The sequence below is a fragment of the Cnephaeus nilssonii genome (assembly GCF_951640355.1).
Source record: "Cnephaeus nilssonii genome assembly, chromosome: 4".
NCBI lineage: Eukaryota > Metazoa > Chordata > Mammalia > Chiroptera > Vespertilionidae > Cnephaeus > Cnephaeus nilssonii.
The window spans coordinates 72,806,171-72,925,238 of NC_137075.1; the positions used below are offsets into that span (position 1 = coordinate 72,806,171).

At 41.2% G+C, this 119,068-nt stretch overlaps 2 protein-coding genes across 4 annotated transcripts; one reads left to right on the forward strand and one right to left on the reverse strand.

Annotated features, from left to right (window-relative positions):
• Positions 1–506: 506 nt before the first annotated feature.
• FBXO34 (F-box protein 34) lies at positions 507–69,250 on the forward strand. 2 transcript variants are annotated; one of them, XM_079768204.1, is made up of 2 exons: positions 507–646; positions 65,832–69,248. In XM_079768204.1, exon 2 carries the CDS (start codon positions 65,842–65,844, stop codon positions 67,951–67,953), a length of 2,112 nt encoding a protein of 703 aa, XP_079624330.1. In that variant the 5' UTR covers positions 507–646; positions 65,832–65,841; the 3' UTR covers positions 67,954–69,248. The 2 variants fall into 2 exon arrangements, with proteins under 2 accessions (XP_079624330.1, XP_079624329.1); XM_079768203.1 differs by lacking the exon at positions 507–646 and adding an exon at positions 698–1,003 and having other exon boundaries at positions 65,832–69,250.
• Positions 69,251–77,711: 8,461 nt separating this feature from the next.
• ATG14 (autophagy related 14) lies at positions 77,712–115,836 on the reverse strand. 2 transcript variants are annotated; one of them, XM_079768076.1, is made up of 10 exons: positions 115,584–115,836; positions 102,788–102,850; positions 100,893–100,935; positions 99,418–99,499; positions 97,211–97,448; positions 94,462–94,691; positions 91,897–92,014; positions 90,104–90,194; positions 89,938–90,023; positions 77,712–82,891 (listed from the first exon to the last, which is right to left on the reverse strand). In XM_079768076.1, exons 1-10 carry the CDS (start codon positions 115,802–115,804, stop codon positions 82,585–82,587), a joined length of 1,479 nt encoding a protein of 492 aa, XP_079624202.1. In that variant the 5' UTR covers positions 115,805–115,836; the 3' UTR covers positions 77,712–82,584. The 2 variants fall into 2 exon arrangements, with proteins under 2 accessions (XP_079624202.1, XP_079624203.1); XM_079768077.1 differs by having other exon boundaries at positions 82,748–82,960.
• Between the last annotated feature and the right edge of the window lie 3,232 nt (positions 115,837–119,068).

The following is a 119,068-nucleotide window of genomic DNA, read 5'->3' on the forward strand; positions in this document are numbered from 1 at the left end:
CAAAGTTTACGTATGTACTGGTAGGTATTTCTGCTATGGTTTGCATAGAAAAGAATGACAGTCAGAGGGACTCTCCCAACTCCTTCATTTTACAAATGAGAAGTCAGAAGCCCAGTCATCCAGGCTAGTAGCAGAACCAAAATTGGAACCCAAGTCAATAGGATTTATAATACGTGGTAATCTAATACCATTTATAGCTCCAGGTGCACCCATGAGTATTAATAAACTTGTCACGTTTGTTGACTAAACACTGGCATTACTGCCATTCCGGTTCGCCCCAAGGTCTGATTGCTTTCCCTGCAGGTCGTGCTGGAGCTTTCACGCTTCGCCACCACTTGGGGGCCCGCAGATGCTTCGCCCCACTCCTCACGCCCCACCGGCCGAAGTACCACACAATGCCCGGCAGGGGGCGCTGCGATCACCTGGCCCCGCAGCCCCTCCCTCGGCCAACCGTCGATTGGGCCGGCGCGTGACGTCACGCCGTTTTAGCCAAACAAATAGGATTCGGGGAGAGCGTTGGGCTTCGCCGCGCCGCGCTGGGCGCTCGGTCCGCCTCAGCGGTGGGGAGCGAGCCAGGCCTCCTGCCGCCGCCGCCGCATCGGGGTGTGCAGCCCCGGGCCAGGCCCGGGCCGGGGCAGGAGCGCAGGTGGGTCGGGGCCGGGTGGCGTGCCGCTGGGGCAGCGCGGTCGGGGTTCCGCGACGGCCACCGTGGCCGTTCCCCGCCCCCTCCCGCCGCTCGCCTGCGCTCCCAGGACGCGGGGCGGGTGGGGGCGGGGGCGCGCCCGCGGGTCCGGGGCGCGCGGCGCTGCAGGCGCGTCTGGGGCCGGAGTCGGCGGCCCGCACCTCTTCCCGGGCCGGCCTCCGCCCGCACGCGGGCCCGGCGCTGAGCGCCCCCGCGGGCCACGGAGGGCGGGCGGACCGGCGGGCGGGAGCGGGGTCCAGGTCCGGGCTGGAGCCTCGGAGACTACGGATAGGCCGTGAGGAGGCAGCGGACCGGCGGCCGGTGAGGAAGTCGGGCCCTGGGTGGGGGTCGCCTCGCGCGGTCGCGCCCGCTGGGGCTCGGCCGCCCTGCCCTTCCTGCTCCAGCGCAGGTGAGCCGGCGCCTGGCCGGCACCTTTGCAGCTCTTTCGCCTCCGGGCTGGCGGAAGTCGGCTGCGGGCCGGCCCCGGTCGGCGATGAAGTCACCGTGCTGCGGGTCCGCGTGCCTCTGACGTGCGGGAGGTGGACTGTGATGTCACCGCAGGCCCTGGCCGGGACCTGGACGCTGGAGGGGGCCGGGTGGCTCCGGAGGGGGGAGAAAGGAAGCTCAGTCTCCTGTGGCCGGGAATCGCCGTGGGTTTGAATAGAAAGTTGTTCGATACCAGCATTTTCCAATTTTAATGTGATAGTTGTCAAGTTCTTGAACTTCGGTAGAAGACACATTTGATTTAGAAACAGCTTCATCAGAAGGTGTTTTGGGGGTGTGGGGAGGGGGTGTTGAATGTAAACGGCTTTCAGGAATCTAAACTCATAGTGTGGTGGTTTGTTGATAGGAATTGGGGGGGTTGGGGGTGGGGAGATAGATCTCATTTGAGTGCTGGTGATTCAGTTGCCTTACTCTTTTGCTAGACAGTTTGGAGATCATCTATCTGCTAGTTGTAGTTTTTGTTAGAGAAGGGCCTGGAAGAGGGAGAGCAGATCTTTTTATTACTGTTTTTTTTATTTTTGACATTTATCTTTATTGTTGAAAGTAATACAGATGTACCATTCCCGGCTCCCCCCCATTGACCCCTTCCAGCCCGCCCCTGACCCCTCGCCCCAGGCTTTCACAACACTATTGTCTGTGTCCATGGGTTATGCATATATGCATCTAAGTTCTTTGGTTAATCTCTTCCCACCCACCCACCCCCGCCTTCCCTCTGAAATTCGTCAGTCTGTTACATGTTTCTGTGTCTCTGGATCTATTTTGCTCATCAGTTTATTTTGTTCTTTAGAGTCCGCATAGGAGTGAGATCATGTGATACTGGTCTTTCTCTGACTGGTTTATTTTGCTTGAGGAGTAGATCTTAAATGAACGTTTCCTATTGTGAGGAGGAGGGTGTTGGAATTAATCCAGTATTCTTAAATAATAATTACCTGAAGATTTAATTCATCCAGCTTGTCCCTGCCCCATGCTACCATGGATAATGGAGGGTTTCCTTTGGTTAGAGCTCAGCAACAAGCCTTTTCCTTGCTTTCTTACTAAGGCTGGGCCATCACAATATACATAATACTATCCCAGGACTGCTTGTCTGGACATGTAACTTTTTGTCAGTGGTGCTTTCAAATATGAAACTATAGAATTTTTAAAAAGTTTCTTGGTTTTCTTCCAGAGCTTTCAAGAGAGATCAGAGTGGAAGAGAGGCTAGTCATTTGCCATTACTGACTCACTCCAGGTTCAGCTTTATCAATACTTTCATCCTGTCTTCCTCTCCGTAGAATCATTTACTAGAATCTAGTTTGAAAGGTAGATGGCTTAAAATTAAAGCGTAATTACAATTTTGTGTTTTCAATAGGAAGCTTGGATAGGAATCCTCAATCCTTTTTCACTGACCTTGACTTGTAAGGTAGGTTTTTTGTTGTGGTTAATACTCCTTCCAGGCTCTTTATAAATTATTGATAATGTATTGTCCCTCTGGATTTTGCATCAACATGTAGAGGAAAGTTATGCTATACCTATTAACTCAGGAAATGAGAACAAAATTTTACCCTCATTAATTACTCTTAGATTTGACTGGAAGTTCACAAAACAAAGCTTTCTTGTAAATCTCATTTTGATCCTCACCGTACCTTGGAAATTCAGCAGCTTGTGTGTACTCCTGAGAGTTATTATTATTATTATTATTATTTTAAAGAAATTGGGAATTGTATGGTGACAATGCTGAGCGAAGGTTCTGAAGACAATATTTGTTTGGATCCTCGGGACTGATAGGTACTGCTGATATTGAGGCTGTTAATCTATTCTTTATGATGAAAGGATCATGGCAAGATATTCTATAATGAAGTTGAAAGAGGTACAAAAAGAACCCTTGCGTGTGTCTTTTCTGGGTGGCCTTTCTGTGCCAGGCTACGTGGCTCTGTATATTAAGTGTACTGGTGTAAATGGGAAGGGACGAAGTCAGACTAAATGCGAGTTGAAAGGTAAATAAATGATGATAATAAAATAGCTCCTCCCTGGCAGTACATTTCAAATAGAGGGGGAAATGCACTGCCAAGGAGGAGAAACTTTTATTTTTCCTCATGGAAAACGAGTTAATAAGGTAGAGAATGAATGTCTGTGTATTCTATGTGACTGAGGAACAATGACAGTTAAAAAAAAAGCCAGATTATGCATATAGTTGCATAACCTTTTAACAAGTCATAATTCTTCTGAAACATTTTTCTGAAGGATGTTTTTCACCCAGGCCTTGCTGTTTTAGGTCTATGAAGCAGCTTTTACTTATAAATGGAAACTTATTTAGGATCGGGCTTATTATTTTAAAATATTTTGTCATTATCCAGTTTACAGCACTTGAAGGGACTAAATCAAATAGTCATTAGTGATATAGCATTTTTTCTGACAGATAAAAACTAACATCATGCAGAATGAAGCGCTAAATTTTAGAAATTCTTTAGGATATGTTTATTGGATCAACTCTTCTATTAACATGTAGAATTTTATTTTCTAAGCTTAAAGTTTATGCTAAGCCAGTTTAATATGGTTCTGATTTTCTAGTAAACATATTAACAACAACAATTAACTTGTTTTAATATTTTGGGGGAGAGAATGTACTAATCGTTAGAGACATCATTTGGTGTTATCTTCCAAAATTTGCAGCTGTTCAGAAACAGATACTTGAGGGAAGCTACTAGGGTATAATGAATGCCTTCCTTGTTAGGTCATGTGTGACAAAGGCAAAATTCAACAAGTGCATAATCTGCAGTCCTTTGGAAACAACAACAAAAAGAACAGATTAGCTCCAAATGCATTTAGGTCATTTGGAAATTGAATTCCTGTCAATCCTTATCTTTGCATAATTTATCTTCTCCTTTAGTTCATACTTATGGCATTTTGAAGCTGATGAATTTACTGTGTTATCTGGGAGAGTATTAATGATTAAAATGTAGGTGTTTCTTAGTGATAGTTGAGTTTATCAAACTTTCAATTCCAGCTCCATCTTCTATTTAGCTCCACTGAAGAGGCTCCAGATCTTTTCTTTGAAAATCTTTACCTTCAGAATCCTATCACATACATTTACTATCCTCAATACAATGTGGGTATAAATGTGAAACTAAGCTACATACGTGTTTTATGTTATCAGGCATGGGGTTCATTCATCTAACAAACATTTTTTGAGTACCTCTATGCCAGGTACAGTTCACTCATGAATTGTCCTTACTGCAAGGACATTTTGTTTTAACATTTCTTTGCTATGGAGGACCATGATTCTAAGGGGCCAGAATTGGACCAAGAGGATAAACCATTTATGTTATACTAATGGCCAGAGGTCTTGCCTAAAGACTGATTTAAGGATGTATTAAAAGCTCAGGTAAAAATAATAGCTAACAGATTATCAAAGGGTCTAGAATCCATGAATTTGAATTATCCTAGAATAAATGGAGTTTAAGTGAGTGAGCTCTTTCTTTGAGGCAAGAATAAGCACTTAAGGCCAGAACTAGTCTATATATACAGTCTAAAATTGGAGGTAGAGAGAAGAGGAACAATCTAGACATCCCAATCTCAGAGGCATATATATATCTTCTTTGTCAATCCCCTTCTTTAATTGACAAACTTCTGAAATATGTGAGTCTCTCACAGCCTTCATTTCCACTATTTGCTTAACATTTTATAATGAAAATTTCATAGGAAAGTTGCAAGAATTGTTTGTAAGAATTGTTTGTATATTGAATACCTAAATACCCACAACCCAGATTCTGCAATTCATATTTTATAGATTTGCTTTTCTGTATCCATCTATCTTCCCTCTATTCTTCTATTCACTCATTAATGCATCTCATTTTTGTTATATTTCAAAGTAAGTATACTTTATGCCTAAATGCTTCAGAATGCCTATCATAAACTGTTTGTTTACTAGTTTTTTTTAGGTAAAATTTATATACTGCAGTAAAAGTACAGGTCTTATGGAAAGCATTCCCTTAGTTGGGATAGGTTCATACATCTGTGTAACCCATAAACTTGTCATGCTATAGGGCCATTACCATTACTATAGAAAGTTCCTTCATGCACGTCCAAGTCAGTTTAACTTTTTAATCTCCTGCAATCTCACTTCCACCAGTATCTTCTGAAACTACCTGCTCAAAGGGCCTGCTTTGTTAGCACATTTGGGTGACATTTTGTTAGGTAATCAGAATATAAAGAAATCAAGAATACAGGCCCTGTTCGTTCTCGTTCGTGTTCTCTCTCTCTCTCTCTCTCTCTCTCTCTCTCTCTCTCTCATTCTCTCTCACCCAAGGATATTTTTCCCATTGATTTATAGAGAGAGTGGAAGGGAGGGAGGGAGGGGGGAGAGAGAGAGAGAGAGAGAGAGAGAGAGGGAGAGGAGAGGAGAGCCGTAGCTGGTTTGGCTCAGTGGATAGAGTGTTGGCCTGTGGACCAAAGGGTCCCAGGTTTAATTCCCATCAAGGGCACGAAACTTGGTTGCAGGCTCATCCCTGGCCCAGGCCCTGGTTGGGGCATGTGCAGGAGGCAACATCGATGTTTCTCTCTGTCTTTCCCTCTCTCTTCTAATCTTCCTAATCAATGGAAAAATATCCTCCAGTGAGGATTAACAAACAAAAAAAAAGAGAGAAACATCAATGTGAGAGAGAGACATCGATTGGTTGCCTCCTGCACGCACCCCATCCAGGGCTGGGGATCGAACCTGCAACCCAGGTATGTGTCCTTGACTAGGAATCGAACTTGGGACCGTTCAGTGCAAGAGCCGGTGCTCTAACCACTGAGAAACATAGGCCAGGGTGGCCTGCTCTCTTTAAGCTTATGATTTAGTTTGGGTTTTAGTTTAGGTATTGCCAGAGAAAGCTTCCTAGGTGTGGGTCTTGAATTGGGCCTTTATTTTAGGGTCCAGATTTTTTTTTTTTAATGGACTGTGATTAGAAGTTATGATGTAAAGGAAGAGTTGTAGACAAGGGTAGTTGGACCCAGTTTTGGGAGGAGTTTGAGCATTATGCTGTACCCATGATAATTTACATTTTTTTTTATTGATTTTAGAAAGAGAGAGAAGGGAGGGAGGGAAAAGAAGAAAGATCTTACGCATTCATTGGTTGATTGACTTGTATGTACTCTGACTAGGGATCAAACCTGAAACCTTGATGTACAGGAAAAATGCTCTAACTAACTGAGCTGTTTTTTGAGGAGGGGAGTAATGTGAAAAACTGATCTTTCAGTTAAATTCTTACCCTTTTTGTCATCTTTGGGATTTATTTGTATAGAAGACCTCTTCATCTTTTAAATTCTCTTCTCTCAGTTCTATGCCTCTGATTTCTCAGCTTTGCTGATAATTCTCTTCCAGATCCAAACTATCTAAAGCTTTGTTTTTGACTCTGTGGTATTTCTTGTAATCTTGCCTTACCTCTTAGGGCTTCTCCATTATAATTCTTTCAAGTTACGCCTACATCTGTATCCATAAGCTGTTAACTCTTGTTAGGTTCCTAACTTAATAAAATGCTTCTTTTTGTATATCCCTGTTTACTTTAGCAAGAGCATTTGCTCTAAGTAGTTGTAGCAAATGGGATTTATTGGGAAAGGAAGATATGTAAACTTTGAGTGGACTGAATGGACAGTTTAGACTACGTTTCTTAGAACAAGAAAGATACTGCAGAACTTGCCTATTGCCACCATGGACCATGTTGTTGAATCAGAATGCTGCTGCCACCATACTTTGGCAGAAGTTTAACTTCCTTAGGCAGAACCATCATTATATATTTCTTTCTGTCCTCCATTGGCCACATTTATGTCATATGTAAAACCTCAGCTTCAAGGGCATCTGGAAATTGTAGTTTTTAGTTGTCCATCCTCTATGATAGGAAGTCCATATGAGAACAGATTGGAATAAGTACTGAGTGAATATTCAGTACACTCTGTTTGTGAAAACTAAACTAATTTTCCTCAGATCCCCTCAGTGTGACAGAGTAACATCTTTTATAATTTTGCTGTTTCAAAGCATAGACTTAGGTCTGTTATTCTAGTTTTTTTTTTAACACATTGCAGATAGATCACGAGAATTTGCCAGCTTTGTTTAGTTCGACTTCATATTACACAGTGTTTTACAAAGTATCATACTTTAAAAAGATATTAGCTTGTTAGAACATGTAATAAATAACTTCAATATGCAATGGGTATTTAATTTTAAAGCGTGCCTTTAACATTTATGTAAAATGTTTTTTGTGCTCGTTCAATAGAAACTTAACTGGCCACTGGGTAAAGCTAGCAATAAAACTACTGGTCCGCAGTGTGTTAAGATAGAAACAACTGAAATTAATTGTACCATTTAGATTTTTTATATTGTGATAACAAAAAACCCAACTCAATTTACTGGCTGCAAAGTCCAAAGGTGAAGCTTGATCTACTTGTACTTATGTGATCAAACCTCATCTTCCTCTTCTTTCCTTTTTCGAAACGAAGTCTGCTTCTATGGGGTGTTGGTCCCTTTGTGGTTACAGCATGTTTGTCTGCAGCTCAAGCCCCCACATCCTCCTGCCATGAATTTCAGAGGAGGGGAAGAAGAGTGCTTCTACAGAAGATGTAGGGCACGTCTCTTGATTATTTTGCTCCAGAGACCCCTTTGGGTTATAGGACCCCCTTTCTGAGTTATATATATTTTTAAAATGAAATACACAGGACTACAAAGAAAACAGTTATATTAAAAATATATTTGGCTTCCCATCAAGATGGCGGTGTAGGTAAATGTGGTACTTGCGTCCTCCCACAACTGCATTAAAATTACAACTAATCTACAGAACAGTCATCATTCAAAACTGTCTGAAATCTAGCTGAACGGAAGACCTACCACTAAGGATGTAAAGAAGAAGCCACATTGGACATTCCTCATAGAAATACTTCTTTAAAATATATATCTCCTCAACAAGGGAAACAAAAGGAAATAAAATGGGAATGCATCAAACTAAAAAGTTTTTGCACAGCAAAGAAAACCATCAACAGAATGAAAAGATAACGCACTGAATGGGTGAACAAGTATTGGCAAGGATGTGGAGAAAAGGGAACTCTCATGCATTGTTGATGGAAATGCAGATTGGTTCAGTCATGGTGGAAAGCAGTATGGAGTTACCGCAAAAAATTAAAAATGGAACTGTCTTATGACCCAGCAATTCTGTTTCTGGGAAATTTCCTCAAGAAACTGAAACACTAATTTGAAAGAATATATGCACCCCTATGTTCATTGTAGCATTATTTACAATAGCTGAGATTTGGAAGCAGCCCAAGTGCCCATCAATAGATGAGTGGATGAAACAGCTATGGTACATATACACAGTGGAATACTACTCGGCCATAAAAAACGCAGAATATTTTACCCTTTATGACAGCATGGATGGACCTGCAGAACATTATGCCAAGTGAAATAAGCCAGTCAGAGAAAGGCAAGTACCATATGATTTCACTCATGTGGAATTTAATGAATAAACTGAACTAACAAGCAAAATAGAGACAGACTCATAGATAGCAGTCTGACAGCTCTGGTGGAGGGGGGCCCTGGGGAAGGTGGGTGGAGGGATAGCAAAAAAACAAAAAAAACTCATGGACATGGAATACGGTGTGGTGATTGTGGTGGGTGGAGGTGGAAGGGTATGGGGGGGATAAATGGTGATAAGAAAAAAAATAAAGGGTGTTTAGAAAGGAATAAAAATTAAAGAAGAAGCCACATTGAAACTGGTACATGGAGCAGAGGGGGGCGGGGGCATGGAACAGGCTGGTCCAACACCCATATGTGGCAGATAAAAACCAGGAGGAATATCTTGGCTGCGGGGGTCCCTTGTAAGGAGCAAAGGGTCCTAGCCCCACACCAGGTCCTCCAGCCCAGAGTTCCAATGCCAGGAAAAGAAGTCCCCATAACTTCTGGCTATAATATCCAGTAGTGATTGTAGCTGAGTGAGATGGCAAGCTGCTGGAGTCCCAGGCAGTTTTAAAGGGTCTGAGCACAAACTTACTTGGGCTCACTCCCTCTGAGTTCCAGCACTGTGACAACATGTCAGAAGGCATTGGGGACATATGGAGAAGAACTGTCTTGAATCAGAGCGAGAGCTGGGGGCAGCTTTCTCCTAGGCAGAAGTTCTGGCAGAGGCCATTGTTCCTTTTGAGCCCTTCCCCCACAGAGCCAGCAGGCAGGTACCATATCTGAGTCTCAGTCAACCTATCACTGTTTGCCCCACACTGGTGATTCCTTGAGACCCTCAGCCCCACCCAGTTTGTGGGTCCATTCATGCCATTTCCAGCGGCTTTTCCCTATAATGGCCTGTCTTGGCTCATGCTTCAGATTTTCCTAAATTCTCTCAAACAAGCAGCACCTGGCCTCAGTGTGCCCTGTACCTCTCACTAAGTGGTCCCAGGCCCAGTATTAGTGGCAGCCCCCGTTGGTTGGAAGCTTTGCTTCACCTGGGCACCTCAAAGCCCAGCACAAGTGGCAGGCATCTGCAGCTTGCTTTCTAACTCATGCTAGGTGGCCCCAGGCAAAACAGGGTTGTGGCTGACCTTAAAAAAGGACATGGAAACCATAAAAAAGAGCCAGTCAGAAATGAAGGCTACACTAACTGAAATTAGTATTTTATAGGGAATCAACAGTAGAATAGCTGAGGCAAAGAATTAAATCTGATTTGGAATATAGGAAACAACACACAATGAGAAGAGCAAAAAGGAAAAAGAAAATCCAAAAGAATGAGGATAGTGTAAGGAGCTTCTGAAACAACTTCAAGTGTACCAACATTCATATCATGGGAGTACCAGAAGGAGAAGAGAGCAAAGAAATTGAAAATCTATTTGAAAAAATAATGACAGAAAACTTCCCTAACAAGTCCAGGAAGTGCAGAGAGTTCCAAACAACATGAACCCCACAGGCCCACACCAAGACAATCATTTAGAATTGAAGGACAGATAAAGAGCTTCCCAGAGAAGAAAAAGTTGAAGGAGTTTATCACTATCAAACCAGTATTACATTAAATGTAGGGTCTTTTTTAAGAAGAATAAAGAAGATAAAAAATATGAACAATAAAATGGCAATAAATACATACCTATAAACAATTGAATCTAAAAAAAATAAATGACCAAGCAGAACAGAAACAGACTCATAGATACAGAGAACATTTTGATGGTTGCCATATGGGAGGGGGGTTGGGATGGGTGGAAAATTGAAGGGATTAAGAAGTACAAATGGGTGGTTACAGAATAGTCATGGGAATATAAAGTACAGCATAGGGAATATAGTCAATATTCTAATAACTATGTATGGTGTTAGATGGTACACGATTTGTTGGGATGATCACTTAGTAAATTATATAATTACTGGAGTATATACCTGAAACTAATATAATATTGTATGTCAACTATAATTGAAAAATAAAAAATGATTTAAAAAAATCCCAATCCACACTCCAATATAACACAAAGGATCAGATTGTCTGATCAATCATGAATTAGAACTCTTGCACAGTGTCAGGCTTTACTAATTTCTAGGATAGGCAATCAAGAAGCAGATCTAGGACATGGGCTGCTGTGTGACGTGATTTCCCATGATCTTATCATGGTTGATCTCTTCTGAGCCAGTGAGTTGCATGTCTATTACAGGAAGAAAGTACCTGAGAGCCATCCTTAACTATATGGTTTTTCTTCTTTGACTTATTAGTATACAAAACATTTGAGAAAATTCCTAATGATTGAACTATCTTTGATTTGTCATGGTATTTACCATTTTTAGGTGTTCTGAAATTTTTAATAAAATCCTGGATTTATAGTAAAAAAAAAAAGGGAAAAATAATATATAGGTAACCAAATTATTTTTTAAATTATAAGATTAATATGTGCTTCTTTATTAAATAATATTTTAGTCCAAATAATATTAAATAATATTATTTATTAAATAATTAGTCCAAATAAGTCTAATAAATTCCAAGTAATGATGAACATTGTTTGGAGGTGTAACTGAAGATCATGTGATAGGAAAATATCTGATTTCTACTGGTGACAGTGACAGATATTGCTAATATTGTGGTCTGGTGACTGAATTCACAATGGAAGGAAATGCTGAATTTCAGTTGGAGGTTAGTAAAGATATTTTTCCCCTTCATCTGAGTTTATAGATACCCAGAATTCTATACCCAATCCCCTTGTGTGGAGTCTGTGAGCCACAGCTTAAGAAACACTGCTGGAAGATAGTTTATTTCTCCAGAAGCCCCAGCAAATGTCTTGTATCTCATTGACTTTGGATTACATTTCTGACATTTTTGAACCAGTCACTGAGAATATGGATATCTGTTTGGTTTAGCCAGCATGGGCCTACCCCTGGAGCTGGGGATGGGGTCATTGTTACCTAAGCAGCATGTTGGGAGAGAAGTGAATTCACATCCAGGGGTTTCTGGATGCTGAGTAGCAAATAGTAGCTATCCATTATGTCATATTTAGTCCCCTCTCCCTTGCACTCATAGTTAACCAATTATTAAAGTTTTAGTGAGTCTTTTACTTGGATTTGTCTTTTCTGATCAGTCACTCTTGGCATTCTAGGCCTCCAATATGGAGTATGTGTGATAGTCCATTGGGTTGCAAAAAGAAAAATATTAGAACTATTTACTTTTCTCGTCCTTTTAGTATTTATTTTTGCTTTTGTTTATTCTCTATGTAAAATATAGTACTAGAGGCCCAGTGCATGAAATTCGTGCACTGGGTTGGGGAGGGGGGTTCCCTTAGCCCAGCATGTGCCCTCTCGCAGTCCAGGAGCCCTCGGGGATTATCTGACTGCCTCGGAGGTGGGAGAGGCTCTCGCCACCGCCACTGTGCTCGCTGTAAGCCCGGCTTCTGGCTGTGCGGCGCTCCCCCTGTGGGAGTGCACTGACCACCAGGGGGCAGCTCCTGCATTGAGCGTCTGCCCCCTGGTGGTCAGTGTGCATCATAGTGATGGGTTGTTCTGCCATTTGGTCGATTTGCATATTAGCCTTTTATTATATAGGATAGGATAAAAATTAGTAGTACAGTGGTGTATACACACACTCATACACATACATACATACACATATTTATGGGCACATGTTAAAATTGTTTTAAATCATGGGAATGGGAAGTCAAGAAAGTTGAGATGACCAGAGAACAGTGCTGTTCAGTAGAAATATAATGTGAGCTACATGTAATTAAAAATTTTGTTAGCGTCTTAGCTGGTTTGGCTCAGTGGATAGAGCGTCAGCCTGGGGACTGAAGGGTCCTGGGTTCGATTCCGGTCAAAGGCACATGCCCGTGTTGTGGGCTCTATTCCCAGTAGGGGGCATGCAGGAGGCAGCCAATCAGTGATTCTCTCTTATCATTGATGTTTCTATGTCTCTTCCTTTCTGAAATCAACAAAAATATATTTTAAAAAAATTTCTGTTAGCTACATTTTAAAAGTAAAAGGAAACATCTAAAAATAATTTTAATACTATATTATTTAACACAGTATATCCCAAACATCATGATTTCAACATGTAATCAATATAAAAATGATTGAGATAGTTTGCATTCTTTTTTCATATAAAGTCTTTGAAATTCATTGTGCATTTTACACTTAAAGTTCATCTCAGCTTAGACTGGTATGATATTTCAGGTGCTCAAAAGCTACATGTGTCTAGTGGCTTCTGTATTGGATAGCACACATCTAGACCAGTGATCATTCTGAATTTAGATTTCTATAGTTGTCTCTGTTAATAGTTTTCATAAATCCATTACTTGCCCTCTTTAGTCTTTTTCTACAGTTGCCAGGTAAATTGAATAAAAATTCTACTGGGATGTTACTCCCCTGCACTAGGTTTCTGTGGCATTATGTATATGTGTGTATATATAGTATATATATATGTATATATATGTATATGTGTGTATATACTAGTATATATGTATTTGTATATACTAGTGTATATATATGTATATTTGTGTATGTACTAATACACACACACACACACACACACACACACACACACATATATATATAATATTTATTTCAGAGAGGTAGAGTGAGGGGGAGAGAGATAGAAACAATAATGAGAGAGAATCATTGATTGCCTGTCTTCTGCACACCCCTTACTTGAGATTGAGCCTGCAACCCGGACATCTGCCGGACCAGGAATCAAACTGTGACCTCCTGGTTCACCTGGTTCATAGGTAGACGCTCAACCATTGAGCCACACCAATCGGGCCGTGGCATCACATTTAAAAGTAGCTCTTAAGACTTTTTGTAAGATGGTGCATCCTATACTCCATCACATGTCTGTGGGATTGCCTATGACAAATCTGGTGCTCAATTAGGCAGTTTCCTGAGCCTTGCTTTCCCCTTTCCATTTCTCTAAGTGTAATCATCCATTATAAGAAGCCTGTTACAGTAAAACCTCTTTGGACTCTCCAGCCCTTCTGCAGTCTTTCCATTTCCTGAATTCCTGTGGTGTCTATTGAGTACTCGGCCAGTTAGCACTTCATTATACAGTATATTGTTGTTTATTGTTAATTGCTTCATGTGTATTAGTCTTATCTTCCCTACTAAATTTACTAAATTCTAAGCTTCGTATCTTTTGTTCCCAAATTGTAGACACATAAAGGCTTAGCTTTTTTTCCTTATCTTTAGGAGCATACCTGGACTATCCCTGGGTTTAAATTTGTAGCTTTAAGTTGTGTTTTTTTTAAAAATTCTGTTTTGTTTTCTACTCTGCTGGTTAACTTAGATACCTTCTAGCATTCAGTTGTAGGAGTTTGTGTATTAAAATGTTCATTTGCTTCTTGAAAATTAAAAATATTAATATTGTTTATGAAGTGTTATTTGTAGTGGTAAAATAACTCTTGGAACAAAAGTATTGATTATCTGGAGTTTCTGAAGGTGAAATTTGAGTTTAACAAGGAAGTCTCAAAGGACACATTTGCTCTATTGTCTAGGAACCAGGAGAGGTAAACTTGTTACCCAAGTAGGGCAAGAGATTTTATTTCAAGTTCATTCATCAGACTTATTCTCTGTACTTTCTACCCACCAGTCACTTTAGTCTGTAGTTCAGGCAGTCTTCGCTTTGATGAAGATTTCTACCTCCATGACAGTGCTTTAGCTTATTTGGGATACTGCAAATAGGAGTATGAAAATGGATCCTGAAAATGAGTCCAGAGAAGGTCATAGGCTTTATGCTTTAGGGATCCTATCTTTCACTTGACATTTTCTATGCCTGTGTTTTATTTAACATGTTATATGGTTAGCTTAGTAAACTAGTTATACACTAACATTTTTAACTTGTGGAATTTCAAGGCCTGTTTATTATTCATTTACTTTAAAAAGTGCAGTATCTTTCATATGCCAGGCACTATGCTAACCTCTGTCACTTTTTACCTTTGCACTATTTTACAGAACCTTTATATAGTCTTTGGTAAGTAGTAGCTTTTATTTAAGAATTTACTTTTTGTCTTATTTAACACCTTGTGGGGTTTTTCTCCCTTTTTGGAAAATATCATTAATTGATTATTATTAGTCCAAATAAATTAAAACAACTTTACATTCTAGTTTCACTTATTTATAAGACTATAGTATAAAATATTCTTACACTTAAAAATTATAGTATAAGACATTTTAGAAGTACTGAACATGTTACCATTTTATTTCCGAATCTAAAAAATGAATGATTTTATTTTCTTCTTTATTAGACTCTGTATTCCAGATTTTCTCAGTCACTTAAGATATTCTTGAGTTTATTACCAAAAAAATTGTTTGATTCTTATTGTAGTTGTTATCTTGTTTTACTTTATGAATCTACCTTGTCTATCCTGCTTGAATTTTAATTATCTTATTTTAGTAGAGAATTAGGAGTTGTAAAGCTTCTTACAAGAATTGTTTCTTTATGGAAGTCTCATGGATTTCCCCTCCTGTTAAGGGACATAAGAAGGGGAGCATGGCCTGGCTAGTGTGCTCAGTGGTTGAGCGTTTACCTATGAACCAGAGGTCACGGTTCAATTCCAGTCAGGGCATATGCCCAGGTTGTGGGCTCAATGGAGGGGAGTAGGGATGCAGTAGGCAGCCAATCAATGATTTTTTTCTCTCATCGTTGATGTTTCTCTCTCTCTCTCTCTCCCTCTCCCTTATAAAAATACTAGAGGCCTGGAGTACGAAATTCGTGCACAGGTAGGGTCCCTAGGCCTGGCCTGCGATCAGGGCCCATCTTCCCCAGCTGCCAGCAGCTGGCCCCACCCCCTGCTGCCGCTGCCTTGGTCGCCCTTTGTGTGTGGGGCGACGGGCAGGGACGATGTTCTAACCACTTAATACTGGCCATGGCATGTTACTCTTTTTCCCCCCAAGCCCTTGGGATGTTCCAATATGCAGGTAAGGTTGAGAACAGTTGCTTTAGGAAGAGTCACAGATTTTTGGTTTGGGTCTCTGGGTTGATGGATGGTTGTGCTTTTTGGAGAGAAACTTTGGAAAAAGGCTTAATGTGCTTATGTCTGCTTGGGGTTGGCAGTTGGAACTAGGATCTGAAGCCCAGCAGCAAAGTTGGTACTAGAAATGAGATGTGGGGAATTCTTGGCAGATAGATGGTACTTAAAAGTTTTAGATTAGGTGAAATTGTCCTGGTAGAGCTTGTATGATGAAGACTCCGAATCGTAGGGAAACTTGAAATGTTTTGAGTAGGTGGAAGGAGAGAACAGAGATCAGTGTTCAAAACATTATTAGCAGCAGCAAGCCAAGGAAGAAGATAGGTTCCAGGGGACAGATGCGCCTGGCATATGGTAGGTACTCAATAAACACTTGTTGCAAGTAGAATTTTGTGAATTTTTAAGGAGTCATAGTTTCCACTGGAATATCAGTTTAGGAGGTTGCTCGTGACCTTGGTAAAAATAATTTAACTGAAGTAGTATTTCTCCTACTTTAGTCTGGGCTCCTCCTGGTCTCCCTTTTAAGTACCTTATCTTCTGCTTTAACTTAGAGTTCTGTAGGGTTTTGCTACAGGCCTTTGGTTCTCCCAGTGTGGTTCCCCAGACCAGCAATATCAACATTACCTTGGAGCTTGTTAGAAATGAAAATCCTTAGGCCCACTCAGACGTACTGAATCAGAAACTTTGTGGATGGGTTTTAACAAACCCTCCCGGTAATTTTGATACTTGCTGAAATTTGAAACCCAATGCTTTAAGACCTTTCTCTGTCTATGCTTTCTCTTTAGGCATTTAGTCTATTACCATGTTATGCCCAAACTTCCAAATTTACCTTCTGAGGACCAGGTCCACAGATCTAACTGCCTTTTAGTCATCTTGATTTTGATGTCTTATAGTTCTTCTAGCTCAGCTTGTCCAAAACTGAGCTCAGAATTGTTCTCCCAAACATATGTTCAGGCACTATCATCTACGCAGATGTTCACACTAGAAACCTAAGCTTGACCCACATTGTTACCCAAATTACCGGTAAGTTTTAAGCACATTCCACTGTATGGGTTCAGGGGACACACACACACACACAGTTATAATTTTAATAATGTAATGAGTAAATGCTCCCACTCCCCACCTCCCAGTTAAGTGTGAGACAGGAAATATCTTTCAGGAAGTTTCAGTTCTCAGAGCTGCTAAGTGATCAACCTGCCTTGCTGAGTGTGATTCCAGAGATTAAAAGTTAAGTATTATAAAACATGGTCTCTAAACCCAAGTTAAGTACTTTATTTGCTTAACGAAATAAACTTGTGTATAATTGTATGGTGTATCTGGTTACTGTAGAGGATGAATGTACAAAACTTTGTCTGTTGTAATTGGTAGGCAATTTCCAGGAAAAGGTGGGTGATAAAGTGTTAAGGATTATGGGACTTTGGGGTCAGAATGCTTTGGTTTAAGCAATGATAGCACCACTTGCTGTGACCTTGGGCAGGTTACTTTCCTTTACAATGCCTCAGTTTCTTTAAATGGATAATAACCATCTATACTTTAAAGAGTTATTAGGTTTAAATATAATCATATATTTTAGGGTTTGGAGTAAGCAGTGCCTGGCACATAGGTAAAAGTTCAGTAAACATGAGCTATGTTATTACTTCTTCCACCTCATCACTCAACTCTAGCCATTCTTGAATTCTTTTAGCTACTAGTAGTTATTCAGACATGCTGTGCCCTTTTTTGCTTTAAAATGCATATACATTAGGTCTTCACTTAACTCTCCTCCGATTCCCCAGATTCTGTTAGAGTTCCTTTTTTATGTTTTCTTAATACCCTGTACTTCTTAACAGTGCTTTGTAAACATTATTATTATTTTTCAGTAACAAGCTTATTGGAATATAATTTTACATACCACACAGTTAACCTATGTAAAGTGTACTGTTCAGTGATATTCAAAGTTGTACAGCCATCACCAAAATCAATTTTAGAACATTTGATTCAAATCATGAGAGTACCAGAGAGAATTCCTGTGCTTATGAGCAGTCACTTCACATTCCCCCCAACCCTCCCAGCCACTGCAACCACTAAATCTACTTTTCTGTCTCTATAGATTTGCTTATTCTGGACATTTCATATAAGTGGAATCATACATTATGTGTCACTTAGCATAATGTTTTTAAGGTTCATCCATGTTGCAGCATGTATAAATACTTCTATCTTTTTTATGGCTGAATAATCCAATGTATGTATATATCATAATTTGTTTATTCATTCATCAGTTGATGGACATTTAGGTTCCTATTTTTTGGCTTTTATGAATAATGCTGTTATGAACATCTGTTTACAAGTTTTGTGTGGACACATGTGTTCATTCTTATGAGAACATACCTAGGAGTGGAATTGCTGGATTATATATGCTAAGTCTATGTTTAACTCTTGAGGGAATTGCCAAACTGTTTTCCAAAGCTGTGCTGCACATCTTCCAACTCCAGTGTATGAGGGTTCCAGTTATCCATATCTTTGCCAACATTTATTATCTTTTTGATGGTAGTCATCCTAGTGGCTGTGAAGTGGTATTTCATTGTGGTTTTGATTTGCATTTCTTTGATGGCTAATGATGTTGAACAGCTTTTCATGTATAGTATTGCCTTGGTGAAATGTCTATTCAAATCTTTTCCCTATTTTTATTTGGGCTATTTGTTTTCGTATTATCCTACCGAATAATAGACAAATATGCAAATTGACCATACCTCCGACACACCCACCATCCAATCAGAGCGAGCATGCAAATTAACCCAAACCAAGATGGCTACAGCCACAGAGAGCAAGGTTCACAAGTTTCAATTATAACCCCAACAGAAATGGCTGCTGGCCTTGGAGGGAGCCCCAGGCTTGGCTCTGCTCCAGGCTACAAAGTTTCAATTGTAGAAGGAAAATAAATTCCAGATACCAGGGCCTCCACTTGGGTTGCCAGGGGGCGTGGCCGGCCTGCAAACCACCACAGGCCCCTCGCTCAGGCCGCCCCACGCCCCAAGGGAACCTCCACCTGATCCGGGATACCCTTCAGGGCAAACCAGCTGGCCCCCACCCCTGTACCAGGCCTCTATCCTATCTAATAAAGGAGTAATATGCAGATTGATCATCACTGCAACACACAATATAGCTGCCCCCATGTGGTCAAAGATCCTGCCCCCATGTGGACACAAGATGGCTGGCACAAGATGGCCAGCAGGGGAGGGCAGTTGAGAAGGACCAGGCCTGCAAGGGAGGGCAGTTGGAGGTGATCAACCCTGCAGGAGAGGGCAGTTAGGGGTGACCAGGCCGGCAGAGGAGGGAAGTTGGGGGCAAACAGGCTGACAGCAGAGTGGTTAGGGGGTGATCAGGCTGGCAGGCAGAAGCGGTTAGGGGCAATCAGGAAGGCAGGCAGGCAAGCAGTTGGAAGCCAGCGGTCCTGGATTGTGAGAGGGATGTCCTACTGCCCGTTTAGGCCCGATCTCAATGGGATCGGGCCTAAACGGGCAGTCGGACATCCCTTGAGGGGTCCCATATTGGAGAGGGTACAGGCTGGTCTGAGGGACAATCCCCCTCTGTGCACGAATTTCGTGCACCGGGCCTCTAGTTGAGTTATAAGAGTTCATTATATGTTTCAGATACAATCCCTTATGAGATATATTTGAATTGCAGGCATTTTCTCCCATCCTGGGAGGTTGTTTTTCTTTTTCTTTTTCTTTTTTACTTTATTGTTAAAATTAAAACTTTTTAGTTTTAGTGGAGTCCAATTATTGTTTCTTGTTTAAACTTTTGTTGTCATATTTAAGAAACCATTGCCTAATCCAAGATCATGAAGATTTTGCCTACATTTCTTCTAAGAGTTTTATAGTTTTTCTTCTTATTTAACTATTTTTGTCTTCTCTGTTAGAATGTCAGCACCATATCAACCTAGTCAAGGGCATGTACCTGGGTTTCAGGTTCGATTCCCAGCCCCAATTGGGGCACGAGCGGGAGGCAAACAATCTATGTGTGTCTCTCACATTGATGTTTGTCTCTCTGTCTCCCTCTCTTCCCTGCCTCCTCCTTTCCACTCTCTCTCTAAAAAAAAAAAAAATCAATGAAAAAATATCCTCAAGCGAGGATTAACAACAACAATAAAACAATCAGTGGTTGAACATTGACTCATGAACCAGGAGGTGGAGATTCAATTCCTGGTCAGGACACATGCCTGGGTTGCGGGCTCAATCCCCAGTAGGGAGTGTGCAGTAGGCAGCCAGTCAATGATACTTTCTCATTATTGATGTTTCTATCTCTCTCCCTCTCCCTTCCTCTCTCTGAAATCAATTAAAAAAACATATTTAAAAAATATGAGAAATATCATAATCTAGTGTAGTGCTTTAACTAATTGTAAATACATTGCTAGACGTACTTAAATAGCATTTTAAAAAATAATCTGGGTTTAAAACAGCCTCAGTAATGGGTGTTTATTAGAAATGTATATGTAATTAATTGTATGTATTAAACAAATTTAGGATTTTACATCAGAAAATAAATCAAGCCATCTGATACCTTGTAAGGATACACAAGGGAAAGAATAGTATTTGGATTTATTGCTTAGTTACAATGACATATGTTTACTGCTAAAGTGATGAAATTGTTTAATCTGAGTTAATGTATATCTCAATTCTAATGAAATTGGCTCTAGGTCTGTATTTATGCTTGTGATTTTAGCTTTTACTATGGTAACCTCTCATTCTGTCATTAAAAACTTTTTAAAAAATCTGCCAGCATTGAGTGCTGTATTTTTTATTTTAAGAACAGCAGATTATCTCTGACATTTGAAACACCAGCCCCCTGTGTCATTAACACTGTCACTGTCATTTTCATCCATGAAAATATCCTTCAGAATGTATAAATTTGGGTACTCATTTGACATAATATTAAGTCATTTTTTGGGGGATAGAATCTTTGAATGAATTCGTCTCTATTTCTGTATCCCTATACTTACTTACCACTTAATTTTATTATGAACTTGAGTAATTTTATGTTTTTGTATGATTTTTTTTTCTGTGATCATAGCAGTCAGTTAATTGCAAAGCAAAAGCAACAAAACAAAATACCCCAAATTGCTCTTTCCACAAATATCAAAAGACAGAGCTCCTGGACTTCAAAGTAGTGAGGGTGCGGTGTGGGTTTGATTGAAATGAATCATTTATTAGTCTTCTGTGTTCTGTTTAATCAAGCTCTTTTCTTCTTTTGACCTTTAAGTTGGTTCCAAATACATAATACAGATTAGATTTTCTCATATTTTCTTATTTTGTTTTAAAAATAATTGCCTCCCTCAGTATATAATTCAGAAAAGGTTTGCAGCATTCTACATGTTTTTCTTTATTATGTATGACCATATTCTTCCTATCCTCCCTACCATAAAATCACTCCACCCCACCCCCCAAAAAAGAAAAGGGTTACATAGTCCATTTTTTAGAGTGGAAGAGGAAAATAGAAGCCAATATACAAAAATTAGCTTTGGGCAGTTTTTTGGAAATGCCATTTTGACATAAGATAAACTTCTGTTTTGCTTTTTGCAGTGCTTTGAACGAGCGCTAAACTTCTTGCCTCATTGTCACCTAATCTGCCCAATAAGTTTGAAATTATGGCTTCAGTCTTAAATAATGATAAATGATTTTGCCTAAAGTCACTGTAAATAGCAAGTAATTTAGGTGGCCAACCCATTTTTCTAGGGTTGGAGCTCTGTGTAGGACTGGTTGGTTTTTCAAAATATTTTTATAAAGTCATTTTTAATCATTTTTAAAAAATATTTATTGAAAAATAGTTAAAATATTTTTTATGTACTTCATGATTTTTGGTGGAAATTATCATAAATGGTTTCTGTTCTTAGAGCAAACTAGGGCAGTGAATGCTGAACCTATTGAAGAACTTAAAGACTCTTTGGGGTTCTATTAAAAATAGCCAATCTGAGAAGACACTCCCTTTCATTTCTGTTTGAGCAATAGACTTCTCTCACACTCGCAGTGAACTAACCTAAGATATAAGTTCTAACTGCATCTGAAAAAAAATGTTTAAAAAGTGAGTCTGAAAGCAAGTTGTTGAAATTGTTTCATAATTTTTTTTTTACTGAATATCAATTCAATAATGGAATTTCTCCAGGACCTGAACTTTATTTTCCATTTTTCTCCATTTACTACTAAGTGCTATATTTATTTATAAGTTTGCATTGCTGTGATTACAAAGTCATTTTTTATCATTGTTAAAGCTTTTTCATCCCCTCTCTGATTTTTGCCTTTAAGCCAGTCAACAAAGTATTGATTAATGTTAGTAATATAGACTGAATGCATTGGATAAAATATTGACGTGCCACAAGGACAGATAAAATGCCACATTTTAAACCTGTGTGATCTAGCAGTACAGTAGCTGTAGTGTTTTATCAAATAAACTTTATATTTCAGCTGAAAAACCTACTTAAATATGTGGGCATTTGTATAATTTATAGTTCTCTTTCCCCAATCATTTAAAAGACAAAATAGAGTTATAATATGCTTGAGAGTAAGTCATGAAGTTGAATTATGTTATCAACATACTTTGAAAAACAACTGCTTAATGTTTTGGACTTCATTATGATTAGGGACCATGGAGTCAGGAAAGCCATAAAGGAGAATAATTTGTTTCTTCAGGAATAAGAGCAGTAGAATACTCACAACAAACCAAGCACTAGTCTTTACAGTGTTACTTGTTGCCTTTATTCAATTTTCACCTTTATTAAATGTTTGTGAAATACTTGGTTTTTCTCTAGAGTTGCAGCGCCAGTATTTAAAGGTTTTCACATAGTTGTTTCTACACAGCATCCTTTTGAAAATTACATGTTGTCAAATCTAGTATCCAGTGCATATATTTTAAGTTTACAGATTATACCAGGAAATAATAAGCATCTTTGTGCTTTAAAACAGGCCATATTTAGGTTTTAGCAAATGGAACCTTTCTTGTCTAGTGCTTTTCAAATAGTAAAAATTTGTATTGTGTTAAGGAGGAAGAGAATTTAGCATTTACATTAGGATAATTTTTTCCTATATCCTATTAGCTAATTCCAAGATTGTTTAATATGGTATCCACCCATTTCATTTGGCTGCAACCTTTGCTCTCATGAAAGTAAGACTGATTGTTCTGAATTGCTGTGTGTATGTGCTTTGGCACAGTATGAAGGTGCCCTTAATAACATTACCATTGTCTTTAAAATAGCTTGCAGTTATAACTACAAATAAAGGGTGTGACAGGAGGGCATGACAGATAATGGTTCTTTTTTTCCACCGCTAGTGTTTAACAGATCTCTTTGTACTACGAGTCTTTTGTGTTCTCCACAGGACCTACTGTATTTTATGTATGTTGTTCCTAGTCAACTAATACGTTTGCATATTTGTCACTATCACTTTGACATGTCTACAGTTGACCCCTTTGAATTTTTTTCATGGAGGCAAGCAAAACAAAGTATGTGGGGAAAAGTTGAGTGACTTTGCCTCTATTGGCATTTTTCCCCACTTGCATGTTTTAATACTTATGTGCTTAAATTATTTTGTATGACTCTTGTCCTCCAAACATTTGTTTACTTCGGTCTGGTTTAGGTATTTGGGAATGGCCTTTGGTTTTAAATCCCTTCCCTTTTTTAGTGCACAGTAGTAATACTTTCTTTACTGCGTGATTTCTTTTAAACAAGGAGTTTCTATAGAAAAAACTTGCTGGCTATTTAATGGCTCTGTTTTAGATTGCTCAGAGATTCTGTACTGACAATGAAGAAAGAATATTATTTGTGCCATACTTTATTCTATTTTAAATAACTATCAAGTGATGTAAGAAGAGGAAGTAAATACTCATAATGCAGAAATCAGAAAAGCTTCCTTATTGCTTTATGAGATTATCTTTGAGTCATGTATTCCTCATCACCCTCTTTAAGAGAAGGGGACTGACAATGATCTTCATGGCGTTTTACTGATTCAGAAATGGAGGATCAGAGAAAACAAGCATTTTTCCTATAATTGCAAGCACATAGCTTGTAACAGACAGACTAAAGCCAATACTTTTTGTTCTAAATGAATAATTTTCCACTTGAAGTGGCTTATTTCTAGGGTCTTTGTACTTTGGGAAGACCCACTTGATAGTGTAAAATATTTAATCCTATCTAATAAAGAGGCAATATGCTAATTGACCCTCACACCGTCACACAGATGGTGGCACCCACCACTAATAAGGAGGGGATATGCTAATTGCTGCCACGCCCTCAAAGATGGCAGTGCCCAGTCCCCTCAGCCACATCGGAGCGGCAGGCGTGTGGAACAGCTGGGCCCACCCCCAGGCGGGTCTGGCCGCTCCATGCGCCTGCCTTCAGAGTCCCCCAGTCCCCTCAGCCGCCCAGGGCCAGACTGAGGCTCAGGCAAGCCTTGTATGTGGCTGCCCAGCCACCCAGGGCTGCCTGAGGTTCAGGTAACCAGGGTCGGACAAAGCTTGCACTGCCAGCAGTGGCAGCAGCGGAGGTGTGATGGGGTGTCGCCTTCTCCTGATTGCTAGGTCGCCTCCCACCCCTGAGGGCTCCTGGACTGTGAGAGGGAGCAGGCTGGGCTGAGGGGACCCGCCCCCCCTCCAGTGCATGAATTTTCATGCACTGGGCCTCTAGTGTATTAAATAAATCAGAATTTGATGATATTTAAAGTATACTATAGAATAAGAATAACTTGTCTTTAATTTATCAGGGAATTAATTGATAATAGTCTTACCTTTAAAGATACTGCTATAATACCTTAACATGGATTTTTAAAATTTTACTTTCACACATTAAGGTTCTTCCATAATTGGGTTATTATCTTCATTTTACAGATGATGAAATTGAAGTGGAAGCTTGAAGTGTTAAGTATTGTTAGATGTGAGATTCGGGTTTTCAGAAGAAAACAGTGGTTTACTGTAAATTAGTTCAGAAGAACCAAGTGATTTAGAATCAAGATACTTCAGGCAAGCAGCATCACCAATTCCTCCTTAGTTTTCTTATCTTTAAAATGAAGAGGTTGAACCAAGTGATCTCTAAATTCCTCTTTACATGCTCCAAAGTGGTAATTGCTTTAAAAGCTTCAGGAGTCCATGAACTTGAATGAAAAAATATTAGATACTTGTTTTCACTTTGAAATTTATCATTTTCTGCAAATCAGCTGTCCCTGGGACTTTGTCATTATTTGAAATCACAAATATTTTTATATCACATAGCAGTTGTTGCAGATGTTTTGAAAATACCATTTATGTTGGTCACAATTTGCAAATTATGATAGTTAATAGACTTGTTATTAGAACTTACTTTATATATTAAAGAAATAAGTGTATTTAATATTATAACTTTAAAAATATTTGACAATTATATTTTAATGTAATTGGTTTTCTTTGTGCATGGGTATCTGCTTTAAAAATATTCTGAGAAAGAGTCTGTATATAGTCTTCATATACTGCCAAAGGAGTTTATGGTATAAAAAGGTAAAATACTCTTGAGCAGTAACTACAAAATGGCCCAAGTTGATTCTAGTTGATGCGAAAGAACTTTCTGGACACTTGGGGTTGGGGTGGAGCTGTGTGTGGATTGAGGAATTGCCTCTGTATCCCTCTCTCTCTCAGGTTTCCAGTATGATGGACTTTGATTACGTGGCTTTCCACTAATACTGAGCAAGCTCAGTAGAAGCCAAGTAGTGATGATAGAAATAGATTTATGATCACCTCTATTTTGCATATCCTTTTTGAAAGAATTAAGTTTCTAATGTTAACGAAAAAAACCATTGAAACCTGTAAAGAATTTTAGTGAGTTTATTTGAGCCAAACTGTCGACATATGCCGGGAAGCAGAACCTCAACGAATTGAGATTATGCTCCGAAGAATGGTGGGTTACATCTGTATTTAAGCATTGCCATCAAAGGAGGGACATAGGTGGGCTACATGAAATTCATTGGATAAAGTCAAATGGTGGGAAACCCCTGGGATTGGACAAAAAGTAAAATGATGGACACATACTTAGGTGGGTACAGGAACAATTAACAGGATAATGAAGGAATTTGAGGCATCTGTCCTGGCGCCTACCACATTTGGTTGTGCCCCAGGGGCTCCAGCAAAAGAAGGAAGTTACAAGTTACCCAGACATCTCACAGATATGTTATCTTAGAGGCAAAAAGGCAAATGGGCTCAGTAAAGAAGATCCAAGTTGATCTTTGTCAGGGAAGATAGCAGCCTAGGAATGACTGCCCACTATAACCTGCTTGTAGTCAAATATCTAATTTTCAAACCATCCTTTGTGGTTATTCCAGGTCTCTGAGTTTGCAAGACTGCCACGCAGGCCTCCCCTGAGCTTGTCAGGTTAGCATGTGGCTCCCTTCGTCCACACATTCCCCTTTTGGTCATAAATCAATCCAAAGGATGCATTGATGACCAACCTTTTGGTTGGATAATGGAATCCCACGTTGCTAGGAAGGCTCATTCCTAGGATGTCTCAGTGTCACCATGTCTTGCTGAACAGGTGGACCACTGGGGATGGGGCAAGACCATAACCTTAGATGGCATTTAAGGTCGAATTATATATATATTTTAAAAAGGCAGGTAAATGGGAGGCAGTCAGATCCTATATGTCCTTGTTAAAAAGTATTCTGGATCATTTCTAATTTTGAGCCACCATGATCCGAGTCTTTTTGCTGTTTGTCTTACGTTTTGCTTTTCTGCATCTAATATAACATTTACATATCAAGAACAAAAGTAACAATAGTAAACCAATAACACTGATTAGGAACAGAAAATGTCTAATACTAGACAAGGAAAATTCTAAGGGGAACAAGCATCACAGCCAACCAAAAAACCCATTACATGTATTATCATAATCTTCTATTAAGCTAATTATGCTTTCCTCCTTCATCCACTGTCATTTGTACCTTATGATATGTTTGGCCAAATGAATTAAGACTCTACTATTTCATTATCTAGAAGCTCTAATTTTCTTCTGGCCAATTAGTTCCCATAAAAATGGCTTCATGGGGAGGAGTTCAATTTCCCAATACATTGGTTTTTCAGTATCAATATTATCACAGATTTTATGAACATCAGGCAAAGTCATTCTGCCTATAATTTCAGTATTACACTATATTCTAGTATTATTTAATGTAAACTTGGTGATATTACAGTAAAGATTGCTTTTAACCCTTTCCAGCAAAAACGCCCCTTTCCTATATACTATATTGTTATTTGTTGGGGTAGATACAATAAGCCAGGACTGGGTGAATTCAGTATTCCATATGGATTGAGGGCATAACCATTCACTTTTCCAATTTTCAGACAGTGAGATGGGTTCACATTGTTTATTATTTTTAAATATGGCCCATCTACTTCCCATTGGAAGTATTCTAGTATTATTGAGGATGGTCCCTATGCCGGCCAGTTGAACTACTGGGAATTTAAGCCTAGGATTTAACTCGCACCTGGGCTTTTAAAAACACAATATTGTAGATCACATTTCCCATTTAAAATTTTCCAAATGCCTGGGGAACCATATGAGTCCCATAAGTGTCTGGCCTGGGTTTCTGCAGCCATTATAGTTGGCCATTGTTTCATAGCCACTTCAGATTCCTTGCATTAGCATAGACAACACGCCCAGTTGAATTAGGGCACAGGCACGTTCCCATTGTTGGGTTTGGGCATGAGTTTTTAGTCTGTCGAGCCTGTTCTATCCATTAAACTAAGGCTTTATTATCTTTCCATGCTGCTTCCCACTGTTTTTCCTTCTTCCAGAAACAGCATTCCCTCTATGTGACCTATTTGAGATAAAAATCTTTTTCTAATGAATGACATTCTTCATTAGCTACATACAACTTCAGCTTGTCCCGGATACCAAGGCCAGCCCCCGCTCCTCCAAGTATTCCTCTTTTGCTTCTTTTAGGGAGACCAATGTTGTTGGATCCACCAGAAATGTTGTTGCCATTGGGTAGCTATGGCTTGGGAGCAGTTAGGGTATACTGAGTGGAGCCCAAAATGTTGAGTTTCCCATGCCATAGTTAAATGGGAAGGTGACCCCCAAATGAGCTAGAGTTCGAGTATTCCATAGGGCTTCCCACAAGCATCCAGGATGCAAGGATGGAGGGGTAATTATAAACATCTCTACCCACCAAATGATATCAATAATTTCTGAAATGGGATCCATTGATTTCTTTCTTGTTTCACAGACATCCAGCCATAAGAGCATGGCTGGTGAGTCCGAGGACATGGTATGCTATGACAGATAGCACAGGCTGCTGCAAGCCTTTGGCCATCATATCCAGGTGTTTTTCTTAGCTATTCATCACCCATCTCTATAGCCATACAATATTCATCCAAATTACATCCATATACAATTCTACCAGTGGAATTATCAGGGAGATATTCTTGGAGGTATTTGCCTAAGGTGGGTCCTTTATCATAGATAGAGCCAGAAAACAACAACAACAACAACCAAAGCTTATATTGATAGCAGAAGACCAATGTGTGGCTAACAAGGCATTAATTTCACTATCATACCTGATAACCAGAACATCATTGTATAGTAGGTAGGAAAGGTTAGCAGGTATCTAAGTTAAATTTTTCATATCTAATAAAGAAAGAGGTCTGGGGGGTAGACATTGTTTCCACTAGGGAACCATAAGGATAATAATAATATGAAAATCATTTTATGTACATTCAATCAGTATCAATCAGATGATATAAAAACAAGCTATCAGTTTGTGAGTATACAGGCCTTGTTGACGTCATCTTGGGATAGCTGTCTGCCTCCGTGGTCAGCGACTTCTCGTCCTTGAAAAGTCTGTGATCTCCGCTGCAGACGGAGATGGTGTCAGAGATGGGAGTAGATGTCCATTCACAGTCAGATGCCTTTTTTAAATGAGAAATGTGAATCCATGAGCTAACTCCTTTAAGCTTAGCTGCACATGGGTTAGTTAGTAATACCTGGTAAGGTCCCCTCCAATGAGGTTGGAGAGTTTTTTTATTTGGTGTCTTTTCCAAGACAGCAAATCTCCTGGTTGTAAGCCATGATCTTTGAACGCTTCGTCTCCCGGGAGCGCACTGTGAAATGAATCTGTTACCAATTTGTTAGTTCCTATAATGCAGAATGTCTGCTCTTTACTTTTCCCTATATTCAGGAAACAAGAGATTTAAGAGTCAACAATATTTTAAATAGAATCATAAGAATAATTATCTTCAATTCATTTAGTCCCATAGTTGTTTTTGTTTATTTATTCCTTGAAGTTCTATAAATCTTCATCCAGTTCAAAATATGACCTGCTTAGAAGCCTGCAAGTTAGAGTAAATCTGAGTCCTTTTCATGGATTTTTCTAGACATATATACCTACAAATGCATCAGAATAAAGCTGTCCACAAATGACAAAAATTTAAAAGTGGCATGGTTATAGATTTGATAAAAACTCAGCTTTTCTATAAAATATAACATTCCATGACAACAACTTCTTGGTAAGTAATAATCCCTGTAAAATGACATAGAGAATAATATAAAATTTGTATACCTTTAGATTCAATTATAATTTCAACATATAAAGAATAATATGTAAGAGTTTAAAATGAGGCACATGGCTTATTGCAAGCAGTGTATTGAGCATTGAAAATAATACATAAACTCCCAATATGTGAAACGCAAATACCCAGAGTATCACTGGCAGACGCCCCCACAGGGAATCATGACTCTTGGCTTGCCAGTGTCCCTGACTGGACACATGCTACCCTCCTAAAGTTTCCTGTTTGAACTTGGCTCTGAGAATCTCTGCAAGTTTCTTTCTGAAGCAGAGTGCCTTAACAAGGCACGTAACCTGTCCTTGCTCTTGATTGGAGCTCAGGCACACGGTCTTTCCCGATTGGCTAATTCAAAGGGAGGGGTTGGCCCTTGCTCTTTCAGGGGGAGCAGCAAGCCATGCGGCCAACATGGCGGCTGCCAAGTCACAGTCCAAAATGGAGGCTGTCTAAACTATTCTTTGACAGAGAAGATGATTTGTTTATTCTCACAACAAATAAGGAAAGAGCAAACCAAATCCCTAAAAGATAGACTGCCACAATTATATTTCAGACAAACAGACAGAAATCTCACTAGCTGTTTCTGGAGGCTGAACCCTGAGAAGGAGAGCAAGAAGAGCCCCCAAGATTAATAAGAATTCTTGGCAGCTGCTGGGACGTTCTTGCAATCTCTCTCACGCTTTCAACCACACAACACACAACTAGGCTTCCCCAAAGCGGGACTTGCCTCTCCTTTCAACAAATTAAACAACAACAAAGAGACACAAAAACATCAACGCTCTTATACAGGCGCGCAGAAAACACACTAAGAATTTACACCAGAGAATGTCTAGCATTAAAATTACCAAAGCAGTGTCTTTTGTCCCCGGTTCGGGAACTGCCTCTCTCTAGAATTTCAGTACATTCCCAAAGGACTATTCAAAAATGGCTGTAGACATTTGTTAACTTCAAAATAGTTCTGAAACAGTCTCTGAAAATCTTTTTTATTAATTTCCATCTTATTGGAAGAAAATTTTTCTTAGAAGCTTCTAGTTTCCAAATCAAGATACGCTTCCCATATACTCATTCACTTTAATTTCAGAGCCGGCATTTTTTTTTTTTTTTTTTCTGCATGCAAAATATTAACATAGGTACCCCAAACAAACTGCATTTTTTTTCTTTCTTTTTTCTGGCCATTCCTCAGTTAATATTTTCTAGTTAAATTTTCTCATTTCTGTTAAGTACTTGCAAGTAAAGGCTTCTTATCAGGAGTGTTAAATGAGGGCTGGGGTCTTGGGAGCTTCTAGCCTTGGAGGCACAATTTCCCATGTTAAATTTTTTTATTTTTGGATATCTGTAGTCTGAGCAAACTTTAGATATGTTATGTAGTAGGTCAAATGTGGCCTCAGTTTCTCTCCCGGCTGTCTAAAACCACAAAAAAGTTTTGGGGCCCGGGCAGACCAAACCTTATGGTGGCCCCCTAGAAAAGCCATTTAGCAGTTGTGTCGGAACTTCCAGATGGGGCTCCTGCATTTCTGACACTTCCACAAAATTCTTAGTCACCTAAGAACACCTCAGAATCGGACTATTCTTTAAAAATAAAGAAAATGTTGCCCCTTTATCTTCGGAGCTGAATGAGTTCAGCTCATTTATACGGCGAAAGTTACTTTTGCTCAGACTCTCAGCAATTCCAATTGAAAAGCCAAAATCAAAACCAGCCACCCATTTTTTTCTCCAGTCCCGCCTTAGCCTGGGTTCTGCCAACCCTTAACCTGGGGTTCTGTCAACCCTGGTTCCACCTCGAGGATTTTAAAACAGCTCAAATAAAGTCAGACCCTCTACCAAAGCGAGGGAAGGTCCTGGATCCAAGAGACGACTCACCCACGTTCACCCAATGGGCGGAGAACCGGTGGGCTCAAGGGGCCCTTTGCTGGATCCTAGCTCCAAGTCCATGTCCAAGGGATGATCCCGGGTGAGTCTTCTTTGGAATCCTGCCACGACTACGCCAAGTAATGTTAACGAAAAAAACCATTGAAACCTGTAAAGAATTTTAGTGAGTTTATTTGAGCCAAACTGTCGACATATGCCGGGAAGCAGAACCTCAACGAATTGAGATTATGCTCCGAAGAATGGTGGGTTACATCTGTATTTAAGCATTGCCATCAAAGGAGGGACATAGGTGGGCTACATGAAATTCATTGGATAAAGTCAAATGGTGGGAAACCCCTGGGATTGGACAAAAAGTAAAATGATGGACACATACTTAGGTGGGTACAGGAACAATTAACAGGATAATGAAGGAATTTGAGGCATCTGTCCTGGCGCCTACCACATTTGGTTGTGCCCCAGGGGCTCCAGCAAAAGAAGGAAGTTACAAGTTACCCAGACATCTCACAGATATGTTATCTTAGAGGCAAAAAGGCAAATGGGCTCAGTAAAGAAGATCCAAGTTGATCTTTGTCAGGGAAGATAGCAGCCTAGGAATGACTGCCCACTATAACCTGCTTGTAGTCAAATATCTAATTTTCAAACCATCCTTTGTGGTTATTCCAGGTCTCTGAGTTTGCAAGACTGCCACGCAGGCCTCCCCTGAGCTTGTCAGGTTAGCATGTGGCTCCCTTCGTCCACACTAAGTAGTTGTTTTATTTAAGGGATATAGGAAAGACCCTCTTATTTAAGGTTATCTGCTGATGATTTTCTAAGCAGGAGGACTAGCTTGCCAGGAACAAAAATTACACACACACACACACACTGTACAAAATATTTCTGAAACAGAAGATCAGTTGGAAGGCTATATTACCTTAAAAATATTAGGGCATTTGCTGCTGCTGCTGTTGTTAGGGCATTTGCTGCTGTTATTGTTGTTGTGTATGTGTGTGTGTTTGCCTTTATTCCTTTTTGCTTGCTGGGTTCTTGGGTTCTTGATATCTAATGTATGTACTAATTGAGTATGAGGAAAGAAATACTATAGTAACAAATTCTTCATATTAGTGAGAAGTAGGAGTATACACAGAACTCATAGCTTAATTGGAACACAAACACTGCTGGAGTCCTGGTCCAGCCCTGAGTCTGTTATTCCATTTGTAATGCATTTATCTTTGGGTAGGGTGGGATTTGCATTCCCCAAGTTACAATGAGTTTCCAGATCCTTATCAGTTAGTATTAGGAGTGACTGTTTTTAGTAGTGATAATGAGGTAGCTATTCCCAGGAGGAGATTTAGTCACTGGCAGAATTGTCAGAACCCTGAAATAGTTTGGGAAAGCTCAGGATGGAAAAAGCAAGCTGTTTCAAAAACAAAACAAAAAACTCAGGCTGCTTTTTTTGGGGGAGGACGAGATATGAGATGGATGGAGGTGGCAAGAAACCAGAAGAACTTCCGTGAAGTCTGCAAGCTATGTAGAAGCCGGAAGAGATTAGTATTATTTACCTAAAGCACTCTAGTGTGAACATGAAGTTTTGAGTGTGGTAACATTAAATTGGTTAGCAGCCACTAATCTGGAAGTATGTTCTCTGTACACTGGCCAAATTTAATTTAACTTGGAGAGAAAAAAAAAAAATTCTTCTGGTAGCAGCTTGTTTTTGTTACCAGTTTGAGAAAAATTTTAGTATTTTATGCCCAAAGGATATTTCACTGGTATTAGGTGCGTGTATGAGGAGTGTTCATGATCAAACAGGCCAAATTACCATGCTGGAATTCACTAATAATGAAGACAAGATCATCTTTGCCATGACTAGGCAGAGTGAAGATGAGAAATGTAGATCATGCCTTTATGTATGTCTGTCCCATCTCATCTCAATTTTAAGTGCAAAAGGAATCTTTAAGATTAGGGTTTCTTAAGATTAGGGTTTCTTCATGGCTGCCTGCTCGCCTGCCTGCCAATATAGCAAGCTGTAAAACTTTGTTAAAATTCAGAAATGATTCTGTATCAAATTGATATTAGAGAGAGAGGAAGGGAGAAAGAGAGAGAGAGAGAGAGAGAAACATCGATCGGTTGTCTCTTGCACGCACCCTGACTGGGGACTGAACCCGCAACCTGGGCATGTGCCCTGATCAGGAATTGAACCCATGACCTTTTGTGCATGGGACTACACTCCAACTGACTGAGCCATACCGGCCAGGGCTCAAATCACTCGTGAGGGAATAAGTGAAAATATGTGTTAGTAAATGCCGTGGTTGGACTACATCTGTCTGCAGACTGGCTCAGTTCTCTGTGCGCACATTCCTCTTAACCATCCTATGGTGACCATCAGCATCATCCAATCTGGAGGTGAACAAGGATATGACATTTATTTATCTGAACATTTTTGTAAACTTTGACCATAACTACTTTTCTAGCTAGATTAGAGTCAATGTGAGAGCTATATAAAGACAGAATAAAAACAAATTCTACACAATTGTGTTAAAATAATATATTGCACATTGCAGTTTATTTTATATACACTGAGTAGTCAGATTATTATGATCTCTGAACGCATAATAATCTGACCACTCAGTGTATCTGTCTCTCAAATGGGTACCAAAACTATTCTAGACTTTTGCTGGAGATCAACCACCTATTTGCCCTGAGCTTTCTATCAGCCAGTGCAAAGGGGAAAACTGATCAGGTGCATGATTAATAGTATCAAATAAATGAGGTACTCAAGAGAAGTACACTGAGTGGCCAGATTATTATGTGTTCAGAGATCATAATAATCTGGCCACTCAGTGTGTACTGAAGGATTTTAATACAGTGTTGGGAATCATAAAGGTATGAAAGAAATTGAAGTTGTTGCTCCCTTAAAGGAACATTGTAGAGTTTATTGTGTTTATTTATTATATTTTCTTACGGGGTTAAATGGAAAGTCTTGCTGATCTAAGAAAAGTCTAAACCTGTAGAAAATTTTTGTAAGAATTTATTTGAGCCAAACTGACCCTGTGCCTGGAAGCAAGATCTCAACATACTGAGAGTTTGCAGCATCTTTTATGCAACTTTTATCTACCTTCATCTTGAGGGTAGTTACTTTGAAAAAGGCATTTCAGAGGTTTGTTAACCTAGTTGCACAGAGATAATGGACAGGGCTTGCTTAAGGCAAAGATAAACCTTTTATTAAAGAAGGTATATTCCTGCACCCACCATGACCTGCCCAGATAGGAACTGATGATTAGATCGCCCTGTGAGGTTGAACCCGTTTTTCGTCCACAGTCTCTATATACTAATTTGAAAGAATGTAGGCTAGCAGAAGGAAACCCAGTGTGACATTTTGTTCTAAACTACTGAGGGAACTCCTGGAGGGTAAGCCACGGCCTTTTCCTGGGCTGGGTCAGATTTGGTATCATATGACGTAAGAGAATTCCTAAATAATAGTTGGAGTTACAGATAATTTTGAATATCAGATAGTAGTAAGACGATTGATTAGTAGTGATAATGAGGCAGCAATAAATGTGTGCTGAAGAAAAATTGGAAAATACAATAAATGAAAAAATTTATTGAGAATTTTTGTAATCTGAAAAAGGAATCATGAACTAGAACATTCTGAACTTTTTCTGCTAGTTTTTATTTTTTAATGTTTCTTATTTGTTTTTTAGATGGAAGGGAGAGGGATAGAAACATCAGTGATGAGAGGGAATCACTGATTGGCTGCTTCCTGCATGCCCGCCGCCCCCCTCACCCCCCCCCCCCCACCGCCCCCAACAGGGATGGAGCCCACAACCTAGGCATGTGCCCTGACCGGGAATTGAACGAGTGACCTCTTGGTTCATGGGTCGACACTCAACTAACTACTGGGCCACACCGGCTGGGCTTATTCTGTATTTGTTATCAGAGTGTTGAATGTGCATAGTTTAAAGATTCAGTAGCTCTATAAGACTTGTTTTGAAAGGCAATAGTTCTCCCACTTCATCCCCCACTTTCCCTCCCTAGGTGTGAACACTTTAATTTCTTACAGCTGATTCTTTTTTGCATTTATCTCTGTTTTTGTTGGGGAGGAAGATTATTTTTTTCCTACTACCTTTCTGGGTTCTCCAGCTGGTGCCCTATAAATTGGACAGACAAAAGATGGATAAACATACAAATTTAATGAAACTTTTATTTGACATGGGAACCTTTATAAGGGAATGAAGACCTGAAGAAGTGGTAAAAGCTGAGCATTTTTATGCTAGATTCTGTGAAGAGTGAAAGGGCATGTAAAATTGTGATAGGACAAGAGTGTATGAGTGAGGAGTAGTGAATTGGGAAACATAGCAAAACCAGTTCCTTTTAATTTTTCTGTGTCCCTCCATCTTCAGAGATAAGGATGCTCCTTTCCTGTGAGTATAGGTAGGGCACTTCTCACTTGAGGGTCTTAGGACCTGCTTCAGGGGAGAAGGGAGGATCAGAGGCCTTCCTTTCTCAAATTTCTTCAGCTTAAAATATTCAATATGCCAAGGCATCATTCTTTGGGGTAGCAAGCTCTGAACACTGTCATTTTTAACAGCATTTTTGTATTCTGATTTCTTGATTTCTCAGCTTCAGGGCTTATCTTTTGTTTCCCATTATGGCAGGTGAGAATTTAGGCTTTTTCCCACATCCCCAAGTACCCTTTTTGTTCTACTATCCTAGTGTAGGTGTTTATAACTTGGCTTAAATCGGTATTCAGTGTTTACACAGTTAAGACTGAAAGTGCTATTTATAGTTAAGCCATGTAGTAATCTGTGAACACTTCTATACAACTTTTGTATTTTCCTGAATTTTATATATATATATTTTTTTGTTGTTGTTTAACTTCTCACTAATTCAGCAGATCCTTGAATAATGTCATTTCCTTCAACTTCATTTCATTCAACATCATTCTGTTATAATGTTGATGAGGGGGGAAAATCAATTCCCGGCTGGGGCTACTATCCATGTGGAGTTTACATGGTCTCTCCATGTCTGCATAGGTTTTCTCCAGGTCCTCTGGTTTCCTCTCACATCCCGAAGATGTATACACAAGGTGAACTGAAGTGTCTAAATTGTCACAGTATGAGTCCGTGTGGGTGAGTGTGAGTGTGCCCTCTTATGGAAGGGCATTCTGTCCAGGGTAGAGTCCCCACCTTGGGCCTTGAGCTGCCAGATGGGCTCCTGCCACCTGATTATGTGACTTGTTTTTATTAATCTTTCTTAAAATGTATGATAGCTCGCATTTATTGTAATGTTTAGTATTAGAAGTGTTGTGGATTTTTTTTTTTTTTTTTTTTAGTATGTGTTCATTGATGTTTAGAGGAGGGAGAGGGATAGAGAGACAGAAACATCAATGAGAGAGAATATCTACTGGCCGCCTCCTGCAACTTAACTTTTTTTTATATCATTTAGCCCAGGGGTGGGGAAGAAACGGCCTGCGTATAAAGCCCGAGAAATCATTTGGTCTGGCCCTGCTAGGGCATTATGGGTGAGTTAATTAAATGTTTGACCAAATATAGCAGGCTAATTTTTAAGTTGATAATTTTGTATGGTCCGTGAATGATACTATAAATATCCAAATTGCCCTTGGCCTAATAAAGGTTCCCCACTCCTGATTTAGCTTATGGTAAATTGGTTTCCTTGTACATTGTTTAGCAATTTCTAAGAAGCTATTTATGATGTTAAGAGTGGACATTCTATACAGTTCAAATAGTAACTTGTCCAAATTTCCTTTCAGGAAGTTCTGACACTTCAGGCCTTCTATTAGTGCCTTATATTCCTGAAGATGTGCTCCCATCTTGACTGGTTGCCCACTGTTTTTATCCACAGCACTTATCCTGGAACTGCCCTTCACCAGCATCTTGGGGAAATTCTTTGCCTCTTTGTGTTGGATTTCTTGTTTCTAGATCTTATATTTTTCTGTTTCTCAGTTTACCCTTTTATTTTGGCAGAATATATTCTCTAGTTGGTGGCTGAGAAAGTTCATGGGAGTTAAACTTTTAGACCTTGAATGGATGAAAATTCCATATTCTGTGCTTACTGTTGATTGATTGATTGGTTGGGTATAGAAATCTAGCTTGAAATTTTTCCATTGGAATTTTAAAGGCATGACTTCATTGTTTTCTAGTTTCCCTCTGTGCTTACTTCATTGCTCTTGAAGCCCAAAGCCATTAGGTTCCTGATTATTTATGTGATCAATTTTTATCTTTGTTTCTTGGATATTTGAAATTCACAACAATATGCTTTAATGTGAGTTTGGTTCCATTTATTGTACTGAGTACTTGATGAACCCTTTTAATCTAAGAACTGTTTTGTTGATGATTTTCTCTGCTCCTTTTTTCTTTTTTTCCCTTTTTAGTTTTCTCTTGACCTTCCTGGACTGATCTTCCAATGTTATTATGCTATTCTATTGAATGTTTCATTTCTGCTTTACATTTTTAAAAATAGTTTATTGTTTTGTTTTTGTTTTTTAGAGAGGAAGGGAGAAGGAGAGAGAGAAACATCAATGTGAGAGTGCCTCCTGCATGCCCCCTATAGGGGATTGAGCCTGCAACTTGGGCATATGCCTTTGACTTGGTGCATGGGAGGATGCCCAGCCAACTGAGCCACACTGGAGCAATATTGTGTAGATTTTTTTCTGGGTCTTGAACTTTATTCATAAAAAATTATCAAGTACAACTATTAAATCATCTTGCATCACATATTTAACAAATCACCTTACGTTTTTTTAAAAAAAATCAAAATTGGGACTATCTGGATATCTAAATCCTATCACTGTCATGCTTGCCATAATCTCTTCCTCAGAAACTGACCTGCATTTACCTTGGCATTACCCACATTATGCATTTGAAATGGGAACTCTATAAATGAGGGGCCTTGCTGGCATGGTTTGTGGAGAATTATGGTAGTGTTATGGTAGGGTTAAAAAAAAAAGCCCACCCTGGCAGGTGACTGTCAAGGAGATAGTGAATGCCTGCTAGTTTGACCAGCAACCTCAGAGGAACTCCTTTTCTCAGTCCTGGATGGTAAAGCAGTTAGCCCTAAGGTGGTGTGTAGCCCTAAGGAGCTGCTGCCATGCCCCTCACATTTCTAAAATGCCCTAAACTGAATGATAGGGTGAGTTTTTTGCCTAACTTATCAGCAGTTTCTTTTTTCTATCAAGGCAGTTAGGGGACTTTTGTTTAAAAAAAAAAGTTTTAAGGTGAGAAAGTTTAAAATTATATGTACAATCACGGTCTTTATTACAACTTTTGTTAAAACTGGCTTACTGTTGAAACAGCAGATGGCTGTGATAAAATGGGAACATGTGAACTGTGAAAAAGAAACCAATGCAGATGAAATCATAGTTTTAGATATCTCTAATATGATTCACTAAAATGTTTTTCCTTTGGGTTAGCTATTAATACTGTGTCTTTTTATTCAGCTTTGACAAAACCAAAGAATAAAAAAATGGACACAGAGCAAATGACCAAGGTGGTTTTGAAATTTACTCATTCAGCGGTTTTTGAGAAATGGACTTTTCAAAGTCAAAGAATCTTGAAAATAAGACTAACTTGAAAGAGCAAGGCTGATATGGGTTTTTGATGTTTCTATTCACTGAATTGACAAAAATGGATAACAACTCTCGAGAATATCTGGTCCTCTTGTAATAGAAGGATTATCAGAAGGATATTATCCACAGATGCCTTAAAATTGCAAGGGCTTTAACATACATCCCCTCATACCCACTCGCTTAAAGAAAAAAAGAATAGGCATCTTTCCTTATATCCCTTGCACCATTGCCCAAAGTAGGTATACGTGACCTTTTGCCGAGACAACTTGGAGCATGTCTAACAGATCCCAGTGCTTAGCTCAGTGCCAGGCCCCAGTAGGCATTCAGCATTTGTTAAATGGAGAAATGGATCAATACCTGTTTCCAAACTGGTGCCTCTCAAGTCCATTCTCTGTAAAGATGCTCCAGGGATATGTCAAAAACACTGACCCAACCATACTACTTCCCTTTAAAAATCCTTTAATGGTCCTCCGCTACTTAAAGTTCTGCCTCTCAGACATTTTTCTTCTAAAATAGTTTTTTATATTATAAAATTAACATCTACTGTGGTCAGAAACTCAAACAACATTGAAAATAGATGCCAAAAAATATATATGCTCCTAACAGTCCTTCTCAAATATTTAGTTTGCTGGGCATATACTGTATTGACTAGTCTCTCCCATTTACCTTTTAATTTTGATATAAATCACATCCTCCTATATAATAAAAAGCTAATATGCAAATCCACCGAACAGCAAAACGACTGGTCGTTATGATGTGCACTGACCATCAGGGGCAGGCGCTCAATGCAGGAGCTGCCCCCTGGTGGTCAGTTTGCTTCCACAGGGGGAGCGCTGCTCAGCCAGAAGCCGGGCTCACTACTGGCGAGCGCAACAGTGGTGGGGGCAGTAGGACATCCCTCAAGGGTTCCCGGACTGCGAGAGGGCACAGGCTGAGGCCCCCCCCCCACTTGAGTTTCATGCACCGGGCCTCTAGTACCATAATATTCACCTTTTAAAAGTGTACAGTTTACTTGTGTTTAAAGATTGTGCAACCATCACCCATAATTCTCGGACATTTTTATCACCCAAAAAGAAACTCCATACCCATTAGCAGTCATTCCTCTCTCCCCACTCGTCCTGTCCTGATTCCAGTCCCAGTCTACAATCCCATGTCTACCCCTTCCCACCCACATACACATTGGCCCTAGGCAACCACAAATCCACTTTCCTTTCTGTCACTATAGGTTTGCCTGTTCTGAACGTTTTCCTACAGATGTAATCATAACAGTATGTGATCTTTTGTGTCTAGATTTTTTTTCACTTAAGATGATGTTTTCAAGGATCAATCCATATTGTATTGTATATCCATACTTCATTTCTTTTTATAGCTAAATAATAACTCATTGTATGTACATATCACAATCTATCCATTCACCCACTGGTGGATATCTGGTTTGTTTTCACCTTTTGGCTATTTTAAATAGTACTGTTAAAAATTTTTGTGTACAGATATTTGAATAGCTGTTTTTAGTTCTTTTGGGTGTATACATTGGAGAAGAACTGTTGGGTCATGTGTTAATTCTGTTTAATGATTTTTGTTTTATCTTTAATTTTCATCTTTTGTCTGGTAAATTTTTCTATTATATCAAATAATTTTGATTGTTTATCTTGAAAACCCCAGATAACATGTAGTTTGCAAATGATGACAGATTTTTGTTTCTTCCCTTTCAATATGTTAATCTTTTTGTAATATGATCACTGGCATCTTTATTCTTGGCTCTAATTTAGGAATGTCTTCAATAGTTTGCAAGGAATTTTTTTTAAAAGATCAAGAGTACATGCTAAATGTTATTTCTTTTTAAAAATTTGAGATACGCATCTTTTCTTTAAGTTGTTAAGCACTACTGTTTGTCTTGTTTTTTTCCTGGTTACTTCAGTGGATTTTCTTCCCATCTAGACTCTTGGTCACACATACACAAAATCTGAAAACCAATCTAAGAACTGATGTTCTACACCTGTAATGCTGAGTTCAGTGATGGTGTAGAGCTGTACATGTTAGAATATATAGTCCAGCATGTTTATTTACTTTAGTCCTCTCATTCCCTTCTTTTTTCCTGTAAGCTCAACAATTTAAACACTTGCTATTCAGATTCAAGAAACACACTCCTTTAAATGTTTATAAATATACTCCATAATTGGTGCTGCACCTCCCATCTTATTCCTGATAAAAATCAAAGCTTCCGTGAAGTAGCAAATTATCTTTGTTCATAGGGTGCTCATCACCATAATAACAAGGACCCAACTCATAACCTTGAATTGGGACAAAATGCTCGTCCATTGCTTTTCTAAAGGACCTAACACAATCCACATACCCTTTTATGGATTGGACAAGCATGCCTGCAAAAGGTGTGTCTTAACATCCTCAGCATGCACAAGATAAAGCTGAGATGGTTTGTAGAGGAAGTAAAATCCGCTGAGTTGAGGTTTCATCACATTACAGAGACTCTAAAACATATTCAGATGTTTTTTACTTTCTGCCTGAGGATAATCGAGTAGCTTCCTATTAAGGCTCATTTAACAGTACCCTTCCCCCCAAATCCACATTGAAGACAACTGGTCTGGGGAAGTAGAGAATTAAATGAGGCAAAGGTAAAAAGTGATTTTACATTTGGGTCAGATTGCATAGGATCACAGGTAATCTTTGGTTTAAATACATTGTGGTTACATTTTGAAGTGCGTTGTCTTAGATCTTGCTCTGAGAAAAGGTTGTTTGGAAAATCTTAGAGATTTTCCTTAACAGTTGTGGTTAGAGCTAAGAACTGAGGAGATGGTTGGTGGAGAGAGAAATAGACCAGGATTTGAGATTTTTTTGCCTGGAACATCTTCCCTGATTTTTGTAGGATGTCAAAAATAAGACTAAAATTTCAGGTAGCTAATAAAATATAGAGGGCTATCTAATTTTTAGTTTAGTAATAGAATTAAAGAGCTTAGGAAAGTCAAAGTATAATTCATTTTGGACTAGCCAAATAGTTTTCTTTATGGATAATGATGATTTAAAAAGCTAAATTTAATTCTTATCAGGAAAACAAAAGAGTTTGAGATGCAGGATAGAAAAATTCCCAATAATACAAACTCTGGGGGCATTTGAAATCTGAGACCTCCTTAAACAATCAGTATAATTTTTATTCAACAAATATTGTGTCCTAAATATTGTGTTTTGGGCCCGGTAGATACAGCAATGAACAAAACGAAGTCTTGCCCCAACATGGATACATGTCAGGAGGGAGGGAGGCAGTGCTGCAGAGAATGTAAAGAAGGGAATAGGGAATTTGGGGAATGGTCCTTTAAGTGCGCAATCAAGGAGTGCCTCTCTAAAACTATGACATTTGAACAGAAATGTGGAAGAAAGTCAGAGTGACACAGGTAAATATCTGGGGGAAGAAGCAAAGGAAACAGAAGAAAGTGTAAAGGCTCTGAGGTGAGATTGTGCTCTCTATGTTTGAGGAAGGGAAAGAAACCAGTCTCTTTGGAGCAGAGTAACTAGTAAGCAAAGGGAAGAATGACAGAAAATGAGAAATATTGGGGGCTCATCTTAGAAGAAACAAATGAGGGTGTGGCACAGAAAATGATGTGATGGAACTTCCTGTTTTTCTAAAAGGACCATTCTGGCTGCTGAATTTGAGAGTAGGCCATATGGAGAGCAAGAGTAGAATTGAGAGACTGGTAGGAGACTAATGCCAGTGAGAAACGATAGTGGCTTAAAACAGAGTAGTAGTAGTGATGGTGGTAAATGGTAGTTGGATTCTGAATATATTTTTGAAGGTAGAGCCAGTGGGATATAGTGATGTGATTTGTGAGAGAAAAAAAGGGGATCACGGAGGATTTAAGGTTTTTTTTTTTTTTTGTTTTGTTTTTAGTAATTGGAAAAGTAGAGTTGTTGTTTATTAAAATGGGGAAGATTCTGGGAGAGTGGTGATGCGATGTGCACAAGGAATCAGGATTTTTATATTGGACATGATGAGTTTGAGAGGTTCATTAAACATCAAAGTGGAAAGTTTGAATAGTCAATATTGCCAACCTTAAAAATCAAGTAGCCAGTTATTTTTCCAGCAAAAATTAGTTTATTTGGGAAATACAAGCTATGGGAAACCATAGACAAGTTGGGAGAGAACCAAGCAGAGGAACATTATAGAGAAAAAAAGGAGGGAGTTGGGAGAGGCTGTGATAAACAAAATGTCCTTTGGAGCAGCGGTTCCCAACCTTTTGGACCTCACGGACCACCAGTGCTTTGGAGGAAACCGAGAGTTCAAATGTAGTGACTTCACACTTCATACATACCGTTTTTCAATCCCTGGGTCTGTTACTAGGGCAAGGAGAAAATCTCCCTTCCTGTTGGAGTCTGCAAGGTGTGGTGAGTGGTAGTGCATGAGGGTTTCCCCTTCAGGACTTCCCACTCCATTTTAAATAAAGTTTCCTTTACTCAGTTTCACAGGACTGGCCACTTGACATAGCACGTAGGTTGTATTTAGAGCCTTTAGACGAGTGTGGAGGACTGAGGTGCCATTTCCCAAACTATGTGAGGAGCCCTGGGACATCTGGTGTACTCACAAGGGTTGCTGCAGGATATTTAAAAATTTCCAGGCCCGGCTGGTGTGGCTCAATGATTGAGCGTCAATCTATGAACCAGGAGGTCATGGTTTGATTCTTGGTCAGGGCATATGTCCTGGTTGTAGGCTCCATCCCAGTAAGGGTGAGCAGGAGGCAGCCAATTAGTGATTCTCATCATTGCTGTTTCTCTCTCTCTCTCCCTCTCCCTTCCTCTCTGAAATCAGTAAAAATATATTTAAAATCCTCCCTCCCCTGGAAAACTGTCCTGACCAGTGTTGCTCAATGGTTAGAACACCAGCCCATGCACTGAAGGGTCTTGGGTTCAATTCCTGGTCAGGGCGCATGCAGGAAGCAACCAATTGATGTGTCCCTCTCACATCTATGTTTCTTTCTTCCCCCGTCTCTCTACTTCCATTTCTCCCTCCCCTCCCTTCCATTCTATCTAAAATCAGTGGGAAAATATCCTCAGGTGAGGATTAACAACAAAATTTCCAGGAAAACAGCGTGAATGGTATCTATGGTTGTCATGTGTTTTTTAAAAGTTTTTAAAACCATGTTTGAGATGTGAGCATGTGTGTGTTTTGTATGTTCCTATGCAGCTGGGATCAGCTACATGCAGTTTTGTATATGTACCTAGTGTTTTTCACAGAAAAAAATCATATGCAAGCAAACACAAAATTCACATTTCACTCAAATTATTACCCAGTATATCAATCGATCCCATATAGCAAAACTGATTGTACTTTAATTAGAAGTTCCTAGAGGGTAGGATAGAGAATCTGCCCTGAAAACTAGAGAATTGTTACCTATAAGCCCAGGAAAGGGCTGATGGCGATTTGTGCAAAAAGTCTTTTAAAAAGGCAGTTTATTGCTAAAATTCATGCATGTTTTGAATTCTTTCTCTAATATATTATTTCATTCTTAAACTTTAACAGTGTTTAAAATTAATACCATGGATTAACATTTGTTGTTGCAAGAATTAATGGGTAAGTAGGCTGCTTTCCTTTGTGTCCTACTCAACTTTGAGATAAGATGACTCAGAAAACTTGGGAGATTTGGGTAATATGCATGAGATCAGACATCTTTAGAAAGAACATTATATAGTAAATGAGCGTTAGAGAGATTTACTAGTAGAGTGGTCAAGGGAATTAGTTGAAATTCAGAAGAGTATGAACACCTAGGAAGTTAATTCCATTTAGTTATATCAAATGAAGAAAATATGTAATAAAATGAAGATTAGGCCTTTAGGAGGAGCTTAAAAACAAACATTTAACTTGGTTGAATTCTTGCTTAGATGATGATTCTTTCCTTGCGTAACCTAAACCTTCTGGTTTAATAATTTTAATACTAGGAAAGGGGATAATATGAATGGAAGATACAGGTATTCTAATTTCTGAGTTTGGAATTTTGATCCCTATTATGACTTACATAGGCACACCATAGTATGAGCTAGCTTTGGGAGCTTTGTTTACTCAGAGTGCAGTGATAAAAGTGGGTTTCTGGTTCTGCATTAGTATATGAAATCATAGCTAGGTGGTCATCGTATGATTTCTTTATGCTTCTCAAGATAATTCCAACAGTAAGGAAGTGTCCTATTTAGGACACCAAACTTTTTAAAAAAAGGCATTTTGGGATACATCATTTTTTAAGACCAAAAAGAAAATTCCACAGTAATTTGACCTTTTTTCTGATAAAATTTGCCTAATATTTAAGGAGATTTCCATTTCCTTTATTCCTCATTCTATGCTAGGAAAAATGATAACTTCAGTATTGTTTTTCTTTACCTTATGGGCTAGCTTTTGTTTTCATGTTAAGTCCAATCAAAGATAATTTTTTTTTCTGTTTGACTTATCTGGTTTTTGTACCTCTACTAATGTTCCTCCCTCTCCTTCCCCATCTTTCCAAATGAGAGCGTGTCATAGGCATTTACTTGTAGTTTTGATTTGTGTGTTTCCTGTAGCCATGCAGGTAATAGAGCTGAATGGCATCAGATAGCCAAGACATCCCCTCTTCTCTTTCCATCCAAATTTAGTTTAGGTACTAAAAACTTAAGAAATACTGTACACATTGATAACAGTGAAGTGACCTCAAGAATAATCTACCGATTTAAAACCTGATTTCTAGGTATTCCTCCTTTTCCTATGTTGTCTCAGCCTCCCTTTTTAAGTTTTTTTTTTTGGGGGGGGGGGCGGGTCTACATAAATACAAGTCAATTCCTGAAGTAAGACATATTGCAAAATGTTTCCATAGAGAGAATTTGGTGAATCTATATAAACCTTTTATAACTTAAAATGTGTTAGGTTTTAAATTTTTAGTATGTCAGAAAATGTCAGCGTTGGAAGCAATGGCTACAATCACTACTGTGATCTTGAGCAAATTTCAGTTTCTGGGCTTTTATCTCCTTTTCAGCACAATGGTTACAGATTGTCAGGTCCAAGAACATTGAGGGATATGAGGTTTATGGTGACATGAGGACCACAAGGGGATAAGGAGCAGCAGCTGGTACAAAGGCCCAAGATGCCAATGAACTTAGGAACAGAAAGAGGGTCAAATGAGATGTTTATAAATACTTTGTAGATATGAAGCATTCCTTTACAGCTCAGGTGCTGTTAGGGTTAGGGAAGATGTGTTTGTTTTCTTTTTCCACTGAGCTATGGTTCATTAGCTGCAAGGCCACCTTGCATAGGGAGTATGATCCTGCTTAGAGGATGAAAAGGAAGAGTAGGACCCACGACTCACAAATTCCAGCAGTTTGTGCATTATGATTCCTGTTCCTTCAGTTGTACTAATGGTCTTTTTCTATAAGATTGGCATAGGAAAGAGCAATAGACTTAATGACTAGAAATTTGGGGTGAGGGAGTTTTATATAATTTCTAACTCTTACCATGTTTGGCTTTGCTGTTTGGTATGTACAGTTTTGCCATCTATAAATCTAGCACTGAAATCTGATCTTCGGTATCAGGTTTTCTTTTGTGGTTTAGTTTATTAACAATTGAAGTATTTAAGGGTTCTGGGTGTGAATCTGCATGCGTTATAATTAATTTAGAGCCAGGGAAGTTAGGATTTTCTTTTGAAGTAATTAATGAAGCATTGTCACTTCAAAAGAAAATTTTATATATGTAGAAAATTTACAGGAATAACCAAAACTTGATAATAAGACATAGTTTGTTTCTATAACCCTTAAGGATGGAAGTATTTTTAAACTTCTTGGTGTGCTCCTCCTTTCTAGTTTGGGTGTGTAGGAATCTGTTTATCAGAAATTTTGGTAGTGCTGACTTTTTTTTTTTTATCTTTGTAAACATGACCCTAGACAGCTGTGTTTAATACAGTAAAGAGCCGTGGGGAGACTTTATACTGTTTCTTGTTAGGACTTAGTGTCTGTGTATTTTAGTATTTAAAGGATGTGGTTTGGGACTGAAAATGAGAGAGAGGTTGCATAGCTGAATGGCTGCATATGTAGACTGTTCTGGCCTGGATGTTATTAAGCAACATGAACGTTGTTTTTACTCTAGTTAAACTGACTAGAGTAAAAACAGTATTAAGTAAAATAACTTTGTTACAGAAGTGTGTGTTTGCACATGGCTAGTGAATAGGATTTTCTTTAAAATCTGATATTACATAGGAATGACTTAGGTAACGGAAATGCCGGGGGAGGGGGGGTGCTGTTTCGCAAGCCAAACTACTTTTTACTTCGAAGAAAAGTAAACAAGATTAAAGGTGACCACAGTGTCCTCTGTCACCTTCTCCACCTCCCATCTCTGAGAGAGCAGGGTGCTAAGACCAGGAAACCTTGGGTGGGTGGAGTTGCTTAATTGCATCAACTTCCTAGGTTGCCCAAGTATTGATTAGTCAGACACTCATAATGTTTCACTCAAGATGATTCTTGCTGATTGGCTGGTTTCTTTTAAGTCCTTAGGTTTGACATTGATTTCACTCTAATGAATGTTTGCCATGTATAAGGCACTGTGCTGTGTGCTCTTTGAGAGATACAAAACGAATTACTCATACCTTTCAGGAGTTTACAGTGTAGTAGGGGAGGGGAAGACAAGATAGACCATGGTAAGTAGTGTTCAATGAGAGGCATAGTTCTCACAATCCAGGACTGCTGGCTCCCAACTGCTCGCCTGCCTGCCTTCCTGATTGCCCCTAACCGCTTCAGCCTGCCACCTGATCACCCCCTAACCACTCCTTTGCCAGCCTGATTGATGCCTAACTGCTCCCCTGCCAGCCTGTTTGCCCCCAACTTCCCTCCTCTGCCGGCCTGGTCACCCCTAAGTGCCCTCCCCTGCAGGGTTGATCGCCTCCAACTGCCCTCCCTTGCAAGCCTGGTCCCTCTCAACTGCCCTCCCTTGCAGGCCTGGTGCCTCCCAACTGCCCTCCCCTGCTGGCAATCTTGTGGTGGCCATTTTGTGTCCACATGGGGTCAGGATCTTTGACCACATGGGGGCAGCCATATTGTGTGTTGGAGTGATGGTCAATCTGCATATTACTCCTTTATTAGATAGGATAGAGGCCTGGTGCATGGGTGGGGGCCAGCTGGTTTGCCCTGAAGGGTGTCCCGGATCAGGGTGGGGGTTCCCTTGGGGCGAGGGGCCTGTGGTGGTTTGCAGGCCAGCCACGCGCCATATCGACCCAAGCGGAGGCCCTGGTATCTGGAATTTATTTACCTTCTACAATTGAAACTTTGTAGCCTGGAGCAGAGCCAAGCCTCCTGCTCGCTCTGTGGCCGGCGGCCATTTCTCTTGGGGTTAATTCACCTTCTATAATTGAAACTTTGTAGCCTGGAGTGGAGGCCTAGGCCGGCCAGGGCAGGTGGAAAGCTTGGCTTCCTCTGTTGCCGGGGGCAACCCTGGCCTGCTCTCTCCAGCTCCATGGCTGCCGCCATTTCTGTTTGGATTTGTTTACCTTCTGTAATTGAAACTTTGTAGCTTGAGTGGAGGCTTAGGCCTGCAAGGGCAGGCGGAAAGCTTGGCTTCCTCCATTGCCTGGGAAACCTTGCTCTCTGTGGCTGTAGCCATCTTGGTTGGGTTTATTTGCATACTCTCTCTGATTGGCTGGTGGGTGTGGCTTGTGGGTGTAACAAAGGTACAGTCAATTTGCATATTACTCTGTTATTAGGTAGGATTGGTGTGCCACAGAATTTTAGTACTAGTTAGTTTTTTTGTGCCATGAGATGAAAAAGGTTGAAAATTAGCTGTGCTAGGTTAACAACCTTTGATGACCGAGATGTTGATTTTTGAGGCTTTGTAGAGAAATAAGGAAGTGATGTGGTAGAACAGATTTTTCTTTGTGGGAGGTAGGGTGGAATTTGGGGAACTGAGCTTACACAGTGTTCTCCAGAGGGCACCAGGTTGCCTCACCAGCCTGGGTTTCTCACCTATCAAATTAGGTAGATTAGACTGCGTGACAATGAAGGGCAGGTGTTGTTGTTGTTGTTTTTCTTCAAAGGAGTCCCTTTATTTGGAGGCCAGATTGATGAAGATGTAGAGGACTAGGATGCTGTTGTAGAATAGTTCCTGGCATTTACCGTATTTTCCGGCGTATAAGACGACTTTTTAACCCAGGAAAATCTTCTATACGCCCAGTTGTCTTATACGTCGGAAAATACAGTACTTTTCATGGAGCTCCTCTTATATGTAAAGTGTTCTGTGCTTGATCTTGTGGGGGAATCTATAAAATATCAGTCAGGGACCCCTGCCCTTCATGAGTTGATGGTATTGTAATGCTTTCCTTTGGACTGTTTGTTCACCTTGGATCTACGTATGTTCAGTTATCTTTGGGTCTTTAACTATTTACTGGGCAAAGAGAAACATTTCTGCTAAAATGAACTTTAAGTGACTTTGATTTGTGACTTATTTTTCCTTTTAAAGAATGGATAACTACTGGGATTTGAGGATTTAGAAAATAAAGTCATAAATATACTGTACTTAAAATTAGGAACCTCTGTACCACTGATTTGGTGATCTTTGGGCAAGATTTGACTCTTCTATTAATCATTTGTTATATAAATATGTGTGTATACATGCACACAAAGCTTCATTTAAAATACTGTAAAGCACATTTTAAAAATGACTTAGTTCTAAGATGAACTGCCACTGTATATTCGATTTCCAAATTAAAATATTTATGTTCACAGATATATTCATTAAATAAATATATTCTATGTAAGTATATTTAGTAAGTATAGTTATGATTTATATATTCATTAAACATATCATTCATTAAAATTATTTATTACATTTTAATTGGTCACTTTCCACATTTGTGAAATGGGAGTAATAATAATTGCATTGATTTCATAGATTTCTCCTGAAGATGAAATTAATACATATACATATATAATGAAGCTCTTTAGACTAGTGTAAAGTTTAAGTGCTCAATAAATATCAATAGCTACATTATTATTCATAGTAATATTTAATATTAATGCTGTCATTTTCCCCTTCCCTATGGGTGAATGTGGAGGGGAGTGGCTTGTTATAAAATGACTAGAGGCCCGGTGCACAAAATTTGTGCACGGAGTGGGGGCGGTTCCCTCAGCCCAGATTGTGAGAGGGCACAGACCAGGTCGAGGGACCCCACTGGTGCATGATTCGGGCTGGGGAGGGACATGGGAGGGTGGTCAGTCAGGTAGGGACCACAGGAGGGCTCCAGGGCGTGTCTGTTCCATCTTACTCAGTCCTAATGGGCTGGACCCCAGCAGCAAGCTAACCTACCAGTCGGAGCATCTACCCCCTGGTGGTCAGTGCACATCATAGCGAATGGTTGACCGGTTGACTGTCTGTCCCCTGGTGGTCAGGGCACGCTGTTGGGCGGCCTTAGTATATCATTAGCATATTACGCTTTGATTGGTTGAATGGCCTACCAATCGACCAGACACTTAGCATATTAGGCTTTTATTATATAGGATTTATTTGACTGCCTGTGTTTGTTTCTCTTTCATTTCTTTTTATCTTTCTTGTTGCTTTTTGATTTATTTCCTGTCCAGTTTTCAGTAATGGGTATGGAGTAAGACAAGAACTTATGTTGGTTGGTGCCCTGTGTCTGAACGAGGAAGGAGTGGATGCATCAGACAGCCTGTGGTTTGGTGGGCAGGGACTTACAATGAGCCCTGCAAAGCTGCCCTGCCCAGGGAACCACTGAATTATTCCACAGTTTCTTCACTACAACTCAGATGGTATGCAGCTCCACACTGTGTGTGTAATGGACATTTTAAAAGATTGGTAATTATGGAAAAATGTAGTTAAGTATAAAAGTACAGAAATAGTAGGATAGGCCCCCCCCCTCTTAGCCATTACCCAGTTTCATGGCCATTTTTGTTTGATCTATACTCCCAACCATTTCTTCTCTCTCATATTGTTTTGAAGGAAATCTCAGACATATAATTTAATCTAAAAAGATTTTAGGATGTATATCTTAAGAGATGAGAACTTAAAAATTTAGACATAATGTATATATACACAGATATTAATTTTTACATTATATCTGTTTGATTCAGGATCCACATAATTAATTTAAGTCTCTTTTGATGTATAGGCTCCCCTCAATCTCTGTCTTTCTGTTTCTCTTGGAATTTGCTTGACAAAACTAGCCTTATTTTGTTCTATAGTTTCTCCCTAATCTAGATTTTGCTGTTTTTTGTCCTTTAGGTGTTCAACTTTTCTCTCTCTCGTGTTTCCTCTAAATTGGTAGCTGATTAAGGATTGACCATGTTAGTATTGATTTTTTAAAGTGCCTCTCCCCTTCCCACACCCCCCCAGTCAGAAGCATGTAATGTCTGGTTGTGTTTCAGTTTTGTGATGTTAGCAGCTACTGATGATGAATGCCTAGATCTGTTAAATTCACTAAAAGTTGGAAAATTGTAGTATCTATTTCTGTCATTTCATCCACTTATTTTTTAATCAAAACTAATCAGGAAATATATTTTATTTAAGTCATTTAATGGCTTTAAGTTATTTTATTTTCAATTAGTATTCTTTTTCTATGGCTTTGTAGCAGTAATTAAAATATGATTTGATGTTGATGTGCAATATAGTATATTAAGTAGTTGATTACTGCAGAATGACTTCAGACCATACAGTTCAACTAGTTAGGAAGTTGTCATAGAATGCTTACTGATGGTTATTTTCCAGCTAGAAATACTAATTAGGGATAAATATATACTCTAATTACTATGTACCTTCTCTACTTGTATAATATTATAAAGTACTGTTTTAAAGTCTTAACTGCTTATGTAAATTATTTTTTAAATGAGCTATGTGTTTGATTTTCTAAAAATCAGTCTAGGCTTGATTTGGAATTGGGAGTACTAGTAATAAAGTCTAAAATATGTCTCTTTAGTATAGTTAGCTTTGGTGTTACTTATTTGAAGACCTGAGTTTCAAAATTGTGCAGTTTTTTTGTAAAATTATACAAGAGGCTTGGAAGATCATTTGATTTTTTTTTTCAGTTTTCTAATTTATAGTATGTCCTATTGCATAACTTCTGCCTTTTATATTTGAGTATTATCCAAAGGGTCTAGTGCCCACTTGTTGTCTTTGAGGACCTTCCAAATAGCTCTCTATAATATTTATAGTATGACAATATTTTTATTTTTGGAAATAATTTATTTGTTTGGGGGAGAAAAACCCCATTCACCTAATTGGTATTTCATTTAAAGCAAGCAGCTGAAGCTGGAGCACTGTAAAGTGTTTTAAAGCCTAGGGTTTGACCAGCTTGGGTGAGCTCAATAAGAATGTCTGTGGTGGGGTTAATAGGGGAGATTTTCTTCAAGAGACCAGATAACTGACTTCTTTCCCCTCATATTCTTACTACTCCCTTTCTTCTTTTCTTTCTTCAAATCTTGTTCAAGCTCAATGTGCTCTTTAGTCAAAGCTAATAAGTATAGTCGAATATAATCTTCAGGTACATCTGCAGTGGAATAAAGCTGATTTTTGCTTTTCTTTGGGGAATTTTGAGAGTCTGCCTTCCAGATGAACTTAGACCTTTGATCATTTAAATGGACATAGAAGGGAAATTAAAGTGTTAGATCAGGAAATAAAACTCAAAAGTTTCAGCATTTTGCCAGATGAGTCTTTAGCAAGTTTTTTTTTGTTTGTTTGTTTTTAGCAAGTTATCTTTTAGGTAACTCTTTAGAAATTGATGGTATAATACATCTCTTAAATGAACAGCAGTTTTGTTTTATGAACCTTCTTCTTGCTGCTAATACAAGCTGGGCAAAAGTAGGTTTGCAATTGTGAGTACATGAAACAGAGTTTATTCTTATTATTATTTCTTAATTATTGTATTGTTTTTTATATGAACAATTGTAAACCTACTTTTGCCCTCCCTGTACTTCATTAGATCCAACTCAAGGCTAGAGTGATCCAGTTGAGGTACTTGTACAGTAGAAATGAATGTTACATTCTTGCCCTGTTGATTCAGGTTGCTTCATGTAGAATACATCATTTATTCAAATTCAACAAACAGTTTTTTTGAGTGAGGCTCTGGGGCAACAGCGGTAAACCAGGCAGACAAGGTGTCCCCATCCTTGAGAGCTTACGTATTACTGAAATTATCCACAGAATTCCCGAGGCGGAATAGTGAGTGGAATTCCACATAAGGTTCTCTTTTGACCAGCTGTCCAGAGCTGCTTTTTGAGGAAAATCAGAGACTACCTTTGAGTAGAGGGAGTAGAATACAAGCCGGGTCTTAAAATTTTACAACACAACATTATCTTTGTTGGCTTTGAGTTTGGTATGTAGAAAATAATGGTTCTTTTTTTCAGTAAATAAGAACCCTACTAGTGATTTCTACCTATTGTTATTTTCTCTTTTTATCCTAAGATTTTGTGCTGAATTGCAGGTTTTTCTTAGTTTAGATTTTCTGAAATAATCTTTTCTTCTGTCTCTTTTTATAGTTGGCTGGTAGGATTAAAATTCCGATATTATTTGGTTGATCATTAGCTATTTCCAGACCTTTGGGAAGTAGCTAAATGTAAACATGGTTACTACATATTCTGTATTTTTATTTTGTTTTGTTTTGTTTTTCAAGATAATCTCAATTTCAAGTATTTTGTTCCATTTTGTGGACATCTGGGTTTTTTGAGTTTACAAATCTGTTTTTATTTTACGAATGAAGAGAGTCACATTCTGCTTAAAAGTCCAAGAGGCATTTTCCAAGATACCGAGTTGCTCGTCAGGTTTAAAGAGACACAATGAAGGAAGACCACCCAGAGGCTCAGAGATAACTTAAAATTTCTGACACTTAGTTTTTAATTTAGATAATAAATGGTCCTTTAGGTTAGTGCTCTTTAACCTGAGTCCCTGGATTCTGATGAGCTTTAGGGAGGTGGTTTGTAAATCTCCTGCAATGATAATGCCAAACTATGTAGATGCGTGCCCTTTTCTCAGGAGAGCTTCATTTGTTTTCATCAGAATTTCAAAGGGCTTGGCAACTGCCAAAAAGGTTAATAACCACTGTTTTCTGTATAAATGGGATTTTAATGAATAGGGAAAACATTTTTGTCCCTTCCAGACATATTTTGCAGAAAGTTAGGAGATTTTCCAGATGTTTATTATTATTGGAGTAGTGAGCTCTTGAATTATTTGAAGTGTTCTCTTGAGCCAGCTTGGATTATATAGAGGTCAAATCAAAATAGCCTTATTTTAAAAAAAATTTTTAAAAATATATTTTATTGATTTTTTTACAGAGAGGAAGAGAGAGGGATAGAGAGTTAGAAACATCGATGAGAGAAACATTGATCACCTGCCTCCTGCACACCCCCTACTGGGGATGTGCCCGCAACCAAGGTACATGCCCTTGACCGGAATCGAACCTGGGACCTTTTAGTCCACAGGCTGACGCTCTATCCACTGAGCCAAACCGGTTAGGGCACTTTATTATTATTATTATTTATTATTTTTATTGACTTTAGAGAGGAAGCGAGAGGGATAGAGATAGAAACATCAATGATGAGAGAGAATCATTGATCAGCTGCCTCCTGCACGCCCCCTACTGGGGATCGAGCCCGCAACCCAGGCATGTGCCTTTGGCCGGAATCCAACCTAGGACCCTTCAGTCCACAGGCTGATGCTCTATCCACTGAGCCAAACTGGCTAGGGCTCTTTATTATTTTTTTATGTGATCTTCAAACATCAAACTTTAACCTGTAAGTTCTTGCATTTACTCCATTGTTATGGGCTGAATTGTGTGCTCTTCCCTGCTTCATGTATTGAAGGCCTAACTCCTAATACCTTGGAATGTGACTGAATTTGGACAGAGAGAGGGTGGGCCCTAATCTAATCTAACTGCTGCCCTTGGTAGAAGAGAACATTTGAACACAAAAGATACAAGAGGCATGCTAGAACAGAGGGAAAAAGTGAGGATACAGTGAGAAGGCAGTCACATACAAGTCCAGGAAAAAGACCTCAGAAAAAAGCAAAACTTGATAACACTATGATCATGGACTTTTAGTCTCCAGAACTGTGAGAAGTAACTTTCCTGTTGTTCAAGCCACCCTAGCAAACTAATACACTCAGTATAAAGTAGCAGTTGGGTGACAAAAAAAGAGTATGTCAAGGTAACTTAACTATTTTTCTTTGTCCCCCAGTACTGGGTCATATGATAAAATGTTGTGTATAGCTTTACATAATCTAGTACCTGAAAGAGATGGTTTGACCCATGAAATTTATTCCTATTCTTACTGGTCTTCTTTATTGATTTATTTATCATTTTACAGTTTCCCATTTGCCTATGCTTATATTTTGTCTTCTAGTCTCTAGCATTTCTCATTCTGTGGGACTGATTTTTATAAATAAGTCCATTATAAATCAATAGCAGAACAGTGTCGCTTGTGTATTCTCCCATATGTGTTCTGTACAGTCATTCCAGCCCAGTCTGGTTCTCTGGTACTGTCATCTGTCCTCACACCTCTTCCAGACTGTCAATTTTTGACATAACAAGCATACCTTGGAGATATTGTGGGTTTGGTTCCAAACAACTGCAATAAAGCGAGTATAATAAAGCGAGTTGTAATCAAATGGTGGGGGAGGGGCTTGATTTCAATTTGTAAGAAGCATAATATAGCAAAGTGCAATAAAATGAGATATGCCTGTATATTTAGTTTTTGGAATTTCTCTTTGCCAAAAATAAAATTTGAATGTTTTTAATGATGTCTGCTTCTGTTGCTAACTTGATTCAATAAACTGGAAACTTTTAGATTTGACAATTAATAAAAGGCTAAGAGATGAATGTATGTTTGTCAAGTTCACCACGAGGGCAGGAATTCTAGTTTTGTTCATGCTGAAGCCCCAGGGTCTAGCACAGTCAGTACCTGACACTCAGCAAGATATTAAATATTTGGTAAACACTATGTTAATTTTAAATACGGTATCATTCAAGACATCCAAAATTGAGCACATAGCCCAAATTCTGCTTCCTGTCACATTGAGGTTCCTCAGTTTTCCTTTATGATATTGAGGATTACCTTGCTAAGGAGTACCCTCTCCCTTTTCCTCATCTGCTTCTTTCATTGCATAGTAGGTAAGAGATGGCCTTTGGCTCCTACCACATGTGCATCCAGGCATCTTGATGTGCTTGCTGTGTGATCCTGGCAAGTTCCTCAGCTTCCCTCTGCTTTGGTTTCTTCATGTACAGTTGGAGATAGAGTATGCACTTCTTAAGTTGTTTTTGGGGGGAGGATTATGAGCTTAGAACAGTGCCTGGCACATAGTAAACATCTTAGAGCTGTTAAAGCTGTTATTATTTTAGTGTGGAAATAGCTATTCTATTCTCACTTGTTTGTATCTGGTATCTTTTATCTCTAGTTCTACATTGGTTTCTTTCCCTAGGTATAAGACAATTCTCTTTAAAGAACAAAACCTTTGCCATAAAACTGACATGATTTTCTTGGTGGTAACCGTGTTAAGTTAGCACTATGCTTTTGGAGAGTGTTTGGGCAAGATATATCCAGTCATAAAAATACTTAACACTATGACTCAGGAATTCCACTTCTGGGAAATTTCTAAGGATATACCCTTAAATACATAAGAGATTATATCCATGAAGATGTTACATTATAATGTCCAGGGTTGGAGAGAATGGTTTAATAAATTCTGGCATTTACACTTCTACAGTTGGTGGGTTTGAAAACCATGTAATAACATGGAAAATACTACTTATTATGAAAAGTACAGCATTGTATGTACAATATGATTATAACCATGTTAAGTAAATACATACATCTAGGCATTTCCAGAGGATAAGATATATAAAGGCTCTCTTAAACCCATGACTTCTTTTTAGATTCTAGTTTTATGCAAAGCTGGTTCTAAAGGCCCAAAGTTTACCCTGAATTGAAATTTCTTTATAGCTTGTTATAATTATACTAGAGGCCCAGTGCACAAAATTCGTACACCGGGGGGGGGGGGGGGGGCGTGCTCAGCCTAGCCTGCACCCTCTCCAATCTGGGAGCCCTTGGGGGATGTCCGACTGCCGGTTTAGGCCCAATCCCAGGGATCGGGCCTAACCCGGCAGTCGGACATCCCTTTCACAATCCCGGACCGCTGGCTCCTAATCGCTCACCTGCCTGCCTGCCTGGTCACCCCCAACTGCCCCCCCCCCCCGCTGGCCTGGTTGCCCCCAACTGCACCCCCCATGCCGGCCTGGTCGCCCACACAGCCTGCTTGTTCAGTTGTTTGGTCATCCCTCACTAACTAACCCCCCTGCCGGTCTGGTCGTAGGTAGCCATCTTGTGAGGGCATGAGGGTTAATTTGCATATTACCTCTTTATTATATAGGAATAGGATCTTTCCTATTTGGTTTTAGGAACTCCAGATTTAGTCAAATTCTATAGAATGGGATGGCTATAGGGTACAAAGATGAAGATACTAGTAAACCTTTTGTGTACTCATGGAGTAGTTTTATATGAGAGATAAGGCAAGTACACAAACCCCCACTATATGATTTTTTTCTTTTTTGTCCAATAACATGACACTTTGGGCTTCTTAGTGCCTAATTAGTTTTCTGCAGTATAGATTTTTCACATTTATCCCTTGGATATACTACTTTTTTAACTCTAATATTCAAATTGGCTTTGGTAAGTTCTAAAAACAGGTCCCAAAGCAGCAATTTTTTGTTTTGTTTTCTGTTGACTCTCTATGTCTTTTCAAGTGGTAATTCTTAACAAAGTGTACACCTTGACCAGCCAGTAAGTACATGGACTGCTACTTCAGTCTTGGTTCAACAGATGCTGGAGGAATGTGGTAGAAGAATCATTAATTACTGACAGCTGGGTGCAGTCAGGACTGTGGTTTAGGTTTTATTTCTTTGGTCAACATCGTGAGTCCTATTTCTGAAGTAATTCTCCCACCCCATCCACCCCCACCCAGGATTGCTGACAAAAGTCTTAACTTGTCCAATCTTTTGTCTGTATTGATACTGCAAGCAAACTGTTTTGCTTGGTGCCTTAATATTTGTTACCTGAATTTTGACTTTTTTATCTCCTTTTTTCTTTGATAAGCCATTTAAAATTCAGGTACCTATAATGGTGCTAATGGGCTAGGCCAGTGGTCGGCAAACTGCGGCTCACGAGCCACATGCGGCTCTTTGACCCCTTGAGTGTGGCTCTTCCACAAAATACCATGGCCTGGGTGAGTCTATTTTGAAGAAGTGGTGTTAGAAGAAGTTTAAGTTTAAAAAAATTTGGCTCTCAAAAGAAATTTCAATCGTTGTACTGTTGATATTTGGCTCTGTTGACTAATGAGTTTGCTCTAACCAACTGAGCTACCCTGGCCAGGGCGGGTGCCTAGATCTTAAGCCAAATACCTAACTGGCCAAAGAGCCACATGTGGCTCGCGAGCCGCAGTTTGCCGACCACTGGGTTAGAGCATCATCCCCACACACCAAGGTTGTAGGTTTGATCCCCAGACAGGGCACATACAAAAGTCAACCAATGAATGCATATATTCTCTCTCTCCCTTCCTTTCTCCCTTCCTTCCTCCCTCCCTCCCTCCCTCCCTTTCTCTCTCTAAAAATCAAATGAATAAATAAAAGACCAAGGCATCCAACCCCAAGGGTGTGTGTATGTTGGCAGACAAGCAGTGTGGTATTGCAGTGACACTGTAGAGTTAGTAGCTGTTCTCTTATTTTTCATATCAATCTTTATTTGGCACCTAATGGATGTTTGAACTGTGTTCATAGCTAGTATTAGAATCTTTAACGTTTATTCCCTGGGAGAGATGACATCCTTATGTCCGAGTTACATTTTGGTCAAATAGGGCATATGTTAAAGCTCTGATCAGTTCTTTGAAAGTACTGCATGTCATGTACAAGTGATGTAAAAAATTGCTATTGCCTTAAATATATATAAATTTGCATAAAATATGTATGGAAGAATGATTGGTTTCAAAGTTGAAAAAAGCATCAGCTTACTCAAGGAAGTAACAGTTTACTATGTGAAAGGGTAAAGTTTTTATTTTTCTTTATTTTCTTTAAGAAATATTAGGATAGGAAAAACAAGCAAGTGTTTTATCAGGAATGCGGAATATCTCAAAATCTGTGGAGGCAGAATTTTCTTGGTAATAATATACTTGTCAAAATATATTAATGATTTTGGGGGTTCTAAACTTTTTTTATTGGGTTTCATTTGGATTTTGATGTTCATTTTAGCCAGGGCTGCCAAATTGTAGATGTCTCATCTGCTTAGGTAGCAATAAATTGTGATATGCCATATTTTTTAGAGCATTTGGTATTATGTCACAGGAGCAGTAGGAAAAACTTTGTAAACTACTGCGTTAACATAGATAATCATGGTAAATTGAACCAAAATGAAATACTTCAATATGTCTCTGTTCTCCAGCTGTTTGATAATTTGTAACAGCCTGAACAAGTGTTCTTTCCTTCAAGGCCCTTCTCCTTTCTTCTCCCTACTCCAAGAAAAGGGGAGTGGGGAGACCCGAGTAAACTAGTATAATATCCCTAATTCAGTATTTTGCAGTACTGTTAATTGTGTAAGGTATCACTTCTGTTGTGCTCACAATAGAATAACGAAGTAGTGGCTACCATTCCCAACTTGTAATATTCCTTTTCAGTATGTTTTATATACTTTGTTGCCCATCAAGGTTATCATAACCTTTATTTTCTGCAAGTTAGCTTTGTTTGTTTTTTAATCATGATATAGAATCTATATTATAGATAACCATGAAGCAGGTATGTGCTATACTTCAATACCATTGTGAATTCTAAGAACGATGAAAGCTGTGAGCATTGAGTTCTTGAAAACCTTGCATGTGTGTTTCCAAAGGCCATTCTCTGTATTACTCAGTATCTATTAACAGACAATAAAGGATTTTCCCATTAAATTGTATACTACTAACCATCCGGACCTCCTGAAGCAAAGTCCAGAATTCCCATGAAATAGCCTTAGAGAATATTCCAGAGAGAGAGAGAGGGAGAGAAGAGAGAGAGGAGAGAGAGAGAGAGAGAGAGAGAGAGAGAGAGAGAGAGAAGAAAGAAAGGGAGGGAGGGAGGGAGGGAGGGAGGGAGGGAGGGAGGGAGGGAGGGAGGGAGGGAAAGAAAAGAAAAGAAAAGAAAAGAAAAGAAAAGAAAAGAAAAGAAAAGAAAAGAAAGAAAAAGAAAAGTGAACTAACTCCCTGAAAAAATTCTGCCCCCAATATTTTGGAGCTCACTTTGAGAAATGCTATCTTTTCTGAGTTAGGCTGTGTTCTGCTGTTGTGTTAAGGTGCTTTGTTGGGGTTGGATGCATTCTGTCAGTGCTTAGAGGCCTATGGAGGGAAGTCTTTTTAATGCCTCTGCCTGTATTCACACCCTCCTGGTCTTGGCACTTTTTTCTATTTTACTAGCTGGGGAAGCAGTTTCTACCTACTTTTACAAATGTATGGCTTTCTATGTGATTATGATATGTCTGGTTTAATTCACAGTTCTGTGTAGAGGCTTTACATGGCACTGAAAAATTTGACCCAATTTAAGAAAAATTGACCCAACTTGAAAGATAAAGGCTCTTCGAATAGATGCTACCAGAGTTATTTAATTTTATTTAATAAAATTTATTTGTGTCATAATCGAATCTAAGATTTTATATGCTGTTTTGTGGTGATTTTTTTTTTTTTTTGGTAGCAAGGATAGTATAGATCCAGGAGATTCTTATCTAATTCATATCTTAATTCCACTACTAACTAGCTGTGGGGCTTCAAAAGTCATTTTTAGCTCTGTTATTTACTTCATTTGCAAAAACCAGGATTTTATTATATGTACATGTTGCTGGAGTTGCTCATCGTTTCTGTAATGGTTCCGTGAAGAAGGCAGTCATAAGATGTCCTCTAGCAGCTTTTACATTTGTAAAGAAATAGTGGATTTATTTACTCTATGCTTTCCCCCTTGTAAAGGTATCATGGGAAGGGTGTTTCAGGAACTATTCTATTTTTATTACTCTGATTTTTTGTAAATAAAGAGCAGCTGTTAATGCTAATAAATGATGACTCCTTTTTTGGAATTAACAGTCCTGTACTTTTAATATAGTAGAAAGAAACAGAAAGTGCCTTATCTTCTAAACTGTTTTGATAGGCAAGGCACCATAGACTGAGTGACAAATTAGAAAGCAGGCATCTATCTGCCTTTCATGTTAGGCTTCCTGTTAGCTCAAAGAAATTCTGTCTTTTCCATTTGCTCGTTGATCAAGTTCATCCCTTCTCAGACAGCAGTTAGTATGGCTCCTTAGGCTTTGGGATTTATCTAACCACTTTTTTTCCTAAGCAAAGTTAAATTATCTCCCATGTCTTCATGTTGGGATTGTATACTATTTTAGTTAAAGAGTTTTTCCAGCTTTTTTGAGTTGAGATCAGAAGTTACAGACTAAAAGGAATGCTGGAATTATTTGAAAGCAGGATTTTGGAGGAAAGCTGTTCAAGTATTAATTGATTCATTGTTGTTTCTCACCTATTCTTGGAAAGGATTTAAGGTGATAGGTGCATACAAAGACTTTCTCCACTGCCAAGTTTTGTGCAAGAGAAAAGATTCACTTTCTCACCTTCTAGTCACTCTTCCACCAAGAACTCTGGGTCTGTCTTACTCACAATACAGTGCCTCACAGCAGGGTCACCAGGGATCTCCTTCCCTAGCTAACTGGACACAGTTCTTTATTTGACCTTGCTGTAGGGTCTAAAAGTGTCTGCACCTCCCTTTTATGCACATTTTCCCCCTGATATAACAGTGATACATTGTGAAATTTTTGGAAAAAGACATCTGTAATTTCTATCCAGAAAACCTTTTGCTCATTTAAATGTTTCTATGACAACTGTCTTATTCCTTTCCTCCTATTCTCGTGTTAATCTCTTTACTAGGTAGCAACATCTAAAAATCATCCCAAAAAGGCAGCTTCTGATTCCCCCTGCTCCAGGTCTGCTCAGCTACCTTGGTTACCATCTCACTAAAAGGTACCACTCTCCAGCTAGTTGCTGAAGCCATAAGATGAGGACTCAACTTTTACTCCTCTCCTTCAATCTCCATTTATAATTAGTGGCTAAAATCCTGCCTGTTCTTTCTAATTCATTTACTTGTCATTTTTCCACTCATGACACCTTAGCTTGGACTCTGGTTATTTCTCACCTACCTCAGTTTTCCAAAAGCACCGTCTACTTTAAACCTCTTAGGAATTTATTTATCTCCCTTCAACACTTATTTAGCTTTGAAAATCAGGGCTTCTCTGACCTCTTTCTACACCCTCAAGACTGAACTTGGTGCTGATAGTCCCCTCTCCTCTTCTCATACCCTTATAACACATATCACATTCTGTTGTAATCGCCTATTTACTTTTCTGTTTCCTTAAAGGCAGCTTTTAGGTCTTATTCATAATTGTACAGTAGTATCCAGCCCAGAGTATGTAGTAAATTTTTCATAATAAATGGATAGAAGGAAATGGGTGGCTGTTAATATGAAAAAGTTTTAAAGCTGTTATGTTAGTTTTATGGTTCTGGGTGCCTTAAAAATTGTATCTTAAAGTGATATGATTGGCCTTTGTTCACCTGTTCCCATGGTAATGGTTCTGTGGACGAGCTTCCAGAGGGTGAAGTATGGTAGTCGGGCAAAGCAGGAGGGGATCTGATAGGCTGGGAGCTGATATTATAGGCTGGCTAGTGTGGGCTCCACCACCTGGCATTGCGGGGAAGGGTAGGCTTTCTTGTGGTAACAGCAATGTAGCAGAGATGAGAAGGCTGTTTAAACTAGGGCAGTTGTGCTAGGGATGAAGAAGAGGGAGCATATTAGTGAGTTGGTGATTGGATGTGGGGTCAGGGTGGAGGAATCGAAGTGACTCAACTTTCTGGACTAGGTACTTGATGTAATCATTAACTAGTTTTGTTGGTTTTTGAGATTCTTTTTGATATCCAGGTGAGTATGTCTGTTAGGCAGGCAATAGGATATGAAGTTGGGAGAGCACATCAGTGGAGAGTCATCAGTTTGTGGTCATTAAAAACTAGAAGAGATCACTTAGATGTATGGCTTGCGTGACAATGGTCTAGAAAAACAAAACTCTGAGCAACAATGATTAAGGGCAGGAGAAGAAGAGATCTGGAAAAAAGCAATGTCAAAGAAACTGAGGAGTTGAAGTTGAAGAGGAAATTGGGTGATAGGTCATAAAATTTTTTCAGCTTTAAAGAGAGTAAACAAGAAAATGGATCTGTCTTTACCTGTCAGGATGAGTGCTTCAGTATGGACTGTCTGCTTGGCTTTTTGTTGGGCAGTTCCACCTCACCCCTATTGAGGCAGTCCAGCACCCCAGCCCAAGTCTGGAACCCATGACACTCTTACACCAGATCTAACACATGACCTTTAAAGTTCCATTAAAGTTAATCTAAGGTTAAAAACAGATTCTGGACCCAATTCCAGAAATTCTGACTCAATGGGCCCAGGGATCTTAATTTTTTACAAGGACATTTCTGAGTGTCTCAGGAACAGTCTTGTGTAGGTAGGTGCTATATCTCTGCAATTTATTTAATTGCAAGAGAGCAGGACTTTATTATAGAGAACTTTAAAAATACAATTGTGATAAAGAGATTGGCAACCATGGAAACCTGGCTGGAGCTTTCTGCAGTGTTTGTTTAAGGGAGTTAGGTGGGGGTGGGAAAAGCGCCACCGTCTGAGGTAATCTATTAGAGATGCAAAGTTTTTTTCATGGATCTTTGCAGCAGATGCCATTGGTGCCCTGCTCATATGGTGTGGTCCACCAATGATTTCAACCAGAACCCAGAGTTCTGCTGTTTTTTACTCTTAAGTCTTGCCAGGACAGGGTGTTCAAGGCTTGCAAAGGAGAGGGGAGGTTAATATCCTAGGCAATTTTCAGCCAGTTGGGAACTCAAGCCTAAATGCCCTGTCTTCTTCAGGGGACCCATAGAATTGTTCCCTACCCTCCAACAGTCACCCTGATTGCATCACATGGTTTTGTTAGTTTTTCTCCTTCCATATTGTACCTTTCCTCCCCTCCCTTCTGTTCCCTAGGATCATCTCCTATTTAATCTGCTATAAAACCTTATCTATTAGTAATGTGTCATTTGAGCTGACTTTACAGGTTAATAAATGCAAACAAAATCCTTCTGTTTCTTCTTAATGTCCCCGTCTATCAATTTAGCACCTAAAATAATGTGTGAGGGAGGAAGGCAAAGAGAACATTCTGTGCGATGCAGAATGGTACACACATTGCTGAAGTTTAAATTTATCCACAGACATTCTGTAATAAGATCATTATGTGAGAATTTATTGGATTTTTTAGCAAACTCCATGTCTTTCATTTTACTTAGGAGTTGAAGGGATATGGAAAAAACCCAGAAAATTGTTGACACAGAAATAGCTCTAGATGTGCCTCCCCCCCCCCCCCCATTTATCATTTATTAATTTATCTATTTTATTCATATATATCTTCATCTTATTCTTGAGTTATGGGTGGTTCTTTTATAAGGCCAAATTATAGAATATATAATAGCAAACTACTAAAATGTTATCATGCAGAAAGGGGAAGATCTTTACAGATTTAGGATATAAATTGCCAAAAATCAAAAACAAAGATCTATTTCAGGGATATCTTTTAAAAGATACCTGATGTGCCTTAAATGCAAGATTTCTGTTTACCTAGCTGGAAGATACTTATAGCCACATTTCTTCTTTTAGCTGAGACTGGACTCTAGGAATTAAAAGTTGAAATGAAAGGTAAACTTGTTCTGGATGATCGCTTTCATTCTTCATTATTAAAGCTGATATCTGAAAGCAGTTACCATAGAGGCTGCCACATTGCAGGCACTCAGTAAAGTTATGGGGTGAATGAGAGGAATATGATGAATTGCCCAATATGTATGTCTTAGACTGGTGTCCCCATGAGTGAGAATAGGTGAAAGTCCATGTTCTTAGACTGCTCTTGCCTCACTCCACCAACCTGAGACTGCAGATGTTTATTTTGGTCTGTAGGTTTATTTTGTAGGACACCAGGCATCCCTACAGAACACTTTTTGTATAGCAGTGGGCTATTTTGACATTTAAATGATGAGATCTTTGGATAGATAATCTGGTATTCTGACCTCTCAGTTAATGTTTCAATGCAGACTCAGAGAGTAAGTGACTTGTCCAAGGTAAAAATCATCCTGTGTGGTTAATTAGTGATATGGTAAGGACTAGAACTCAGATCTCTGCATGTAATTATCTTTTTGTCTAATTTTAAAAATGGCTCTCATCTCTACCCCAGGTTAGAGAACAAAAACAAGGCACTTTTTCTGAATTGGTTCCAAATGGCTTTTAGAATTAATAAGGATTAGAGGTTCTAGATTTGATTTACGATATTCGCAGAAAAAATTGGCAGTGAGGAGCTTATACAAATAGATTATTTAGAAAATCAAGACTAATAGACGGGCAAAGTACATAAGCAAACAAGTGAAAAGTTATAAACATACCGATATTCAAGTGTGGGAATAGCTTAGAAAACAATATAATAATTTTGATAGACCTTTGCAACCAATAAAATGCTAGTTACAAATTACTTAGAAATAGTGTTAATCTACTAGGAATTCTGGATGAGTTTCTTTTCTAGTTTCCTTTCTTCTATACTGCCTTCTACCTACTGGAATATATTCGGTAGGTTCAGATTTCTTTCTTTTAAGCACTAATTTTATGTATAGAATATTGACTAAATAGAGTATTGAATATTTTCTGAAATTCTCTCTGTCCACTGAGTCTAAAATTCACCAACTTATTTTCTGGCCTATACACCATGGAAAATGGTTAGTTTGCTTTTGTTATTCTTTTTTTAAAAATATATTTTTATTGATTTCAGAGAGGAAGGGAAAGGGAGAGATAGAAACATCAATGATGAGAGAGAATCATTGATTGGCTGCCTCCTGCATGCCCTGTACTGGGGATTGAGAACGCAACCTGGGCATGTGCCCTTGACCGGAATTGAACCCGGGACCCTTCAGTCCACAGGCCAATCCTCTGTCCACTGAGCCAAACCGGCTAGCCAGCTTTTGTTATTCTTGATCTGTACATTAAAAACTAGCTGAAATGAGAGTTGGTAGAGATTTAGTGAACTGATAGGAAATGTTTCTATTATTTGCTAGAATTATATGAGTGTAAGTAAAAAAAAAATTGCCTAAAAAAAAAAAATGAGAATCGTAATCAAATGTGTATTTCTTTCCCATAGAGCCTCTGTTATGCACCTAAAACCATATTGGAATCTGCAGAAGAAAGCACAACCTCTTCAAATTAGCAAGGAAAATCTGAGAACTTCCATGAGCCACCAAGAGGCTATAAATGACAAAAAATGCAAAGCTAACTACATGAAATCAAGTGTCTTTTCTTCCACCTCTCCTGGTAAAGCATCATCTCGAGAGCCTTTTGGGGTCCTTTCTCCAAATGTTCTGTGCAGCATGAGTGGGAAGAGTCCTGGAGAGAGCAGCTTGAATGTTAAAACCAAGAAGAATGCACCATCTGCAACAATCCACCAGGGCGAAGAAGGGGAAGGGCCGCTTGATATTTGGGCTGTGGTGAAACCGGGAAATACCAAGGAGAAAATAGCATTTTTTGCAGCCCACCAGTGTAGCAATAGGATAGGATCTATGAAAATAAAAAGCTCCTGGGATATTGATGGGAGAGCTACTAAAAGAAGGAAAAAATCAGGGGATCTTAAAGAAGCCAAGATACAGTTAGAAAGGATGAGGGAAATCAACAGCAGGTGCTATGAGCCTGAGCCTTTTGCGTGTGGCATTGAGCACTGTTCTGTGCATTACGTGAGTGACAGTGGGGACAGTGTCTGTGCTGGGAGGCCTCTGTCGGTCATACAGATGGTTGCCTTCCTGGAGCAAAGAGCCAGTGCTGCTCTGCTGGCCAGTTGTGCGAAAAACTGCACTAACTCCCCTGCCGTGGGGAGGATTTCTGGGCAATCCAGAGGTGGGCCTCCAGCCTCTGAGCCCTTGTCTGCCCCAGGAGCTTGTGAAGAACCCATGGAAAGGGGACATCCTGAAGCTGGTGAACCCCAGAGTGAGCCAGTCCGCGTCCTCGACATGGTAGCCCGGCTGGAGTCTGAGTGCCTGAAGCGGCAGAGCCAGAGTGAGCCTGGGAGCCTCTCGAGGAATAACAGCTTCCGTCGAAATGTAGGCCGGGTGCTACTTGCAAACGGCACTCAGGCTGATGAAGGCAAAACAGACAAAGGCGCTTTGGAGGCCCCTGTGTCTGTGGACTGTGGCCCGTCAAGAGCTGACCATTGTTCTGTTGAGGGGAAGCAGGCCTGGGATGGGGCTCCTGCGGGCTGCCCCTCATTGCCAGCAGGTGTGAGTTTCCACATGGATAGTGCAGCCACAGAGCCAGATCAGCACCCTGCTGTGAAAAACAGCAGTAGGTATGATGTAGAAATGACAGAGGAACCTGAGCCACCTTTTCCTCCTCGAACCTGTCCCCAAGCCATTGAGTTGCCCACAAATGCTGTTGATTGTATGAGTCGAGAAGAGCTTGTGCCACAAAATCCTGATCAGCGAAGAAAAGAATCTGTGTGCATTAGCATCACTGTGTCCAAGGTGGAGAGAGACCAGCCTTCTAGTTTAAAGTCCTGTGGAGACCCACTTCCAGGGAGGCTCTTCTTTTTGCTGCCTGGTCAGCAGCAGTCAGACTGTTCCCAGATGAATGAAAGCACAACCCGAGAGTCTCCAGAGGCCAGCCAGCCTGATGCTGCTGCTGAGGGTGGCAGTGCATCTGAGGGAAAAACTGTTTCAGCTGATTCGCTCGTCCCAGTGCCAGCCCCTCCTGTGGAAAGTACAGTACCAGTGCTCGAGGCCTCCAGTTGGAAGAAGCAGGTGTCTCATGACTTTCTGGAGACCAGATTTAAAATCCAGCAGCTTTTAGAACCTCAGCAGTACATGGCTTTCCTGCCCCACCACATTATGGTGAAAATCTTCAGGTTACTTCCCACCAAGAGTTTAGTGGCTCTTAAATGTACCTGCTGCTATTTCAAGTTCATCATTGAGTACTACAACATCAGGCCAGCAGATTCTCGCTGGGTTCGAGACCCACGCTATAGAGAGGACCCTTGTAAGCAGTGCAAGAAAAAATATGTGAAGGGGGATGTGTCCCTGTGCCGGTGGCATCCCAAGCCCTATTGCCAGGCATTGCCTTACGGGCCAGGATACTGGATGTGTTGCCATCGCTCTCAGAAAGGCTTCCCTGGCTGTAAGCTGGGGCTTCATGACAATCACTGGGTCCCTGCTTGCCACAGCTTTAATCGGGCAATCCACAAGAAAGCAAAAGGGACTGAAACTGAAGAGGAATACTAAAAGTCTATGTGAGAGGCGACCAAATGGCTGATTTTTAATACTGCAAAACACCACCTAGACTCACTGTTCAAGTGAGTGTTGCCTCTCAGAGCCGTCACTAGGAGAATCTGTACCTGTTCCTTCAGGACTGCTGTTGCTCGGGCATTTTTTCATTTACAAGCTGTACAAGAAAACTGGTCTCATTGTTTTATAGTGGCGCCTCCCCTTTGATCCAGGGTGAAAGCTCAGTTTGATTCAGTTGGCTGTGAATAATTATGCCTGTTTTCCCAAATCATATCCATCCTCAGAGGACGAAGACTTGCCATCATCAAGGACGGACAGAAAAGTTCACTGCAGATTGTGCAGGCCGTCCCCAAAAAGGGGTTCCAGAAATTTCTGAGCACTGGCAGACACCATATTTGAAATAAGTGAGTAGTGTCCTATGGAAAGAAGAGCAGCAGTCATGGATGAAAAGTATGCTTATGAAGAAGTCAGGCACCTTACCTTAGGCCTTGTATGCTTGATCCTGTGAGATTGATGTTTGTGGATGGAGATGGATTTCATGCCCTGTGGTGTTTACAGTGTATATAATGGTTGTGTTTTCACAGGGCTGTGAAAGTGCACATTAAACCCGAGCGCCTTTACCTTAGATGAGTGCTTTTGGCCCCTCTGTATATAACACGATTAAAATCCATTTATGTATAGTGGACACTGACGGAATATCATCACCACAATGCAGCTAGGATAGTGTTGCGGCTACAATTGTGTGTGTGTGTGTTTTTTTATTGTTTTAAATTTGTATATCCTGTATAAAATATGAATGTTTTGAAAATAAACTATGAATGTTTCCTGTATAATATATGAATGTTTCTGGTAAGAAATTCTAAATAGTTAAGAGTACCTGTTGAAAAGATACCAAATAATGGTTTAACTGGACAACCTTAAAATTAGCATAGAGAACAATCCTACGTTATATTTTAGTGATTCAACAAGATTGAGAGATTATATAGTCAGATTATAACATTCTTGTCTACTTTATTCTGTCTGGTTACAAATTTTTTTTAATTTCAATAAAAACATGCATCTTAAATGGGACCTGAGTTGCAGATTTTTTCCCCTCCTTGTTTCAAGTAACAAAGAAGGATATTGTAAATTGAGTTGTAAGAATTAAAAATTATTTTTGAATTGTTATGGGGAGGGGGAGAGAATTTTTTCTGCTATTGAAAAGAGACCATCTATATATATAAAAAGCCAATGACCGTAATGCTGGAATGACCAGTAATACTATGACACCCACTGCAGCCAGTGAACCGGCCAATCGGGGGGTGGAGCCGGCTGGCCAACCTCCCGCGGCCACTCCCCCCTGGCCAGCCCTGCCCCTGATTGGACTCTCCCACCCCGATGGAGGGCAGGGTGGCCGGCCAACCCCCGCGGCCCTTCCCCCTAGCCAGCCCCACCCCTGATCGGCCCACAGCCCCCTCCCCCTGGCTGGCCCCCCTCCTTATCGCCCCCCCCCCCACATTCCAGTAGGGGGCGGGGCTGGCTGACAAACCTCCTGCAGCCCCTCCCCCTGCTCGGCCCCCCCACTCCAATCAGGGGCAGGGCCAGCCAGCCAACCACGCTTGGCCCCTCCCCTGGCCACTGACCCCCGATCGCCCCCCCACCCCATTCGGGGGCAGGACCAGTCAGCCCACAGCCCCTCCCCATGGCCAGGCCCACCCCTAATCGGCCCCCCACCCCAATCATTGGCGGGGCCTGCCAGCCAATTGCCTGCAGCCCCTCTCCCCAGCCAGCCCAGCCCTGATCGGGCCCTGATCAAGGCGGGCCAGCTGGCCAACCTCCCACCGTCTCCTCCTCCCGACAGGTCCGGCCCTGATCCGTCCTGTTTGAGGCCGGGGCTGACCTGGCCCCACCCATGCATGAATTCGTGCACTGGGCCTCTAGTTTTAACATAACAAGCTTACATTTTTGCAACCCTTTAACACTTGGAGTTTGTCATCTGCCCAACAACCACTGTATTTCCTGTTGGATGAGGTGTTATCTGACATTCTTACAACTTGTCTGGGCATAATTAGTTAATTGTTCAGAAGTCAGTCAGATGTATTCAGGCCTGTGATCATGTACTGCTAGTTGGGGCTGGGAAGTTTTGGGCCCCAGAAAGCTGCTGTGGAGGATCTAAAAATGTGGTGGCTTGAGATCAAATACCACCAAAAAAACCTTCCAACCTCTGTAAGCTCCAGGCTGATCGGGAAGTGATGAGTGAGGGCTGTGCTGTGATGGTCCCAAAGAGAAAGCTGGAAAGGTTGAGTAGGTGTTGGCAGGTCTGCCAGCAGCACCGAAGCCAGGTGGAGCAGGAGTCACCTATGGCTGAGGCCGTGGTGGCCCCTTTGGTTTCCTCCGCCCTTATCCTTAGGCAGTATCTGTTCCTCCCTGAACTACACAGTGTTTCTTGATGCTGAGCAGGTCTTCCCTGTTAGACACGTAATAATGACACTTCTGATAAGCTGGATCCTGCAGGCTCACTGATTATGACAGGACTGAGGAGAGGCTGAGAACACTTTCCTTCTCTGGTCTTTGGCCCCTCAGGAGGCCCTCGTGACACCGTCCTTGCCCCAGGAGAAGCTCCTGCTGATGTCCACACACCAGGAGGGGCTGTTGCACTGGCACCACAGTCTGACTTTGGGCATCAGCAGTGAGAAGGAGAAGAATTCTACAAATCCCAGAACCCAAGGTACTTCAGGGGTAGGCCAGGGTCAAGAGTACAAAACTAAGCAAGACACAGAACCCTTCTTGGTTTGAAGAAGGGTCATTTTGTGTTTGGGATCAGATTATTTGACCAGCTCTTAAGAATCAGGAAACCCAGACTAGACCCAACTGAACCTCCACGGAACCAGCCCCTCCAGCAGAGAGGTGGGGATTTGGGGCTGATAAGCTCCATGCTGTGTCATGGCCAGTTTCTTATCAAGGTTACAGCTTTGCAAACGTGGCTGTGTCTGTTTTCCTTTTCCCACTGGATTTTAGTAAAGTTAATGGTGAGGGTCCTTCCTCATGACTCACCTCAGTTGAGGTATGTTGGAAATGCTTTTTTCTCTTTTAAAAATTTTTTTCTTTCAATTACACTTAATATCACTATTACATTAGTTTCCGGTATAAAACATTGTGGTTATATATTTATATAGCTTATGAAGTTTTATATGACTATGGATGTTGGAAATGCCTTTCAGCCTGAGAATCCCCTGGGCTGAAGCTTCCAGTGTTTGTCCTCCTTCCCTGTGGTTTGCTCTAAACCGGCAATCTCAATGGACCTTCCTATTAGGTTTGTTGTGATTCCGAATGTAGGATTAAAGGAGACACGCACATACAGGACTTACAGTACAGTTCAGTGTATGGTAAGTGCCCAGCAAGTTAGCTATCATTGTTGGCTCAGGGTGGACACACAGGATAAATAACACTCTTGCTTGGTTTTTCCCTACTCAAGCCGTTCCAAATCTGGTTTTCACATGGGACACAAGCTGTGACTCTGAGGAGCTGAACTGACCCGGAGCAGAGGACACGGTAAGAATAGCCCAACCCCATCTTGGCATGCCCTTCTCCCTTTTGAATGATGTGGCAGGACCCAGTTCCCAGTGCTCTGTGTGAACCATAGAGGATTTTAGCAGGTGGCATTAAGGGTAGCCCCTCCCTGGTCTTCATTTCTCCCCTCAGGAGAAAGATGCTGTGCTTCAGAGCCCCCTAGTGCCACGCTGGGGAAACTAGCCCATTTTCTTATTTTCTTCGTCACAGGCTACCTCCTTCCTACGCCTTGAGTAGATCTTAGACTTGTAAGAGTAAACAATGGCCCTGACCGGTTTGGCTCAGTGGATAGAGCGTCGGCCTGCGGACTCAAGGGTCCCAGGTTTGATTCCAGTCAAGGGCATGTACCTTGGTTGCAGGCACATCCCCAGTGGGGGGTGTGCAGGAGGCAGCTGATCAATGTTTCTCTCTCATCAATGTTTCTAACTCTCTCTCCCTCTACCTTCCTGTCTGTAAAAACATCAGTAAAGTATATTTCTTTAAAAAAGAGTAAACAATGTGGGCATCAGGATCCTAGCCCTTCTCCACTCAAATAAAGAAAACTTCCCCTTAGCTTTTGCTCAGAGGCTCTGATCCACTTGGCCTAGTTTTTATCTCCTATCCCTCACTTCACCATTTGGAAGAAAAAACAAGATTCAGAGAAATCTGGAAGAATCAGAGAGCATCTCCCCCATCTCTGGGCAGTTTGACTTTGTCCCTTGCCCAGCGGAGATAGCCAAGGAAGAAATGAATTGGAAATGGACAAAGGGCTAATATTGAATTTCTCGGCCTTGTCAAAATGACTGGCTTTAAAATAGCCATGTGACAGGATCGATCAAATTGACCACATCCCTTTAGCACATTGATAGCTCTGCTCAGGAGGTATCTTCTTTGGGACCCCATCACCAACCTTGGCCTGTCCACTGGGTTTGGCTGGGTGTACCCTGTGAATCTATCATTTCATTCCCCTTTTTGTATCTGGACTTCACTCTGGGCCCAGAGAGGGCAGCTTGGTCATGCCATCCCCAGTGCCTCCAGTACACCCTCCATAACATGTTTTTATTCCCCTCTAGTGGCCATCTTAATATGAGGGGTACAGGCAGATTCTTACTGTTCTGTGCTGTTTCCCATCTAGTATGAGAAGCCTGAAGGGAGGATAAAGGGATCTAGGAAGCTCTCCTCCGGCCACAGCTGGCCCCATTGGAACGTTCTTAGTTAGGGATGCTCCACGGCAGCCTGAGGACTTCTGCTGGGTAACAGTCAGTGTGCGTTTGGTGTGATCTGGGTTCTGCTGTTGCCAGGGACTCCCCTGGCGGCAGGCTGCTTTGGGCTAACTGCAGAAGGTGAGGGTTGGAGTTCCCTTCCTGGGCTCTATCCAGCGCCCGCCCCCCCCCTTCTAAGTGGACTTTTCAGGGCCTCCCTGTCAACTTTTTTGGATTGACTTCTAACACTTTTTATTACATGGGCATTCCCAGGCATTTTCCAGGGCTTTAGTTGCCTTCATTCCTTCTTCACTCAGCTGACTGGCTGTTCATCCTCTCTTTCATCCCATAGCCTGCCACAAACGACAGAATAAAGCCACTCTGCACCAAAACCCTTCTTGCCATATACTGCAAACTGCACCAAAAGAGCTGGTGTTATCTAGCTCTTAGTGTCTGTAAGGGACCACATTCTCAGCACCCCACATGACACTCTGGGAATTGGATAGCTTCTATCCCTGTTTTTCTTTGGGTTCAGACAAGCTAGTGTTGCAATTTCTGTGAGTTGGTGAAAGTACCTGTGTGGGAAATGTGCAATCCCTTGTATTGACGTGCACGCCATTCCTAAATTTGTGGCCATAGCTGGTGTTTGCACAACCTCATGGGAAGAATAAATATCACTGTGGTTATGCACTCTTGGGTGACATCCACCGTATTTATAGCTAACTGGCTTAAGGGAGACCAGTTAGGCAGCACCCCAATTTTAGATGGCTTATTTGACCTTAGTGTTATTTTAGAGGAACAGAGCCTCTTGAGTTGGTAGCTGGGAGCAGAGTGATGGCAAACATACACTGCAACAACCCGCTCAAAGGCCCCACACCCACTCTTTAATTAGCAGGGAACAGACATCAGAACCAATTAATTTTAGGTCTCTTTGTCTCAAGTTTTTTGGATTAAGGTGGACTATAAGAAAGTTAAAAATTACATGGTTCTACTAAATTTTGCTTTTCTCTTTGGAATGACAATACACAGCAGGGATTAGGTCCTAATTTGGGGTAATGACATACCACTAAAATTACTCTTGGAAGTCCTTTGTGTTCATCACCCAGTAGAGGATGACATAGTTTACACATTCCCCAGTGGTGGGAAATGTGTAAACTGTGTAAGATGGGGTACTCCTGTGGAGAGACAAGCGGTGTGCAGAAAGACTCAGGGAGCAAAAAGATCCCACCTGCCAGTTACCTGACATAGAATCACCTGTGCTATTTAAATTATTTCCCTCCTATCTGACCTACCCCCATCAGAGAATCAAACAGTTGTTTTACAAACTGGAATTTTTAGATGTCTGTTAAGTAGTATAAAGAGACTGATACAGCTCTTAAAAAAACTTAGTTCTGATACCCAGTTTGCACAACTGAGTGCTTGAGGTTTGGTGGGAGGGTGTGGATGGAGCCAGGCCTGGCCCACCCAGCCCTCCCACTTCTGGGACTGAGCTGTGGGCCTTCCTCACCAAACCCGCTACGTAGGCAGTTGAGCATGATTCTGCTACAGGCTGTGTGGCCTGCCACGAACAGTTCTATTCCAGCCCTGACTGACTCCTAAGCAGAGATGGTGAATTGGCTGCCCTAGCACCCAAGCTGGGACCGCTCAGAAGACCTCTTCCTTTTCGATGACCAATAGTCTTGGCCCCAGACCCCCTCAACTTGCTTCTAGTCTGTGCTCCTTAGAGGAATCTCCATATTGTTTTCCATAGTGGCTACACTAATTTATATTCTCAACAGTGTATGAGGGTTCCCGTTATTCCACTTCCTCTCTAACACTTATTTCTTGTCTTTTTTTAAAACTTGTCTTTTAAAATATATTTTTATTGATTTCAGAGAGGGAAAAGGAAATAGAAACATCAATGATGAGAGAGAATTCTTGATCGGCTGCCTCCTGCACACCCCCTACTGGGGATCAAGCCCACAACCTGGACATGTGCCCTTGACCGGAATCGAACCCAGGACCCTTCAGTCTGCAGGCCAACGCTCTATCCACTGAGCCAAACTGGCTAGGGCTTCTTGTCTTTTTTATAATAGCCATTCTAACAAGTGTGAGGTGGTATCTCATTGTGCTTTTTGACTTGAATTTCCCTGATAACTAGTGATGTTGACCATCCTTCCATATACCTGTTGGCTGCCTGTATGTCTTCTTTGGAAAAGTATCTATACAGGTCCTCTGTCCAATTCTCAATTGGATTTTAAGTTATTGGTCTTGAGTTGTATGAGTCCTTTATATAATTTGGATATTAGCCTTTTATTGGAAATAATCATTTACAAATATCTCCTTCCATTTCATTGGTTGACTTTTTGTTTTGTTGGTTTCTTTTGCTGTGCAGAAGTCTTTTATTTTCGCCTTTATTTCTCTTGCCTTGAAGTGAAGTTCACAGAACATCTCTGAAACCAAGGTCCATAAATTTAGTGCCTATGTTTTCTTCTATGTATTTCATTGTTTCAGGTCTCACATTCAAGACTTGAATCCATTTTGAGTAAATTTTTGTATATGGTATAAGATAGTCGTCTAGTTTCATTCTTTTGAAAGTGGCTGTCCAGTTTTCCACCACCATTTATTGAAGAGCCTTTCCTTTTGCTCTTGTGTAATCTTGGCTCCTTTGTTGAAAAGTAGTTGTTCATATATGTGTGGGTTTATTTCTGGGCTCTCAGTTTTGTCCCATTGGTCTATATATCTGTTTTTCTGCCAATACTATAGTGTTTTGACTTCAGCTTTGTTCTTGTTTAAAAATTGCTTTAGCTACTTGGGGTCTTTTGTGGCTCTACACAAACTTTAGAATTTTCTGTTCCATATATGTGAAAAATGCTATGGGGATTCTGATAGGAATTGTGTTGAATATGTAGATTTCTTTTGGTAATATGGACATTTTAGTTATGTTAATTCCTTTTTTTCCAATTACAGTTTACATTCAGTATTATTTTATACTAGAAGCCCGGTGCATGAAATTTATGCACGGCGGGGGGTTGTCCCTCAGCCCAGCCTGTACCCTCTCCAATCTGGGACATCCCTCTCACAATCCAGGACTGCTGGCTCCCAACTGCTTGCCTGCCTGCCTTCCTGATTGCCCCTAACCGCTTTTGCCTGCCAGCCTGATCACCCCCTAACCACTCTGCTGCCAGCCTGGTTGATGCTTAACTGCTCCCCTGCCAGCCTGTTTGCCCCCAACTTCCCTCCTCTGCCAGCCTGGTCATCCCTAACTGCCCTCTCCTGCAGGGTTGATTACCTCCAACTGCCCTCCCTTGCAAGCCTGGTCCCTCTCAACTGCCCTCCCTTGCAGGCCTGGTCCCTCACAACTGCCCTCCCTTGCAGGCCGGGTGCCTCCCAACTGCCCTCTCCTGCTGGCCATCTTGTGGTGGCCATCTTGTGTCCACATGGGGGCAGGATCTTTGACCACATGGGGGCAGCTATATTGTGTGTTCCAGTGATGATCAATCTGTATATTATTCTTTTATTAGATAGGATAGAGGCCTTGTGCACGGTTGGGGGCCAGCTGGTTTGCCCTGAAGGGTGTCACAGATAAGGGTGGGGGTTCCCTTGGGGTGTGGGGCGGCCTGAGCGAGGGGCCTGTGGTGGTTTGCAGGCCGGCCACGCCCCCTGGCAACCCAAGGGGAGGCCCTGGTATATGGGATTTATTTTCCTTCTACAATTGAAACTTTGTAGCCTGGAGCGGAGCCAAGCCTGGGGCTCCGGCAGCCATTTCTGTGGCAGTTAATTCACCTTCTACAATTGAAACTTTGTAGCCTTAAGCGGGTGAGCCCAGCCAGGGTGTGCAGAAAGCTTTGCTTCCCCTGTTGCCGCCGGCAACCCTGGCCTGCTCTCTCAAGCTCCATTCTGCTGCCATTTGTTTGAATTTGTTTACCTTCTATAATTGAAACTTTGTAGCTTGAGTGGAGGCTTAGGCCTGCAACGGCTATGGAAAGCTTGGCTTCCTCTGTTACCTGGGAAACCTTGCTCTCTGTGGCTGCAGCCATCTTGGATTGGGGTTAATTTGCATACTCGCCCTGATTGGCTGGTGGGGGTGTGGCTTGGCTGGTGGGCGTGGTTTATGTAGCGGAGTGATGGTTAATTTGCATATTACCATTTTATTAGAGAGGATTGGTTTCCTATGTTCCTAATACTGGTTAGACAATCATATACTTTATAAAGGGGTCACCCCCCAATGTTTCCAGTACCCACCTGTCACCATTCATAGTTATTACAATATTGACTATATTGCCTATGGTGTACTTTATATCCCTGTGACTATTTTGTGACTACCAATTTGTACTTCTTAATCCCTTCACCTTTTTCACCCAGCCCCGCAACCACCTTCCCATCTGGCAATCCTCTTTGTTCCCAGTATCTATGAGTCTGTTTCTGTTTGTGTGTTCATTTATTTTGTTCTTTAGGTTCCCTATATAAGTGAAATCAAATGGTATTTGTCTTTCTCTGACTTACTTCACTTAGCACAGCTGTGGATTTACTCATGCTGTCACAAATACTAAGATTTCATTCTTATGGCCAAGTAATATTCCATTGTATATGTGCACCACCATTTTTATCCTTTCATCTATTGGTTAAGTTACTTGGGTTGCTTCCATATCTTGGCTATTATTAATAACTAGAGGCCCAGTGCATGATTGAATCACGCCGAGCCGGAGGCTTCTGAAAGGCCTGGTGCCGGAGCAGACAGGCACCCAGCTCCCCCACTTTTGATGGTCCGCGGCCGCTGAGGGGGGCTACCCTGCTGTTGAGAGGCGCAGGGGGCGGGAGTCCCACCCCCTGCGCCTCTCAACGGCCGCTGAGGGGGGCTGCCGCGGACACCTGGCTACCCTGCCGTTGAGAGGCGCAGCTGGGTGTCCGCGGCAGGCCCCCTCAGCAGCCTCGGATCTGGCCGTTGAGAGGCGCAGGGGGCGGGACTCCCGCCCCCTGCGCCTCTCAACAGCAGGGTAGCCCCCCTCAGTGGCAGCGGATCCATGCCTCTCAATGGCCGGATAGGCCACCCCAAGTCCCGCCCCCCAGCCTCCCGCCGCCCAATCGTGGGCGTAGCGGAGTGATGGTAATTTACATGTTACTCTATTATTAGATAGGACTAGCAGCCCTGTGCACGAATCCGTGCGCCAGTAGCTCACTGCCCGCTGCCCACCCTTCTATACCTTCCCCACCTCCTCCTTATAGCTAGCTGCCCTGCCCCCTCCTGTAGCTCTCCGCCACCCGCTTGTAGCTCACTGCCCCACCCTCCTGCAGATCTGTGATCCGGTTGCGTGGTTGGTCGTTACACCTCACGGCGTAACGGATAATTAGCATATTCCTCTCTTATTATATAGGATGCTGCAATGAACATGGAGGTGCATATATCCTTTTGCATTACTGTTTTGGGTTTCTTTGGATATATGCTCAGAAATGGAATCCCTGTTTCCTAAGGCAGTTCTAGTTTTTATTTTGTGAGGAATCTCCCTACTGTTTTCTATAGTGGCTGCACCAATCTGCACTCCCAGCAACAGTGCACAAGGGTTCCCTTTTCTCCACATCCTCACCAACAATGTTGACCTTCATCTTTTCATATGTTTATTGGCTGTCTGTATGTCCTCTTTGGAGAAGTGTCTATTTAGGTCCTCTGCCCATTTTTTAATTGGATTGTTTGGGTTTTGAAATCTTTCTAAATTTTGAATATTAACCCCTTATAGGATGTATCCTTGGCGAACTCCCTTGCTGTGAAAAAAGCTTTTTAGTTTGATGTAGTCCCATTCTTAAAATTTTTCTTTTGTTTCCCCTGCCTGTGGATATATATCAGAAAAAAATACTGTTAAGAGAAATGTCAGAGATTTTACTGCTTATGTTTTCTTCTAGGAGTTTTATGGTTTTGAGTCTTATATTTAAGTTTTTAATCCATTTTTAGTTTATTCTTATATATCATGTAAGAAAGTGGTTTAGTTTTATTTTTTGGGGCATATATTTGTCCATTTTCCCAACACCATTTATTGAATAGACTGTCTTTATCCCATTGTATGCTCTTGCCTCTTTTTTTAATATATTCATTGACCATATAGGAATGGATTTGTTTCCAGGCTCTTCATTTTGTTCTATGTACATATATGTCTGTTTTTATGCCAGTATCATGCTGTTTTGATTAGTACAGCCTTGTAATATAGTTTCATATCATGTAACATTATACCTCCAACTTCATTTTCTTTCTCAAAATTATTGTGCCTATGTTTATCTTTGTAGCTGAGATGGGTCTCCTGAAGGCAACATGTAGTTTTTAATCCATCCAGCTACTCTTCCTTTTGATTGGTAAGTTCTGTCCATTTACGTTTAAGGTGATTATTGATATGAGGACTTACTATAGCCACTTTATCTTTCGTTTTCTGGTTGTCCTGTATTTCTGGTTGTGTGTTTTATGCCCGTGTAATTCATTAGGTTTATGTTAAAAATTGTTCACACATAGTCCTTTTTCTTCTGATTGCATCTTATCTTTATTTACCTGTGCAAGTTCAATCCTTTTTCTCCTCCCCTTTAATGTCCTGTTGTCACAAATTACCCCTTTTTATGCTATAAATTAATCCCTTCCTAGAGGACTGTTAAAAGATACCATGTCACCGTAGAACAAGAGCATCATGTGATGGCTACCAAAGAAAAATCCATCTTTAGAGAAATTATGTAACTGGTAAGCAACCAGTTTCCCAGCTTCCTAAAGATGTACCGTTATGAATACCACCATGATCAAAAATTTCTTTTAAGTATTAGCAGGCATTTTTCCTTGCTTGGCAAAAAATCCTTAAAAATATTATCCTATAACTTATATAAAATTATCCAGGGCTAGATCTCATTCGAATAATTAGTTTGAAAAAGACATACATATTAGCAAAATACTGGTAAAAGGTTTATTGTAATAATACAATAAAAGTTTAGAAAACATTTGTATGACTCAAACTGGTTTGGAAGTTGCAGAGCAATGGGAAATTCCTGCAACATGACACCACGGAAGAGAGTCTCAGACACTGTAGTTCTTTTAACAGCATGCCACCAAATGCTTTTTTCCAAATTACCAACACACGAATCCTTAATGCATCCTGTCTGCTAGACCCAATGCTGACATGTTTTTCGTCTTAACGTACAGATGTGCAAAACTTTTCTTAGTCATACTCCATTACAAAAGTCTTTAGCAGACCATTTTAAGCAGCCTATTGGTGCCTCTGGATTTTTATTAGTATTATTTTGTTTCAACAAATCATTTTAATGTGGAATAAAGGACCAAGGTCTATGGCTTTTTGTTTAAAAATAAAAACCAGCTTCAATTTTTAAAAAAGCTGTTTATATATGGTTCTGGCACCTACATGAAAGAATTTAATGAGCAGCAAAAAGAATAGAAAAAAGTGGTTGAAATGTATACTTAAGAATATTTACAGGGTGGATCCAGTGCAAAATAAAGAAAACCAAAATACCTCAGCAGTGTAAGCCAGTATGTTGGTGTTCATAACCACTAAAGGGTTTGATCATTTAACCCTAAGTAAAGTGCCTCTAGTTGATAACAACAAAATATACCCTATCAATCCCTACATTTCCCATATCCTTGCACGGTTTGTTGAATTACTCTAGTTATGAGTTTGTGATCTCTGGATTCTGTTCTTAAGCTTCATCTCACATTCATGGTTTCCGAGAGGCTTACTTAAGAACAACCATGACGATTGTGCATCTTGCAGCTCAAGTCAAGCTCTACTCTCAAGCCCCAAATCCCAGTCTTTCAACTCTTGAGACTAAGCTCTTTGTGAGGGTTAGAAGTACCTGGTAAGTCTTACCTCATGGAATTTTACGTTCACCTGGTGTTTGTTAAGTCAACCACTCTATGAATTACAGGCCTGGATGGTACAACACAAGCCCAGCAACATAAAGCTAAGCAGTTAAAAGAGAGCCTATTTCCTCCTAAAGTGGCAAATTCATATTCAGGGAACTTGGGACTCCTGGGTAGGAATAAACAACCCTTCTGCAACTCTACCCCAAACTCTGCCAAACACTAAATATACCAATAGCAAAAGCTATATAGCACCTCGGGTTTGGAGGCAAAGATCATCTCTAATAATTACAACGAGAAAAGAAGCTAGGGCAGGGCAAACCCCCAAGTGATTTATCTGAGGTACTATCATGCTAATCACACTAACAAGATATGGTAATAATGCCTGTTAGGAATTTTTCATAGGATTTCTTTTTGTAGTTACATAGGATTTTTTTGCAGTTATTAAAAATAAACTACTTACATATTTGTACATAATGCCTCTCTACGGTTTTCTTAAAAGATTGTCACTAGAGAATGACAAGAAAACGAGCTGAAAATGGTCTGTTGGTGAGGAAACATCCTTCCCTGGAGCTTCTCCCAGGAGAGAGGAGTACCAGCTATGATTTCCTCTGCATTTCTGAGGAAGGTAGTGTCCTTAGAGCAACAAAGACTTCTAGGAAACAAGCAGGAGTTTTCCCTGGAAACACCTGCCGCCTATTAAATCCCTTAGAAACAAATTGGACACCAGAATACTAAAGGCCACTTGTGTGGCTTTTAACCTGTGCCCAGGCAGGCATTTAACTTACATTAGCAAACAATCTTAATGACTTAATCTTTCACTCATAGAAAATAAGTTTCATTTCAAACTGCACATAGTGTAGATGGTAGGAATTCAATAATCTAGGTAAGAATGAACTAAATTCCACTCAGAATATAAGAAAATAGGTTTACAATCTCTAGGACATTATTGCAGCTAGAATTTCTTCTGTTCATGAATGTGGGTCCTAAAGAAAAGAGCTTAGTTTCTTTGGTGTGTGGGGAGAAAGAAAAACAGGAATGTCTGACGAGCTACGACAGAGCAGCACAAGTGAAATAATTTTTAAACTACTCCCCGCCCCCCGCCCCTGCCAAAAATACTACCCTTCCAAACAAAACCAAAATCCTTGACCTAAAAACCAAACGTGACCAAATTATAAAGAAATCAAGTATCTCAAATTGCCTGCTGGTTCTCTGTACAAAAATGATCGCATAAAAACAAACTCATATTAAACAGTTTTTTATCTTTCAAGTCCTAATCATCAAGAATCAGTTCCTTGAGATTCAATCTCTACAACATAAAGTGACAGTAATAGTCTCAGCATCACGAGGAACGACATGTCGGCCTGGTCTGGGTCCTCTGGCCTGTGATCAGCATCACGAGGACCAACATGTCAGCCTGTGTCTGTGAGTCCCCTGGCCTGTGATCAGCATCACGAGGACCAACATGTCAGCCTGTGTCTGTGAGTCCCCTGGCCTGTGATCAGCATCACGAGGACCAACATGTCAGCCGCGCCTGGGTCCTCTGGCCTGTGATCAGAGGGAGCCTAGATGAATTTCTGCCTCAACAGAACTGGCCTCGTGCACTGGTCCTCCTTCTACCAACACTAGTTTGCGTAGAAGGACCTTTGACCCCTCTGTTCTGTTATCCTCAGCATGTCTGTCACCACCATTGGCCATTTGACAAAGAAATGCCTATCTCCCTGCTTTAAACAACAACAAAAATAGTTTAGCCTTAGACAGTTTGGCCTGTGGGCTGAAGGGTCTCGAGTTCGATTCCTGTCAAGGGCACATACCTGGGATGCAGGCTCGATCCCCGGCCCAGACTGGGGCAAGTGCAGGAGGCAACCAATCAATGTTATCTTTCTCACATCGATGTTTCTTTCTGGCTCTCCCCCTCCCTTCCACTCTAAAAATCAATGGAAAAATATCCTCGGGTGAGGATTAACAACATAAAAAAAAAGTTAAAAATACTTTTTGTTCCAGGCATGATCTTACCTAATACATAGTTTACTAGTTAACTTTCCTGATGCAAATCTGGCACGTTTTGATCCATGCTCGTTAACGGTGTCCAGTGTAAGCTTTAAACCAGGAGGTCACCGAGGCTGCAGCGGAGGAGATCATCCCGCCCGCACTGCTGCTGGCGATGGGCGGGGAGGCCTGGGTGCTCTGGCTCTGCGAGACTTCCACGGGCTGGGAAGGGATGTCACAAAACCGGGGGCTTGGCAAGTTCTCCCAGTCTGTGCCCAAGTCGGTTTCCTCATCACTTATGTGCTCGTCTCCACTCTCATCTGATTCTCCAGCAACTCCGGGATCCACAAATTCCATGGACTCCTCGAGGTCTGCTCGCACTTCAAAGGGTCCCGACCTGTGTGCCGACAGTGAAGGGTCTCTAAGACACCACCATTCTCACATGTGACAACCGGTGACAGAAGACCTGCTGGCACGGAGGAGACCCAGAGCTGTCACTGCACCCGCTCCCTAAGTCCGCACTGTCCACTCACTGTTGGTCTATAACTCAGTTTTTCTTTATCTAAATAACTGCCATCCAACTAATGAGTAACACCACACATCTCAATTCTACCTACTTTATTTGTGAAGACCCTGGACAGAAAAAAACCCATCCCCTGAGACCATCCATTCTGGTCCACAGTATGATTTTTAAACAACTGTACTATCTATACATTCCAATGACACAGTTTTGACAAAAACAGTCACATGATGTATATACTCAGGTATATTAATTAGTTAGTGGAACAAGTATCAAATGGTATACAAAGGAAATTAAGATGTTCTCTGCCTATGGAAGCCCTCAATCATTAAACTCAAGACCCAAAAGGGCTAAATGATATGGCTGTGTACACGTTAGCAAAGCCTCCTGGGACTGGTGTTAACAGCCGGCTCCCGCCCTTTTTAAAATCATCACATAATTTTCTAGGGACATGTTTATGCCATAAAATGAGATGTGATTATTTAAAATATATTCATCTAGAATAGTGCATATTCCTGCATGGTCTTTCAGTAAAAAATGTTATTGCCCAGAGTTCCCTAGTAACGTCTCCACCTCCAAATCTCTCAACCTTTCTCAGACCGGACTCCCTGTGACAGCCCCTCAGTGCTGCCGTGTGGAACAGACCCCACCAGACCTGCTTCTCCTTGTCCCTTCCCAGTGCCTGTCGCTCCTGCCTCCAGGGAGCCAGGCTGCATCTTCTCCAGGGGACTTCCTGCAACAGCTATAGGGTGGGACCAAGTCGCTCCAGCAGCCCCTAGCTCTCTATAAGGCCCAATGCCTCAGTTCATTTAAGAGGTTCAGTAGTAATTACTTAGGGAGAAATGACAGAGGATAGCAAAATAACAGAAATGAGAAATACCCTAGGAAAGTGCAGCCTGCCCTTTAGTCTGTGGTCCTACATTCTTTACAGTATAATGACCAAAGCCTAGCGTTGGCCTCCAAGCGCCTCCGCAGACCTGCACCTCTGACCCGCTCTTCCAGGGCCAACTAGACTTCAATCTTACAAGACAGCCCTGCTTCCCAGCTGGGACAGGAGTAGCGAATGTTGTTGTTCTGGGCACTGTTTTTAGGGCTTTACAAGTTTTCATTCTTTGGAAGATGTGCCACAGTGTTTCCCATTGGTCTCTAGTGAACAATTTACATTCCAAGAAGCCCCTCAGACCAGGGACTGCCAAGGTTCCCAGGCCTCCACCCGGCCTGGAAATCCTGATTTTGCAAGGGCTGAAGGGAACAAGAATTGGGAGGGGATTCTCCCCACAACCTTCCTTCCTCCCCTTGAAACTTTTCCCATAATCCAATAACCACTGCGACCTGTATCTTAGCTCTGAGTGCCCCTTTCCTGTTTCCTATGGTTCTCCTTACAGTTTACTTATTTTCTCCCTTTTTCCTTTTCCTTGACAAACAGGTCTACTCCAAAGACTCCACCACCCCCCCCACACACACACCCGCCAGATTCCTCTCCTCCAAGCTCCAATCCCAAACACCCGTCTGTCAGAGCTCCCCGACTGAGTGCTACTAACCGCACGCACTCTCATCTGCACGGTATCTGAGCCAGTCAACCAGTCTCAAAACACGGCCAGCTGGGATTCCTCCCTTCTCCCTCACCCTCTTGCCTGACACCACCAAATAAGTCCCCTTCCCATCCTCAACGTGTCCCCCAGCTCTAGTCCTCCCTGTATCGCTACCACCACCAGCCAGCCCTACCCCCCACCCACCTCAGCTTGCCGAAGAACTGTCCCTCTCACAGTGTTTGCCTATTAAAAATGTTCACAATTTGCCGGGCCAGTGTGTCTCAGTGGTTGAGTGTCAACCTGTGAACCAAGAGGTCACGGTTCGATTTCCAGTCAGGGCACAGGCCTGGGTTTCAGGCTCTATTCCCAATAGGGGGCATGCAGGAGGCAGTGATCAATGATGTTTCTCTCTCATTAATGTTTCTCTCTCTCTCTCTATCCCTCTCCCTTTCTCTCTCAGAATCAATTAAAAAAAAAAGTTCACAATTTAAGTGTCTTAGCTGGTCTCCCTCCTTTCCCAAACACAAGGCTCTTGGATTCTGTTCTGTTCAGTTGTGCTGTCTGGGGGTTAAGTCTCCTGACTCCCCCAGGCTCCCTCACAGGTCCAGGTCAGCTCTCCACCATCACTACTTCCTTTCTGCTAGGCTTGAGGCTGTCTTATCTACTCTTAGGGGCCTTCTTGGCATGAGACTGCTATTGTCTCCAGATCCCCTCTTGATGGTTTTTCCAGGAGACAGGCCGGAGTGATCCAGGGGTAAGTGGCACATCCCAGGCAGAGTCCCTCACTGGAGCTACTGGACCCGTTCTCTGCTTGGAACCCCCATAGCACAGAGTCCACTTGGCACGGAGCAGGTGCTCAATTAAGTACCTCACATGAAAAACTAGTGGATGATTCCTACAGCGGTCAGTAGGAACAATTTTAGGTCCAACAACTAGCCTACATTTCTGAGCACCACCAGGAGCAAAAGAGACCCTTACAGAGGCGGCTGGGACATTTCTCTACTCGATGCCCTTCTCCCATCACTTCCAGCATAATCTATTACCTGCCCAGCATGCCTGAGCCACACACACATCACACAGAATCAACTAGAAAAAGAATTAAGTCTTTCTGTTTAATGTCTTTGGGAAATACAGATTATAAAATAATTCTTCTAATTTTCAGTTTAGCTGAATAACTGACATCTTTTTATTCATGACCCTGGAGCCAGAGTATTCATTTTCTCATGATACAAGATATTATCCTTATCAATTAAGGCAACAAGATGATTGATCTTTTTGGCTTTTTAAAAGTCTCTTTTTGCCAAATAGCTTATTTCAAAAATATTATAGAATGTACAGCACTAAGAGTAAACTCTAGACTTTGGATGATAAGGTGTGAATGTAGGCACCATCAGAGTAAAGACGGGCTCAGATAAGACTCGTCAATAGGTAACAAATCCAGGGGGGGATTCTTATTAGGAGGACAACTGCATGGTCCCACACTGCAAGGAAGGCAGCAAATAGGAATTACACAGCGGCGAAGTGAGAAAGCATCTTGACTGTGAGTGAACATCACCAATAAAGAAGGACAGATCGTCAAATGTGCTACGTGGAGATACTCCCACCTAGGAAGTGTCCCAGCCTAAAATGCATAGCCTGCATCTCATTGCAAGGAAACACCCAATCGCAAAATGAAAATAATGTCATAAAAGACAAAGGAGGCTGTGAAAATGTTCCAAATTTAGAGGCATAGCAATTAATGTACCACCCCCGACTCTAGATTGGATCCTGGAGGGGGAAATGCTATAAAGGACATTATCGGGTGCACTGACAAAACGTGCATATGGGCAGTAAATTATGATAGCCATGTTAAACGTGCTGATGTTGATAACTGGGCTGTGGTTAAGAAAATTCCCCCACCTTCCAAATAAAGAAGAGAAAATATCCCCATGTTTAGAAAATACACATTGAACTATTTAGGGGTCAAGAGCCATGACATATGTAACTTATTCTCATAGAGTTCAGGAAAAAAATATGTGTGTGTGTGTGTGTATTTATGAAGAGAGGAGGGAGGAAAGGGAGAGGGATTGCACAAATGACCAAGCAAATGGGGTAAAACACTAACGAAGGTGAATCTGGGTAAAGGGTACATGCATCTTTGTACTATTTTTTAATTTTTCTGTAAATCTGAATTTATCTCAAAGAAAAATAAGTTATGTTGGATTCAGGATGGAATCCTCAGTTTAGCTGGTCTCCATGGAAACAGGAAGTCCCACCCAAGTTCCGTTACCAGTCTCTCTAAGCCTGACTGAGGGAGGTGTGGAAAGGGGGTTCTGAAGCGCTGACCTCCTGGTTCACAGACCAGGAAAGCTCAGATGTGACGAGAGCCTGGCTGTGTGCGCACGTCTCTAGGACAGAGCCCTCTAAATGGAGGCTGACTCAAGGGCTAGCCCAGAGAAAACTCAGATCCCCAAGGAAGTCCACCCTAATATAAGACTGCCAGTTTTCCTAAACCACCACCAACACTGGATATCATGTCCTTTCCTTTTTGCTAAACTGACAGATGAAAACTTTATTCCTGATTGAGGCTAATGATGTTTTTTCATGTGAATTCTGACTACTTGCATTTCTTTTGTGTGAACTGCCTGCTTGAATACTTTCTCTATTTTTTTATGAGGTTGCTTGCCTTTCTTTATTGACCTGAAAGATTTAAGTAGTCTAGATTTTAATCCATTGTCTCTTATAGAGATTGTAAAATATATCTATTGCTTGTCTTTTAACATTGTTTATGGTATCTTTTACCAGAGACATTTAGAGTTTTTCCATAGTAAAATATCTAACTCCTTTCCTTCATGGTTTTTGGGTTTTGTGGCTTGCTTGGGAATCCCCTCCCCACCCTATGATTATAAACACTGCCTTTTCTCCTAGTTATAGTTTTTAAAATTAAAGTCTTTTATTTCATCTGGAATTAATTTTTTGTATGTGGAATGACATATAAATCCAACATTTTCCCCAGATGAATACCCAACTGGCCCATCACCATTGAGCTATTATGATTCAACATGTCACCCTTATCATGTATTATATTCCCACATACACAAGGGTCTGTTCCTGGACTCTCTTCTATTCCTCTAATTGCTCCACTGATTTGCATGCTAACAGGGTCTTGTTTTAATTACCTTTATACTATGTTTTAAAAGGGGCCAAGACCATCCCTTATTATTCTAGACTGTGCATCTAGTTAAACATTAGAATCAGCCTGTCAAAGTTCCATGAAATATCTGCTAAAATTCTGATCAGGTTTCCTTTTTGGGAGAAGTAGCACTTTTCAATACTGAGCCTTCCTCTCCTAGAAAATCACCACCCTGGCCTTCTTTCATTCAGTGCCACACCCCATACAGTGCTGGGCAGACATTCAAAAATTACAAGTTGAATATTTTTTTAAAGTTCCAAAATTTTCTTTACAAAGATTTGCATGTACTTTTTAAGGATTACTTCTCTATAGTTTATAGCTTTTGTTACTAAAGTAAAAGGGATCTTTTTTCCCATTACTTTTTTTTAACAAGTTGTGGTTGGCACATAAGAAAGCAACTGTTTTAATGTATGTTGATCTTAGACACCATACAAGTATCATTTCTAATAGCTTCGTAGTTCTTTTGGGTATCCAGTTTAATCATACCATCTACAAGAGATCAGCTTAGTTGCTCATGCTTATGGTAGGTATCCTTTATTAATAATCTTTTTAATTTGATAGTTTTCTTTATTAAGGGGAACTGAATTTTATTCATTGCTTTTCTGGCATCTGTACCAGGTTAGTCCTATGTTTTTTTCTTCTTTAGTATGTTAATGTGATGAAGTTAATGTGCGTGGTTAAAAGCATGAGTACCTAGTACTTGGGAGTCGTCAGCCAGATGTGTTGGGACCTGGCTCCACCACTTTTACTGGCTCTGTGACCATGGGCACGAGTTACTTGGCCTGCTAATAAGCCTGTTACCCCTTGTGTAAAAGTAAGGATAATAATCCTGCCCTGGCTGCTGTAGCTCAGTTGGGTTAGTCATCCCAGGCACCAAAAGGTCACCAGTTTGATTCCCCATGAGGGCACATTGCAGCCTCAATCCCAGTGGGGGGCAGTAAGAGGCAGCCAATTGATGTTTCTCTCACATTGATGTTTTTTCTCTCTCCCTTCCTCTCTCTGAAAAATCAACAAAAACATATTTTTTTGAAAAGAGAGATTTAAGACATGTAAAGTGTTTAGCCCAGTGTCAATAAATATTAGTCCTTATTACTAATAATAAATTTCCTAACATTGAACCATTTACAAATAAGGTACAGAGAAGATGGCAAGCAAACTGATGGAAATCAACCACTAAATTTGGGATGGATTTCGAAAGGTTTTCTGTGGCTCTTAAATTGATGAATGGGATTTGGGCTAAGGGGTTTGAAGTCCCTATACAATGGCAAAACATTCAAGGTGAACATGCAGTTTCCTGGAGAGAATCCACGGCTCTTTCCAAAGTTAACTACTGTTTTAGCCAGGGGCAGGGAAGCGGGGAGAAACATAAGACAATGGTTAAAGGCAGATTGTCACAGAAAGTTTACTGCAATGTGAAGGAAGCCAGGCATCCTGGTCAGTGGAGGGGACTCCCCTTGAGCCCTGGTTTGTGTCAAAGCAAATGAATGATGGGAAGAGACCCCACAAGAATTTTCCCACCTTTTATTTGTCTTTCAAAAGTGCAAATACAATAGCCAAGCCTTATCTGCAGAAATGAATGGACAGACCTCTAAGAACAAGGAAAAAAGATAAGCACCGAGAGAAGGGGCTCTTGGATGCGACCAAAGATAAGCCTCATGAATGCCCTGCTTTTTATGGGCTGAGAAACTGAAAAGACCCCACAGATGGTCCTGGTTGGTCTTTTTTGTTACTGACGCCTGTTTTTAAGCTAATGGATTTTAAACTCTTCATCCCATAAACATCTCATACCCTTTATCCAACAAATGGGGGCCAGATTGACTCAGTGACTAAGAGAGAATTGTGAAGAACTGTTATGGGAAGGAATGAGCAGGCACAAAAGAAGATGCACAAGCAACTGGCTAGAGAAGAAACAGATGTGGATTAAAGGAAATGGCGTTTGATCTTCAGGGACAGCAAAAGAAAGGCCAGGAACCCTTGGGTTCTTCTGTTTTAGGTGTTAAAATGCTATTAATTTTCTCTGAGAAATGATTATTTAAGAACCATAATGGCTCGAATCTGATTAGCCACTGCTTCCTTCTAGATGGGACTGCATTATTTTTGTCCTGTTTGGAGATTTGGGGCTGAGGAACAGGCCTCTGTACACTGCCAACACATACAACTCCACTTAAAAGTCGTCACAACAGTACCACTCAGAGAAAAGCAACAAACACCCTTCTTACCTGCCTAGGTGTTCAGAATTCGGGCTGACCAGGTACATTAGATTCCTGAGGGTATGCAGTGGTTGTAATTGGTCTAAATTTACATGCTAGAAAAAAACAAAAAATTGATTACTATTTTCAACCATGTTAAGAAATTAAAAATTAGTTCACAGCATATTTTCCATACCTGAGAAAAGCACAAGTAAAGAATATTTGCATTCAGTTTCTTTACTGCTCGAGTAAATTTCTGTCTGCTGAGATTTTCCCCACAAAATTCACTGTAAAACAAACATAATTTGTAAAGTTGTATTTTTTGGAGGAAATTCTATGTTAAAACGTTCATTTTGAAGAGTGCTTTACACTGCAGGTCAGTATAAAACTTACCCTGAGGCCTTTGCCTCTTAAATGTACTTAGAAACTTTCTAAGAATGAACTATTCCCCTCATGGAACAATTTACTGAATCTGTAACAATTACAAATACATAGACCCTTTGACTAAGCAATTCCACTTCTGAAAATTTAGTCTACACTAATACTTGCAAACTAATGGGATGATGAATGTGTAAGATTATCCACAAGTGTCAACAGAGGAATGGTAAGATCCGGGGACACTTACACAAAGGAAACCTCTGCAGTTGCCCACTTTCTGCAGGATGAGAGCTGAAGGCCCCACAGGCCCCACACAATTTGCACTCCTACCTTCCTTGATGCACTCGGTCTCCACTGTGCTCCTTGCAGCTCTCTTCCAGGGCTTTGCAGGCCCTCTCTGCTCACAGCCTCTCTCCCCAGGGTCCTCTTGGCTTGCTCCCTTCCTCCCTCAGGTTCACACGTGATCACACACCTGCCCACTCAAACACTGCAAGCCCTTCCCTGCCTCCACAGCCCCTTTCTCTCACCCTGCTTGAACGGTCTCCATCTGACATACTGTTTATCTGTCACTTGTCACCATCTGACATACTGTTCATTTGTCCCTTCATTAAAGTTAAGGGCCAAAAGGGTAGAGATTATGCTTTCATCACCATTGTGCCTTCTTAGTACCTAGAACAGTGCCTGGCACATAGCAGAGACTCAATAAATATTGTTTAAATAAATAAAAACTCGCCGAAACCGGTTTGGCTCAGTGGATAGAGCGTCGGCCTGCCGACTGAAAGGTCCTAGGTTCGATTCCGGTCAAGGGCATGTACCTTGGTTGCGGGCACATCCCCAGTAGGGGGTGTGCAAGAGGCAGCTGATCGATGTTTCTCTCTCATCGATGTTTCTAACTCTCTATCCCTCTCTCTTCCTCTCTATAAAAAATCAATAAAATATATTAAAAAATAATAATAAATAAATAAATAAAAACTTAAAAAGCAAGGGGTTTAAAACACCTTGGTACAGCATGATACCTTCTTTGTTTAAAAGATGGTAACCATATTTATATTTGCTTGAAATGCAAGGATAACTAAAGGTTGGTAGGAATGTATTAGTAGGATTTGTATAGATTGTAAACCTATACAATTTTTTATTTTTATTTTAAACCACGTTTTTGTTCTGAAAAATCAAACAGCCCCAGCTGGGTAGCTCAGTTGGTTAGAGCGTGTCCCAATACGCCAATGTTGCTGATTTGATCCCAATGAATTTATAAATCAAGTGAAACAACAAACTGATGTTTTCTCTCTCTCTCTCAAATCATTTAAAAAAAACAAAACCAAAAAATTGTCAAGTGTTTACCCAATTGCACATGAGCACACCCTCTGAATATGCTGGGTTTTCCTTCAGTTCTTTTTTCAAGTGGGAGAATTCTCTGTGGTCTTCTCAAACACTTCACATGCAATTGTAAGAGAACACCAGTTTGTACCACATGAGGCTTATGGAATTAATCTATGGTCATTTCTGTCTGAATAACACTTAAATTATTGATTTTGGTTTAATTAGAACAAATGAGAACACAAAAAGAGCATAAGAGATTCACAACGAAGAAGACATCACTCAATTACTTGCCTGTTGCACAGCTTTTTGGGAAGATTTATGTCGAGTATATGAGACAAAATGTTGGCCAGCTGAGTCGCATAGCACAGCGCAGCGCTGATGGTGTAAGCAGGGTTGTTATGCTCCATGTCTAAAGTGTAAAAACAACCACCACACACACAACATTAATTTCAACAAAAAAATACGAATGAACCTACATTTTATGATTTCTAATTTCATCATTACATGCTTATGGTAACGTTTTACTCCTTCCTAATAAAAGGTCCATGTTCCATTGCTATGATTTCACTGAGTGAAACCTAAGTAAGTAGGCCCAGCATAAATGAAATGGAAGCCCCCACCCACAGCACACACTCAGTGCACACTGCTTTTGATGACCGCTTGCTTCCTGTCCCCCCCCACAGAAAGGGAAAGGCACACCTGTCTGGGTGACACCACCGGTGTGTCACCAGTACATGACAGAAAGCCATCTCACTAAATATGTGCTGAATGACTAAATGAACAATTCTCACCAAAGAAAAGCTACAGGGGGTTAAAGGCTTTCTCTATTGTGGTATTCAATCTCCATTTAGGACTGCTAAAACAAGCTCTTTACGAAGTTAAAAACTACCAAAGGGATGGGACTCAGGCTGACTACGCTTCTTTAAATAGTGAGGTCTTTTTATATAAATAAAGCAGTATCAACCCCCAAAAGGTGAAATATCTAAAATATATGTTTCCAGCACATCCACAGATGGAGAAACAGTATGTGGTGTATCCATACAATGGAATGTCATTCAATCATAAAAAGAATGATACATGCAACAATGTGGACGAACTCTGAAAACATGCCAAGCAATAAAAGCCAAACACAAAAGACCATGTTTTGTATGATCCCATTTATATGAAACTAGAGGCCTGGTGCACGAAATTCGTGCACGGAGGGGGGTTGTCCCTCAGCCCAGCCTGTACCCTCGCCAATATGGGACCCCTCAAGGGATGTCCGACTGCCCGTTTAGGCCCGATCCCAGGATCGGGCCTAAACGGGCAGTCGGACATCCCTCTCACAATCCAGGACTGCTGGCTCCCAACTGCTTGCCTGCCTGCCTTCCTGATTGCCCCTAACCGCTTCTGCCTGCCAGCCTGATCACCCCCTAACCACTCTGCTGCCAGCCTGTTTGCCCCCAACTTCCCTCCTCTGCCGGCCTGGTCACCCCTAACTGCCCTCTCCTGCAGGGTTGATCACCTCCAACTTCCCTCCCTTGCAGGCCTGGTCCTTCTCAACTGCCCTCCCTTGCAGGCCTGGTCCTTCTCAACTGCCCTCCCTTGCAGGCCGGGCGCCTCCCAACTGCCCTCTCCTGCTGGCCATCTTGTGGTGGCCATCTTGTGTCCACATGGGGGCAGGATCTTTGACCACATGGGGGCAGCTATATTGTGTGTTGCTGTGATGATCAATCTGTACATTACTCTTTTATTAGATAGGATAGAGGCCTGGTACAGGGGTGGGGGCCAGCTGGTTTGCCCTGAAGGGTGTCCCGGATCAGGTGGGGGTTCCCTTGGGGTGTGGGGCAGCCTGAGCGAGGGGCCTGTGGTGGTTTGCAGGCTGGCCACCCCCCCTGGCAACCCAAGCGGAGGCCCTAGTATCTGGAATTTATTTTCCTTCTACAATTGAAACTTGGTAGCCTGGAGCGGAGCCAAGCCTGGGGCTCCCTCTGAGGCCGGCAGCCATTTCTGTTGGGGTTATAATTGAAACTTTGTTGCCTTAAGCGGTTGGGCCCCGCCAGGGTGTGCAGAAAGCTTTGCTTCCCCTGTTGCCGGCGGCAACCCTGGCCTGCTCTCTCAGGCTCCATTCTGCCGCCATTTGTTTGAATTTGTTTACCTTCTATAATTGAAACTTTGTAGCTTGAGTGGAGGCTTAGGCCTGGCAAGGGCAGGCAGAAAGCTTGGCTTCCTCTGTTACCTGGGAAACCTTGCTCTCTGTGGCTGTAGCCATCTTGGTTTGGGTTAATTTGCATGCTCGCTCTGATTGGATGGTGGGCGTGACTTGTGGGTGTGTCGGAGGTATGGTCAATTTGCATATTTGTCTATTATTAGGTAGGATACCCAGAACAGACACAACTAGAGAAACAGGGCACAGATTAGTGATTGGCAGGGCTCGGCTCCGAGGAGGGTGCTGGGAGTGACTGCTTCATGCCCTGGAGTTTCCTTATGGGGTGATGAAAATGTTTGGAACTAGACAGAGGTGATGGTTTTATAACACTGTCAATGTACTAAATGCCACGTAACTGTTCACAACTGTTCATTTTGTTATATAAATTTTACCTCGATTAAAAAAATACCGTATTTTCCAGCATATAAGACGACTGGGCGTATAAGGTTTTCCTGGGTTAAAAAGTCGTCTTATACGCCGGAAAATACGGTAGTCCAGTATATCTAATCCATTATATCTAATCCCATCAATATAGTCCAATATACCGTATTTTCCGGCGTATAAAACGACTTTTTAACCCAGGAAAATCTTATACGCCCAGTCATCTTATACGCCAGAATGTACGGTACATGTTTATAAAAGTTTCCAAACACTATCTTGCTTCTCACCAGGCCCCTGCGTGGTTTTCTTCTCTTCCACCCAATTATAGTAGGCAGAGTAGTCCCCGTTGTTGGGAAGGCTAATCCAAGGCCCTGTGATGCTGATGCTGGTGTCCCCATTGTGGTCGTCACAGACCCATCTCCCTGAGTGGTAAGTCGTCCTCCGGGCTTCTGCAAGCTTGCTCACGGTGCTAGAGGTCATGGCACTGTCACTCTCTGAAGACACATCTGCGGGATCTCTAAAAACCAGAAGATGCATACGGGTTTCAAGGGACTGGGTTTTAAAGAGCAGGCAACATATTTGCCAGATATACAGAACACTGGGAAGAAGCACATGAGCACAGGAAGTGACGTGGAACATGCAGAGGGAAGTGATTGCTATCAGAGACGAAGATCAAACCAGCTGTGGCACAGAAGTCCACATGGGTGTAAGGGGGCACCATAAGCAAGGGCCTCAAATATCAGGTTCTCCAACGATTTGGTAGCAATATCCCTTTATATGCTTAAAAATTTCTGAGGACCACAAAGAGCTTTTGTGTGTGTGGGTTAGGTCTATTGAGCTTTACTATATAAGAAATCCGAGAACATTTTAAATTATTAATTCATTCAAAAATAATACTTATTACATGTTAACATAGTATATCTATGAAAAAAATCTGTATTTTTCAAACCAAGAACATATTACTCTTTTATTAGATAGGATAGAGGCCTGCTGCATGGGTGGGGGCCAGCTGGTTTGCCCTGAAGGGTGTCCCAGATCAGGGTGGGGGTTCCCTTGGGGCATGGGGCGGCCTGAGCGAGGGGCCTGTGGTGGTTTGCAGGCCGGCCACGTCCCCTGGCGACCCAAGCAGAGGCCCTGGTATCTGGGATTTATGTATCTTCTACAATTGAAACTTTGTAGCCTGGAGCAGAGCCAAGCATCCTGCTCGCTCTGTGGCTGGCAGCCATTTCTTTTGGGGTTTGTGTATCTTCTATAATTGAAACTTTGTAGCCTCGATTGAAGGCCTAGGCCGGCCAGGGCTACAGAAGCTTTGCTTCCTCCATTGCCAGGGGCAACCCTTGCCTCTTGCTCTTTCCAGCTCAGTGGCTGCCGCCATTTGTGTTTGGATTTGTTTACCTTCTATAATTGAAACTTTGTAGCCTTGAGTGGAGGCTTAGGCTGGCAACGGCAGGCAGAAAGCTTTACCAGGGAAACCCAAGCCTCCCTCCTGCTCTCTGTGGCTGTAGCCATCTTGGTTGGGTTTATTTGCATATTTGCTCCTGATTGGCTTGCGGGCGTGGCTAGTTGGTGTAGCGGAGTTAGGGTCAATTTGCATATTACTCTTTTATTAGGTAGGACAGTTTTGACTGCATGGACCCCAGGAAAGGGTTACAGGGACCCGCAGAGCCAATAGACCACACTTGGAGATCTGCTGGTCTGAAGCGTGATGGGAATGGAAGTCATAGCAGGCACAAATGCACAGGAGGGGAAGAACACGGTGTGTTTGGGAGCAGAGATGATCAGTGGGGTTGTGTAGAATACACAAAGGAAGTGCCAGGAGATGGTATTAGAAAGGTGGGTAGGAAATGGGAGACTGGGAAGGGCCTTTTGCACCGCACTAAGTTTAGATTCTGTTCTCTTGGCCAGTGGTTCCTCAATCCTTTTTCCTTCTGCCACAAAACACATAGCATAACTTCTACCAGCTATCACGGTTAGGGCCGGGGTGAGGGGGACCAGGCCAGTTCCAAGCTGTAATGCTACTTCCTCCTTCTCCCACTCAAGGAAGTTTGAGAAATAAGAATGAACACGAAATCTTATTATAGGAATAACTTCAAAATCATCAGCTAAAAAAAAATTAACAGTATATACTAATATATACTAACAGAAAAACTTAAACAGCACAGGTAGAAAGGAGAAAGTTTTTCTCAGTTTTCTCTTCTGTGACTGTGTATGCAATTGTATCCATTCCAATATTGTTGTTGCCATCTGCACACATTCATCTACCATAAGATTCATAAAGGAATCAAATCCCCGCAATATTCCTTGGACATGTCTGCCACTAGTTAATTTCAAGGTTAACTTCTTGTCCATAAATTTTGTTAACTCGGGAGGGTGAGCTTTGCTCATGTGTCTACTCATTGAGTTCAAAGCTCTCTCCAAAAGGAATTTGTGGCCTCTTTCATGTTCCCATGGCAGGCAATTTAATTTGGCAAAATGTTTCTGTTTTGTCAGCTTTTTTACCCGCTTTGGCCTGACTGGTTGTCTTTTGAAGGTAACCATGTACTGCTGCTAAGAGTAAAGATACCCGGTGCCTGACAACAGCTAGTCAGCAGTGCAAGGCTGTCACCATGTAAGAAAGCCCAAGCACCGGGTGCTTTCTTCCACTTTAGTTCCTGACCCTATGTGAAGTAGCCATGTATTATCCCTGACTTTGAGGTTCAAGAACCTGCCTCACAGCATATAACTAATAAACAACCCGATTGGGACTGCAGCTGACATCGGCCCTCAGATGGTTTTTTGATCAGGGTGAGTCAGCACCTCATCGGGAAGCTGTAAGTGTACACAAGCTCCTCCGAGGGCCACCGCCCTTTCCCTTGGCTGCCTCCCCAACTCCGTGCAGTGTGCAGTGTTTGCTGAAGCAGATAAGACTTCATTCAGTTTAATTACCAGGAAAGCCAATGGCCCCAGAATGAGGTCAAATAAATGAGGTGCTGACACACTTAAAAAATACTTGATTTTTGGAACCTGATCTAGAGTCAAAAGACGTGCTTACTGTACCTCGCACCAGTCTTCACTTCCTCAATTGGAAAAATGACAGAGGTGAGCTCTAATATATGAGATCGCCGAAGATCTGCCAGACGCTCATAATGACTTTTTAAGTCGATGGTCTTTTTTTCTACTAGGTCCCCAAGTTTGCGGTTATGCCTCTGAATCTTCTCCTTTTTCTCTTGATGCCGTTGTGCTCGAGTATAAAGCTTCTGATTCTTTTCCTTGGTTTTGAGAAGGCCTTCAGAATCTAAAATAAATTAAACTCAACAATTATCTCTACAAATAGTTCCTGGAATCTATGAACTCCCTTAGGTTGTGAGCCTGGCAATTAGCCTGCATTATGTTCTAAAGAGCAGGGTTCGGGACCCCGGCAGACCATCAGAACCACCCACAGCAGTGGACTCAAAGTGTAGCCTATGCATCTGGGTCCATCTGCAAACTTTTCCCAATCAGACAAGAGATGTACAGAAATACAGACTAAGTTTAGAAAATGTTTTCTTTGACATGGCAATTTGACATTGCCTTAACATTCAAGCGTATGATCATTTTTCTAGTAATTTATTTTATTATACTTTATAAAAGTATTGGTATCAGTTTATGACAGATTGGAAATCAAAGAGAAACTACTGGTCTTTTACTACAGTTTCAGAACCACTGACCCAGTCCCCATGCATGAGATTGTATTTTCTAAATCCAGGGTGGGTCCCAAGATTCTCTCTCTAGGTTTTAAAAAGGTTCCCAGATCTCTCTGCCAGGGATGGAAACCACTGTTTTAAGTTCACTGCTTTAGAACCATTCATTTTATTCTCTGTGGTTGTTGCTTTTGTATTTCGGTATGAGGAATCTATGAGAGCTGATCAAAGTTTTAAACTTGCTCACCAGAGAAATGTACAAGGTCAGTAAATTCAGCAATTTGAGGCGGTTCTCAGATACCTGGTGGCCAACCCCTGGGGTGAACATCACGGAAGCGTGGGGAAGAGGTACACCAGGTTCAAGGTTAAATGACAAGTCCCTACACTGCTGCTGAACCAGAGGCTTTGGAGGCTGCGTGCCAAACCCAGTGAGCAATTGGCTGTCCGCAGTCCTGGGTGCCCCTTCACCATGCTGCCCTGCTTCTCTTGTTAATCCTGAGAAACTCCACAGAACTGTATGAGGAAAATGTCTTCAAAGGAAGCTTTAACTCCACTATGTACCCCTTACAAGATACTGCTTCTGAAAGCAATGAATAGGAGAGGGATTCACAAGGTCCGATGGTGATTCATTCTAAACTTTAAACACTGATCTTCAGAAATACACATATTATTTCCAAGGATGTAGGATTTCTAAGAGAACTCTCTTAAATTTTGATAACTACCTATTGATAGAGAGTATCAGTAAAAGTATAATGTAAGATTAATACAGATTAAAATATGTATAAAATACACTAATGGAGAAAAAAAATATTCTATGCCTCTGGTGGTAGGAACTAATAATTATAAATGGACTAGAGGCCCGGTGCATGAAATTCGTGCACGGGGGGGTGAAGGAGGGGGAAGGGGAGTTGTTCCTCAGCCCAGCCTGCACCCTCTCCAATCTGGGACCCCTTGAGGGATGTCCAACCACCTGTTTAGGCCCGATCCCACTGGGATTGGGCCTAAACGGGCGGTTGGACATCCCTTTCACAATCCAGGACTGCTAGTTCCCAACCGCTCACCTGCCTCTGCCTGATTGCCCCTAACCGCTTTTGCCTGCCAGCCTGATCACCCCTAACCACACCCCTGCCAGCCTGATCGACGCCTAACTGCTCCCCGGCTGGCCCGATTGCCCCTAACTGCCCTCCCCTGCAGGCCTGGTCACCCCTAACTGCCCACAACTGCCCTCCCCTGCATGCCATCTTGTGGCGGCCATCTTGTGTCTTGGAGTGATGGTCAATTTGCATATTACTCTTTTATTATATAGGATTCCAAGTTAGACTCTGAGTCTCCTCTTAGCTAAGGCAAATGGGAAACATATGTTCCTTAACTTTTTTAAAGTGAGAAAGGTAGCAGGTTATTTAAAGGTCTTTATATAAGAATCCCTTACACAAATGTTTCATAAGGAGAGGAAGGAAAGCAGTAACTTTTCCAGGTTGCTGTTGCCCCTGCTCCTCTCTTTCTCTGCCTCTCTAGTTTATTAATCCCATGAAATTCCACATGAGCTCTTTATTAGGGCTGGAGGGAGGGGGTCCAATTACTTACTTTTCTTCATTTCTTCATTTCCTTTACATATTGTTTGTTTCAGCTGTTCAATCCTCATCTTGCAGGACATTATTTTCCATCTCTTAAAAAGTATGCAATAAATATCAGAAAATTTGGCCTCATAATTAATATGATTATCTACCCAGTATCACCACCCATTTTTCAGGTATATCTTAAAAAATATAATGAAAACTGTTACATTTATTATAGCTTCTGTAACTATGTCAGATTACCAAAAAGAAAAAAAATTGTGTTATTATGGCTCAATGCAGAAGCTGTTAGAAAATTAAAGAGAAATTCACAGAGAAAAATGTTGCAGTATATTCTCTTAACATGCTCTGCCTAATATATAGCCACCTGCCATAAGTGGCTATTTAAAAATCAATTAAAATTTCATAAAATAACAAAATTCAGCCTGGCCGGGGTGGATCAGTGGTTGAGCCACATGAACTAGGAGGTCAAAGTTTGATTTCCAGTCAGGGCATATGCCCAAGTTGCAGGTTCAATCCCTAGGAGGGGGCTTGCAGGAGGCAGCTGATCAATGATTATTTCTCATTATTGATGTTTCTATCTCTCTCTCTCTTCCTTCCTCTCTCTAAAATCAATAAAAACATTTTTAAAAATTCAGTTTCTTACACTACCCATATATCTTATGCTCAACAATGCTCAACACCACATGTGGCTAATGGCTACCATCCATATTGGTCTGCGTAGATATAGAATATTTGCATCATCACAGCAAGTTCTGTTTATGCCCAGAGGATTAACAAAAAAAACAAACATAAAATGTTTTCTTTTATGGCTTATCAAGGTCCTCACTCCTAGATTACATAAAAACTTCCCCCTATTTTCTTTTCACATTTTTATGAGTTTACTTTTCATATTTAATCATTACTCCAAAATGTGTGTGTTTATGAGTACGTTTTCTCCAAAAGGATAGTCCATTGTTCTTATATTTCTACTAGAGGCCCGGTGCACGAAATTCGTCAGCCAGCCTGCACCCTCTTGCAGTCCGGGACCGCTGGCTCCTAACCACTCATCTGCCTGCCTGATCGCCCCTAATCCCTCTGCCTGCCTGCCTGCCTGATCGCCCCTAACTGCCCTCCCCTGCCGGCCTGATTGCACCTAACCACCTCTACCTCAACCCCCGCCACTGTGGCTTTGTCCGGAAGGAGGACCAGACGACCGGAAGATGTCTGGTCAACCCAGTCTAATTAGCATATTACCCTTTTATTAGTATAGATGTCACTATCAGACTTCATAACTTTTACAACAGCTCCCTAATGAACTGTCAATATCCTGTTTTTGGTAACCATAAAATATCTGAGAAGCCCACACTACAAATATATTCAAAGAGAAGACTTCCAAAAATGAACAAAAACAAATTTAAACTCACAATGATTTTTTAAGCACCAACTTAAAAACATGTAACCTCAAGTACAAAGAATATTATTTAAATAGTTCTTACAGCTTACCAACTGATCTGTTATCCATTTTCCTTCCATAGCTTTTAACACTCTGTATGGAGAAGAGAGATATTAAATAAGCCCTTAAAAAATTAAATTTTATAAAGCTCAAAAATGTAAAATCAACAATTTTTAAACATAACTTCTTATAAATGGCTTGAAATAGCAAAATGGGACTGAAGCACTTAAGTGTTTTCCAAATTCTGTTCTCTGCAATTTTTTCTCACCTCCTCCTTTTTGCCCTTCTAACACAGCCCAGAGCCTTTCTGTAGGCATTCATCATAAACTTCCATAACAGCCGGAGCCTTTGTCCTCAGTCATAACTAATAATTCCCACCAGTCATAATTAATGATAGTTACAAGAGAATTCATGATTAAAAATGCTAAGATCATTACACAAAGAAAAGGCACAAGCCAGTATCTGCAAATATTTGTTTTATGGAGTGAAGTGTTCTGTAAAAATAGAAGTTTGGGCCCTGTCCAGTGTGGCTCAGTTGGCTGGAGCATCGTCCTTTACACTGAAAGGTTTCGAGCCCCAGTCCTGGTGTGTGCAGGAAGGCAACTGATCACTGTTTCTTCCCTTTCCATTTGTCCCTTTCTCTCTTTCTCTTCCCCTTTCTTAAAAAAAAATAAAAAAATAAGCATGGCATCAGGGAAGGATTTAAATATATAAATAAATAGTTTCTATGGTTGAATAATTAGAGAAATAACCAAGTTAAATTAATCCAAGCAGGTTTCTCTAATGTGAGGTATCTCAGGCTATTTAATCCACTTATGAATGTGTTTATCTGACCTGGGGCGTGTCTGCAGAGCAATGACTGGGTCAGTTTGGGATAGGAGGCTCTATAGGAAAATTCTCAAATCCAGAGTGTGAGAGATGCACCAGTGGTGCTCAGTAATAACTCAGATTCCAGGCCTCCACTCAGACCTACTGAATCAGAATACCTGAGGATAGGATTTTAAAAATCTGCATTTTTAACCATTACCTCAGTTAATGAATTCTGATATAGATGTTCTATCTGCATACCAAACTTTGCAAAAACACTGATAAAGAAAGCTAAACGGAAGCAGTAACATCCTATAGGAGCCACCATCACTAACTTAAGTCTAACATGCCTACTGTCCTGGAACCGTCTGCCACACACCAATGATCAGGCTGGGGGCTTAATTCATTTATCCCATCACTAGTGCCTACTGTGCACAGGCACCGGGTCTGATCCCAATATTTTCTAGAAACTGGATAACTCTCCTATTTTGCTTCTCCAAGATGCACTGCTCTTCTATATGTTCAGATTGTATCCTAGATTTAGTAAGTTAGCAATCCATATATCTGCACACCACAGCACTGAATTAACCCACATGGTGACTAGATAACCTCCACAAATTAAAAAGCCAAATGAGCCGAAACTGGTTTGGCTCAGTGGATAGAGCGTTGGCCTGCGGACTGAGGGGTCCCAGGTTCGATTCCGGTCAAGGGCATGTACCTTGGTTGCGGGCACATCCCCAGTGGGGGGTGTGCAGGAGGCAGCTGATCGGTTTCTAACTCTCTATCCCTCTCCCTTCCTCTCTGTAAAAAAAACAATAAAAGCCCTAGCTGGTTTGGCTCAGTGGATAGAGCATCAGCCTACGGACTGAAGGGTCCTGGGTTCGAATCCAGTCTAAGGGCACATATCCGGGTTGCAGGCTCGATACCTAGTAGGGGGCATGCAGGAGGCAGGTGAATCAATGATTCTCTCTCATCATTGAATGTTTCTATCTCTCTCTCTCCCTCTCCCTTCCTCTCTGAAATCAATGAAAATATATTAAAAAAAGAAAAAAACCATAAAAACATAAGTACCCTTGTCTTAAAATAAATAAATAAATAAATAAATAAAATATATTTTTTAAAAAAAATGAAGACTCACTCTTTTTGAAATTCTTCCTGCTTGCTCTTAAGTTGGCTTAACCGTTCCTTCTTGTCTATAAACCTGTAAGAAAAAAATTTAATGTTTTATTTAAATATTCTTTTTTTTTTCCAGTTCAATCAGATTATATGAACTCTCGGGAAGCCAATCATGTCTGCAGACTCACCTGGAAATGTCACTGAAAGTAAGTACTGTACACAACTTCTCAATGGGATGCATGTGGCTGCTCACCACTTGGTTATTTTAAAGTTAAATTCAAACTCTCAGCCTCAAAATTCTGTCATGGGTTTATAAAATATATCTATAGGTTTCCACCCCTAAGTTAAATTATTTCCAAACAGGAACATTAGAGTACTAATGTGAATTTGAATTAAAAAAAACTGAGGCTTCTATTACAAAAACTAGAGACCCGATGCACAAAATTCGTGTAAGAGTAGGCCTTCGCAGCCGCAGCACCTGCCTCAATCCTGCGCCTGCAGCCCTGGCTTTGTCCAGAAGGTCATCCGGACAGCCATTCAGTCGATTTGCATATTACACTTTTATTGTTATCCTATCTAATAAAAGAGTAATATGCAAATTGACTGTCACTCCAACACACAAGATGGCCGCCCCATGTGGTCAAAGATGGCTGCCCCCATGTGGAAACAAGATGGCTACCACAAAATGGCCAGCAGAGGAGGGCAGTTGTGGGCAATCAGGCCCACAGGGGAGGGCAGTTGGGGGGGGTGGAGGACAAGACCTGAAGGGGAGGACAGTTGGGGGGAACCAGGCCTGCAGGGGAGGGCAGTTGGGGGGAACCAGGCCTGCAGGGGAGGGCAGTTGGGGGCAATCGGGTTGGCAGGGGAGCAGCTAGGCATCGATCAGGCTGGCAGGGGAGTGGTTAGGGGTGATCAGGCTGGCAGGCAGAAGCAGTTAGGGGCAATCAGGAAGGCAGGCAGGCGAACAGTTGGGAGCCAGCAGTCCTGGATTGTGAGAGGGATGTCCGACTGCCCTTGTAGGCCCGATCCCACTGTAATCAGGCCTACACAGGCAGTCGGACATCCCTCGAGAGGTCCCAGATTGGAGAGGGTGCAGGCTGGACTGAGGAACACACACACACACACACACACACACACACACACACACACACACCCGTGCATGAATTTCGTGCACCGGGCCTCTAGTAGATAATTTTTACTCTAGGCTGTTTGGCTCATTGAATAGAGCATCGGCCCACGGACTGAAGGGTCTTGGGTTCAATTCTGATCAAGGGCATGTACTTCAGTTGCAGGCTTGATCCCTGGCCCGGGTTGGGGCAGGCAATCAAATGATATATCTCTCTCTATCTCTCCCCCTTCCTTCCATTCTCTCTGAAAATCAATGAAGAAAATATCCTTGGGTGAAAATTAACAACAAAATAATAATTTTAATTATCAAGCTTAATTTAATCCTGCTCTCACCTATCAATTTGTTCCTTATATTTTTAAAGTACAATTTTTTCTCACTTATTTTATTGCTAGTAATTTGAGGTTACAAAATTAATAAGTAAAAGTTACCAAGAGGAAGGGATATCATATTACAGTGAATCTTCTCTGTCAGTCTTCTACTCTCATACTTATTATTTTCTTCCTGTTACCTATTTGGTGTTTAGTTTGCCCCTTTTTTGCAGTTTATGATAAAAACTCAAATCATTAATTTTTTAAAAAAATATATCTTTATTGATTTCAGAGAGGAAGGGAGAGGGAAAGAGAGATAGAAACATCAATGATGACAGAGAATCATTGATTGTCTGCCTCCTGCACATCCCCCACTGGGGATCAAGCCCACAATCTAGGCATGTGCCCTTGATCAGAATCGACCCTGGGACCCTTCAGTCCGCAGGCTGACGCTCTATCCACTGAGCCAAACCAGCTAGGGCTCAAATCAGTGATTTTATGCCCCCTTCTTTTTAATATAACCATATAAAGTTATAAATTTCCCCCTAAATATTGTTTTAGCGACACCAAAAATGTTGATGCAGTGTATTTAGTTTGAAATTTCTAATTCTCTTTAAGATTCCTTTGACTCACAAGTTATTTACAAGTATATTGTTTAATTTCTAGATATAACGGGCTTTCTTAGGTAAGTTATTGTTATTATTTTCTTAATTTTGAGGTGGTCATAGAATATACTGTGAGATTTCAATCTTGTGATTTGAGACTGCCTTGAATTTGGTTTGCCTCAGTGAAAGTTCCACGTGCACTTGAAAGAACGCGTATTCCACAGCTGCTGGGCACAGTGCTCTATAATGTCAACTGGCTGAAGGTGTCTAACAGTGTCATTCAGATCTTCTAGATCTGTGCTGTCCAGTATGGTAAACACCAGTCACACGTGGCTACTGAACACCTGAAATGTGGCTTGTTGCTTAATAAGGATTTGATTTTAGAATCGAATGACTAACACTGTGCAACTGATTTTCAACTGAGTTAACAGTGGCTCACTATTTTCAAGGAAACAATGGTGCTACAGCCACATGGTATACAGTCTAAGGACAGGCTTTTGCCTGTCTCCTGAATTTCTAGCCTAAATGAAAACCATTTAACAGAACAATAACAGCCCTAAAAATCTCTACCTTACAAGTCTCTCTAAAACACTAGTTCAATAACACCATGTTTGAAACATACCCAAATGGTCTAATTATGACCATTTAATAGCCACTGAAAATGTACAATACATAATATATTAAACAAAAAAGCAAATCAAGCCCAGCCAGTGTGGCTCAGTAGTTGAGCATCAACTCATGAACCAGGGGGTCACGGTTTGATTCCCAGTCAGGACACACACCCAGGTTGGGGGTTCGATCCCCGGTTGGGACCTGTGGGGGGCCGGAGGCGCCTGAAACCAACCAAGGGTTCACTCTCATGTCGATGTCTCTCTCTCTCTCTCTCTCACTCAAAGCAATAAAAATATATTTTTTAAAAATTCAGTTCCTCAGTTGCACTAACCACATTTCAATAGCCCCAAATGGTTGGCTTCCACCATATTGGAAAGTGTAGAAACAGAACACCGTGGCAGAACGTTCTATTGGGTAGCATTGCAATGGCCAGTCAGGTGGTCAGTGCATGAAATAGTACTAGAAAACTCAGACACCAATGTGAAATGTAGACAAACCCAGAGACTCATCAATTAACTTATCAGTCTTTTATTATGTGCCCGCAACTTATAACAAAGAATCTGCCACAATATTAAGAAGTCTAATGATATGTTCTGTAGCTGTGTACTCTTGGACATACTACTTATTTGTTTTATGCTTCCATTTCCTTGTATATAAAAAAGAGAAACTAATGTGGTATTTATTTCTATCTCACTAAGGCAATGTGGTGATTCATGGTCCCGTAACCTGAAGGGTATGACAAACTGACAAGATTCATCAAACCATGCAAAAACGAACTGACAGAGGAAGATAAAATCTTGCTTTTAGAAGTTATGGAAGTTCTCCTTTCAGATGTCATAAAAATGCCACTCCACTTTGCACTAGAACAAACTGGGATGACAAACAACTTTGTTCAGCTTTAAAAGCTGGTTGATTCTCTTGGGCTTTGTACACACACACACACACACACACACACACACACACACTTAAAACAAATACACAGTTGACAGCAGGAATAATAAACGGAAGATAATTCTTTCTGTACCAAACAGTTCATGAGTCATGGTATCCTTGATGAAGGAAATTAAAACTAAATGGTGTTAACAAAGCTAAACAGCAGATGATATCAAGGAATGTGGCTGGGTCAGCATTTCAACTGCTCATCAGCACACTCACCCATTCTCTGCATTCTCCATCCCACTACTCATGGAAATAGATTTAAAAAAATTCACTCCCTAAGTCTGCGCTTTCTCAGTATGGTTTCCAACAAATGGAAAGATTAACAGATAGTCATTATATTCAAACCAGACTTGACTCAAAAAGGAGCCCTGGCTAGTGTGGCTCAGTTGGTTGGAGTGTCATCACATATGCCAAAGGTTGTGGGTTCCACTCCTGGTCAGGGCACATATCTCCCCCCTACCCTTCTCTTCCCTCTAAAATCAATAAGCATATCCTCTGTGAGGTCTTTTTTTAAAAAGGAGGGGGGAAGGAATCATATGTACTTTCAAGTTGGGTTTATCACACAAAATATTCTGTATGTATGTTTTTCCATATCAGAACATGTAAGTATCTCATTCTTGAACAGATACACAGAATTTCATACAACAGACATCATATAATTTACTTTTTTTTAAAATCCTTGCCTGAGGATGTTTTTCTGTTGATTTTTTAGAGAGCATGGGAGAGGGAAAGACAGAGAGAAATATCGATAAGGGAGAAACACAGATTGGTTGCCTCCTGCACCAGCCGACCATGTACCTGCAACTGAAGTAAATGCCCTTGACCGGAATCAAACCTGGGAACCTTCAGTCCAAAGGCCAATGCTCTATCCACTGAGCCAAACAGGCTAGAGCAGTGGTCGGCAAACTATGGCTTTCGAGCCGCGGTTTGCCGCTCTGTTGACTAATGAGTTTGCCAACCACTGGGATAGGGGCTTAATCACAAGGAACAATAACAGTCTGTAATTATTGGAATCGAGAGTCTAGGTCAGTGGTCGGCAAACTCATTAGTCAACAGAGCAGCAAACCATGGCTCGCGAGCCGCATGTGGCTCGCGAGCCGCATGTGGCTCACGAGCCACAGTTTGCTGACCACTGGGCTAGGGCATATAATTTATTTATATAAACTCCTATTAAACACTGCCAATTTTTCACTCTTATCCATATTATGAATGAATATCTTAGTACATAAATCTTTATAAGCTTTTAAGATTATCTATGAGAAATTCCAATAAGTAAAAATAAATTGCTAGGTCAAATATGTACAAGCAAAATTCTGGCAGTTATTTTTAAATTTCTTCTGGATCATCTATATATATAAAAGGCTAATATGCAAAGTGTCCCTGCAGGAGTTCAACCGGGAGATCGGGAGTTCTATCGCGCGCTATGATGCGCGCTGACCATCAGGGGGTGGCGTGGAAAGAAGGAAGGCCCCGGCCGGCAGCCAGCAGCTGGGGAAGGGAGTCCCCAGTCGGCAGCCGAAAGGAAGGCCTCGGCCACCAGCCGGAAGGCCTCGCTTGGCCCTGATCGCTGGCCAGGCCTGGGAACCCTACCCGTGCACAAATTTCATGCACCGGGCTTCTAGTTTAATATAATTCACAACCCCACCAGTAACAGAATCTGTTTTTTCATACTCTCCCCAAACACTGCACATTTCAGTCTTTGCTAACCTGACTGGCTTTCCCACCCCTTTTCCCCCCAAATAGTTCATTATTCAAATACTTTATTTCACTAGAAATGAATGCCCTTTCCTTAAATAATTAGCTACTTATTTTCTTTTGTTATTCCTGTCTATGTCCTTTGTCCATCTTTCTATAGTTTTTTAAGGATTATTAGGGAAATTAGCCATTTTTCTTTCATACATCTTGAAAAATCTCCCACCTCAATCTCCTTTTGACTACTCATGTTTCTGTTCTACAGAATTTTCCAACTTTTATGCAGATACGTTTATCAATTTTGTGTTGGTTTGTTCAATGACTTCAGTATTTTGTGGTTTCTGAAAGGAATCTGCCAGTGAACCCATACTGTGCACCATGGCTTTTACAAGTTTCCTATATTTTCTCCCAATTTAAAAAGGCCTTCTACATTATTTACCAAATTTCTCCACTTATAAGATGTTTTCTTCCCTTAAAAAAGTACTTCCTTAAATGGATTACTGTTTCCTAAATTCTTCCATACTTTTACAATTAATCATTTCTTTTCCATTAAAAAAATACTCCCTTAAGTTGACTTTGAATCATTCTCCCTTCAATAGAGGTGGATGGGAATGAGAGAGGTAATCACCCAGCACCCCGGTGGTACAAGAGACGGCACACCACCCAGTGCAGGCTTCCGAGGGAGCTTTGTGTGAGCTATGCCTATCTGGGCTAAGACTTAGGATGAGTTAGAGCTGGCCCTGTCAAGGGAAGGAAGTCATTAAGGGCAGAGGAAATTATGTTTCACAAGGTAAAAAATTAATCTCTGCAACAAAGCGTCAACACTCCCAAGTGGGATATTGAGGATAGAAGTGTGTTGCTAATGAGTGTGAGCCCTGGCCACTGACATGGGCAACTGAGAGTTATACACAGGTTAGACCATTCATAAATATCCCATATTATCAGAAAAACAGCACCAGGGCAAGTTCTCTATTAGGGAACCACATTAATTCTGTGCTAGGTGATAGATAATTAACATCATTATAACACCTACAACTATTAAGCCACCTACTGAGCACTTAGATGTCCCAAGCACAGCACCTTTCACAAAATAACTAATCCCTCCATCTGCCTGCCCAGTCCTTTCCCTCATCCTAGGGGTATATGTTTACTTTGTGCCTAGGGTTATGGCAATAGAAAGGTCTGAGAAACCTTTAATGTATTATAACCACTAATGTATTATAGAAAGGAAAAAACCCCCAAAACTTTCAAATAAGCAACTGAAGGCCTAAAAACAATATTCTGTCTCCTTCTCTATGTATTTCTGTACTTTACAATTTTCTACAATACTCATATATACTTTTACAATCAGAAAAAAAGGTATATAATCAATGAAAATTTCTTATGTCCACCCCCTGAGGATCACATCTACTATAAAAATATATATGTAATCCCCTTAAAGTATCTAAAGTTCTTAGGTCCCTTGAAATAGGTTATATTCTTTGGGTTCCTTAAATATAAGAGGGAGAAATGAGCACACTGTTTTTAGGTCACTGTGGGGTTTTACCCATCACTGATTTGGGCCCAGATTGTGGAAGAAGAATTAATGACTTTTCTGGATATAGAAATAAGGCAGTGAGGCTTCTCAGGTAAGTGAGAGCACAGAGGTTCCTGGAGAAGAGAGCACAGCAATCTCCTTGTTTAAGTGGAGACGGTTAAAGAAATAAATATTTCTTGAATTAGGATATGAACACAGTAAGAATTACTAGCCATCAAATTTTTCTTCCTTAGCTTTAGGCATATACTAGTAAGGGTGTAATGTTTATGGACAAATGCAATAGGGGAAAAACATGGTCCTCATCAGGATGGCTTTTTATGTTAGAATATTTAGGATTTCAGAAAATACAGTAAAAACACTGCACTGGCAGGAATGAAGGTTAAGTCAGTAGAAAATGGAAATCAAGTGCCATTTAATCTCCTAACTTGTAAAATGGGAATACTGCTTACACGACTTGGTTACAGGGATTAAATAATATAAATGTGAAAGCATCAAGTACAGGCACTTAGCACATAATACACTTTAGTTTCCCTTTTCTTCATTATAATGAGTGATTTAGCACTTAAACTTATGAATGCATTAAACTGAACTATATATATATATATATATATATATATATATATATATATATATATATATACACACACACACACACACACACACACACACACACAGTTCAGATCTGGAAGTGAATTTAAAAAGTAGCATAGTCTAAGCACAACTCCTCTGTTTCTTCACTTTTAAGATAGGTTAATAACACATGGCTTTGTGGTAGGAAATAAATGGCAGATAATAAATGTGAAAGCCTTTTATAAATGTTAAAAGGTATAATGATGAAGCGTAGCCAGTGATACTGACTGAAAACCAAACATATTTTCTTAGCAGATACAATCAAACAGCAGTGAGGGTGGTAAACTCTTATCTAAAGATGGGGAGACCAGCTACCTGTAGAGCTTTTGTTCTGCTGAGTGAGGTATACAAATGTGGCCTCAGAACTGAATTTATAGACAGGCTATCGTCACTGACAACCAAAAGAATACTAGAGGGAGAACAGAAATATCTAAAAGATAATTTTTTGGATGTTGGTTGTGTCTTCCCCTTGAAATCTTCAGTAATGTCTAAATTTCTTGCTCATCCTTTATCCCACTTCAGTTTGTTTAGTGCCTATATTTGTTTCCTGATAAAATGTAGTAATATATTCTTAAAACTCATCAGTGCAGGTAATGCTGCATCATTCCTGAAAATGTACTTATAAAACCAATATCCATATGCTCATAAAACATGTCTGCCTTTTTAATCCACACTTTAAAATAACTGGTTCCTAAACCAGCAGGCATCCTCACATCATGCTCCCTATCCCATCCCTACCCCTATTATAAACCAGTAACTGACTTCTTTCCAGTTTTGACTGGGAAGATGACTTTAACTTGTCAGTTCCCTATTGAGCAACAGTGCTATTTTTGGTATCAGATAAATGAATAATCCAGAAAATTATATTCCTGTTAAAAGACCTGTAACTGTAAAATATTCACCAGTACAATCCAAGGACTGTGTTGGAGTACTGCTTAAATCACTTCTCCTCATCTCTTAAAGAAGCACACAAGTTAAAAGGCAGGTGAAAAAGTAGAGAAGAAAGTGGGTATTGTCTTAGGACTGGGGCCAAGGTGAGAGATGAGGAAAGGACAGTGTTGGTGAGAATACCATGGTATAAGGAAGTCTTCCCACTAAACAACAAAAAAGTAGTGTTTAGATGTTTTTCAACCAATCTATCTACCAACTCGTACTTTTCACAAAATTATATAAAGACACATGCTTCCTTCTTAGTTATGAAAGGAACTATTATGAGATAGTTAGTCTTTAATATCTAATTTTCCTTGAATTATTGAACTATTATATATATATATATATATATATATATATTGATTTTAGAGAGAAAGTGAGAGGGAGAGAGTGATAGAAACATCAATGATGAGAGAGTCATTGATGGGCTGCCTCCTGCACACCGCCTACTGAGGATCAAGCCTGCAACCTGAGCATGGGCCCTGACCGGGAATCAAACCCATGACCTCTTGGTTCATAGATTGATGCTCAACCACTGAGCCACGCCCGCTGGGCCTGTTAAACTATTAAAACCTGTATATTCAGATAGCCCATTAATGAAACTAAAAAAAATACATTTACATTTACAAGAACTTTGATATGCATGATCACATTCAAGATCCATGTAAGCACAGATAATTTGGCTAATTTACTGAAAAGAATCAGAGGTTAAACAAGGGTTTTTAAACTGTGCTGTAAATCTCCATATTTTATTTCCAAGTGATTTCCCAGAGTTAGCGAGGAGTTTTTCATCAAGAGTCTGAAAGCAAAACACAGAGTACAAAACTTTCATAAATACTAAAAATATCTCACAACCAACCTCACCCCCGAAATTTGAGGCTTATTAGTAATCAGTGTAAATCCTTGAGAGCAGAGACCTGCCTTTCTCTCTGTAACTTGCAAGAATGTTTTATGTAGATAACTGCATCCAGTGAGAGCTCATAAAAAATGATTTGGCTTTTAGCACAATGGTCCTGGGTCTCAAGAGATTGCTTCATCCCAGCAGATATTTGGCATTGTTCTGGGAATGATGAAAACAAAGTCCACTTCTGAAGGAAGACACAGTTCAGAAATGGGAACAATGAAAAGTGACATGAAGCTGGCTGAGCAGACCACTTTAGCAGTCTTCTTGTCCCTGAACCCTAACTTTTCTTTTTTACCTCTCAATTTTGAATGGGTCTGGTATTTGCTCTTTATTTTTCTTGGTCAGAAAAAGAAAACCACTCGAACACACCTCTCTCCTGAAAATTCACTTTAATGCTCAGATTTAGCACACAAAAAAATTATCTTTAAAGGTTTATTGACTTTATCATTCCTTCAACAATATGCCTACTGTGTGCTCCACGGCCACTGTGCAAAGTACGGGTGATCTGGTTGAACAAAACCAGAATCATGTCCTCATGAAACTACATTGTGGATGCAAAGCTCCTCCTCAAATAAATAATATTACACACCATGCTCAGTGCCAGACGGGCTGAGTACTGTGATTGGGAATAACGGGGGGAGAGATGGAAGTGTGAACCTACCTTAGTGGAGGTCAGGACAAGCCTCACTAAGGAAGCAACGTTCAAGTTAAGACAGAAAGACAAGATGCCAATCAGGAGGTACAGTGTTCCAGGCAGAGGGAACAGCAAGGGGAAGAGCCCAGTGGTGAAAACGTTTTAATACAGTTAGACGATTTGCGCATGAATAATATTTGAGTGCTTAATATATGCTAGACTTCATGCTAAGTAGTTTAATGCATCCTCTTATGTAATCACTACCAGAAACCCCGCCATTTTTAAAATGAAATAAACAAGCATAGGCAAAGTTAACTTGTTCAAAATCACATAGCAAGTGGGGGCGCTTGGATTCAAATCAATGCAGTATCAATCCAAAGCCTACATTTTTAACTCAACCTTATAGCCAAAGTTAAAGATAAGCAATAGCCACATCACATGGGACTTTATATGCCTTGGGAAGGAGCTTGGCTTTACTTTTTTAATTAATTAGATTACTTTTTTGAATTTTAAACTCAGTGAGAAGTCATTGAAAGGTTTAAGCAAAACAATAACGTTATCTGATTTACTTTTTTACAGTGGCTGTCGTGTGCTGGCCAGAGAGGGTGGGGAGGAGTTGTAGAGTTAAAAAAAAAAAAAAGGAAACCAAGAAGTAGCCAAGAGAGAAGTGAAGGCAGTCTGGACTAGAAGTAGACAAATTCAAGATCTATTTTAGAGCAAATCAAGTTAGACTTGCCAATTATTTGGATACATGAAATAATTCCCCGGCTTCTGGCTTAGTAACAAAGGATAAAAAGGAAATGATTCAGGATCAGACAAGTTTGGGAAAGAGAGGTAGATCCATTCAGTCATTCAACAAATCTTATAATCCTATCCTCTACTATGTGAGGACTTGGGAGAGTACAAAACTGATAAAGTCTTGCCCTCATAGAGCTTACATCTTTGGAGTGGAGGGCAGTTAGACATTAATATGTAAGCCATAGATGGAGATAATTGTTATGTAAGCCAATAAAGCAGGTAACCTGGGAAAGGAGGTGACTATTTTAATTGAGTGGTCAAAAAAGAGTTTCTCTAATGAGCAGAGGCCTAAAGGAAACAAAGGCAGACCTGACTATTTTGGGGAGAAGAGCTCCCAGCAGTGTGAATAAGACTGCAATGCCACCAGGCAGGAGTGTTTTTTGTGTGTCTGAGGACTGGCAAGGACGCCAGGTGGTATAGCCGAGTAGGTAAGGGAAAAATAATAGATCAGAGGAGAACAGGCAATGCAGAACTCTGATTAAGGACTTCAGCTTTTTTACTTTGAAATCCTGAAAGATTTCAAAGAGGAATGGAGGAGTGGTGTTACTCCGGTTGCAATATGGAAATAACACTATAAGGAAGCAAAGGCTCAGGAGGCATTGTTCCTTTGGTGGATCAGCGTAGGTGATGAAAGGGTCCAGCTTAGGATAGCTTTTGAAGAGTGGTTAGAATCTGTTGATGGGATTAGATGGGGCAGCATTAAGAGAGTGAGCCAAGGAAGACTGTTTTTTGTCCTGTACCAAAGAAGAATGAGGTTACCATTTACTGAGTTTGGCATGAGCATGGGAGGAACAGATTTATATTGGAAAATAACTCCAGTTTGCCAAGATAGAGATACTTATTACAAATTTAAATATAGATGTTGGGCAGGCAGCTGTTTTCTAGATTCCAGAGAGGTCTGGTTTGGATCTAGTCTGGCAGTCTTCAGCATATAGATGGTATTTAAGTCATGAGAATGGATGTAGGAAAACATACAGATAGAAGATTCAGAACTGAACCCTTGAAAAACTCCCATCAGTTAGATATTCCCGTCTCATACCTAGTATTCTTAAAATTAAAAAACAGCTTTAATTTTTAAAGCTATCACTTATTAGGTCAGTTTCTAAAGTCATCAAACGGCAATGAACTAAAAAGGTTATATTCTACAGATCTCAAAACAGGAAAAAAAAGAACCGAACTCCATTCATGATCAGAGGCAAACTAGGAACTCAAAACATTTCCAAATATAAAGGTTGTACGAACTAGTGGTTAAATGCATGGTATAAGAGTTCAGGATGTCTGGATCTTAATTCTGGTCCCTACACTCAACTATGTGACCTAGGGGAGGGCACTTAACTATGCAGTTTACTCAGCAATAAGTTGGGGATAACAACTTCTTGGATTAAGAACTTTTGCAATGAAAACGTTAGCTCATCTTAGTGAAATAAAAGTTGGGAGAGAGCCCCTTCAACTAAACACACCAATTCTTCAAATACCTTAACCAAGGACTTGTAGCTCTGTTTTGATTTCAAAACTTGTTCCTAAATTTAATTCTCTTAACTCATGCCTTAAAACAAGCCAAAACACATGCCCAAACTCCTTAGTATCCAAAACAATCAGGGAGTAACTAGCTAGTCCCAGTTCCCACAGAGTAATAAGCATGTCTGACAACAAGGTCCAGCTGCGACTCAGGCTTCCAGGGCTCGAATCCCTCCTTAACTACTTACTTGATTCTCTTTCTGGTCTCTCCTAGAGGATGAGTGTATTTTCAAAGACAGAAAAAGGTTAAATCAAGCTTTGAATGGGAGTGCAGCAAAGAGCTGAGACTACAACTCTAAGGCAGCAACAGGGGGAGACCTCTCCAGAGTCACCGTCTATCCATTTTCCAGAGCACAGGGGGGTCAGACTCCTCTCGGGTGGGTTATTGGGAAACGGCGACCTTCCCTCATCTAGCCCCCGACCCCGACCCTGTTCCCTGGGAGCAAAGCAGCTCCTCTCCCTCTCTCCCCCTCCTCTCGAGGGAGTCCGGGGTCCAGACCCGGGCCTCGGGCTCCAGCCTCCGGCGCGGAGCTGAGGAGCCACCCGGGGGAAGAGACAATAGGGCCGTGGCGGCCGCCGTACCTCTCCCGGTCGCGGCCGTCGAAGTAGACGAAATCGCCGTTCTGAACGCACTTGGCGCAGGTCAGCCGCCGGCGGGTGGTGTTGCACAGCGGACACCGCTCCACCGCCACGTACAGCCCCTCCGCGTCGTCCACCGAGTCCTCCAGGTCCCGGGCGAGCGGCCGGGGCCCGCAGCCGGGAGCCTCCGGCGCCCGGGCTCCCTTCCCACTGGGAGACGCCATGATAGCCTGAGAGCGGAGCCAGTCACGTGGGATTTTGTTTTCAACCAGATGCATCCTGGGCGAGGGGGCGGGGCCTGGGAGGCGCCGGGAGCGCGGGCGGGGGTCCCGGCGAGGCCCTGGCCCGGCCTCCCGAGGTCGGGGCGCTGTTGCTCTTCCTGTCCGCTGAGGGGCGGCGCGTCCCGGAGCAGAAGTTGTGTTGGAGGGGCGCGTCGGCCAAACAAAATGTCATCATGGCGGGATCACGCCAAGGCTACCGATTTAGGTCTCTAACTTGTGCCAGAAATAGTCATACGATGCCCCAAGGAGTCTGGGAAAACGGATTGGGAACAAAATAAAGGGACTTTCTTTAATTCGCTTGATGCTTTTAAAATTTGGCTAAAACGACAGCAAACAAGGTTGGTGAAGGGGCTGGGTCTTGGAATGAGGTTTCATTTTGGCTCACCCTCTTTCTTAATGGCTGTGTGATTTGGGGCAAATTCCCTAACCGCTTGGCTTGTGTTCTCGTCTGTTTAATGGAGAAGTACCTACCTAGCCAGCATCGTGAGAATTACTAAGCAAACACGTTTAATAATAATAATCTGATAATATTTTACGGATTATAGCTAACCAGTGGAAACAACCATACTACTGAACGTAGAAGTCACTTTTGTATCTTTCCGGAAAGATAATTTTAATTTAAAAATAATGGCCAACATTCCTCCCCTACCTACTCTGTCTGGGCCACGCTCTGAGAAAGAATTTGAACTAGATAGAAAATTACCTAAATAGGATTACTGGCAGTTTTTTCAGGGAGGGGTAAATAAGGTGGGTCATAAGATTGTTAACAGAGTAATTAGTGTTTGAATATGCTTCTAAACCACAGAAGGAAGAAAGAAAAGTGGGCTTATAGGTCAAATTATCTAGACCAGTGATTCCCAAGGATTATTTTGGTAGGTTGTCAACTGATAACGGCTCTAAATTCTCTCTCTAGCAGCGACTTCCCTCCCCAGTTCCACACCTAAAGATTCATAACTGCCCGCTAGGCAGCAAGGGATGTACCATGGCCACCAGCTCAGCATGTTGAACACTGAGCTCTCTCTCCTCACAAATCTGTTTCCTCCTCTTGGGAAAGACATAATCACTACCACTTGGGGCTATGAGTCATGTTAGCCTTTTCCCTCCCTGTTAACCTCCACATCTCCATCAAATGCTGATGACTCCACAAACTAATTAGGTCTTGAATCTAAATCCTTTGCTCCACCCTCTTAGTCTTATCCAATCTGTTTTAACACAATCCTATCTAATAAAACAGTAATATGCAAATTGACCGCACCTTCGCTACACCCATAAGCCACGCCCACCGGCCACGCCCACCGGTCACGCCCACCGGCCAACCAGGAGCAAATATACACGTTAAACCAGCAAAGATGGCGGGGGAAAGGGCAGCACCCATGTCAGTGAGATCCAAGCCATGATGGTGGACCAGGGCAGGCGGCGTGGGTTAAGGCCGGCAGCCGCCTGCCCAGGTCCGCCATCACCAATCACGGACCTGGGCAGGCGGCGTGGGTTAAGGCCGGCAGGCGGCTGCCCAGGTCCGCCATCCCCGATCGTGGACCTGAGCAGGCGGCGTGGGTTCACGCCCGCTGCCGCCTGCCCAGGTCCGCCATCACTGATCGCGGACCTGGGCAGGCGGCGTGGGTTCACGCCCGCTGCCGCCTGCCCAGGTCCGCCATCCCCGATCGCGGACCTGGGCAGGCGGCGTGGGTTAAGGCCGGCAGCCGCCTGCCCAGGTCCGCCATCCCCGATCGCGGACCTGGGCAGGCGGCGTGGGTTCACGCCCGCTGCCGCCTGCCCAGGTCCGCCATCCCCGATCGCGGACCTGGGCAGCTGCCTGCCCAGGTCCATCACTGATCTCAGAGCTGGGCAGGCAGCGTGGGTTAAGGCCTGCAGCCGCCTGCCCAGGTCCATGATGAGGGATCACGGACCAGGGAAGGCGGCGAGGGTTAGCGCCCGTAGCTGCCTGCCCAGGTCCGCCATCACCGATCTCGGACGAGGGCAGGCAGCTTGGGTTAGCGCCCACAGCCGCCTGACCAGGTCCTGGATAAGGGCTTCGAGTCAGCCATTGCCAGTGGCAGCTGACTTAAAGCCCCTATCAGGGATCATGGACCAGGTCAGGCAGCGTGGGTTAAAGCCCACAGCCGGCTGCCCAGGTCCGTGATCACCGATCTCAGAGCAGGGCAGGCAGCGTGGGTTAAAGCCTGCAGCAGGCTGCCCAGGTCCACGATCATGGATCACAGACCATGGCAGGCGTCATGGGTTAGCACCCGCAGAGGCCTGCCCAGGTACCGGATCACGGATCCAGGTGGCGTGGGTTAGCACCCACAGCCGCCTGACCAAGTCCCCGATAGGGACTTGGAGTCTAGCATAAGGAAAAGAATAGTCAGCAAAAGCAGGAGACAAGGTTTCATAAGTTCTCCCCCAGGTCACCACTGTTCTCTTATACATTTTAAGTATCCCAGACTTTGCATGATGGGATTTGATTTGAATTATGCCTGATAGAGATTTCATGACATGAATTGTAGGCTCATTCTTTCTTTTTGTGGTTGCCTGACTGAGAAAGGCCTTGGAATGAGAGAAGGCACTTTTATTTTCCTTTTTCATTCTTTAGAGGCTGAGGAATTACAGTTATATGAAGAAGTTAGTGAGAGAATGAAAGTCTCATGCTGTATTATTCTGTAAGTTTTATCATGTGGACTATCAAAAACTTGGTGGGATCCTTTTCAAGAGGTGTTACAAAAATTATGTTGAAATTAACATTCAAGAGTAAAAGGAGAGAAGTGAGTGGTGGGTAAAGGAAAGAACTTTGTCCTAGAAACCAAATAGAAGCCACATAAACCTTCAGATTCTTACTCATTGTGCTTTGGAGGTATCCTATCTAATGAAAGAGTAATATACAGATTGATCATCACTGCAACACACAATATAGCTGCCCCCATGTGGTCAAAGATCCTGCCCCCATGTGGACACAAGATGGCCACCACAAGATGGCCAGCAGGAGAGGGCAGTTGGGAGGCACCCAGCCTGCAAGGGAGGGCAGTTGAGAAGGACTAGGCCTGCAAGGGAGGGCAGTTGGAGGTGATCAACCCTGCAGGAGAGGGCAGTTAGGGGTGACCAGGCCGGCAGAGGAGGGAAGTTGGGGGCAAACAGGCTGGCAGCAGAGTGGTTAGGGGCAATCAGGAAGGCAGGCAGGCAAGCAGTTGGGAGCCAGCAGTCCTGGATTGTGAG

What these genes read in the sequence shown, in the direction of transcription:
- ATG14 (XM_079768076.1), bottom strand. Translation starts at nt 115,804, where the DNA reads ATGGCGTCTCCCAGTGGGAAGGGAGCCCGGGCGCCGGAGGCTCCCGGC. An exon ending in AAATGAAGAAATGAAGAAAA is followed by an intron (nt 97,449 to 99,417) that starts GTAAGTAATTGG and finishes AATTTATTTTAG; the next exon opens with ATTCTGAAGGCCTTCTCAAA. An exon ending in GAAAACCACGCAGGGGCCTG is followed by an intron (nt 92,015 to 94,461) that starts GTGAGAAGCAAG and finishes TTTACACTTTAG; the next exon opens with ACATGGAGCATAACAACCCT.
- FBXO34 (XM_079768204.1), top strand. Translation starts at nt 65,842, where the DNA reads ATGCACCTAAAACCATATTGGAATCTGCAGAAGAAAGCACAACCTCTT.